Genomic DNA, 121896 nt, shown 5'->3' on the forward strand with positions numbered 1-121896 from the left:
ACCCATCAACTTAAAATGGAACTTTGTATCATTCACTAATATTGTTAATATACTGTACAGCAAAAGTAATCTGAGCTCCATAAACTGGTCTTCCCTGGCTGTCCGACCCTGCTGGGACACCTGTCACCATCTGATCCTGTTAAGACATGGTGAGCATAGTGTTGTGTACTCACCATGAAAGTGAAGCCTGTAGAGCTGTTTAATACTGTGTTTGTCTGAAAAGTAGGGAATTAGCTGGGGAAACTGACATATCAATAACGTTACATTGCTATACTGACTAATAAAAACACATTGCACTGAAAAAAAGTCAATATTGTTCTTCAATAGTTTGGCTGCAATTTCAACATTTGATTCAGGTCTAGTGACTGACTCCAAAATAATAGCTAGCGTTAGCCAACTTTTGTCCAGCTCTCTAACAGTACATCAACTGGTGAAAGCTAGCCAAGTTAATTTACTTCTGTTGAAACGGGATTAAACAAAGGCTACAAAACATTTCCATACATACAACAGCTGTTAGATAGTAATTATAGCTAGAGGCTAGAGCTGAACTGGCTATGGTAAGTTAGCTACTAGCTAGCAAATGTATTCACCTCAGTAAAATGTGTATTGATTGGGTCTCCAATCTCCAGAGGGAGCCTCTAACCCGGTATGAATAGCAATGGTGAGATGATAACATGTACACTGCTCATTTCCATCCATATCTTTTCCTATTAGTTATGTGACATTTACCTGACTTTTCAAATCTCGGCACTCTGCATGTCTTTGTGCTGTTTTCATTTGACTGCCTCCTCGTTTGCTCTAATATCCCTATGGAACCGGATCGCTGCGTAGAAAAAAACCTGTATTCTCACATTCGTTGCTTGAGTTTGATACATGCACTGAGACATCCCCTGAGAGGTTACAGGATAAACCTTTTGCCATTTTGCATCTACGCACGCTTCTACTTGTCATCTTATAGGAAATCACCTTTTTGCTGAGAATTCTAGACTGGGAACACAGAGATTCTCAGACCTATTCATGAGTGGATTTGCTTCAGCGATGGAGGTCTCTTTTATTCAAAGTTCATATTGAGATGGTTGAGAAAGAAGTGTTGCTCTATTAAAGTTCAAATCAACACCTCATAGAGGTTGGCTGTATTGAACAGTAGCAAGAGAAAGAAATGTCTTAAACGGTAAAAGCCCACTGGGAACACACTGGTTGAATCAACATTGTTTCCACGTCATTTAAATGAAATTACATTGAACCAACATGGAATAGACATTGAATTGACATATGTGCACAATCGGGAGGTCATTAGATTATTGAGGAAGGTGGAATGGGGGGGAAAGATGCATGCATCAATCAGGGAAGTAAGAGTCCTTAGGCCCCTAAGCCAGAGGAGCCTGGAGTGAAATGGCATATCGTGTTGTGGGTGATTAACTGTTGCAAATGTGTCACATCGCCTCTGAGCAGTGGGAAAAATGGGACGTAGTCACACTTGGTTTCTTATGTTTGATATTGTTCCAATTATTTAATTTCAGCCATTACAATGAGCTCGTCCTTCTATAATGTAGCTCCTCCCAACAGCCTCATCTGACTCTGATGACAGGCTAATCCTCTCTGTCACACTGCCAGAGTCACTGCAGCCCCAGGGACCAGGAGCAGGAAAAGGAGAAGAAAGCAAGCTCTCTTATATGACTCAGAAATGATGTCTAATATAATGCACATTTCCCTCTCCTAAATGTTTGTTTGTTTGTACTTGTGTAGCAAGAGGTACATGGGGACATACTAGTGATGGCTAGTTGAGCAGAGAAGTGGGCAGTTGAGGAGGGGCCCGGGTGTGATAAAGGCTTCCCATGTCCACAGGCGAAAGGGGAGAGTGTTGCATTATAATAATCCCACGAAGGCATGCATCTGCTAGGATACAAATGACAAAAGAGGAGCCTACTGCTTGAAGGGTGTGTGTGGGGAGGGTAGGAAGGGGGGTACAAATATGTTTTTGTGGCGTCAAGTTCTTTGGGAAAGTACTGAAACTCTATGATGTCAATCATTTTAGAGTGAGGGATGTGTGTGTGTGTGTGTGAGAGAGTGAGAGAGAGTGATCAGCAGGGATTAAGAGAGAAAAGATAGGAAATGGACATGCGTACACAAAAACAGGCGCCGTAACAGAACCTTTAGAACACCTAGCTCTTTCAGAAAAGAACTGTGAGTCACAAGGCTGAGAAAGTCTTCAACGTGTCTGAAAGCACAGCAAGACTGAAATGAATCTACCTTCAAGCTTCCAGCCTAATAACATGAATGGACTGGATTCAAAAAAATATATACTATTGATAACTCCTCGTGAGAGGTTGCGTTCAGAAAGATATCAACTGACTATGACCCCACCAGTGGCGGCCATTGCCGTTTATGATGAGGGAGGACAATTTATTTTTTAATGAGCATGGCCTTATTTCTATTACATCATGTTGGATGACTGTCATTCATATTCCATTCACCAAGTTCATCGATAGGTTTAGGCCACTACATGATACTCAAATATTCCTTATATCCATCATGAGTTTGCTACAACCTAGCCTTTAAATGAAAGTTTACAACGTAGTTGCACACAGGTCGAGAGAAAATGTTGAGATGACAGACAGTGACACATGGACAAACAGTGACACATATAATAGCGTCTTGCAAACTCTTGCCTGCATCTACCTTATCTAGGGTTTAACCATTAGTCCAACAGTTGCAAACGATTTTTTCTACTGGACAAATTCTGGTATTTTTATTACTGTTTCTTTTGCTTCCATTTAAGAAATGTTTTTCAACAGAATCGGCAGAATGAATACACCCCTGGTCACGCACAAATACAATTCACTTTCATAGCAGCCATGTTGTGTTCCTTCTCCTCTATGCATTCTCCTCCTCTCATCTTTTCCCTTCATTTGTGGACTTCAATGAACAACACATCAGCTGTATGTGACCAGGCGAAAAAACCTTTCCAAGCCAAACCATGTGATAACTGCTACACACAGCCTACATTGTTGTCCCCATATTAGCTAAAGTAACATCCTAGTCAACATAGCAAATAGAACTAATGTGTTAGAAAACCCGCTACAATCATGCAGTAACGTTACAGCGTATAGTCAGTAATCAGTTACATTCGGCGGGCCCCAGTGGCAATAAATGAATAAAACCAAAAGCTTACCTTGACTTGGGAGAGTTCCAGTGTTGTGTTGGATAGTCATAGCCAGCTAGCTACCATAGCATCGCTCTGTTTGAGCCGGGTGTTTGAGTAACTAAACTAGCCAGCTGCATTTGCTAGCTAAGTAAGTGAAACTGAACGTTTTTAAAAAATGACTCTGTCTTGGTTCTCCTTCATTTTTGAAGAAATGTATTTGTTGAAAACTGTTCAACTATTGTCTTTCTCGCTCTTTGAGTCAACTACTCACCACATTTTATGCACTGCAGTGCTAGCTAGCTGTAGCTTATGCTTTCAGTACTAGATTCATTCAACGATTCTTTGATTGGTGGACAACATGTCAGTTCATGCTGCAAGAGCTCTGATAGGTTGGAGGACGTCCTCCAGAAGTTGTTCCTAATTACTGTGTAAGTCTATCGAAGGGAGTGAGAACCATAGCCTAGGTTTTCTATTGATGTGAATGTACCAAGAGGAGGACAAAAGCTAGCTGTCCTCAGGCTACACCAGGGTGATACCCTACAGAGTGCTGTTGAGGCTACTGTAGACCTTCACTGCAAAACAGTGTGTTTTAATCAATTATTTGGTGACGTGAATATATTTATTATAGTTTTAATTAAAAGGGATAACTTTTGTAATGTTTCACTATTTTTCATTTTTATGAAATTCAATGAGGAGGATGGTCCTCCCCTTCCTCCTCTGAGGAGCCTCCACTGGACCCCACAGACCTTAAATTTCCCTTGACTGAAGAGAATGTGAAGGTGCTTCTTGTTCTTCGCAGTTGTAATGCCGCTCTCTTTTATTTCTGGAATTACCACAGGGAGTTCTATACAAGCAATCTACAATCCAATTTCCCATGAATCAAAAATACCTTGGATGTTACAGTGACATGGTAGTTGGGTCATTCCACGAATAGAGTGCCTTTTATGTCTCTCAGACATTATGTGTGTTGATAAAACACTCAATTTAACAATTGGATCACATACATCTACACTCTAACAAAATAATTCCATTAGGGTCGTTGTCACGTCCTGACCATAGTAAGTTATTCTTTTCTATGGTAGAGTAGGTCAGTGCGTGTTTGTCCGTTTTTGTATTTCTATGTTTAGTTTCTAGTTTTGTATTTCTAGGCTGGTTTTTGTTTGGCATGACCTCCAATTAGAGGCAGCCGGTTGTCGTTGTCTCTAATTGGAGGCCATATTTAAGTTGATGTTTGTCCCACTTGTGTTTTGTGGGTGATTATATTTTGTGAGTGTGTTTGTTCCTCCTCCTCCTGTTCCTCCTGTTTGTTGTTTTGTCTTTCAGTTTATTTTGGTATTGCATTAAGTTTCACAATCTAATAAATATGTGGAACGAAACAGATGCTGCATTTTGGTCCGATCATTTAAACAGCTGCGACAGTCGTTCCATGTCATTTCAGTAAGCCATGACACCCACCACCTTAGGTTGTTCTGAAATCGTTTCTGTAGTTAAAAACAGATACGATTTAGCATTCTTGTTACATTATTTTGTTGAAATATTATTTGATCCCTGAGATATTAAGCTAATTGATTGCACCCAAATTGGCCATTTTAATTTATTGGATTCATATGATATTCAATAAATATAGTAGTTTCATAACTGTCCTGATCAGGTCAGGTTACAGGAGACCACAATCCTACAGGGTATCTCTCAACCCCCAACAGAGGAGGAGAGATCTAGGGGTATGAGGATGTGGGGGTTTTATGACCCCTCACGCCCATGATAAATCTTAGGACACAGAGAAATTCCTTTGTCCTCACTATGGAGAACTGGCCTCAGAACATTAAACATGCAATAAAGGGACTTTGGTGGTCATGACGAGAGATGGAATATGAAAATGTATGTTATTTTTGTTTTATTATTAAAGGTTAACAGATGACGTTATTATGAAAACATTGTACCTTTAAGAGTTTTCCATGTATATGTCTGATGTTTATACATTGTACGTTGTGTGGGAAATATCCAAATCAAAGAGAATGTTTTGGTAAGGATGAAATGTGAAGTTAGTGTCTAAAATTGGATTTGAGTAAAATCTAGGCCTTGCTCTTAACTTGGTACGCCCAGAGTTACGCCCACTTCTGACCCGAGGGTACAGTGGGGCAAAAAAGTATTTAGTCAGCCACCAATTGTGCAAGTTCTCCCACTTAAAAAGATGAGAGGCCTGTAATTTTCATCATAGGTACACGTCAACTATGACAGACAAAATGAGAGAAAAAAAATCCAGAAAATCACATTGTAGGATTTTTTATGAATTTATTTGCAAATTATGGTGGAAAATAAGTATTGTTTATTCAAATCAAATCAAATCAATTGTATTTATATAGCCCTTATTACATCAGCTGATATCTCAAAGTGCTCTACAGAAACCCAGCCTAAAACCCCAAACAGCAAGCAATGCAGGTGTAGAAGCACGGTGGCTAGGAAAAACTCCCTAGAAAGGCCAAAACCTAGGAAGAAACCTAGAGAGGAACCAGGCTATGAGGGGTGGCCAGTCCTCTTCTGGCTGTGCCGGATGGAGATTATAACAGCACATGGCCAAGATGTTCAAATGTTCCTAAATGACCAGCATGGTCAAATAATAATAATCATAGTAGTTGTCGAGGGTGCAACAAGTCAGTAACACAAGAGTAAGTGTCAGTTGGCTTTTTCATAGCCGATCTTTGAGAGTATCTCTACCGCTCCTGCTGTCTCTAGAGAGTTGAAAACAGCATTCCTTTTCTTCATTTTCTAATAAGTAGTAAGATGTAAATATTGTGCTTTTTATTGTTCCTGGGGGATGTTGCCATAGTGATAACCAAAAGATACCTGTGTTTCCCGGAGGCTCTTCCTGGAAGCTGTTGCCATAGTGATAACCAAAAGATACCCGCGTTTTGCATGTTTTTTTACTCCTGTTCAGAGAAATTAGTTATAGAAGTTAGGTTTAAGTTCCATCCTACATCGTGATATTACCAGGTTCTAGTTTTTGAAAAACCCAATTCTAACATTTAATCCTATCCAATTGCCAAAATCCGATCAGATAACTTTGAAAAACTGGGCCATGGTGTGGAAACCAGAGATTACTATTCAGGAACACCTTTCTGCTTCACTTGCCGCCCTCTAAACATGCATCAATAATGAACCATTTTTCTTGTCTTTCACCATCACATAAAGATGGAAACATACAGTATAAACGTAACACTTTTCTCACACAGTCTTTGCCAAATGAATCAATTTTCTCCCGTGAGGAAAAAAAGTTAACTAAACAGACTGAATATGCAGTAAACCAAACTCACAGTCCTTCTGTCTCTCATTCAATCTCTCCCTCACATATACAACATTTCACATAGACATAGATAGTCGTACAGAGACATGCACTTGTACACAAGGACGCATGCACGCACATGCTTGCACACACACACACAATCATGGCAGGCCCGAGATAAGGTTTACCAAGATGAAGAGTTAATTGCTGACTGTTTTAAAATGCACTATAAACTTCAAGGTTTTCATTTAATTCAGTTGTGCGCTCTGAACGCTCAGAGCGCACTCTGAGCTCTGGCACTCCAGAAGTTACAAGCTATGTTAGCTTTATCCCCAGTTACATAATGTGTTTTCACTTATTGCATCTGCATGCTTGTTACGTTCTCCCTGGTGCACTCGTCCTTTTGTGACGTGAGATGGCTGCTTGTTCCAAATAGAATAGACCAAATCAGAATGTTTGTAAGCCGTTCTGGTAGTTTCGGTTGTCCATTCATGGAGGAAAGGCTAGATAAAAAGCTACGTTGCCTTGGTTGCAGCTGCCCTATATGCTAGCCAGAGCCGTGTATTGTATTTGTATGTATTTTTTTCTAAATACATAGCCAGCCAGCTAGCTCTAACTGCAATGTTGGATAGATAGCTAATCGGTTCCATTTATGGAAATAACATTTATCTAACGGTATTTTAATTTTAACTTCACTCACCGACATTGCACGACATGCATGTTTGCAAAAACAGTAGCTAACTAATATTAGCTAGCTCATCAGTTGCCCCCAACTACCTAGCTAGTTAGCTGAGTTCCAGTTACTGTCTTGTCATTTTTCAACTATCTTGTTTGAACACCAAATGACCACAAGCTGCCTTGCCAGTGGGTGTGGTAGCAAGTTAGCGATCCCTGCCTTGCCATTGCATTGGCTAACTTGCCAACATGCGTGGATGAATGCAGATGTCAGTCATGTAACGCTAGCAAGCAAAGACAACCCTCATTTTCAATTAATAAGATGGTTGGGTAGCTACATCAGCACATAAATATTTAATTACCCAATGCCGATGATTGTTCCATAGCCTGCCATACGCTGAGCTGGGGCTAAGAGGTTATCAAAAAGTGTACTAGCTAGCTAGGTACTTGTCTGGCATAAGCCTAGCCTACATGTCAACCACAGGAGGTCGGTGGCACCTTAATTGGGGAGGACGGGCTCATAATAATGGCTGGAGCAGTATCAGTGTGTTTGATGCCATTCCATTTGGTCCTTTCCAGTCATTATTATGAGCCTTCCTCCCCTTAGCAGCCTCCACTGATGTCAACCTGTAATCATTTTAATATGAAAGTTGTTTTCCTCTGCTAGCCATCTAGTTACCAGGTTTGGACAAGTTGCCTGCTTACTAGTAGCTAATGTTACACACAGAAAACAACATCTGAGACAATAATACAAGAAACAACACTTCTGTAGCTTGTCAACTATGTGTCTGTCTATCCCTGTTCTCTCCTCTCTGTACAGGCCATACAAACGCTTCACACCGCGTGGCCGCTGCCACTCTAACCTGGTGGTCCCAGCGCGCACGACCCACGTGGAGTTCCAGGTCTCCGGCAGCCTCTGGAACTGCCGGTCTGCAGCCAACAAGGCTGAGTTCATCTCAGCCTATGCTACCCTCCAGTCCCTAGACTTCCTGGCGCTGACGGAAACATGGATTACCACAGATAACACTGCTACTCCTACTGCTCTCTCTTTGTCTGCCCACGTGTTCTCGCATACCCCTAGAGCATCGAGCCAGCGGGGTGGTGGCACTGGAATCCTCATCTCTCCCAAGTGGACATTCTCTCTTTCTCCCCTGACCCATCTGTCTATCTCCTCATTTGAATTCCATGCTGTCACAGTTACCAGCCCTTTCAAGCTTAACATCCTTATCATTTATCGCCCTCCAGGTTCCCTTGGAGAGTTCATCAATGAGCTTGATGCCTTGATAAGTTCCTTTCCTGAGGATGGCTCACCTCTCACAGTTCTGGGTGACTTTAACCTCCCCACGTCTACCTTTGACTCATTCCTCTCTGCCTCCTTCTTTCCACTCCTCTCCTCTTTTGACCTCACCCTCTCACCTTCCCCCCCTACTCACAAGGCAGGCAATACGCTTGACCTCATCTTTACTAGATGCTGTTCTTCCACTAATCTCATTGCAACTCCCCTCCAAATCTCCGACCACTACCTTGTATCCTTTTCCCTCTTGCTCTCATCCAACACTTCTCACTCTGCCCCTACTCGGATGGTATTGCGCCGTCCCAACCTTCGCTCTCTCTCTCCCGCTACTCTCTCCTCTTCCATCCTATCATCTCTTCCCTCTGCTCAAACCTTCTCCAACCTATCTCCTGATTCTGCCTCCTCAACCCTCCTCTCCTCCCTTTCTGCATCCTTTGATTTTCTCTGTCCCCTATCCTCCAGGCCGGCTCGGTCCTCCCCTCCTGCTCCGTGGCTCGACGACTCACTACGAGCTCACAGAACAAGGCTCCGGGCAGCCGAGCGGAAATGGAGGAAAACTCGCCTCCCTGCGGACCTGGCATCCTTTCACTCACTCCTCTCTACATTCTCCTCTTCTGTCTCTGCTGCTAAAGCCACTTTCTACCACTCTAAATTCCAAGCATCTGCCTCTAACCCTAGGAAGCTCTTTGCTACCTTCTCCTCCCTCCTGAATCCTCCTCCCCCTCCCCCCCCCCTCCTCCCTCTCTGCGGATGACTTCGTCAACCATTTTGAAAAGAAGGTTGACGATATCCGATCCTCGTTTGCTAAGTCAAACGACACCGCTGGTCCTGCTCACACTGCCCTACCCTGTGCTTTGACCTCTTTCTCCACTCTCTCTCCAGATGAAATCTCGCGTCTTGTGACGGCCGGCCGGCCGCCCAACAACCTGCCCACTTGACCCTATCCCCTCCTCTCTTCTCCAGACCATTTCCGGAGACCTTCTCCCCTTCCTCACCTCGCTCATCAACTCATCCTTGACCGCTGGCTACGTCCCTTCCGTCTTCAAGAGAGCGAGAGTTGCACCCCTTCTGAAAAAACCTCTACTCGATCCCTCCGATGTCAACAACTACAGACCAGTATCCCTTCTTTCTTTTCTCTCCAACACTCTTGAACGTGCCGTCCTTGGCCAGCTCTCCTGCTATCTCTCTCAGAATGACCTTCTTGATCCTAATCAGTCAGGTTTCAAGACTGGGCATTCAACTGAGACTGCTCTTCTCTGTGTCACGGAGGCTCTCCGCACTGCTAAAGCTAACTCTCTCTCCTCTGCTCTCATCCTTCTAGACCTATCTGCTGCCTTTGATACTGTGAACCATCAGATCCTCCTCTCCACCCTCTCCGAGTTGGGCATCTCCGGCGCGGCCCACGCTTGGATTGCGTCCTACCTGACAGGTCGCTCCTACCAGGTGGCGTGGCGAGAATCTGTCTCCGCACCATGCGCTCTCACCACTGGTGTCCCCCAGGGCTCTGTTCTAGGCCCTCTCCTATTCTCACCATACACCAAGTCACTTGGCTCTGTCATATCCTCACATGGTCTCTCCTATCATTGCTATGCAGACGACACACAATTAATCTTCTCCTTTCCCCCTTCTGATAACCAGGCGGCGAATCGCATCTCTGCATGTCTGTCAGACATATCAGTGTGGATGACGGATCACCAGCTCAAGCTGAACCTCGGCAAGACGGAGCTGCTCTTCCTCCCGGGGAAGGACTGCCCGTTCCATGATCTCGCCATCACGGTTGACAACTCCCTTGTGTCCTCCTCCCAGAGTGCTAAGAACCTTGGCGTGATCCTGGACAACACCCTGTCGTTCTCCACTAACATCAAGGCGGTGACCCGATCCTGTAGGTTCATGCTCTACAACATTCGCAGAGTACGACCCTGCCTCACACAGGAAGCGGCGCAGGTCCTAATCCAGGCACTTGTCATCTCCCGTCTGGATTACTGCAACTCGCTGTTGGCTGGGCTCCCTGCCTGTGCCATTAAACCCCTACAACTCATCCAGAACGCCGCAGCCCGTCTGGTGTTCAACCTTCCCAAGTTCTCTCACGTCACCCCGCTCCTCCGCTCTCTCCACTGGCTTCCAGTTGAAGCTCGCATCCGCTACAAGACCATGGTGATTGCCTACGGAGCTGTGAAGGGAACGGCACCTCCATACCTTCAGGCTCTGATCAGGCCCTACACCCAAACAAGGGCACTGCGTTCATCCACCACTGGCCTGCTGGCCCCCCTACCTCTGAGGAAGCACAGTTCCCGCTCAGCCCAGTCAAAACTGTTCGCTGCTCTGGCACCCCAATGGTGGAACAAGCTCCCTCACGACGCCAGGACAGCGGAGTCAATCACCACCTTCCGGAGACACCTGAAACCCCACCTCTTTAAGGAATACCTAGGATAGGATAAAGTAATCCTTCTAACCCCCCCCCCCCCCCTTAAAAGATTTAGATGCACTATTGTAAAGTGGTTGTTCCACTGGATATCATAAGGTGAATGCACCATTTTGTAAGTCGCTCTGGATAAGAGCGTCTGCTAAATGACTTAAATGTAATGTAATGTAAATATCTGTATATTTTATTTATTTTATTTCACCTTTATTTAACCAGGTAGGCCAGTTGAGAACAAGTTCTCATTTATAACTGTGACCTGGCCAAGATAAAGCAAAGCAGTGTGACAAAAACAACAACACAGAGTTACACATAAACAAAGGTACAGTCAATAACACAATAGAAAAGAAACATTTTCAAATCTATGTAGTGTGTGCAAATGTAGGGAGGTAAGGCAATAAATAGGCCATAGAGGCAAAATAATTCAAATTTAGCATTAATACTGGAGTGATAGATGTGCAGATGATGATGTGCAATTAGAGATACTGGGGTGCAAAAGAGCAAGATGGTAAGTAATAACAGTATGGGGATGAGGTAGTTCTGTGTGCTATTTACAGATTGGCTGTGTACAGGTACAGTGATGAGTAAGCTGCTCTGACAGCTGGTGCTTAAAGTTAGAGAGGGAGATAAAACTCCAGCTTCAGAGCTTTTTGCAGTTCGTTCCAGTCATTGGCAGCAGAGAACTGGAACGAAAGGCAGCCAAAGGAAGTGTTGGCTTTGCGGATGACCAGTCCAATATACCTGCTGGAGCGAGTGCTATGGGTGGGTGTTGCTATGGTGACCAGTGAGCTGAGATAAGGCGGGGCTTTACCTAGCAAAGACTTATAGATGACCTAGAGCCAGTGGGTTTGGCGATGGATATGTGGTGAGGGCCAGCCAACGACAGCATACAGGTCGCAGTGGTGGTTAGCATATGGGGCTTTGGTGACAAAACGGATGGCACTGTGATAGACTACATCCAGTTTTCTGAGTAGAGTGTTAGAGGCTATTTTGTAAATGACATCGCCGAAGTCGAGGATCGGTAGGATAGTCAGTTTTACGAGGGTATGTTTGGCATCATGAGTGAAGGAGTGTTGTTGTGAAATAGGAAGCTGATTCTAGATTTAATTTTGGATTGGAGATGCTGTCACGGCTGTTAGAAGGAGCGTTTTCCAAGATGCAGCGTTTTCGTAGTTCCACATCTTTATTTCAATCGTCAAACTGAATGCAGTACATAAATTACTTGAAACACCAAAACAACAAACCGTGACGCAGGAGGAACAAACACACTCACAAAATATAATCACCCACAAAAACAGGTGGGACAAACATCAACTTAAATAGGACCTCCAATTAGAGACAACGACAACCGGCTGCCTCTAATTGGAGGTCATGCCAACCAAAAACCAACATAGAAATCCAAAACTAGAAACTGAACATAGAAATCGAAAAACAGACACACCCCCTGTCACGGCCTGACCTACTCTACCATAGAAAATAACAACTTACTATGGTCAGGACGTGACAGATGCTTAATGTGAGTCTGGAAGGAGAGTTTACAGTCTAACCAGACACTTAGGTATTTGTAGTTGTCCACATATTCTAGGTCAGAACCGTCCAGAGTAGTGATGCTAGTCGGGCGGGAGGGTGCGGGCAGCAATTGGTTGAAGAGCATGCACTTAGTTTTACTAGCATTTAAAAGCAGTTGGAGGCCACGGAAGGAGTGTTGTATGGCGTTGAAGCTCGTTTGGAGGTTTGTTAGCATAGTGTCCAAAGAAGGGCCAGATGTATACAGAATGGCGTCGTCTGCGTAGAGGTGGATCAGAGAATCACCAGCAGCAAGAGTGACATCATTGATATATACAGAGAAAAGAGTCGGCCCGAGAATTGAACCCTGTGGCACCCCCATAGAGACTGCCAGAGGTCCGGACAACAGGCCCTCCGTTGCTGCAGGGGGTGCTGAGATGTTGGTCGGGGTAGGGGTAGTCAGGTGGAAAGCATGGCCAGCCGCAGAGAAATGCTTATTGAAGTTATCGATTATCATAGATTTATCGGTGGTGACAGTGTTTACTATCCTCAGTGCAATGGGCAGCTGGGAGGAGGTGCTCTTATTCTCCATGGACTTTACAGTGTCCCAAAACATTTTGGAATTAGTGCTACAGGAAGCAAATTTCTGTTCAGGTCAGTCAAGTCTGGGGCGAACCAACGTCTATATCTGTTCTTAGTTCTACATTTTTTTAATGGGGCATGCTTATTTAAGATAGAGAGGAATGCACTTTTGAAGAGCAACCAGCCATCCTGACAGGATGAGGTCAATATCCTTCCAGGATACCCGGGCCTGGTCGATTAGAAGGGCCTGCTCACTGAAGTGTTATTGGGAGCGTTTAACAGTGGCTGCCTAACTGTAATCGTTACACTATCCTCATTCTCACTCTCCTCTCCTCCTCCCTCCCACTCTCAAAACATGTTTAATGTCATGTCAAAATGTAGATTTTGCCTATATAGACATACCCAAAAGTAATTATTTATTTTGAGAGGGCCATAAACAATACCTATTAACGCTTGAACAGCCAGAAAGATTACAAAATTGCTGAGATGTAGTCATGTTTGAGGACACAAGCTCAAGTACACAGTAACAATATGACAAAATACAGTGAGGGAAAAAAGTATTTGATCCCCTGCTGATTTTGTACGTTTGCCCACTGACAAAGAAATTATCAGTCTATAATTTTAATGGTAGGTTTATTTTAACAGTGAGAGACAGAATAACAACAACAAAAATCAAATAAAACGCATGTCAAAAATGTTATAAATTGATTTAGAGGGAGTATATGTGACAGCATCCTGTTACCATCCTTGAGATGTTTCTACAACTTGATTGGAGTCCACCTGTGGTAAATTCAATTGATTGGATATTATTTGGAAAGGCACACATCTGTTTATATAAGGTCCCACAGTTGTTAGTGCATGTCAGAGCAAAAACCAAGCCATGAGGTCGAAGAAATTGTCCGTAGAACTCCGAGACAGGATTGTGTCGAGGCACAGATCTGGGGAAGGGTACCAACATTTTTTATGGTAGAATGGCCAGAGATAAGCCACTTCTCAGCAAAAGGCACATGACAGCTCGCTTGGAGTTTGCCAAAAGGTACCTAAAAACTCTCAGACCATGAGAAACAAGATTCTCTATTCTGATGAAACCAAGACTGAACTCTTTGGCCTGAATGCAAAGCGTCTGGAGGAAACCTGGCACCATCCCTATGGTGAAGCATGGTGGTGGCAGCATCATGCTCTGGGGATGTTTTTCAGCAGCAGGAACTGGGAGACTAGTCAGGATCGAGGCAGAGATGAACGGAGCAAAGTACAGAGAGATCCTTGATGAAAACCTGCTCCAGAGCGCTCAGAACTTTAACTCTACCTACATGTACATATTGCCTCAATTACCTCGACTAACCGGTGCCACGGTACCCCCTGTATATAGCTTCGCTATTGTTATTTTACTGCTGCTCATTTAATTATTTGTAACTTTAAAAAAAAAAAAAAAATTATCTATTTTTTACTTAACACTTATTTTACTTAAAACTGACAAAATGTGCTTTTCTTTCAAATACAAGGACATTTCTAAGTGACCACAAACTTTTGAACTGTGGTGAATTTGGAAAGCTGACACAGCTTGAGAGGATCTGCAGAGAAGAATGGGAGAAACTCCCCAAATACAGGTGTGCCAAGCTTTTAGCGTCAAACCCAAGAAGAACTCGATGCTGTAATCGCTGCCAAAGGTGCGTCAACAAAGTACTGAGTAAAGGGTCAGAATACTTACGTAAATGTAATATTTCATTTTTTTTATTTTATAAATTAGCAAAAATGTCTAAAACCTGTTTTTGCTTTGTCATTATGGGGTATTGTGTGTAGATTGAGGGGATTTATTTTTAAATCCATTTTAGAATAAGGCTGTAAACTAACAAAATGTGGAAAAAGTCAAGGGGTCTGAATACTTTCCAAATGCACTGTATATCTATTGGCTGTTGGTTATGTTTAAATAACTCTTGTGGTAAACATGGCAAACACACTCAGACATTCAATAGATGAAATCCAAGACCCCTGAATCCACCATGGACCACTGATTCTGTCCTTACATGAGGAGACTTCGACCTCCACAAAATCTCCCCCCTTTATCCTCAAATCACTGGCTTGTGCATACACTGGCTGTGCATGATATGGCATAACAAGGGAATAACTGGGTTAAATCTAATGGTATGAACAATACCCAATGACAGAAATAAATTGTCTGGTATTTTACTCTTTGGTTATCAGTCATTGACCTTCATTGGAAATCTTAATATTAGATTTTGAGTACTAGGCTATATCACAATAAATTGGAATGTAGGAAGTAAGAATTTTATGCATCTATCAAGGCACAAGGTGAGACCCAAATGCAGACACAGGAGGCAGATGGTTGGAGTCTTCCAATGTTTATTAATCCAAAGGGGTAGGCAAGAGAATGGTCGTGAACAGGCAAAAGGTCAAAACCAGATCAGAGTCCAGGAGGTACAGAGTGGCAGACAGGCTCGTGGTCAAGGCAGGCAGAATGGTCAGGCAGGCGACTCCAAAGTCCAGAAACGGGTAAGGGTCAAAACCAGGAGGACTATAAAAAGGAGAATGCAAAAAGCAGGAGAACGGGAAAAACGGTGGTTGACTTGGAAACATACAAGACGAACTGGCACAGAGAGACAGGAAACACAGGGATAAATACACTGGCACAGAGAGACAGGAAACACAGGGATAAATACACTGGGGAAAATAAGCTACACCTGGAGGGGGTGGAGACAATCACAAGGACAGGTGAAACAGATCAGGGTATAACAGCATCATTTTATTTTTAACTGAGGGTTGTCAAACATTTTCTTTTTCTTTGGGGAGGGTTATGTGTTTTTTATTTTTATTGGAAACGGGAGAGGGTAGTGTGTTTTTTTCCCCCTGGTTTACATTCGTTCTTTTGCAGGTTTTACTATATAATTTCTTCCATCCGAGCCAAATTTACTCATCCCCCTATATCAAGGTGTTTTGGTACTTCTCTTATGCACTACGCTTTTCTGTGTGCTAACTTTTACTATACAACAGGTCTCTATCCCCCATTCACAGTGACAATAGTGGTAGGTAGATCGTTCGTCCAGCTCTGCAATTGGCTAACTAGCAATCCAACCTGGTCTCAGAGCATTTCCTATTATTCTGTACGTAATCCAAATCACTCCATTTAGTATGATATGTTACATTTAGTATTGTATGTATTAATTTGTGGATGTCCAAAACCCATTTCGTATGATACTGTATATTACGAATTACAATTTGTATTATATGTTACGAATTTGCAAAATGTACAATATGTTACAAATTTACAAAATGTATATGTTCCGAATTCTTGCTAGGTGGCTAGTGTCAGAACAGAAATTACAAGACTACGTTATAATACTGTTGTTGCATAAAATGGTTGTTTTATGCAACAGAATCATTTTTTTTTAGAACACTCTCATCTGTGTGTGTGGACTGAAAGTGGACCTCTGGGAGATTTAACACTGACAGTGAATTTACGATGGATTGGTGATAATACAACATTCAATTCCATGATTAGTGTCTGTGTGCCTGTCTGCTGGTAACAGGAAGAACCAATCTCCAGTTTATTTAAAGAAAGGATTTAGTATTCTAGGTTGCATTAGTATTTATGTACAAGCAAGCAGCAAATGAACTAGAGACAGATATTTGGCGCCATTTAAATCTTGAAGTCTGTTGCATGAGAGCAAAATGTGCCTTTGTATAAATTCTTTCATCTGTGATTTGTCATGAATATCCAGGATGGATTTTGCTATAAAATGCTGTGGCTTAGTCCTGCTGGTTGGGCTCTCAACGAATCACCTACGGGGGGCTCGTTGACAAGCTCCATCATTACTGCAGTAATTAAATAATAAAGTTTACTTGTTTTGAAGAAATGTAAAAGTCTCTCCTTTTGATTACAATAATTCCACGACACTAGGTGGCTAATGTTTGCTAGCTGGCTAATGTTAGCTAGCCTAGGGGTTAGGGTTAGGGGTTAAGGTTAGGGCAAAGGTTGGCTAAAAGGGTTAGGGTTAGCTAAAAGGGTTAAGGTTAGGGTTAGGGGAAGTGTTATCTAACATGCTAAGGAGTTGCAAAGTAGCTCAAATTTATTAAGTAGTTGAAAAGTTGCTAAAATGCTAAAGTTATACGTGAAGAGGGCACGACAAAATCTTTTCCCCATCAGGAGACTGAAAAGATTTGGCATGTGGCCCCAGATCCTCAAAAGGTTCTACAGCTGCACCATTGAGAGCATCCTGACCGGTTGCATCACCACCTGGTATGGCAACTACTCGGCATCTGACCGTAAGGCCCTACAGAGGGTAGTGCGAACGGCCAAGTACATCACTGGGGCCAAGCTTCCTGCCATTCCGGACCTATATAATTGACGGTGTCAGAGGAAAGCCCATAAAATTGTCAGAGACTCCAGTCACCCAGCTTCTACCCCCAAGCCATTAGACTGCTGAACAATTCATAAAAATTGCAACCGGACAAAAAAATCCCCCCCCCCCCCCCCCCCCCTTGTACACTGCTGCTACTCACTGTTTGTTTGTTACCTATGCATAGTCACTTCACCCCCACCTACATGTACAGATAACCTCAACTAGCCTGTACCCCTGCACACTGACTTGGTACCGGTGCCACCTGTATATATCCTTGTTATTGTTATCCTTATTGTGTTAGTTTTTATTATTACTTTTTATTTTAGTCTACTTGGTAAATATTTTCTTCTTCTTGAACTGCACTGTTGGTTAAGGGCTTGTAAGTAAGCATTTCACGGTAAAGTCTACACTTGTATTCGGCGCATGTGATTTGATATGATACTAATTTCCGTGTCCCAGACTTACATTTATTATGTTATGTCTAGTCTATGGGAACAGGCTGAGCAATCATCACCCATAAAAACATTCAAAGCTGCATAAAATGTTTTATATGAATCTACAAGAACAAATAGGAATAGCTGATAGGCAGCGGAGAGGCCAAGTGCATCACTGCATATGAAAGAACAGTGAAGACATGTTTTATTTTTACCTTTATTTTACTAGACTAGTCAGTTAAGAACAAATTCATATTTACAATGACAGCCTACCCCGACCAAACCCGGACGACGCTGGGCCAATTGTGCACCGCCCTATGGGACTCCCAATCACGGCTTGTTGTGATACAGCCTGGAATCGAACCAGGGTCTGTGCCTTAGACCGCTACGCCACTCGGGAGCCCCACAGCTAAAAAATCTTGTTTAGGGACAATACAATTATCCTACCTAGACTAGCCCACAACACCACAATGCAATGAATAATTGCATTAGAGTACAACATCCTAGCCTATTCTAGACTGCATTGAAAATGACATTTGAATAACGGCGCAAAAGCCCTGTGATTTGAATGTTTCAATTGATTTGGATCAGTTATGGGCCTACAGTTTATAAGGTCTTGAAAGGCACAGTAGCATGCCAGTATGGCTGTATTTTTACTTCTGATACTGAATGCACTGTCTGTTGAAGATCATTCTCCCAAGTCATCCTATAATAATGTGGCCACATATTCTCCAGGCAGGCCCAGTTATTCAGGAAAGTTTACTACAAGCTCTGCCTCCTCTCCAATCCGAGCAGCTATTCCTTCAATATAGCCTAAATATGTATAATTTACCTTTTTAAATGTATTACCTGTTATATGTGGCATACACAACCAGTCACAATGATTTAATCTGATTAGGCTACTTCAAAAATCTCCTGTAGGCATGCACATGTTCATCCAAAATATTATTCCAGCGTCCTCACATTAACTAAAGTAAAGTAGCCTACATGTCTGATAAAAAATGTCACCACATCATGGGAAAGCATGCAGTTTATTAGGCTACAGATGAAATAAGTTATGATCAACTTCACAGGGAGGTGAAATTGCGCAGTGATGAGGTCGATGCTCCTTTCAACAAATATCTATTGTGTTATTCTGGTCACATGATGATCGATGCTTGGTTGCCCTTTGACAAATAAAAATAACCTCACTCTTTTTTCCATAATAATCTCATCATGTAGTAGGCCATACCTGCACTGTATCTGCAAGCTGTTAGTTAGATGGCACGTGCCAATACCAGAGTGGGCACATTCGCTATACCTACGTCAACATTTTTGTGACAAAACCATTAGTATGCCTGGAGTTGAAAATGTGATTTAATTCTAATTTAATTTTAAAACTTTGATTTTTTATTCAGTACATTTAACCTCAATAGGTATTTTTTTGTGCGCTACGTATTTACGCACAGACTTTTATCTGAAACAAGTCAATTTGATGGAAACACAGCTCTGATGGGAAAATGCTCCACGGTTTCCCTTGGCTGGTAATTGCCGGCATTTGGCCGATATTTTTTTTTTAAACCGATTAAATCAAATTGTAGCAGGCCAAATTGTCCAGGAGAGGCTGTCTATAACAGCCTACACCACGGATTTGTGCTTCAGCATCATTCTCTCATGCCTTGCACACAAATGCGCCTGCTGCGGAGGAGAGCGAGAGCAGTAAAGGAGCCTTGGCCTAGGCCACTGTTTAATGTGAAGATGGGGGCCTTTTTCATTGCAGTAAAACAAATGTTAGAGGAAAAAGAGTATGCCTATAGTGAAAAGCCTACAAGGGGATTTTGATATAAATTGTAATATTGTAGTAGACTAAGATGAGAAGAATGCAGGCTACTGTGCAACTCCCTATTTAAGCAGGATGACATTTTGGAACTAAAATATATTTATAATCATTTGTTTTATCAATATTATTATCATTGTATATCATTGTTATTATTGTAAACCTATTTATTAATCAAAACCAGTTCTTTAAATATGCAAAACTTGTTTTGTTTAATTCTGTTGAGACATTTTCATCAACTAAATTAAATTCAATCTGTCTTTTTAATTGTGTGCTCCGTATTTAGTTTAAGATAGGATATAAGTAGGTCTGTTGTAAAATAAATATCATTAGCCTATTTATGTAATTTGTTGGATATTATAGGCACTTGCCTTTGTTGGTAATTGCTGCAATATAGCCTTTGCACAGGTTTAAACCAGTTCGCAAGTGTTTTGTTTCATTCTGTTGAGCCATTTTCTTTGACCAAATTAAGTTCAAACTGTAATGATGTGTTTGCCAATGGCTTGGCTTACTGTAATGCTGTGTATAAACAATAGCTTGACTTACTCATATTACTCTAACACAATTTTAAAACTGTTGTGAAAGTTTGGTGTGGCTATTATTAAGCTTTAGCTACTGCAAGCCTATGATATGAAGGCAGTGTGCACCGGCACTCCAACAGTTGAACTTGAGATGAGGAAGAATGTTTCAGGCCTACCAGAGTTACTCCTATAATCTAACTATATAATGCTGAACTGATAGATCACATCACACAGATGTATAACAGAACACACACACACACACACACATGCTCAGTTTTTGATAATACAACCCTAAGTAACAGTACAGATGAAAAATGATCAGACATATTGTACATCTTACTGTAGAAATTATTGTTGAAAAAAAGTCTAGGTTGGAACTGTTGTTAAAATACAATAAATAATTGTTATTCTGAACTGGAATAAACTGATTGATCACATCACACAGATGTAGACCAGAAAACACACACACAGTCCTAATGAGAGGTGTGTGACTGGTTGAAGTTTTCAACAAGCAGGTCTATTCTGGGCTCAGTTTGTGAAAGTGCAACTCTGAGGTCATGCTCAGCATTGAGTCTGTTTCTTTACTTGTTTCTTAAGTATGCTTTCGGAAAGTACTCAGACCCCTTGACTTTTTCCACATTTTGTTACGAAACAGACTCATTCTAAAATGAAATGAATAAATACAAATCCTCAGCAATCTACACACAATACCGTCTAGTGACAAATCGGAAAAATATGTTTTTGCTAATTTTATTAAAAATAAAAAACAGAAATACCTTATTTACATAAGTATTCAGACCCTATGAGACTCGAAATTGAGCTCATGTGCATCCTGTTGTCACGTTCTCCAAGATAGCAGGAAAGGGGGAAGTCAGGCGCAGGAGACTGAGGTCCGTTGAACAAACGTTTAATCAAGCCCAGAGCAAATACAGCGACAAGGCAGGGTGCACAGTCAACAAAAAAGGAAGGAGAATATCTCCAAACTCCAAATAGACGGGGCGCAGCCCGGCAACCCTAATGCCTATCCAAATGCGTTGCGTGATACATAAATCCTGCCCACTACAAATAAACGTAACACGAAACAATCCCGCACGAATCCCAAACTAAAACAGACAAACTAAATACCCCCCCACTAATGACAAACAAGGAACAGGTGCAGACTAAAACAGACATAACCAACAGACACTGAAACATGGATCGGTGGCAGCTAGTAGGCCGGCGACGACGACCGCCGAGCGCCGCCTGACCGGGGAGAGGCGGCACCTTCTGTGGACGTTGTGACACCTGTTTCCATTGATCATCCTTCAGATGTTTCTACAACTTGATTGGAGTCTACCTGTGGTAAATTCAATTGATTGGACATGATTTGGAAAGACACACAATTGTCTATATAAGGTCCGACAGTTGACAGTGCATGTCAGCACAAAAACCAAGCCATGAGGTCAAAGGAATTGTCCGTAGAGCTCAGAGACAGGCTTGTGTCGAGGCACAGATCTGGAGAAGGGTACCAAAAGATGTCTGCAGCATTGAAGGTCCCCAAGAACACAATGGCCTCCATCATTCTTAAATGTAAGAAGTTTGGAACCACCAAGACTCTTCCTAGAGCTGGCCGCCCAGCCAAACAGGGGAGAAGGGCCTTGGTCAGGGAGGTAACCAAGAACCTTATGTTAATGTGATATTTTTTATAATTTTATTTTTTTATAATTTAGCAACCTCAACTGGGGTGAAGGCTCACCTTCCAACAGCACTAGCGGTTCTGGGGGGCGGCCAGTGCCCCTGTGACAACAATTTTGGTCCCCCTTGTGGCCCCCCTAAATGTGGAGTATGAAATAATTTTTACATAAAGTTTTGCTATCGTTCTTTTTTTACATCCGTTATTAGACACTGGCAATGCGGAACATGGTCTTTTGCCTGCTAATGCCTTCAATGCAGTGAAGAAAACGATATGACAACAATAACGTCTAATGTAACTGGCCCCTCTAACAGTACAACTGGCCCCAGCTTGGCCCCCCCAGTTGAAATGGTCTAGAACCGCCACTGTCCAACAGGACAACGACCCTAAGCACACAGCCAAGACAACACAGGAGTGCCTTTGGGACAAGTCTCTGAATGTCCTGGAGTGGCCCAGCCAGAACCCGGACTTGAACCCAATGTGACATCTTTGGAGATACCTGAAAATTGCTGTGCAGCAACACTCCCCATCCAACCTGACAGAGCTTGAGAGGATTTGCAGAGAAGAATGGGAGAAATTCACAGGTGTGGCAAGCTTGTAGCGTAGTACTCAATAATACTCGAGGCTGTAATCACTGCCCTAGCTGCTTCAACATAGTACTGAGTAAAGGGTCTGAATACTTATGTAAATGTGATATTTCAGTTTTTATTTTTATAAATTAGCAACAAATTCTGAACCTGTTTTTGCTTTGTCATTATTGGTTATTGTGTGTAGATTGATGGGAAAAAGACAATTTAATCCATTTTAGAAAAAGGCTGTAATCCTATTTCATTTGTTAGTTTTGAGAGACTCCTTAATAAGCAATTCCCTGCACAAAACACATTTCTGGCGCTCCTCGTTATTTCTCAAAGTGTGTATTAATCCACGACAGAGAAACTAATCTCTATATTTGAGTTTCATGACAATTGAGCTCAGTTAGAACTTGTTGCTAGTTTGAGTCCATTCGATGACAGCGGTGAGTGATGACGAATGGGAATGACAAACCAGTGGCTGACAGCGCATAATCTGTTGATGAACAACAGCTCTGCAGCGTGTGGGTCTCGGAGTGATCTTAAAGAAAATTGTCGGGAATAGATCCGATAAACCGTGAATCACACGGGCATTTTCCACCCACTCGCGCAGATGCCAAATTGAGCAGAGTCACCGAACAACCATTAACAGATCCGCCCGACCCATACTTTAAGAAAGGCTGATATAGGCTACTGCACATTACGCACCACACAAAAAAAAAACATAACAGCCCATAGATGTAGCTATGTTAAATAAAAAAAAACGTGACCTCCGAAAGCGAGATGGAGATCTGTACATTAGAAGTGCATTCAGCCCTTATATTACGGTAGCATATGCTGCAGAAAAAGTAGGGACAACAATGGAAATAACTTCCCGATTTTATTGTGCAATCCCGGTCACTTTTACAATTATTTGTGTATATAAACTCAGCAAAAAGTCCCTTTTTCAGGACCCTGTCTTTCAAAGATAATTCGTAAAAATCCAAATAACTTCACAGATCTTCATTGTAAAGGGTGTAAACACTGTTTCCCATGCTTGTTCAATGAACCATAAACAATTAATGAACACGCACCTGTGGAACGGTCATTAAGACAATAACAGCTTACAGATGGTCGGCAATTAAGGTCACAGTTCTGAAAACTTAGGATACTAAAGAGGCCTTTCTACTGACTCTGAAAAACATCAAAAGAAAGATGCCCAGGGTCCCTGATCATCTGCATGAATATGCCTTAGGCATGCTGCAAGGAGGCATGAGGACTGCAGATGTGGCCAGGACAATACATTGCGATGTCCGTACTGTGAGACGCCTAAGACAGCGAGACAGGGAGACAGGATGGACAGCTGATCGTCCTCGCAGTGGCAGACCATGTGTAACAACACCTGCACAGGATTGGTACATCCTAACATCACACCTGCGGGACAGGTACAGGATGGCAACAACAACTGCCCGAGTTACACCAGGAACGCACAATCCCTCCATCAGTGCTCAGACTGTCCACAATAGGCTGAGAGAGGCTGGACTGAGGGCTTGTTGGCCTGTTGTAAGGCAGGTCCTCACCAGACATAACCGGCAACAATGTCGCCTATGGGCACAAACCCACCGTTGCTGAACCAGACAGGACTGGCAAAAAGTGCTCTTCACTGACGAGTCGCGGTTTTGTGTCACCATGGGTGATGGTCGGATTTGCGTTTATCGTCGAAGGAATGAGTGTTACAACGAGGTCTGTACTCTGGAGCGGGATCGATTTGGAGGTGAAGGGTCCGTCATGGTCTGGGGCGATGTGTCACAGCATCATTGGACTGAGCTTGTTGTCATTGCAGGCAATCTCAACGCTGTGTGTTACAGGGAAGACATCCTCCTCCCTCATGTGGTACCCTTCCTGCAGGCTCACCCTGACATGACCCTCCAGCATGACAATGCCACCAGCCATACTGCTCGTTCTGTGTGTGATTTCCTGCAAGACAGGAATGTCAGTGTTCTGCCATGGCCAGCGAAGAGCCCGGAACTCAATGCCATTGAGCACGTCTGGGACCTGTTGGATCGGAGGGTGAGGGCTAGGGCCATTCCCCCCAGAAATGTCCAGGAACGTGCAGGTGCCTTGGTGGAAGAGTGGGGAAACATCTCACAGCAAGAACTGGCAAATCTGGTGCAGTGCACGAGGAGGAAATGCACTGCAGTACTTAATGCAGCTGGTGGCCACACCAGATACTGACTGTTACTTTAGATTTTTACAGATGTTTAATTGTTGTATTACTCTTTGTTGACTCTCATTCGGGGGTTTTAATGATGAAAAGCAGCTCTGTTGTTTAAAAAGGCTTTGTCTGGCGTTATTATCAAATGCCATTGTTTTACACACTTTGTTCAGAGACACATTATTCAATTTCTGTTAGTCACGTCTGTGGAACTTGTTCAGTTTATGTCTCAGTTGTTGAGTTTGCTGAAAATAAAGGCAGTTGACAGTGTTAGGACGTTTCTTTTTTTGCTGAATTTATATGTATTTTTTTTACCGACAAATACTGCCCCCCCAACCGCTAGTGCCGTCTGGAGGTACAGTACAGTGGATGCCAACTAATTATAGTGACGGATGGAGACTGCTGGAGATGTAACTCCTCGAGAAATACTGTACATTTGAGCCTTCCATCATCAGGAAAATTGCCCTGATTTCTCAAAAGAGCTTTCGCACGTTTAACTGGTTTAGAGCAGCTTCAGTAATCCAACTGCAGCGCAGAAGATCTTCCCTCCTAGCCACACTAGACAGGTCATCGCGCACAATGTTTGGGAGCGAAGTTATTCAAGCAATAAATCCTGCGAATTTAGCTAGCACTGAAAAAAATACAGAAGAATATATATTTGCGGTTGGTACTTACAAACTCCTTGCTTTTGCCATCGGAACAATCGGAGTCTTCGGATTTTGCAACAATATTATTGTCATCGTGCTGTACTACAGATTCAAGAGACTCCGGACGCCCACAAATTTGTTAATAGTAAACATTAGTATAAGTGACGTGTTGGTGTCTGTCATTGGAATTAACTTTACGTTTGTTTCGTGCATCAAAGGCGGATGGGTCTGGAACTCGGCAACATGCATTTGGGACGGATTCAGCAACAGTTTATTTGGTTAGTAGTACTTCAGTCCTTTCTGGGTGTCGCGCCGAGAGTCACACATATTAAAGGCGCAATCTGAAGTTCAAACAATAACAAAGCTGATTATATATTCTACAAGAATCAATGAGTAGCCTATATATAATTTAAATAAATGGATGTAGAAATCGCATATTATCCCTTTAAGAGTTAATTCAAAATATGTTTTTATATATTTGAAGTAATCCAAGTAATGTTTAGTGGCATCTTTCATGTTTTTATGTGTTAAAAATACTCAGATAAAGAAGTTTAGTATTTTGGGCTATTGCATTTTCATAAGCGATCCAATAAAAGTCTATTGCAGGGGACAATTCCCATCCATCTTATTCTAAGGGAGAATTGTTTAGCCCACTTTCTCCCTATTGATTCATGAAACCAGTCTTTATGTCATAGTTGTGGATGTTTATGCATGCCATTGCCACTATGCAGATCACTATGTGGATGAAAACTTGAAGCTGGTTAGTGCCACCTTCTTGCTCTCTCTTGCTCTCTCTTGCTCTCTCTCTCTCTCTCTCTCGCTCTCTCGCTCTCTCTTACCCTCATCTCTCTCTCAGGCACATGTAACCTACTGTTGGCAAACCACAAGGTTGACCTACTGCATTTATTATATGGGTGACTTTTCTCGTCTTTCCAATATATTCATATATTGTAAACTTCTTACATATAAAACATCATGATATTTCTGAACTCCAAAAACGAATGGTTAATTCTTGATGGATGGATGGGTGTTACTGTAGTACATGTGGATAAAACAACATGGTAATTTCACTTTGGTGCCCCAATTGCACCTCACTATGCACCTCACTAAGGCGAGGGACCTTGATAAGACAGTGCTGTCTGCTTGTCTACCCCCCTGGACTTTCTCGCCCCACTTCACCAGCTCCCTCAGATGACCACTCAAGCCATGAACTTTCTAATGACTGTCCATCTCATGATGTTGTGATGTTGTTTTTTCCAGCCTGGTCTCATAGACTAGAGGTAACATAGCAAATGCAAATCCAGGATACACAAATTATACTGAACAAAAATATAAACGCAACATGTAAAGTGTTGGTCCCATGTTTCATGAGCTGAAATAAAAGATCCCAGAAATGTTCCATACGCAAAAAGCTTATTTCTCTAAAATGTTGTGCACAAATTTGTTTACATCCCTGTCAGTGAGCATTTCTCATTTTCCAAGATAATCCATCCACTTGACAGGTGTGGCTTATCAAGGAGCTGATTAAACAGCATGATCAATACACAGGTGCACCTTGTGCTGAGGATAATAAAAGGCCACTCTAAAATGTGCAGTTTTGTCACACAACACCAGTAGTGACCCGTAATTCTGTTTTGAGCCCCAAATATTTAGCTAAACATTTTTTGTTGTTGCATGTTTTGCATGTTATTTTGAAATTAATACGTGTCACATATCACTTTGCAACCAATGTAAAAAAAAAAATATAATCTTCTCTAGTTGCCCCGTGATTGGCTCAGTGTTCTGTCACTCATGGAAACACTACGTCAACCCAAAATGTATGGGTAGAGCTCGGAAATTAAAATCCCTTGGGTGCTGCCATAGAGTAACATTACAAGTGCCCATCCAAGAAGGCTCAAGGTCATTGGTTACTGATACAATTACGTCAAATCACGTTATATCTACCGTAGCTTTGATTGGACTGATCATGACAACATCATACATTTAAGATCTTGGCTAGCAAGCTAGCAGTCATCGTCATGAATCAAGTTGACAATCTACTGGCAAATCTTTTCAATCCTTGTCATATGAAGAGAGATTCTGAAGAGAAATTATTGATAAAATGTATCGGTGCTCATCGGGCATTGGACAAAAACGTTACACAACAAGTTAGAAATCCCAAATTCAACAATGGAAGGAATCACTGGCAAACTGCAAGCCTTGCAAAGCAATCACTAGCCTGCTATTCAGTGGAGTGGGTGTGTGGTCCAAGTCTGGGTTTAAGGGTCTCTTTTCCAAGCTTAAAGGATAAACATTCAACAACATGGGTACTGGCCATGCTGTCAATCCAGCATGACTTCTGCCGCGTTCAAAACCACTGGAAACTCGGATCGGGAAAATCTCAAACTTTAGCAGTGGTGTAATGTACGTAAGTAAAAATACTTGATCGTACTACTTACAGTGGGGGAAAAAAGTATTTGATCCCCTGCTGATTTTGTACATTTGCCCACTGATAAAGAAAGGATCAGTCTATCATTTTAATGGTAGGTTTATTTGAACAGTTAGAGACAGAATAACAACAAAAATATCCAGAAAAACGCATGTCAAAAATGTTATAAATTGATTTGCATTTTAATGAGGGAAATAAGTATTTGACCCCCTCTCAATCATACTTAAGTAGTTTTTTTTCCCACCTGGGTTTGTGGGTGATTATTTCTGAGTTAGTGTATGTTTCTACTCTGCGTCACGGTTTGTTGTTTTTGTTCATTCAGTTTATTGTGTATGTATTGTAAAGTTTCACAGTGAAAATAAAATGTGGAACGACACACACACTGCACTTTGGTCCGCTCCTTCCTACGACAGCGGTGAAAGAATCTCCCACCACAAAAGGACCAAGCAGCATGCCCAGGAGGAGCAGGGATCCTGGGCCCGGGAGAGGAAAGAATGGAGGACGTCCTGGACCTGGGAGAAGGTAATGGCAGGGGACAAGACCCTGCCATGGAATTAGGTGGAGACAGCGAAGGAGGAATGGCAACGTTACGAGGAACTAGCACGGCAACGACGGAAGCACGAGACACCCCCCAAAAAGGTTTTTAGGGGGGCACACGGGGAGATTGGCAGAGTCAGGGTGGAGACCTGAGCCAACTCCCTGTGCTTACCCTGGGGAGCGAGTGAAGAAGCAAGCACCGTGTTATGCGGTGATGCGCACTGCGTCACCAGTGCGCATTCACAGCCCAGTACGATCTGTGCCTGCGCCCCGCATTTGTCGAGCTAGGTTGAGCATCCAACCAGGACGGGTTGTGCCAGCTCTATGCTCGAGACCTCCAGTACGCCACCACGGCCCAGTATATCCTGTGCCTGCCCCACGTACCCGGCCTCCAGTGAGTCTATCCAGCCTGGGATGCCCTGTTCCTGCTCCCCGCACTCGCCCTGAGGTGCGTGTTACCAGTCTGGCGCCACCTGTGCCAGCCCCACGCATCAGTCGTCCAGTGTGCCTGCCCAGTCCGGGGTGTCCTGTTCCTGCTCCCCGCACTCGCCCTGAGGTGCGTGTTACCAGTCTGGCGCCACCTGTGCCATCCCCACGCATCAGGCCTCCAGTGCGCATTCCCAGTCCAGAGCTTCTGGCGACAGTTCCCAGTCCAGAGCTTCCGGCGACAGTTTCCAGTCCGGAACCTCCTGAGACGGCCCGCAGCCCGGAACCTCCTGAGACGGTCCGCAGCCCGGAACCTCCTGAGACGGCCCGCAGCCCGGAACCTCCTGAGACGGCCCGCAGCCCGGAATCTCCTGAGACGGCCCGGAACCTCCTGCGGTGGCCCGCAGCCCAGAACCTCCGGCGATGATCTACGGTCCGATTCCTCCGACGACGACCCACGGTCCGCTGGCACAAAAGCAGAGGGATCAGCGGGCGGAGCGGGGCTTACACCCCGAACCGGAGCCGCCTCCTCTGTTGGAGGATCCGCGGGATGAGAAGGTTCTGCCTACTGCACCAGAGCCGCCATAGACATTTGTCACCCTCCGTAACCCTCCCTTTTTTTGGGTTCTTTTGTTGTTTTGGTGCGTTCGGAGTCCGCACCTTGGGGGGGGGGGGGGGGGGGGGGGGTACTGTCACGTCCTGACCTTAGAAAGCTGTTTTTTCTATGGTAGAGTAGGTCAGGGCGTGACAGGTTTTTTTTCTAGTTTAGTTTTTCTATGTTGTCAGGTTCTAGTTTTGTATTTCTATGTTGGGTTTGTTTGGGATGATCTTCAATTAGAGGCAGCTGGTCCTCGTTGTCTCTAATTGGAGATCATACTTAAGTAGGGTTTTTTTTCCACCTGGGTTTGTGGGAGATTATTTATGAGTTAGTGTATGTTTCTTCTCTGCGTCACGGTTTGTTGTTTTTGTTCGTTCAGTTTATTGTGCATGTATTGCAAAGTTTCACAGTGAAAATAAAATGTGGAACGACACACACACTGCACTTTGGTCCGCTCCTTCCTACGACAGCCATGACAGCCTCTTTCTGGAGCTCTGACCTAAAGATCACTGACGTCATTATTCGACTTTGTTTTTTTCTGAGTTCCCAGTTGTCTTGAAAGCACCATAAATCCAGAAAATGCCAGACTTTGATGACAAAGGTTAATGACAAAATTTTCCCACAAGGACCGCCGGGCCACCTTCATGTTCAAGTAAGCACAGCACAACAAGGTGAGTCCAAAAATGTCTTGTATGCTGCTGCATACATATAAATGTCTTACATATAAATGTATTAGATGTAATATGCCAGGGATCTATGTACACTGTAGCTAAGATAGTAATACTAAGTGTATGTTGTGTAGTAAGCTGTTAGTAGCCCATGTGCCTCACCCTAATAATTTGGTCCTTTTCCCCCTCATAATTTAGCCTACTGTTCTGACTTGTTGGTGCCTATAGCCTGTTTTAGAGAAATGTAATCATTGAATATCGTAAGAGCTTTCATTGTCTGCTTATATGACCCCTTTATTTATGTTACGGTTCTGACTTGGTGTACAGGGAGAATACTGCAAGAATGGCCCATATTCTGAATTCTGTCGCTGTACATTTCAAAAGTGCTGAACAAATAGTTAGATTGACTATGTCCGTCCTACCTCGCTCATTAATGTCTTAATCAAAATTACGGATTGCCTCTTATCCTCTTGATGTCCCCATATGCCATAGTTTGTACATATAAATAAAATCAAATAAAATGCTATCGATCACATACACGTGTTTAACAGATGTTATTGCAGGTGTTATTGCAGGTGTAGCGAACTGCGTGCTTATCAATTGTCAGTAGAAAACCACGTTTGTTTAAGCAAGTCAGCCATATCAGCTTTGTTTTTTTAAACGGCAGTAAATGAGGCTGAAGGAACTGTTTCACTGCCAGACAAGGCTCCCCAGATAGCCAGGTGTAGCAGTGGTAAGGATTCACCCCCATGGTGCTGAAAAGAAAGCTCTAACAGTTTGTGGGCACCCTTATAGTGCAATTAATGTATTGTTTAGTGTCGTGTTGTGTAGTGGCTTTGCTGGCATAGCCACTACACAACACAACACTAAACTCCCCACATTGCTTGGGGGATTTTGCCCCACCTAGATTTACATGTTAAAATCACCAATGCACAACACAATGCCACAGATGTCTCAAGTTTTGAGGGAGCGTGCAGTTGGCATGCTGACTGCAGGAATGTCCACCAGAGCTGTTGCCAAATAATTGAATGTTAATTTCTCCATCATAACCCCCCTCCAATGTTGTTTTAGAGAATTTGACAGTACATCCAACCAGCCTCAACTGCAGGCCACCCAACAGCTGATGAAACTGAAGAGTATTTCTGTCTGTAATAAAGCCCTTTTGTGGGGAAAAACTCATTATGATTGACTGGGCCTGGCTCTACAGTGGCTGGGGGTGCAGACATGGGTGTGCCTGGGAGGGCATAGGCCCACCCACTTGGGGGATGGATCCACCCATGGCCAGTGGGGAAATCCAAAGATTAGGGCCTAATGAATTTATTTCAAATGACTGATTTCCTTATATGAACTGTAACTCAGTGAAATTGTTAAATGTCCACCAGAGATGTTGACAGATAATTGAATGCTCATTTCTCTACCACAAGCCGTCATTTTAGAGAATTTGGCAGTATGTCCAACTGGCCTCAAAACCACAGACCACGTGTATGGCGTAGTGCGGGCGAGCGGTTTGCTGATGTCAACGTTGTAAACATGGTGGCGGTGGGGTTATGGTATTGGCAGGCATAAGCTACGGACAACGAACACAATTGCATTTTATTGATGGCAATTTGAATGCACAGAGATACCGTGACGAGATCTTGAGGCCCAATGTGAGGCCCATATTTTTAAGGTACAGTATCTGTGACCAACAGATGAATATCTGTATTCCCAGTCATGTGAAATCCATAGATTAGGGCCTAATGAATTTATTTCAATTGACTGATTTCCTCATATGAACTGTAACTCAGTAAAGTCTTTGAAATTGTTGTTGCGTTTATATTTTTTGTCCGGTATAGTGTGATATATTACGTTTTGTACAGTTACATAAGACTTAAGGCCAAAACAAACGTAGGGTGGTTGGCCCGGGTGGATGGGTAAGCGTATAACGCAAAATTCTAGCAACCCAAAGGTTGCGTGTTCGAATCTCATCATGGACAACTTTAGTATATTAGCAACTTTGCAACTACTTACTACATTTTAGCTACTTTGCAACTACTTAGCATGTTAGCTAACCTTAACCCTAACCCCTAGCCTAGCTAACATTAGCCAGCTACCTAACATTAGTTTTAGCCACCTAGCTAACGTTAGCAACAATAAATTGGATTTTGTAACCTATCATGCGTTTTTCAAGTTCGTAACATATTGTGATTTTGCAAATTCGTAACATATTGTACGAATTGCAATTCATAACATATCATGTGAAATGGATGATGGACATCCACAAATTAATACATATCATACGAAACGTAACATATCGTACTAAATTGAGTGTCCCGGATTTACATACATAATAATACAACATTCTCTGAGACCAGGTTGTTTTTTCTATATTGCTTGAATTTTTTGTTGCTTTAAAGCGCTTTGAGATGTTTCATGTAATGAATAGCGCTATACTAGTTGAATCAATGAATATTATTATTATTGTTACAATGATCCAAATTTGCTTTTGAACAGATCATTAAAAAGTGAAGGATTTTAAAGTGCACAAGAATAGCCAAAACAGCCCAAAATGTCATTCAACACCAGTGTGCCCTACAGAAGAACAGCCTGCACCAATGCAGAGACACTGAAAAAGATGCTGGTTAATATAACAATTAATTATAATTAGCCTACAGGCACTCTAAATCCCCTCAGAAAAATAGTTGAATGGTAGAGATTATTGATACCATATTAATTTACTACAGCATGTGAAACCACTCACACATTATTTAACTCTAAATTTAGATGACTATCTAAGGACATCCTGCACCTGTTACACCTATTGCACTCATGCAGCGTGGTCCTGTCAGTTTGACCTGTACTGACATGTTATGTATTAGTTGTGTTATAGTGTCCAGTAACACTGTGCTCAAACAGCTCCCTCTATAAATGCAACACAACTGTGCTGCAACACTTGTTGATTGGGCCAAATGTCTGGCAAAAGTAATTGCTGTACAATGGAGAAACTGAATGTAATTAAAGGGGATTTACACAAGAAAAATAAGGTTTTCCTTTTTTTCTTCCAGACCTTGTGGATGGTCTTCTGATGAGATTTAAGCATTGACTGTCACGCCCCGACCTTAGAGAGCCTTTTTTATTCTCTATTTTGTTAGGTCAGGGTGTGACTTGGGTGGGCATATCTATGTTTCTATTTCTTTGTTGGCCTAGTATGGTTCCCAATCAGAGGCAGCTGTTTATCGTTGTCTCTGATTGGGGATCATACTTAGGCAGCTCTTTTTCCCACCTGTGATTGTGGGATCTTGTTTTTGTATAGCTGCTGTGAAGCCTGCAGAACGTTACGTTCTGTTTTTGTATTTTGTTGTTTTGTTGGTGTTCATCTAATAAAAGAAAGATGTACGCTTACCACGCTGCACCTTGGTCTCATTCCAACAACGGGTTGTGCTGGCACGAAGCCTCCAGTGATGATCCATGGCACGAAGCTTACAGTGATGATCCATGGCACGAAGCCTCCAGTGATGATCCATGGCCCGAAGCCTCCAGTGATGATCCATGGCCCGGAGCCTGCAGTGACGATCCATGGCACAGAGTCTACAGCAACGGTCTGCAGTCCAGAGCTTCCAGCGACGGTCTGCAGTCCAGAGCCTCCAGCGACAGTGTGCAGTTCAGAGCCTCCAGCGGGGGTTCCCAGTCCAGAGCCTCCGGCGACGATCCACGGTCCGGTTCCACGGAAGTGGGGGGAGCCTCAAGCGGAGCGGGGTCTGCGTCCTGCACCGGAGCCTCCACCGAGAGGAGATGCCCACCCGGACCCTCCCCTATAGGTTCAGGTTTGCGGCCGGAGTCCGCACCTTTGGGGGAGGGTACTGTCACGCCCTGACCTTAGAGAGCCTTTTTTATTCTCTATTTTGTTAGGTCAGGGTGTGACTTGGGTGGGCATATCTATCTTTCTATTTCTTTGTTGGCCTAGTATGGTTCCCAATCAGAGGCAGCTGTTTATCATTGTCTCTGATTGGGGATCATACTTAGGCAGCCCTTTTTCCCACCTGTGATTGTGGGATCTTGTTTTTGTATAGCTGCTGTGAAGCCTGTAGAACGTTACGTTCGGTTTTTGTGTTTTGTTGGTGTTCATCTAATAAAAGAAAGATGTACGCTTACCACGCTGCACCTTGGTCTCATTCCAACAACGGGCGTAACATTGACATGGACTCAGGCCATCCATTTGCGTTGTTTCTCTATGAATAATTGTAATATTAAGAGTAGAACACAGAATAAAAAAATCCTAAAACAGGACAAATAAAACAGAATTCAGGAAAAGACCAAATATAATTTTACAGGGCCCCCTTAGAGTTGTTTATTAACCATTAGCCAGGTATATTGACAGAAAACACATCTCTTGTACACAAAGGACCTGGGGAGGTGTTTCGGGGTGGAGAAGGAGAGAAGAATGTACCTATTTTAATGGCTATCAAAAAAAATGTAGCTTGTGACAAGTTACATTTTCTATGCTAAAAAAGGTTGGAGACCCCTGAAATAGGATATTTATGATATTGAATATACAGTATATTGAGAAAATATTTGATTGAGGACTGAGTAATAACTGTAATAAAATCATCATCAGGTGGGTGCTTACATTGGTCCTATTTCACACATGTACACGTGTGTATTATAATCATGTGAATTGGAAATTTGTTTTTTGCATATCCAAATCTCCCTGAGACACCCTCTGAGGTTTCACTGTGACCCTGGAGCAATTAATGTTAAGTGTCATGCTCAAGGGCACATCGGCAGATTTTTAGCCGGCTTTTAGCCGACCTTTCGGTTACTGGCCCAATGCTCTTAACTGTTAAGCTACCTGCCGCCCCCCAAGATAAGGTATACTTTATTAGTCCAGACAGAAATGTATCTTCTTCTTTTACCCAACCCCTCCGATACACACACATACACATACACACAAACACACAATCGGTTAGAGAGGCTAGAGCAGTGGGCAGCCGCAGTGCAGCGCCCAATGAGCAGTTTAGGGGGTTAAGTTCAGATATTGATGCCAGCAACCCTCCCTGTTCCCGGCTCACTCCCGCCAGATTTATTTTCTCTGTCGGCACTGGGATTCAAACAGGAAACATTCCGGTTGCTGGCCCGCTTCTCTAACCTCGGGGCTACCGTGTAGAGGATAACAGTGTAATAATCAATAGACAGTAATAATCAGGGCCTACCTATATATATTTCATAACCCAGATTTGTTAGTCATTACTCAGCATCACCACCCATCTCCCTCCTTTCCAGGCATCGTGTCCATCATGAGTCTCTCTGCCTTGGCCTATGAGCGCTACATCCGGGTGGTCCATGCTAAGGTGGTGGACTTCCCCTGGGCCTGGAGGTGCATCATTTACATCTGGCTCTACTCCCTGGTCTGGACAGGGGCTCCTCTCCTGGGGTGGAACCGCTACACTCTGGAGATCCACCAGTTAGGCTGCTCTCTGGACTGGACTTCCAAGGACCCTAACGATTCCTCCTTCGTTCTCTTCTTTCTCCTGGCCTGCTTCTTCGTACCAGTGGGCATTATGATCTACTGCTACGGGAACATTCTTTACACAGTGCAAATGGTAAGAACAAGGACAAGACAGTCTTGCTGTCTCTTCCTCCCATTTTCTTCTGTTGCTTCATGTTTATATCAGTGTGGTGACCCTTCGCTAAGCCCGCCCCCCTTGGTTACTGTTGCAACCTAGGACAACATTTTCCCGGGAAGCTTAATTCTCCATTCATCCACTGGCAAAATCCCCTCACAATGATCTTACATTTACATTTTAGTCATTTAGCAGACGCTCTTATCCAGAGCTACTTACAGTAGTGAATGCATAGATTTCATTTCATGCATTTTTTTTTTTTGTACTGGCCCCCCGTGGGAATCGAACCCACAACCCTGGCGTTGCACACACCATGCTGGCGTTGCAAACACCATGCTCTACCAACTGAGCCACACTGTGTTTCTAATACACAATTAAATTAAACACCAACACAAACTACCCATTGCTAATCAGGAAACTTTTGGGTATGATGTGGTGGACTGTCATTGTAGCATAATAGCTGAATATACAAAACAGATGACCTGGGACATGGACTTATCTCAGCAGCGGACCACTTTCGAGGGCTGAAAACATCTGTCAAACTTAGATTTTGGAATGTAATATCTCTTCAACATATTGCACTGATGAACTAAAACAGTCAAATAAACTCTGTAAACATTCACAATAATGTAATTTTGTCACTTGTAGTATGGCTATAGCGTATACAGATGTAGGATCTTAATTTGAGCCAATTTGCTACAGCAGAAAAATCATCCTGCAGCTGCAGGAAATGTGAATTATTATGTGGATTAAATGTAATAAAGAATTTTGATAGGGGTTGATACGTTTTTCATTAGGAAAAATCAAGTCTGACATTTTAAAGTGGAAATTACAAACTTTAAAAGCCTTTTTAAACCTTGAATACACTACAAGTTTGCTTTTCCTGCTGTGCAACAAATTAAAATCTTACATCTGTAGCATATGACATGTGTTGGCATGTATAAGAGCAATTTAGGGCTGGATTCAATCCATAGCAATGAAGATCCGCGATATAGCGTGACTTAAATGTAAAGGCAATGTTCCCGTGATCGCGGAACCCGCATTCTCGGTAAACACTGCATATGTCGGCTCAATCGGAAATTACCTTTACATATCAAACGCGCTACAACGCTGATCCTTCAGCGCTACGAATTGAATCGAGATCTTAATGTTAAAGTATTACCATGGTGTCTTTTCTTTTTGAGAAATTGAACAAATCAACAGATACATCTACATAATTCATTTAAAGGTCTAATGCAGACATTTTTATCTCAATATGAAATCATTTCTGAGTAACAGTTAACGTAAGTACCTTATTGTGATTGTTTTAAATTAAAATTGTAAAAAAAAATGAAATAATAATTGTCACCAGGCAGGCCAAAACTCCACCCCACCAAAACAGGCAGAACTTTCAGACTCTCATTTTCAAACAACAATTACACTAAAAGGGTATTATCATTATTTTCACAATTTCACAGTATTATTCCAACCTCATAGTGTATAAATATATAAAACACAGGGAAATCACATTTTTGTCTGCACTGGGCCTTTAAATAAAAGGCATAAATCAAAGGTAGGCTAGTACTTACATTCATCAAGGACACAAGACAAACAAAGCGACCTCGACCAAACAGCGGCAAAATGAGGTAGTAGCCTACAAATGAAATTCTAGTGCATGTGCTTGGGGGTGGCTCCGCTGCGCTGACAGGTATATCAGTAAACCCACTATCTCATGCAAACGGATACATAGACTACATAGGGATGTCATGGGACAATGTCATTGTGTCCTCTGTGGCCTCATCTTTTTAAGCATAAGAAAGATGGAGACTTTTATCTTCTCTCCTACATTAACAACCACGGGATCAAGCATATCATCTTTCATTAAAGATCCTCTCTTTATCTTCTGTAAAGGTCCGAAAGAAATTAGCTGACATTCACATGCAGAGACAATCTTATTTTTTTGTGGGGAGTGCATAATGTCAGTACAAGTGATATATAACCCAAACCCTCAATTCCTCAGGGCATGGACACTACAAGGTGTTGAATGTTCCACAGTGATGCTGGCCCATGTTGACACCAGTGCTTCCCACAGTTGTGTGAAATTGTCTGGATGTCCTTTGGGTGGTGGACCATTCTTGATACACACGGGAAACTGTTGAGTGTGGAAAAACCCAGCAGCATTACAGTTCTTGACACAAACCCGTGTGTGAGGCACCTACTACCATACCCCGTTCAAAGGCAATTAAATATTTTGTCTTGCCTATTCACCCTCTGAGTGGCACACATACACAATCCATGTCTCAATTGTCTCAAGGCTTAAAAATCGTTCTTTAACCTGTCTCCTCCCCTTCATCTACACTGACTGAAGTGGATTTAACAAGTGACATCAATAAGGGATCATACAGTAGCTTTCACCTGGTCAGTCTATGTCATGGAAAGAGCAGGTGTTCTTAATGGTTTTGTATATTCAGTGTATAACTGGAATGTTTTTTGTTGTTTTTTACATATTCTAATTAGAGCATTTTAGTGAGTGATGAGATTCTTTCCTATTGTCATTCCCAACAGCTCCGCTCCATCCAGGACCTTCAGACAGTGCAGATTATTAAGATCCTGCGCTACGAGAAGAAGGTGGCCGTCATGTTCCTCTTGATGATCTCCTGTTTCCTGGTGTGCTGGACGCCCTACGCCGTGGTGTCCATGATGGAAGCCTTTGGCAGGAAGAGCATGGTCACCCCTGCCATCGCCATCATCCCCTCCTTCTTCGCCAAGTCCAGCACGGCCTATAACCCGCTCATCTACATCTTCATGAGCAGAAAGGTGATGGGACCTCTGACCTGACACACTTATGCTGATAGCAGAAAGGCTTTGAAGCAAGGCCTTTTCCAAATTTAAAGGGAAACACACTTCAAAATCAAGGTTTATCTGATGTTTTCAGACCTCAATGTAGCATAATAGCTGAATATACAAAACAGATGACATGGACTTATCTCAGCAAAATACCACTTTTGAGGGCTAAAAACATCTGACATCTGGCTCCAGCAGTACAGTAATATCTAACAATTCACAACAATACACACAGATCTAAAAGTAAAATAATGTAATTAAGAAATATATAAATATTAGGACGAGCAATGTCAGAGTCTGGAGTATAACTATATATACAGTACCAGTGAAAAGTTTGAACACACCTACTCATTTGTAGTTTTTTCTACATTGTAGAGTAATAGTGAATACATCAACTATGAAATAACACATATGGAGTCATATAGTAACCAAAAAAGTGATAAACAAATCAATAATAAATATTTTATATTTGAGATTCTTCAAAGTAGCCACCCTTTGCCTTGATGACAGCTTCGCACACTCTTGGCATTCTCTCAACCAGCTTCATGAGGTATTCACCTGGAATGCATTTCAATTAACAGGTGTGCCTTGTTAAAAGTTAATTTGTGGAATTTCTTTCCTTCTTAATATGTTTGAGCCAATCAGTTGTGTTGTGGCAAAGTAGGGGTGGTATACAGAAAATAGCCCTATTTGATAAAAGATCATACAGCACGACAGGATGCTCTCAATGGTTCATCTGTAAAAGTTTGTGATCTTGTAGGATCTTAATTTGAGCCAGTTTGCTACAGCAGGAAAATAATCCTGCAGCAACAGGAAATTCATGGTAAACGCTGCATATGTCGTCTCAATCTGAAACTGTCAATCGCCCTACAACGCATTGAATGAATTGACTCGAGCCCTTAATGTTAAAGTATTACCATGGTGTCTTTTATTTTTGGAAAAGTGAACAAATACTTCCATTTGAGTAACACCACTCTTCCCTCTCTCTTTTTTCTCCTCCTCCTGTTCCTCTGGCAGTTCCGGCGCTGCTTGCTGCAGCTGTTGTGCTCCCGGCTTTCATGGATTCAGCACAGCATCAAGGACCGCCCCCTGGCCCGGAGCATCGAGCGGCCCATCCGCCCAATCTTCATGGCCCACCGAGGGGATGGGGAACGACCAAAGAAGAGGGTGACCTTCAGCTCCTCCTCCATCATCTTCATCATCGCCAACAACGACATGCACCACCAGGACACCACGTCCAAGAGCGGCCGTATGTTGTCAGAGGTCATCCAGGTGCGGCCGTTGTGACAGAGCATTATGGGTACTGCAGTACATCATGCTACACCCAGGTCACCATGGGAACTGACTAATCACCTCCATCTAACGCCTGTTCCTCTGTATACCTCAGGACTTCCTCTCATGATACAGTAAACCCGGAGGTGTTTCCTCTCAAAAGCCAAAACACCTTTCTGACCCAAGACTACTGGAAGTGTTTAATGTCCTGTTCTCAGACTGTCTCGCCATGAATGCCGGGGAACGCTTTTTCTACCATCAGTTGTGGTAAACAAATGATGTAGCTGTGAATTTGTGACGTATTTCTCTTAACTTGTACCCTGTTATTTTCAACAGCACCTATGTAATCGTGTCAGCCAGTTGAGTTGAGTGTTTTTGAACAGGACCTCCTGTGTGATGCCGGAGGTTAGCAGTGTTAATGGATCAGTGATTGGCTGAGGAAGTGATGTTGATAATTATTATTTCCCTGGTTGGCAGCACAATAGGGCTGAGTGACTGATGGGGAAAGACTTACAATATTGCAGCAGCACATTCTGCACAACACTCTCTCCGCCTTTGTCACATCCAGATACAATAAAGAGATCATATTTTAAGAAAGCCATGGATGAGATGTATTTATTTTTATTTTTTTTAAATCTTCCTAATTTAATTGTCACCACACTAGCTAGCGTGATAAGTACAATCACTGTGAAAGGACATTTTGTGGAATTATTCACGTAGAATAATATGTAATTAAAGAGGGAAGAGATTGTGGTCAAGATCAGACTGGTCCCACAGGCTGCAGTGATAAGAAACTCCAGCAGCTCCAGGTTGCAGACGGAGCTCCTTTCACAAGCCTCCTGAGTCGTCCCCTATGAGTAGAGTTGATGGGGAGATTACCTTATTCAGCTCTATATAGGCACCATGTCATCATATACAGTGAGGGGAAAAAAGTATTTGATCCCCTGCTGATTTTGTACGTTTGCCCACTGACAAAGAAATGATCAGTCTATAATTTTAATGGTAGGTTTGTTTGAACAGTGAGAGACAGAATAACAACAACAAAAATCCAGAAAAACTCATGTCAAAAATGTTATAAATTGATTTGCATTTTAATGAGGGAAATAAGTATTTGACCCCCTCTCAATCAGAAAGATTTCTGGCCCCCAGGTGTCTTTTATACAGGTAGCGAGCTGAGATTAGGAGCACACTCTTAAAGGGAGTGCTCCTAATCTCAGTTTGTTACCTGTATAAAAGACACCTGTCCACAGAAGCAATCAATCAATCAGATTTCAAACTCTCCACCATGGTCAAGACGAAAGAGCTCTCCGAGGATGTCAGGGACAAGATTGTAGACCTACACAAGGCTGGAATGGGCTACAAGACCATCGCCAAGCAGCTTGGTGAGAAGGTGACAACAGTTGGTGCGATTATTCGCAAATGGAAGAAACACAAAAGAACTGTCAATCTCCCTCGGCCTGGGGCTCCATGCAAGATCTCACCTCGTGGAGTTGCAATGATCATGAGAACGGTTAGGAATCAGCCCAGAACTACACGGGAGGATCTTGTCAATGATCTCAAGGCAGCTGGGACCATAGTCACCAAGAAAACAATTGGTAACACACTACGCCGTGAAGGACTGAAATCCTGCAGCGCCCGCAAGGTCCCCCTGCTCAAGAAAGCACTTATACATGCCCGTCTGAAGTTTGCCAATGAAAATCTGAATGATTCAGAGGACAACTGGGTAAAGTGTTGTGGTCAGATGAGACCAAATTGGAGCTCTTCGGCATCAACTCAACTCGCCGTGTTTGGAGGAGGAGGAGGAGGAATGCTGCCTATGACCCCAAGAACACCATCCCCACCGTCAAACATGGAGGTGGAAACATTATGCTTTCGGGGTGTTTTTCTGTCTAAGGGGACAGGACACCGCATCAAAGGGACGATGGACGGGGCCATGTACCGTCAAATCTTGGGTGAGAACCTCCTTCCCTCAACCAGGGCATTGAAAATGGGTCGTGGATGGGTATTCCAGCATGACAATGACCCAAAACACACGGCCAAGGCAACAAAAGAGTGGCTCAAGAAGAAGCACATTAAGGTCCTGGAGTGGCCTAGCCAGTCTCCAGACCTCAATCCCATAGATAATCTGTGGAGGGAGCTGAAGGTTCGAGTTGCCAAACGTCAGCCTCGAAACCTTAATGACTTGGAGAAGATCTGCAAAGAGGAGTGGGACAAAATCCCTCCTGAGATGTGTGCAAACCTGGTGGTCAACTACAAGAAACATCTGACCTCTGTGATTGCCAACAAGGGTTTTGCCACCAAGTACTAAGTCATGTTTTGCAGAGGGGTCAAATACTTATTTCCCTCATTACAATGCAAATCATTTTATAACATTTTTGACATGCGTTTTTCTGGATTTTTTTGTTGTTATTCTGTCTCTCACTGTTCAAATAAACCTACTATTAAAATTATAGACTGATCATTTCTTTGTCAGTGGGCAAATGTACAAAATCAGCAGGGGATCAAATACTTTTTTCCCCTCACTGTATGTACATCTGTGGTGACCTGAGACTGTCGTAAGAACAAGCCAATCATCAGCCTAGCTAGTGGCGACCACTTTGAGTTTGACAGAGTTTGGTTTTTCCCACAGAAAACGTTTTTCATAAAAATGTGTGTGCCTTAGATGTTTGTCCTTTTTCACTCAAAACATGTTATGCTGTGTGAAGGACTCCTTGATTAAGAAGTGAGCAAGTGTGAAAAAGCTCAAATTCATTCATTAATCAAACAGGTTTTGCAAGCCATAACTCCGCCACAAGCAACTGCAAATTCATTAATTCAACAACACCCACATCAAGGCAAATTGTATTAACGTTTAATGATAAATAATTATTTTTCAACACAGGTCATGCAGCTATGACTGCTACAGTTGTATTGTTGAGCAGTAACATTGTGATCATGGCACAGCATTAAGACCATAGTAACTTATTTTTGCTCATATCCTTGCAGGTGCAACCTCAATCAAAAAACAAAATACTGTGGTTTTAACTTACTGGCCTTGAAGAATTAACAGCCCATTATGCTTAGGGTTATGTATAAAAATGCCCAGTTCCCCATTATTTTGGTTACCATGGCTAGAAGAAGAGATCTCATTAACCTTGAAAGAGGGGTATCAAAGTAGCATAGGGGGTTTAAAGTGTGTGTGTGTGTGTGTGTGTGTGTGTGTGTGTGTGTGTGTGTGTGTGTGTGTGTGTGTGTGTGTGTGTGTGTGTGTGTGTTTGTGTCTTAGTCACCAGATCTCAACCCAATTGAACAATTGATTCTGGGAGACAATGTTTTTTCACCACCATCAACAAAACACAAAATTATGCCATTTCTTGTCGAAAAATGGTGTCGCATCCCTCCAATAGTGTTCCAGACACGTGTAGATTATGCCAAGGCATATGGAAGCTGTTCTGGCGGCTCGCGGTGGCCTAACTCCCTGTTAAAACATTATGTTGGTGTTTCCTTTATTTTACCAGTTACCTGTACATTAACACAAAATGTGCCCCACAGGCCTTCAATTACAGTCAATAAAATGTTTATTAAGAACATTATGAAACAATTACATTGCTAATTGGGTCACAGAACACTGTATTTTTCCATCTGTTTTGAGGTCAGTTGGGTTTTAGCTCTGTTGTTTGTAGCTCAGTTTTCACCCCTCTATCTGGGACAAAGTGGTATTAGCCCACAAAACCTCAGAAACGACTCTTGAGGGCCTGCAGCCTGGTCCACAGCTGCTCGATGGAGATGTTTGGCATGTTAGGGGGGTATCTGACTAGAAGGTAGGAGCCCCCCACGACAGATGCTGCCACACATAACAGGCCTTGGTTGATCACCTGAGGGGAACAAAATAATTCCGTTTCTTAAAAATTGGAAATCGAATGATCCTCCATCGTTAAGACTATTTAAATATTGAAAATGTGGGCTACAGAAAAATAAAATAGCATCATTTGAGTTTTAAAAGCACTAGAAATGAGCACAAGGTGAAAGGAAATGAAAAGTGAAAAGAAATGTTATGAGAATAAAACAAGAAATGTGTTGAAGTAACAACAAAAAAATCTGATGACTGAAACTTAAGTCTCAGATCGCTTGTCTATAGCCAAGTTAACCTCCCCTTTCATGTAAGAAAGTAATAATGACAATCACGCTTTTTTGGAAAGAGGATAATTTTGTACATATATTAAACTGCGAGATTGACCAATTCCAGTCCCCTTGAGTACAGTCGTGGCCAAAAGTTTTGAGAATGTGGAAATTAATATTTGTGTCAAAGTTTGCTGCTTCAGTGTCTTTAGATATTTTTGTCAGATGTTATTATGGAATACTGAAGAATAATTACAAGCATTTCATAAGTGTCAAAGGCTTTTATTGACAATTACATGAAGTTGATGCAAAGAGTCCATCTTTGCAGTGTTGACCCTTCTTTTTCAAGACCTCTGCAATCCGCACTAGCATGCTGTCAATTAACTTCTGGGCCATATCCTGACTGATAGCAGCCCATTCTTGCATAATTAATGCTTGGAGTTTGTCAGAATTTGTGGGTTTTTGTTTGTCCACCCGCCTCTTGAGGATTGACCACAAGACCACAAGGATTAAGGTCTGGGGAGTTTCCTGGCCATGGACCCAAAATATCGATGTTTTGTTCCCCGAGCCACTTAGTTATCACTTTTGCCTTATGGCAAGGTGCTCCGTCATGCTGGAAAAGGCATTGTTCGTCACCAAACTGTTCCTGGATGGTTGGGAGAAGGATCCTTCACCTCACTGTGCGTGGAGATGCACTCACACCTGCCTGCTGCGATTCCTCAGCAAGCTCTGTACTGGTGGTGCCCCGATCCTGCAGCTGAATCAACTTTAGGAGACGGTCCTGGCGCTTGCTGTACTTTCTTGGGTGCCCTGAAGCCTTCTTCACAACAAGCCTTCCGCTCTCCTTGAAGTTCTTGATGATCCGATAAATGGTTGATTTAGGTGCAATCTTACTGGCAGCAATATCCTTGCCTGTGAAGCCCTTTTTGTGCAAAGCAATGATGACAGCACATGTTTCCTTGCAGGTAGCCATTGTTGACTGAGGAAGAACAATGATTCCAAGCACCACCCTCCTTTTGAAGCTTCCAGTCTGTTATTCGAACTCAATCAGCATGACAGAGTGATCTCCAGCCTTGTCCTCGTCAACACTCACACCTGTGTTAACCTCTTACATCTAGACGTTCCGCTAGCGGAACACCTGCTCCAATATCCAATGATAGGCGTGGCGCGAATTACAAAAAAAAATACAAAAACTTCAATTTTTCAAACATATGACTATTTCACAGCATTTTAAAGACAAGACTCTCCTTTATCTAACCACACTGTCCGATTTCAAAAAGGCTTTACAGCGAAAGCAAAACATTAGATTATGTCAGCAGAGTACCCAGCCAGAAATAATCAGACACCCATTTTTCAAGCTAGCATATAATGTCACAAAAACCCAGAAGACAGCTAAATGCAGCACTAACCTTTGATGGTCTTCATCAGATGACACACCTAGGACATTATGTTATACAATACATGCATGTTTTGTTCAATCAAGTTCATATTTATATCAAAAAACAGCTTTTTACATTAGCATGTGATGTTCAGAACTAGCATACCCCCCGCAAACTTCCGGGGAATTTACTAACAATTTACTAAATTACTCACGATAAACGTTCACAAAAAGCATAACAATTATTTTAAGAATTCTAGATACAGAACTCCTCTATGCACTCGATATGTCCGATTTTAAAATAGCTTTTTGGTGAAAGCACATTTTGCAATATTCTAAGTACATAGCCCAGCCATCACGGGCTAGCTATTTAGACACCCGGCAAGTTTAGCCTTCACCAAAATCAGATTTACTATAACAAAAATGTTATTACCTTTGTTGTCTTCGTCAGAATGCACTCCCAGGACTGCTACTTCAATAACAAATGTTGGTTTGGTCCAAAATAATCCATCGTTATATCCGAATAGCGGCGTTTTGTTCGTGCGTTCCAGAAACTATCCGAAATGGTAAATCAGGGTCGTGCGCATGGCGCAATTCGTGACCAAAAAATTCTAAATATTCCATTACCGTACTTCGAAGCATGTCAACCGCTGTTTAAAATCAATTTTTATGCAATTTATCTCGTAAAAAAGCGATAATATTCCGACCTGGAATCTCCTTTTCGGCAAACAGAGGAAAAATCACAAAGACGGGGGCGGCCAGGGCACGCGCCTAAGCCCACAGTCCCTTGATCGGCCACTTGAGAAAGGCGATAATGTGTTTCAGCCTGGGGCTGGGATGACGACATTCAGGTTTTTCCCGGGCTATGAGCGCCCATGGAAGACGTAGGAAGTGTCACGTTAGAGCAGAGATCCTTTGTAAAAGATAGAGATGGCAAAGAAGTTCAAGAAATGGTCAGACAGGTCACTTCCTGTAAAGGAATCTCTCAGGTTTTGACCTGCCATTTGAGTTCTGTTATACTCACAGACACCATTCAAACAGTTTTAGAAACTTTGGAGTGTTTTCTATCCAAAGCCAATAATTATATGCATATTCTAGTTACTGGGCAGGAGTAGTAACCAGATTAAATTGGGTACGTTTTTTATCCAGCCGTGAAAATACTGCCCCCTAGCCATAACAGGTTAACGAGAGAATCACTGACATGATGTCAGCTGGTCCTTTTGTAGCATGGCTAAAATGCAGTGGAAATGTTTTTTTGGGATTCAGTTCATTTGCATGGCAAAGAGGGACTTTGCAATTAATTGCAATTCATCTGATCACTCTTCATAACATTCTGGAGTATATGCAAATTTCCATCATACAAACTGAGGCAGCAGACTTTGTGAAAATGTATATTTGTGTCATTCTCGAAACATTTGGCCACGACTGTAGAAGGACTGAGAAACTCAGTTTCGGTGACTTCCGAAGAGCACATTCTATTCCAAAATGTATGAAAATGTAATTATGCTGACACCATCTAAAATAAAATGTCCACCTCCAGAAATGGCCCAAATAACATATTGGACCATGTACAGTTGAAGTCAGAAGTTTACATACACGTTAGCCAAATACATTTAAACTCAGTTTTTCACAATTCCTGACATTTAATCCTAGTAAAAATACCCTGTCTTAGGTCAGTTAGGATCACCACTTTATTTTAAGAATGTGAAATGTCAGAATAATTGTAGAGAGAATGATTAATTTCAGCTTTTATTTCTTTCATCACATTCCCAGTGGGTCAGAAGTTTACATACACTCAATTAGTATTTGGTAGCATTACCTTTAAATTGTTTAACTTGGGACAAATGTTTCGGGTAGCCTTCCACAAGATTCCCACAATAAGTTGGGTGAATTTTGGCCCATTCCTCCTGACAGAGCAGGTGTAACTGAGTCAGGTTTGTAGGCCTCCTTGCTCGCAGACACTTTTTCAGTTCTGCCCACAAATTTTCTATAGGATTGAGGTCAGGGCTCTGTGATGGCCACTCCAATACCTTGACTTTGTTGTGTTTAAGCCATTTTGCCACAACTTTGGAAGCATGCTTGGGGTCATTGTCCATTTGGAAGACACATTTGCGACCAAGCTTTTACTTCCTGACTGGTGTCTTGACATGTTGCTTCAATATATCCACATGGTTTTGCTCCCTCATGATACCATCTATTTTATGAAGTGCACCAGCCCCTACTGCAGCAAAGCACCCCACAACATGATGCTGCCACCCCCGTGCTTCATGGTTGGGATGGTGTTCTTCGGCTTGCAAGCTTCCCCCTTTTTCCTCCAAACATAACGATGGTCATTATGGCCAAACAGTTCTATTTTTGTTTCATCAAACCAGAGGACATTTCTCCAAAAAGTATGATCTTTCTCCCCATGTGCAGTTGCAAACCGTAGTCTGACTTTTTTTTATGGCGGTTTTGGACCAGTGGCTTCTTCCTTGCTGAGCAGCCTTTCAGGTTATGTGAATATAGGACTCGTTTAACTGTGGATATAGATCCTTTTGTACCCGTTTTCTCCAGCATCTTCACAAGGTCCTTTGCTGTTGTTCTGGGATTGATTTGCACTTTTCACACCAAAGTACATTCATCTCTAGGAGACAGAACGTGTCTCCTTCCTGAGTGGTATGATGGTGGCGTGGTCCCATGGTGTTATTACTTGCGTATTATTGTTTGTACAGATAAACGTGGTACCTTCAGGCATTTGGAAATTGCTCCCAAGGATGAACCAGACTTGTGGAGGTCTACAATTTTTTTCTGATGTCTTGGCTGACTTCTTTTGATTTTCCCATGATGTCAAGCAAAGAGGCACTGAGTTTGAAGGTAGGCCTTGAAATACATCCACAGGTACACCTCAAATTGACTCAAATGATGTCAATTCGCCTATCAGAAGCTTCTAAAGCCATGACATCATTTTCTGGAATTTTTCCAAGCTGTTTAAAGGCACAGTCAACTTAGTGTATGTAAACTTCTGACCCACTGGAATTGTGATACAGTGAATTATAAGTGACAATCTGTCTGTAAACAATTGTTGGAAAAATGACTTGTGTCATGCACAAAGTAGATGTCCTAACCGACTTGCCAAAACAATAGTTTGTTAACAAGAAATTTGTGGAGTGGTTAAAAAAACTAGTTTTAATGACTCCAACCTAAGTGTATGTAAACTTCCGACTTCAACTGTATATAGCCTATGCATGGCCTATATTATCAGATGTGCTATTAGCAATAAGCATTATCACCTGTAGCCCAACTGAGGCAGCATAGTGGCTATAAAATGTACAGGCTGAATCATGGGGTTTGTTTATCTGCATTTACCCTATTGGACACAACATCCTGATTGTTATTATTAATCATTATTATTTTAAATGTGAATATATAAATTATTATGAATTACTATTTACTGGTCTATTACAAAGTAGGCTGTCATTGCCCTTTTAAGAGCTCTGCTGCACAGCTGCAGGTAAATCATGTTTGAAACTGGTTGTAAAACTGCAGTTGAAAAACAATGCCAGGCACGCAATTAAAAGGAGCAGAGAAATAAATGTGGTAGCAATGGAAAACTGGGATCCCACTCTCTTTTTAACTAAGGTCAAAACTGCTTTCAAAATAAATTTGCCAAAACTGCTTTTGCATTAAGAGTGTTTTCCTGCTATTGCATTAAGAATTGTTGTGCATTGACTGCTTGTCAGAATCAATGATTTATATAAACACTAGATGACTAGTAAGGGGCGCTGTGTTGAAGCAACCTTGCCTCCATCTTGGCACTCCCCCACCATTGTAAAATATATTTTGGAAGCTACAGAAATGCATTTAATAATGTCTACATTCGTTTTTACAACACGTATTATATTAGACACACCTTAATGCATATGTTTCAATTATATTATGTGAGCTAAACATAAAAAATTTAAAAATGTAAAATATAAAAAACATTTTCCTTAAAGTATAATGAGATTACTAATGTTACTGTTCCCACTACAAAATAAATATAATACTTAAACATGTAATTTTGTCCTTTTAATTGAAATACTGTAGAAAGTCTCTCAATGGCCAATACATAGCATCAACAATCCATGGTTTATAGACATTGAGTAAACCAAACATTAGGAACAACTTCCTAATATTGAGTTGCACCCCTGCTCTTTTTCCCTCAGAACAGCCTCAATTAGTCGGGGTATGGACTCTAAATGTGTCAAAAGTGTTCCACAGGGATGCTGGCCCATGTTGAGTCCAATGCTTCTCACGGTTGTGTCAAGTTGGCTGGATGTCCTTTGTATGGTGGACCATTCTTGATACACACAGGAAACTGTTGAGCGTGAAAAACCCAGCAACGTTGCAGTTCTTGACACAACCCGGTGCGATGTTCAAAGGCACTTAAATCTTTTGTCTTGTCTATTCACCCTCTGAGTGGCACAAATACACAATCCATGTCTCAATTGCTCAATTGACTCGAGGCTTAAAAATGATTCTTTAACCTGTCTCCTCAGCTTTATCTACACTGATTTGACGTGGATTTAACAAGTGACATCAATAAAGGATCACAGCTTTCACCTGGATTCACTTGGACAGTCTATGTCATGGAAAGAGAAGGTGTTCTTAATGTTTTGTATGCTCAGTGTACGTCATTGGTCAGAAAACATGCTTCCCTCAAATGGCCCTCCCAACTTCCTTGAGAGGACAATTACTCTCGCACAGAACTCACAACAACAAGCCATCTAGGTAAATAGGTCAACTATTCTATTATGGGGTTGTATGATTTAGTTATAATAATAACATTACATGGCAAAAAAAGTAGCACTGGAAAGTTACATCCTGAGTGATAAAGTATAGGCTTTAAATTACTTTGCCAGCAGCTACAGTAGGCTACACAACGCTGTTTGAGTTGAGCACTGTGGTGGCGCACATTATAGACTACTTAATTCCCTTCATCTGAACATTGGAGTGTCAGCAATAAATGAAATAAAATCAAACAAAAAATCAAATTTCGATTTTCAAATAGATTTCACTATTCATTGAAAAATCCCTCCATCCTTTTCCAAGATACATTTCTGTGCTGTGCATGATATTCTCAAAGACTGTTGGCTATAGTCACAATTTTCTCTTTATTTGCCTCTCTCCCCTTCACTGACACATGCCTTTCAGTCTGTACTTGAGTAATGTTTTGACGAAACCTTGACCCCCCCCCCCCCCACTTGTTAATTCTCTTTATTAAAGAAATGACACGTCATCAAAGACGCCAGGTCAGACAATTTGAGGCAGTGCCAGGGCCAACACGCTCGACGAGTAACCTCAACCCCTACAAATCATCACGGCCACCCACCATATCAACATCTCTTTGTCAGATAGGGAACTACATCTTCTGTTTGGTTGCAACAAGAAAAGCACTATGTCACTCTGGTTAGAATCAATTTCCCTTTTCTGACCTGCTTTTGAAAAGATTTCTGCAAAAGCAGTAGTACGCAGTAGTACTAAAGGTTATTGAATTGCAGTTTCAAAATGTCAGAAAGGGCACACAAAGACATCTGTATGAAAGAAAATTCTAAATGCATGCACTCAAATACCCTTATACAATGAAGAATGTACAATGTCATTTCTTACTTTGTCTTGCCAGTGCCAGCGTTTTACTGCCTCGTGGTACCTTGTCCTAGTAAATGTAACCTGGGAACAGGGAATGGTGAAACACCGAGACATTAATAGAAACAAATACAGAAGTACACAGCAATAGACTTTTAGAATCCTTCACAGTAATGCAAACTTAAAATCGTTATAAATGTACTATCAATTGGAGTGAAATGTATTACGAAAAAAACTTGCCATGGTATATAAGGGGATTATTGTCCTTGGCATAATAATGTGGAGGAAATTGTCTATGTATTTTCGGAACAGGAACCATTTGGAATTGACATGTGACCGCATCTAAAAAGATACAAAATACATCTGTCAGCAAATCGAACCATCTGTGCTCTGGATGAATCCGATTCATTACATGTACTCATTAGACTGAAAAACACATTATTTCTCCTGTAATACATGTCATTTTCAAAATGACCATATACCCACCACTTTGACATGCATTACCTGCCCTTTTAACACTTCACCTCCACAAACGCAATGAACAAACAAGCTCATTAAAAGGGAATTGGGCGCCAATTTTCTCAAGTATATCTATAGAGCGAAGGCTAAATTTAGCTCTGTAATCAGGTGTTCTTATGATTCTAATGGAGTCTTGCCAAGGTGCTGCGGCTGTGTGTGTCACGTGTGATCTCGGGGAAGAATGGCTACATGGCAGTATACAAGGGGAGGGTAACACTTAAGACCAATTACCGTCTTTGTGCACAGAGGGATGAATTAAAGGAAGGACATTTAGTGAGAGCCTGCTTCCTGTCAGCATGTGATGTTGCATTGGCAGCTTGCCTGCTGTCAATTACTCCGGACTCAATCAACCCAATCTCCCCAACCTCTGCCCAAGCAGAGGGAAATGTTTGTACACCCCTCTGCTGTGCCTGTGGATAGTCTCTCTGAGCATCTTGGAAGACAGGAGCTACGAAAAATGAAATGACGGTAATCCTTGATGCTAATTAGACGGCGATAATTGGCATCAATTGAGGCTGCAAAACATGGGATTCATTCAGTGTGGCATCACTAAACGTTGTATGATTATACAGATGAATCCATCTACTAAATCACACACGGTAAAAGCCATCATTGAGAAGTGATGTTGAATCGATGAGAATGGCCGTTAAGCTACTGACTGATGCAGACAGAGGCCAAGCTAAGTGGATAACCTATTACGTTACACAGATATGATGTTCAGCTCACGTTTGCTCTTTCGTTGATTAAAATGGTTGACACCATGGCTACGTTATCTAAATGGAGCTTTTTCATCATATAGTCCTCCAGATCCAGTGTCGCTGAAATCAGGCATGCGTGGTCAGGGGTGCGTGCTCAGTCCCCTCCTGTACTCCCTGTTCACCCACGACTGCGTGGCCAAGCACGACTCCAACACCATCTTTAAGTTTGCTGACAACACAACGGTGGTAGGCCTGATCACCGACAACGATGAGACAGCCTATAGGGAGGAAGTCAGAGAACTGGCAGTGTGGTGCCAGGAAAACAACCTCTCCCTCAACGTGAGCAAGACAAAGGAGATGATCGTGGACTACGGGAAAAGGAGGGCCGAACACACCCCCATTCACATTGACGGGGCTGTAGTGGTGCGGGTTGAGAGTTTTGGTGTCCACATCACCAACAAACTATCATGGTCCAAACACACCAAGAAAGTCGTGAACAGGTCACGACAACGCCTTTTCCCCCTCAGGAGACTGAAAATATTTGACATGGGTCCACAGATCCTCAATAAGTTCTACAACTGCACCATCGAGAGCATCCTGACAGGTTGCATCACCACCTTGTATGCTACAGAGGGTAGTGCGTACGGTCCAGTACATCACAGGGGCCAAGTTTCCTGCCATCCAGGACTAATATACTAGGCGGTGTCATAGGAAGACCCCAAAAAATGGTCAAAGACTCCAGTCACCCAAGTCATAGACTGTTATCTCCGCTACCGCACGGCAAGCGGTACCGGAGCACCAAGTCTAGGTCCAAAAGGCTCCTTAACAGCTTCTACCCCAAGCCATAAGACTGCTGAACAATTAATCAAATGGCCACCCGGACTATTTGCATTGACAACCCCCCTTTGTTTATACACTAATGCTACTCGCTGTTTATTATCTATGCATAGTCACTTTACCCCCACCTACATGTACAAATTACCTCGACTAACCTGCACCCCAACACATTGGCTCAGTACTGGTACCCCCTGTATATAGCCTCATTAAAACAACATTGTTGGTTAAGGGCTTGTAAGTAAGCATTTCACGGTAAGGTCTACTACACCTGTTGTTTTCGGCGCATGTGGCAAATAACATTTGATTTGTATAGTTTGATCACTGTAGTTGTACTGTGCATGGCAAAACTGGGTTGTATTCATTAAGCACCAAACCGTAGAAAACATACTGAAACAGGGAGTAACTACTTGGACTTGTCCAATAAGAAATGGTAATTTCCGTTTCTGTTGCAAAATGTTTGAAAATGTTTTCCATTGCATGGCCTGATGAATAAGACCCTGGTAATGGATATTGTACTAAGCTAAATGGGTACTCAATTACTTCGACGTAGTTGTACATGGCCAGGTCTGCGATGGCATGGTCGTCTGGGACTCGGACTCTAGTGTACTCAGGCAGAACAGCACCTGAAAGAACCAGAATGAATAGAATAGAATATATAAAGTAGATGATATCTTTTCCCAACATACACAGACACACACAGGTACATGAAATGAAACATGTATATTCAGCTCCACCAACAAAACAAACTCATTTAGCTGGTTGCTGTAGAAGTACTTTGACGTCAGGGGGAAATGGATTTGAATGCTTTGGTCCTCTGGCTGTCAAAGTACATTTGCTGTGCAGTCTGTAATGTGCAGTGTGTTCACTCACTGAAGTCTTCGTTGAGCTGGTCCATGATTTCATTGAAAACAAGGCAGTCTTCAAAGCCCTGGAAATAAGCTTAGTTAACTATTTGTTTCAAATGATATTGAATCAACAATATTTTGGAAATGAAATTAAATCAAAGTGTCCTATTTTATAATAAGAATAATAATGTGTCCTGTCCAGGGGGTGTACTCGCTACAGAAACAGGCACCCCTGCTCCTATCAGCCCTTCCGGATCGCACAAGCCAAGGCTCGAGCAAGGCTACTTACTTATACCACTTAGCAGAGACTTTTATCCGGAAGAACTTACAGTACAGTTTCCACATTTCCTTCTGTTACAGCCTGAATTCAAAATCAATTATTTTTCTCACCCATCTACACACAATCCCCCATTATAACAAATAGAAAACGTGTTTTTAGAAATTTTTGCAAAAGTATTGAAAATGAAATACAAACATATCTCCTTTACATATATATCCCTGAGTGGTTTCCTTCGTCTCCGGCAACCGAGTTAGGAAGGACGCCTGTATCTTTGTAGTGACTGGGTGTGTTGATACACCATCCAAAGTGTCATTAATAACTTCACCATGCCCAAAGGGATATTCAATGTCTGCTTTTTTACCTATCTACCAATAGGTTCCCTTCTTTGCAATTTATTGGAAAACCTCCCTGGTCTTTGTGGTTGAATATTGGTTTGAAATTCACTGCTCAGCTGAGGAACCTTACAGATAATTGCATGTGTGGGGTACAGAGATGAGGTAGTCATTAAAAAATCATATTAAACAATATATTGCACACAGAGTGCAACTTACTATGTGACTTGTTAAGCAGATTTTTACTCCTGAAATTATTTAGGGTTGCCATAACAAAGGAGTTGAATACTTATTGACTCAAGACATTTCAGCTTTTCATTTTTAATAAATAAATAAAAAAATACTCCCACTCCTTTGACATTATGGGGTATTGTGTGTAAGCCAGTGACAAAAAAGCAAGAATTGAATTAATTTAAAATTTAGGCTGTAACACAAACATTTTGGAAAAAGCAAAGGGGGTGTGAATACTTTCTGTTTTTACTTTGTGAAGGTACTGTATGTGCTAAGAGACACAGTGAAACTATGACCTTGGCCCTATGACCTTGCTAGCGCCATGCTCGTAACTGAGCCACACAGGACCGCACAGGGCTCATATCTTCCATCCTCCTCCCCCTCTTGCTGTTCCCCTCTGTATATACTACATATACTTCTACTTACTGCGTTCATCCCCTGACCATAGAATGGCACCACAGCGTGAGCTGCATCCCCCATAAGGACACACTTATCACTAAGGTGATATGGAGAGCACTTCACGGACACCATGGCCTGGGCTGGTAGACGGAAATAATCCCTCTTAAGAGCATCCCTGTGAAAGAGGGTAGCAGAGAGACACACAATGACTGCTATGACATTGATATGCATAGTGTATGGTACATGCTGATTTCTTATGCAGCTACACTGAAGGACCTTATCCATGCGCGCTTTTTCAACCATTTTATCTAATGAGAGAAGAATATGGTCATTCTCTCCGGCATTGCATTGGCAGAGGAGGGCGGCTAGAATGAAAAAACAAACACATCAGCTAGTTGTGTTATATTGTAGGTGTTACATTCTTTATTTCAAAAGAAATGACATCATTTAACTGTGGATTTAGACAGTGGGTGGGGGGGGGGGTCTAAAAGAAAACAGCAATTAAGCCGTTTCTCCTGCTGCCTTTCAAGTCAAGTCAACCCTGAAAAGACCTATACGAGTTACACACCTCAGCTGCAACATGCTGTTCAGCTCAAATAAAAAAACTCAGCTCTCCAGGCTATGTAATGGTGGGTCAGTAACTTCACCCTCGAGATGATGGATGTGGTTTGACCTGCCCTGATGCAATAAAAAATGTAAGTGGGCCGGAGGGATAAAAGGAAGGATAGATGGAGGGATACGGGGAGGGGAGGGGAGGGAAAGTCACTTACGCTCCTATTAGTGGGATGGCGTCGGGAAAGTATTTCTGGAAGAACTCAATGACCTGGTCGCCCGTGGTGACATTTTCAAACTCGTCAAAAGGCATGAAGAGTGTGCAGGTGAAAGTCTTGTCCTGAGAACAAACAGTATGGAAGATTAACACAGTAAGCCTAACAAATGGATGCTTCACATGAACTGATGGATGTGGCGCAGCGAGATGGTGATGGTGGGTGTGTTAGCAGGCCAGTCTATCCTAGGAGTCCTAGGAGTGTCGCTACCTTGGCGGCAATGCAGTGCATTTTTCACCATCCTCCCAATGCACCCTTGAGCTGTACTGAGTGACAGTGCTAATGTACCCTTGAATGAGGTGCATTAACCTGGCCACACTCAAACAGAACAGCTGTTCCTCTTTTGCTGAATAGGCCATAACTTTCATAATGGTATTAATAGTAGCAGTGGTGGAGGCTGAGAGGTGGGATTACTGCCTATCTGCTATAAATGCTTTGCTGACATTTTGTGGGAGCGTTCGCCTCTGTTGAAAAGTAGGGCTCGACCTGTGGGACCCAGGGTATTTGAGAAGTGAAGATGTTGGTGAAAAAGTTTGGTGGCTAAAAAGTTTATTTTAGATAAAGTGAGTGTCTAGATCTGGACCAGAACTATGTTCTGAGGTCAAGGGTCAAATATCCCTGTTTACACTGTGACCTCCTGCAGGTGATTAGCCAGTTTTGCAATGTGACATATAAATATGTAATTAAAGTGACATACTGAATAACGAATATGGCAGCTCAGGTGACATTTAACTGCAATGTTTAAATTACACTATGTTGACATTTTCGAATGAGTCCATATTGTCCTATACATTAGATCTACATTATCCCTTTCGTACTAAGGCATTTTCCATTCAACTGTACCATACCGCTAACTTTTTCGTCCTTTTCCTTATATCTGAAAGGTATTGCCGGTATTAAAGCCGTATCTCCGCCTAATGACCTTGTAATAATTTTGGTCAATGGAGCCACGATGCTGAGGCGTCATTGGCACCACTACACTCTTAAACTCTTGATGGTTGCTAGGCAGCGCCAGTTAACCATCCTCCTCCTCCACTTCTCCCATCTCTTTGCATAGCCCACCACTAAGTATGCGCTGTTTTCTTAACCACAACTAGAAGGATCCATAAAGAATTACTGTGGGAATAAATATCACTGAATGATTAAAATATTGGAACAGAGTAGGCTAATGCAATTGAAGGCACAAATCAAATTGTAGCTTACTGAAACTCCCAAAGTCATCCAATTATTGGAATAAATTTGAAGCAATAGACTACCCGTATGTGGTCAACATAGATGAACATTTCAGCACCGTTTTGATTGGGACAGTGCCATCATGCTGCTTGTCTTAATAAATCAATGAATGTCAGATTTCACTGAATCCCCATTTGGACATTGGTTAGGCTATGCTGGTTTGATTTGAATTAGGCTGTGGAAATGTTAAGTTTGAGGCGAGTGCTGCTCATGATCATCTTGTCAAGTTTTGCTCTTCACAACGCCTACTCCTGACCACAAAAACAAAAGCCTGTGACTTCACTGACTTGTCTCAATCAATGTGATTTTGATTCACTGAATCTCCATCTGTATATTTGGTTAATTCTCTGGCTGGGCAAATACGTGGAGGTGGTATAGCTCATCTATTTGTTTGTTCATCTATCACTGATCAGAAACATGAAAAATGAACACAAGACTCACATGCTTTTGAAAATAGGATTGCTATTATTTTCCTTTGGAATCATGATGAAGACACTCTCAATGTAAGACCCTACGCCTGCTCCCTAACAAAGCGGAGTGGGTTAGAAAGAGATCAGACTTGGACTCTGTTTAAAAATGTCACTTTTTTTTGGCAGCGGTTCCACACATTTCCATGACACAAGTTGTGTGGGGAAAAATATTATTTGTATTTTATTCTGTTATACAAAATATATGTGTGTTGACTATGATCGGGTAGGTGTGTCTTGTCTGTTTAATGAACAAAATAGTGTTACCTCCATTCATTTGGAAGTAACATAATTAAACTAACTATATACAATTCTATTGTTTTGAAAATAAATGTTATTAATCTTATAATGTTTATTAGGACCTGCCAAAAGCCGGGTGTAGGTGTGATTTTGGCCCCGATTTTGCTGTCCCAGACAAGTTTTTGAGATCATAGAAAAAATCCCCACGTCGTTGCCTACTCGGGGTACCCGGCCGTCACCATTTAATGTGAGCGGGTCAGAGATGCAATCTGAGGGCTAGCGAGCTCATCTTTGAGCAGTCGCAGACGTCCCGATATTTTCAAACATGTTTGATTTCATCGGCACAAAATCTGCAATGCTCTTGTAGTGTGAGATGTGCAACAACAAGTTTTGAGAATGGTTATCAGCAATAGCCAATGAGAGCTTGCCAGGAAGAAGCCAGTGAGATGATGTTGTTTCACATCACCCAGAATGTGTAGAATCTCGAGCAGGAGCCATAGTTGCCTTTAACCAAAGCCAAAGACAAAGTGTTAAATCATTACAGCTCTGAAGTTCACAAGCAATGTTCTTCAATTCAAAATGTTGTCTATATTTTAACTCTTGTATGGCAAGCGTGAATGTCTGACTGAAAATGTTTAAGAGGCTGCTTTGAGCCACAGCTCATTGTAGCTACGTTGAATCTAATCACATCATCACATCATTGTTTTCTCGAGACAGCGTGGTATCGAGAATCCTCATGACCAAGTGAAGAATCTTGTAGTGTGACGCCCCGTTTGTGCCACATTGTTAAGTGCGCGCACCACTACGACGGCAAGTAAAACATTTTTTTTTTTAAATACAGGAAAGACCGTTGTTTAATGTGAGAGGCTCAGTGATGTTAGGACTTTGAAAGTCGTGTAACATACACCCGGCTTAAATGAAATAATGGATTGATATTCAATGGTTTTTATTAAAATATACGCCCACCCACATCTGCACACCAGTATTACCACTCATCCCCGGCACGGTATAAAAGGCACATGCAGGCAAGAATGTTGTTAAAATGGGCCTGTTTGTAAGGGGGTTAAATAAAAAGCAGTATGAGGCCTCCCGAGTGGCGCATCGGTCTAAGGCACTGCATCGCAGTGCTTGAGGCGTCACTACAGATCTGGGTTCGATCCCGGGCTGTGTCGCAGCCGCCTGCGACCGGGAGACCCATGAGGCGACGCACAATTATCCCAGCGTCGTCCGGGTTAGGGGACAGTTTGGCTGGGGTGTCCTTGTCCCATCGCGCTCTAGCAACTTCTGTGCAGGCCGGGTGCATGCACGCTGACAGTCGCCAGTTGTACAGTGTTTCCTCCGACACATTGGTGCGGCTGGATTCCGGGTTAAGCGAGCAGTGTGTCAAGAAGCAGTGTGGCTTGGCAGGGTCATGTTTCAGAAGACGCATTGCTCTCTACCTTCGCCTCTCCCGAGTTGGTACGGGAGTTGCAGCGATGGGACAAGACTAATAAAAAGCACTATATCTCTTTAGAGCCATTTTCTCATACTGTATTCACTTCACAAAATAACCTTTCCAACGTGTTTAAACTCACCTACCTTCTATTATCAAGTTTAGCGCATGATAATGAAGCTGAGAGGATAGATAGAGTAGGTAGACGAGGGTCAACAAAACACAGTGTTCTATTTATACTCACCAAGTTTGGCAGAGCAATCATCATGAATGTGTTGCGTGGCCATATGTGCAGATAATTAGGCTTCATGGCAAACTGGGAGCAAAGTAAAAGAAATGACAGCATTATAACAGTATAAAGAAGGTAAACACATTATATACAACAGACACAGTAGCTTTGCATTAACCAAAGGTTGATCAACAAACGAGATGACACCTGATACCCTATGAAATACTATGCGGATACAATGAACATTCTCTGATGAAGGTTGACTGACAGGAAGCTAAGTTATTAAAATAAATGTGCATCTGACTGGTAGTGTGCAGAGACTTTTTCCTGTTGATACAATGAACTATAAAACATATCAGTTCAGATTTAGGTTCAAATAGTATTTTATTTCAAATACTTTTAGTGTTTGACTGAGCCTGACTGGTGTGGCGGATGGGTGGGGTATACACTTTTGGGGACTATAGCATTGGTTCTATTGCACCAGGAAAGCTCATTGAAGCGTAGCTTAAGAATTTGATAGAACATTTAAAACTATTGGGTTGTATTCAAAAAATGTCTTAGAGTAGAAGTGCTGATCTAGGATCAGGTCCCCTCTGTCCATATAATTGTATTCATTATTATCTAAAAGGCAAAACTGATCCTAGCACTGCTACTCCGAGATTGTTTTTGAATATGGCCCCTGATCTGATCCTGTGCCATGTTCTGAGCATCAGAGGACCAACCTCTCCATTGATGGGGGGCATGGTGAGCTCCAGGTACCCATGGGGGATGTAGGTCTGACTGAAGTTGAAACGGCTCTGACGGAGGAACTGTTTCCGGATGGCAGAGAACGCTCCATCACACCCCACAATCAAGTCTGCCTGGATCTCCTCCTTTGCACCATCAGCCCTAAGACACACCATACAGTACCACCAACATCATTCCACAAATAGATGCTATTACATTTGTAATGAATGAAATGTGATAATTCAACAACTTCAATGTCAATAAAGTTGTCAGTTTATAATTAATTTTAAATAGGTAGAATGTTAGTGAATAAGCCCTGAATTAATATTTCACTGTGTGACAGTGCTAATTCTCACAGCGTTTTACTGCTAATTTGGTTGTAAATTGTATGACACAATTGCCTCAAGGCCACCCAATTACAGACCAATAAGAAAGTAATGCATAGAGGCTTAAAAGCAACACGTATATTATAACCCTATGACACATATGGTGTTGGACACACACACTAGGCCACATGCAATTAAATGTAGGAACAGAGTCCAACCAAAAACAATAAAACAAGAACAACGCAACTTTAGAGAGCACTTTAGAAAGAGAGAGAGATATAGAGAGTGAGAATGTGTGCGTGTGTGTGATTAACTATTTACCTGAGAAAGGTCATCGCCCCTGTTTCAGTGCTCCAGTTGAGTAGTTTGTAGGCGAAGTTCAGCTTTGTGTTTGAATACGTCTCTGCCGCTGCAGTTACAGAACAAAGCATTACAAAAATACACTTACATGACACAGCAAACATTGGGCAAAACCTTACAAAAAAAGGGGGGGGGGGGGGGCAAGGATCGACTACATTTAAGCAATAAGGCACGAGGGGATGTGGTATATGGCCAATATACTATGGCTAAGGGCTGTTCTTAGGGAGGTTTTTTGCTAATTCCATGCAATTCTACACATTTTGCAATGAGACAGAGAGAAGATTTCGCAATTTTATTACAGATTTCATGCAATTCTACACATTTTGCAATAGTGTGGAGAGAAATGTTTGCAGTTTTTTATATATTTGAGTGAGACTGACCAAAAATATCTACTGGGGCCGCCATCGACTACGATAACAAGTTTAGATTGCTAAATTAGTTTAGCGTCCAGCTATCTAAAAAATGAAAGCCGACATGGGCTGATTGACTGACTATCAGTGACTGACATACCAAGAGAAAAACTGCTGATTCACAACCAAATTTCTAAATTGCACCTTGTGCATTCTACTATTCTAACTGGCAACAGTAAGTTCAGACCCCAACTGATCAGAGGGCCTTCAAAAGGAGGGACGCTGCCAGTTGCCCAACCCTGATATGGACTATCAGAAAACCCATAAGAGAAACCCCTATGTGTCTCATTAGTCAGACAAATCATGCTCTCACTAACCTATTATCTCTACCCCAAGGCTGTGGAGCTTCATTTAACATATTTTTAGGCCCCAAAAAATACCTTACATTTCAAGTTTTATTAGTTGTATGTACAGGATACACGTGGTATACACCGTCCAACTAAATTCTTACTTGCATGTTCGTTCTCGACAATGCAACAACAACAAGAAATATTACATTATAAGAATACAAACAAAGTAAACTGCTCAGTAGAATAGAATAAACGTTTTAGCATAAGTATAACACAGGAAGGCACAATTTATAGTCCAATATTTACACGTTTTTTGGGGGAAAGGAGGGATTGGGGGAAAGTATTTAAATTGTACAGTATTTAACGTCTAAGTCTTCATGCACTTTAATGAGAACCATGAAAAAAATTTAACCCAGGGGAAATCTATATATTACAGATTGTATTAAAATGATGTCAGTGGCTGTGGAAAGAAAGCGACACGTCTCTATTTAACCTTAAACTTTACAGATGGTTTTAAGACAGTACTTTTAAAAAGCACATCAAATCAAACTTTATTTGCCACATGCGCCAAATACAAGTGTAGACTTTACCGTGAAATGCTTACTTACTTAACCAACAGTGCAGTTCAAGAAGAAGAAAATATTTACCAAGTAGGCTACAATAAAAAAAGTAATAATAAAAAGTAACACAATAAGAATAACAATAACGAGGCTATATACAGGTGGCACCGGTACCGAGTCAGTGTGCAGGAGTACAGGCTAGTTGAGGTAATCTGTACATGTAGGTGGGGGCGAAGTGACTATGCATAGGTAACAAACAAACAGCGAGTAACAGCAGTGTACAAGAGGGGGCTATTTTTATGAATTGTTCAGCAGTCTAATGGCTTGGGGGTAGAAGCTGTTGAGGAGCCTTTTGATCCTAGACTTGGCGCTCCGGTTACCGTGTGGTAGCAGAGAAAACAGTGTAAAAATTGGGTGACTGGAGTCTCTGACAATTTGATGGGCTTTCCTCTGACACCGCCTATTATATAGGTCCTGGATGGCAGGAAGCTTGGTCCCAGTGATGTACTGGGCCGTTCGCACTACCCTCTGTAGTGCTTTACGTTCAGATGCCATTCCAGGCGGTGTTGCAACCGGTCAGGATGCTCTCGATGGTGCAGCTGTAGAACCTTTTGAGGATCTGGGGCCTCAAGCCAAATCTTTTCAGTCTCCTGAGGGGGAAAAGGTTTTGTCATGCCCTCTTCACGACTTTCTTGGCATGTTTGGACCATGATAGTTCGTTGGTGATGTGGACACCAAGGAACTTGAAACTCTCGACCCGCTCCACTACAGCTCCCTTCCTGTTTCATTACATTGGTGTCAGAAGTGGGATCGGACCTTGCATCCACGACAATGCATGTGCTTGGCTGGTGAGCGAGTTCCTGTAAGACGTAGAGTCGCAAGCTAGCGCGAGGGTGCGCAATTTGAAAGGAGGGAGTAGTGTAACGACCCTGGGTTTATAAGCGCGGATGTCGACTCTGCCGCACGGCTATTGCGGCACAGTCGATAGCGCGCCGGACCTCGGGCGAGAAGGTCGAGGGTTCGAAGCCTGCTCCCTGCCTGTTTCATTACAATATCATTATTTTATCGATAGGAGTGGGAAAAAATGTGCTTATGCATTCATAAGCACACCAAAGATGGCGTTAACAATAAGTAATACAATAAAGACGCACTTCAACAAGCCCATTTAACACTATAGCCTGCTGAATTTGCAAACTAACTTTTCTTTCATTTTGATTTCGGCACAAATAAAAAATGTGGCACTGACTCGCCCATAGATAGATGTTTCAGCATTGCCTCAATGAAGAGTCTGGCATCCGACTAGGTATGTGCGACATCCACGCGCAGTTCCAAGCCTGCTAGAGTTAGCAACAGGCGGACAAGCAATAGCCACTGTTGTAGTATGGATGAAGCCTAAACTGGAATGTGAATCTAACTGAATCTGGCTAGCTTTAGAAAACCCAGAGTAGATCTTTCTTCAATAGAAGTATACCCCTCAGGCGTTATGGGAATAAGGATTTTCATTCTCCTACCTGACAACAGTTCTTTGTTGAGGTTGGCTCTGTCGACAGACAGGATGTACTGAAAAGAGAACAGGCTGTTACAGTACCACTCAACTACACAGAATAATGTGACCCTGTAACACTGACACTATCACTTTTTTTATACAAAAACATACTTATGAAAATGTCAACAATGAATACATTTCAAATACATTTAGAAGCAATGCTCGGAAGTCTTAAAACATTCAGTGACTGAAATGTGAGTGGGATCGGGGAGTTTGTCTATTGTCTAGTAAGAGTTACTGAGTTGATAGCATGAGTAAGCTTTGGTTCAAATCATCTTTTGAAGTGTTGATTGGATGGGATAATTGATTTAGTGGAACATCCATCGGAAGTGCCCTTTTTTTATCTTGTCCTTTTTACTTGAACAATTGGGTAGAATAAAATCCCTCTCTTCCCCACGGAAGAAATAAATACTTCTCGAATTAGCTACCATGTCTTCTACCTCCACCCCTTCATCCATCACCACTCTCTGCCTAGCCGACCTCCCCTAATTATTTTCCATAACCTTTTTATATGTCTGATCGTGTCTCCTCTTTTGTTATTCAGTTTTTCCTCATCTACATTTTTTCCTGACATCCTGTCTTCCCACTTCTCTTAATGACAGAGGGATTACTGAGTTTAGTGGGCTACTATGAAGATATTTGCCTAAATATAGTTCCTCTTTAAAGACAGAATAGAACAGAGGTTAACCCCTTTCAAAAACACGACTCCCAACAGCTCTGTGTAGACAATAGGGCTCCCCTCCATCATCAAATTGCAGGGTACCTGTCCTGAGCTGATTTGTCACCTTTAATATGGGGTGGAATTACAGCTCATGTCATCTATCATAGGTACAGAACCAAACAGAAACATGTGACAATGTTGGGAAGTTTACACCACACTGGACAAGACAGGTGTTCGAATATTATCATTTCAAAAACTTTAGCTGTGCTTGATTGAGCTTGCTTGTTGAAATACTATTTGAAATAATGTCTGCAATGGTCACGGTGGGCTGGTGTACATTTTACAGTGTTGTCTGAAGTCATAAACTTTGTAACAGATGAAAAAGCTCCCTCTCAAGCGAAAATAAATAACACTTACCTGGGGGGTGACAGGTACATTGGGCTTTGTTTCAGGTCTGTATTATGACCCTCCTTGACCTCGGCAGCCACTGTGACCAGCGCAGACATGAGTTCAAATACTAGTTGTACTCTTTCAAATACTTTAAGCATTTGCTTTAGTCTGCATGGAGTGCCAAGTAGGCAGGGTTTGCACTTTGGCGATTTTTCTATTGGTTCCATTTCACAAAGCAAGCTCAATAAAGCACAGCTAAAGTATTTGAAATGATAGTATTTTACCACAGGTCTGGTTACATCTCAAATGAACACCTATTCACAAAATGAACAATGATTGGTTTAAAGATATCATCCGCAGTAAGGGAAAAAGCGCCACTGCTGCCCCATGGCCGTTGTTATATTTTGATGAAGCAGAGCTGGGGAGCATCCCGCATTGTTGTAAAAAAGTGCACTTCATATGCTGCTGTTCTATCACACGTGCAATGATGAAAGAGCGAGAAAAAAAACTATGTTATTGTAATATCGCAAACGGACGTGGCAGTTTCACCATTAAAGATTCCAGCTTTAACTGACTATTCACACTGTGAGAACCTACAGTACCAGTCAAAGGTTTGGACACACCTACTCATTCAAGGGTTTTTCTTTATTTTTTTCCTACATTGTAGAATAATAGTGAAGACATCAAAACTATGAAATAACATATGGAATCATGTAGTAACCAAAACAGTGTTAAACAAATCAAAAAGTATTTTAGATTCTTCAAAGTAGCCACCTTTTGCCTTGATGACAGCTTTGCAAACTCTTAACCAGCTTCACCTGGAATGCTATTCCAACAGTCTTGAAGGAGCTCTCACATATACTGAGCACTTGCTGGCTGCTTTTCCTTCACTCTTCGGTCCAACTCAGCCCAATCCACAATCAATTGGGTGATTGTGGAGGCCAGGTCATCTGATGCAGCACTCCATCACTCTCCTTCTTGGTCAAATAGCCCTTACACAGCCTGGAGGTGTGTTGGGTCATTGTCCTGTTGAAAAACAAATGATTGTCCCACTAAGCGAAAACCAGATGGGATGGTGTATTGCTGCAGAATGCTGTGGTAGCCATGCTGGTTAAGTGTGCCTTGAATTCTAAATAAATCTCTCTGACAGTTTCAACAGCAAAACACCCCCACACTTCCTCCTCCATGCTTCACAGTGGGAACCACACATACTCTGCATCTCACAAAGACACGGAGGTTGCAACCAAAAATCTCAAATTTGGACTCATCAGACCAAAGGACAGATTCCCACCAGTCTAATGTCCATTGCTCGTGTTTCTTGGCCCAAGCAAGTCTCTTCTTATTGGTGTCCTTAAGTAGTGGTTTCTTTGCAGCAATTTGACCAGGCAGTCTCCTCTGAACAGCTGATGTTTTGATGCGTCTGTTACTTGAACTCTGTGAAGCATTTATTTGGGCTGCAATTTCTGAGGCTTGTAAATAATGAACTTATCCTTCCTTTCCTGTGGCGGCCCTCGTGAGAGCCAGTTTCATCATAGCGCTTGATGGTTTTTGCGACTTAAATTAAATTAAATCAAGTATTCTGGGATTTAAATAAAGGCCTGCTTTGTTTAGGGGACTTTTGAGATGATGAATCACACAAACCTCATTCCCTTTGATCCTTGTTGAATAGAAGTGTAATGATTAACAGAGTCCCTTTGGGATGGAAGAGGTCCTGTTGATTCAGTAAATCTGAGGCCATTGACCATTGTTTGTGTCTCAATGCACTTTCTATGATGAAAGAATGCCAAAGTGGTGAAGTGACATTTGCATCTCTTGCCTTTGCAACCATGTTTTTTGCGGTTGCAAAGGCAAGGGACGCAAATGCCACTCCAATTCAAGAATGACCCATATTATAACAGCACTCAGCACAGATTCCACCACTTTGGCACTCTTTAACTGTTTATGTATTGAACTGTTTATCAATGATAAAACATAATGCAAGTCCTTTATACTGCACCTTTTTTATGCATTGCTTGTAGTACTTAGGGCAAGAAAATTGGTTTGTCCCAGTAGTGATGCGTGGTTTTAAAGTGACATATTTTGGAGATTTAGAGATATCGATCTATTATTTTCAATGTTAGAAAGTAAACAAAAAGTATTTAATATGTTGTATCGAAAGAAAAGACATCTAGAGAAAGTGCCATGCCCAAATTAATTACAATTCAAGAACGACCATTATGCTACAGATGTCTAAGAGAGCTGTGATCTGCACATGTGTTAGCACTAGAAGCGCAAGCTTCCTTCTTTTGCGCGAGTAAAGTGAGTTCGGAAAACTGAAAGTATGCATCTTGGAAATAGTTTTCACATACAAACTTTATATGTCCGAACTCAGAATCAAATAGTTTTCACAAAAATAACATGGTCGCTGTGTTAGAACGTGTGTTTTGATTGCTGACTTTCTACATTTATCAAAGTCCCATCAGGTAGTCTGATTTCAGATGTGTCCATGTAAACAGGATTATTGGGGAAATCGTTCTTCTCGCAAAGCATGTAAACATTTACATCAAACTATTATATTAATCTGACTATTCATAATAATCGTATCATTTTGTGCATGTAACCGTACTTGATGATGTATTTAAGAAACTGTAATTATACAAAAATAATACAAATGGCTGACAGACTACTGTGCTACAAGATAATGGTCATACTTGCGTGTAGAATGAATTCTTAATCTATCGAATGGGAGTTACAGTGTGGTGTGTGTAGGCGTTGCAGCAGCAGAGTTACCTGGCCTTTCTTGCCATAAGGAATGGGGGACTGTGTCCCATTCAAAGAGTGGATCATTCTGGAATGCATGGGGATTCCTTTGGAGACAATCTAGAGAAGAAATCAAACTGGTCAGATTTGCTCATGGAATTACATTGTTAGTGTATCGACAATAACATGAAGACAAACATATTGAAAAAGGAATCCAGCACTAAATCACATCAAACTTTGTCACATGCGCCAAAATGCTTACTTACAAGCCCTTAACCAACAATGCAGTTCAAGAAAGAGTTAAGAAAATATTTACCAAATAAACTAAAGTAAAAAATCATAAAAAGAAACAATAAAATAACAATAACGAGGCTATATACACAGGGGGTAGCGGTACCGAGTCAATGTGCAGGGATACAGGTTAGTTGAGGTAATTTGTAGGTAGGGGTAAAGTGACGGCATACTGTAGATAATAAACAGCGAGTGTGTGTGTGGGGGGGGGGGTCAATGTAAATAGTCCAGGTGGCCATTTGATTAATTGTTCAGCAGTCTTATGGCTTGGGGGTAGAAGCTGTTAAGGAGCCTTTTGGTCCTAAACTTGGCGCTCGGTACCGCTTGCCGTACGGTAGCAGAGAGAACAGTCTATGGATGACTGGAGTCTATGACAATTTTGGGGGGCTTTCCATTGACATAACCTAGTATTCAGGTCCTGGATGGCAGGAAGCTTGGCCCCAGTGTGGAGTGCGATTGAGACTGCGGATTTGTTGGGGCGAATTGGAGTGGGTCTAGGATAACCGGGATGATGGTGTTGATGTGAGCCATGACCAGCCTTTCAAAGAACTTCATGGCTACAGACGTGAGTGCTACAGGGAGGTGATCATTTAGGCAGGTTACCTTTCGCTTCCTTGGGCACAGGGACTATGGTGGTCTGCTTGAAACATGTAGGTGTTACAGACTCAGTCAGGGAGAGGTTAAATAGGTCAGTGAAGACACTTGCCAGTTGGTCCGCACATGCTTTGAGTACACGCCCTGGTAATCCGTCTGGCCCCGCGGCTTTGTGAATGTCTGTGTTAGCAAAACAGTCCTGTAGCGTAGCATCCGCGTCATCTGACCACTTCCGTATTGAGCGAGTCACTGCTCCTTCCTGCTTTTGTTTTTTCTTGTAAGCAGAAATCAGGAGGATAGAATTGTGTTCAGATTTGCCAAATGGAGGGCGAGGGAGAGCTTTGTATGCATCTCTGTGTGTGGAGTAAAGGTGGTCTACAGTTGTTTTCCTCTGGTTGCACATGTGACATGCTGGTAGAAATGAAATAAAATGGATTCCCCGGCCACTAGGAGCGCCACTTCTGGATGAGCATTTTCTTGTTTGTTTATTGTCTTATACAGCTCGTTGAGTGCGGTCTTAGTGCCAGCATCAGTTTGTGATGATAAATAGACGGCTACAAATAATATAGATGAGAACTCTCTTGGTAGATAGTGTGGTCTACAGCTTATCAAAAGGTACTCTACCTTGAGACTTCTTTAATATTAGACATTGCACACCAGCTGTTATTGACAAATAGACACACATCCCCTCCCCTCGTCTTACCAGACGTAGCTTCTCTGTCCTGACGATGCATTGAAAATCCCGCCAGGTCTATATTATCCGTGTTGTCGTTCAGCCACGACTCAGTGAAACATAAGATATTACAGTTTTTAATGTCCCGTTGGTAGGATGGTCTTGATCGTATATCATCCATTTTGTTTTCCAATGATTGCACGTTGGCCAATAGAACAGATGGTAGTGGAGGTTCATTCACGCCTACAAATTCTCAGAAGGCAGCCCAACCTCCGCCCCCTTTTTCTCCGTCTTTTCTTCATGCAAATGACGGGGATTTGGGCCCGTTCCCAATAAAGCAGGATATCCTTTACATCGGACTCATTAAAGAAAAAAATCTTTGTCCAGTTCGTGGTGAGTAAATGCTGTTTTGATGTCCAGAAGTTATTTTTGGTCATAAGAGACGGTAGCAGCAACATTTTGTACAAAATAAGTTACAAACAACGCGAAAAAACAAACAAAATAGCACAGTTGGTTAGGAGCCCGTCAAACATCAGCCATCTCGTCCGGCGCCATTATAGTTCTCTAGCAACAACAATTGGCAAAACATTTAAAACACATCTATCCGTTCGGCAATAGTTCAGGAAAGTGGATATTCTTGGCTCTAAATATGGGCTACCTAAGTTCATTCTGTCCCTCATCATGACTGCCCTTGAAGGTTTACTTGAAAAGCTGGTGAAGCAAACCAGACCCTGTCATGCAGAAAAGCCATGGAAGTGTAAAACAATCTTCTGACGCTGTGCCTACCACGGCATACATAACACGCTTACGTGCTGTTGAGACTAGGAATTCAATTTCCCACAGTGGTAGCCAAGAAGAACAAAACAGGACAACATACCGTGTCTTCCATTCCCACTTGTTTCAATGCCTGGCGACCCCTGTGAGATAGAGCTAGATTGATGCTTCTTCCCTTGACTATTTTGGCTTGGCGGATATCTGGTCAGGATCAGAGATGGAGAGATCAAACATTCAGGTATGACGATACTCAAGTCTAACATACACAAGCTACTTGTCAATCCAAATGTAATTTCACTGCATCTGATGAATGCTTGTGAAACCAGTGTCATATGCCAATCATAACTTATATTGAAATACATGCTTAGATTGCTGTTTGATTGCTACCAGGACAGAAGCCATCCCAGCTAGCACAGTGGATCTGGGCCGATTCTGGCTGAGCGTTGGGGCACTCGGCTGAGAGTCAGACTCGGCTGACGTCATGTGGCCCGAGTCTAGGCAGCCTTCAGCAGTATTACTTATGGCTAGGATGTGGGGATTGAGTTCGGGCCGATTCCGGTGTGAGTTATCTGGCCCAAATGTATTACTTGGGACTCAGGCCGATTGGGGCTACTCTCTACACAGATGATTACACTGGCTGCTTTATGTAATTAACATTTCATTATTTATTTTTCCTTATTTCTCATTGTTTCTGTGATCAAAAAATAAAATGATCATTTCAATGAAATTCTTTAAGAGTCCTGTGTAGTCTTTTAGTATTTTGATACTTTGTGCAAGGCAATTGATAAGCATAAAAAACTTTGCGGATGGAGCTTCCTGAGTGGCGCAGCAGTCTAAGACGCAGCATCGCAGTGCAAAGTGCATTGCTACAGATGCTGGTTCGAGACCCGTGCCGGCCGCGACAGGGAGACCCATGAGGGGATGCACAATTGGCCCAGCATGGTCCGAGTTAGGGGAGGGTTTGGCCGGCCGGGATTTCCTTGTCCCATCGTGCTGTTGCGACTCCTGTGGCGGGCCAGGCGCATGCACGCTGACACGGTCACCAGGTGTATGGTGTTTCCTCCGACACAAAATGTTTTTTTTTTGTATGTATAATAGTAATATTTAAAATGACTAAAATCGGCTAATTTTGCATACATTTATTCAAATTTGCATCGGGCCACTTCTGGGGGGATTCTGGTAAGATTCCGGCAAATTGATTCATTTTGATTCCGAGCCGAGTCCGATACCCGATTCCGGGCCGATTCAATCAGTTCCGGCCCACCGGAAGAGGGATGCTTCTGGGCCAATTCCTCATTGCTAGCTGGGATTGTGCTTTGTTGTTAGGAATATTGTAAAGACTAATGACTGCATGCAGTGCATACTTCCAAAAATAGATGCAGACTACTTTGTAGCTGTTCAAAATAAGAGGAAGCATTTTATATGTTGTGTAATCAAGTGTTTACCTTCTCGAGATTCAAAGACCTCTACTTGAAAACCTCTTTTTGCAAAGTAGCAGGCATTCAAGGCGCCAACCTGAAAGAGGGTTGATTGAGTCTGTTAAAGGCTTGCATGTTTTTGCATTAGTTTATGATGCAGGCAGCATCTATTTTCATTTTTAGCACTTGTGATAAAAATGGAAATGGATTTTTAAAAATGTACATGGTTGCGGCACAGCAATATCAAAGGAAGAGATTAAAACAGTCATATTGACCTTAGGGCACTTTGCTTTGTCAATGGTAGGCTACAACAGGGACCAAGTTAGTTTTTAAGTGTCAATTACTGTTAGGCTTTACTCTTCCTTACATGATGTTGCTTTAAGAGGCCTACAAGGAAAAGTTTAACAAATGATACTGTTTGTTTACAACCAAAATACTGTTAGCTCAGACCTGCCTTTTTCACAATCAACCCTATTGAGTCAATGCCATCTGCAGTTTAGCAAATTGGCAAAGCCCAAAATTGTCCTATAACCTCAAGAAAATAAGGCTCCGATTACACTTACGTAGATTACATTTATATTTTATTAATAGATTACACATAGATTAGATAAATTGTTAATGTTGTGACAAGGTTTTCATAACAGCAAATATCAGCAGCCTGTTTACATTATTCACACTTCCATTTTGACTTCTTACCAAACCACCTCCCACCACAGCCACCACTTTTTTTTTGCTGGTTGATTTGCTGAAATTGGTTGAATAATCCATTGTAGTTTATGTCGTTATACTGGAGTCTCGCAGGGTCCGTTTTGCCTTTCAGTGATCTTGGACACTGAAATCAATTCCTGCCTGAGCCGACGAAATTAAAACGTTTTTACTGTGACACTCAGGGTTTTGAGGGAGGCGCGACCCGGATCTCATAAATGTCATCCTCGCAGTGGTTGGTTCGCTTTTCCTCACAATGCAAACAAAACAGAGAGACAGTTCAGAGTTGAGGAATTTCCCCATGAGCAGCTGAAGCGCACAGAGAAACAGAAAGATTACAAGAGCCGCTGGATTTACACACCTTTTACTAGGAACTGCTGTGTGAATGATCTGATAGGTGATTATGTTGTAGTAAAAAAAAAAATCATCACTTCAATGAAAATAATGTCTGTGGTCCAGAGTTAGTATAGTTTTCCGCTAATCAATCTTGTGAAACAAAAGAGCATAGATCCCTAATGATGCCTATACTGACATTAGAAGTTACACATTTACTCTGAAATTCAACCATTGGATGCTGGTTTAATTTAAATTGCTCATGCTGTATGGTGATGAACTTTTCAGAGACAAAAGATCCACAGACTAGGCCTACGTTCAACTGCTCCGCATTCGCCCATCGCTGGGATCGATAAATATGAGTCTGTTGTTCCCTCTACTGGTCATGTAAGCATAAAGCACCCACACACATTTCAGGGATAGGAACAATTATTTTTCGATTCGTATGGGTTAAAACATTTCTCAAACTATTTGACTTGAGAATTTAAAAAGGATACTGTTGCAATAGGCCAGTGATTATGAAACCTCTCCTCGTGGAACCACAGAGGTTTCACAATTTTGTTGTAGCCTTTCATTAGCTCACCTGAATTTTTTTTTTTTAAATGTTGCGAATGCACACAAAAATTCCCCAAACCATGCGTGCGCCAGTTCCTGCAAAAGTTGGCATTTATAAAAACTGAAATTGACGTGAGAATGTGCTTATCCTCCTGCAAACTTCAGACCATGCACATGCAGTTTCTAGTGGTTTAAGTATTGCGTTGCAAGAAGGGAAAAGTGGCCTAGTAGTAACCTTGTGCAAATGAGGAATGTTCACTGAGTGTACAAAAAACAGACCAGCTATGATCCCTTTGATGTAAAATCCACGCCAATCAGTGTAGATGAAGGGGAGGAGACAGGTTAAAGAAGGATTGTTAAACCTTGATACAATTGCCATTCAGTGGGTGTATGGGCAAGACAAACGATTGAAGCGCTTTTGAACGGGGTACGGTAGTATGTGGTGCCAGGCGCACCGGTTTGAGTGTGTCAATAACTGTAATGCTAATACGTTTTTCACGCTCAACAGTTCTGTGAGTATCAAGAATGGTCCACCACCAAAGGACATCCAGCCAAATTGACACAACTGTGATAAGCATTGGCGTCAACATGGGCCAGCATGTAGAACGATTTCGACACCTTGTAGAGTCCATAAGCCTACGAATTGAAGCTGTTCTGATGGCAAAAAAAGGGGGTGTGTGCAAACAAGATGCAATCATTTGGCGTTAATGAGAAGAACGAAAATCAATTTATTTTCTTTGTATTCTAAAATAATTAAAAATAGGCACCTATTTCCTATTTTATTTCCATGGTCATTGCAGAATAAATTCATCACCTTTTCTGACCGCTGTGAAGCAGGTAAGTACTTCCATGTCACAGATTTTTGGCATTTTTCAGAATAAAAGTTCCGTCCTGTATACTTTGTAAATTAATAATTAGTGCGGAAATGATGGAAAACTTGCACAATTATCGATATATTGTATACTAGTTATAATCCAAAGAGTAATTAAAAGTATTTAAGATATTGTGATTTATTTGTTTATTTTTTCAAGGCTAAATTGGTCAACAATGTTTTTTGTGTGTGTACTGCCTATCATTTATTGCACTGTACACAATTATATGTACGTTGTGTCGCAGCAGTAAAACCGAACGAGGGAAACAGCGCCCCTCTGTCTCAGTATGTGTAGCCCATGTATCTGACGCTGTCTGGACCTAAATATTATAACATGTAGTAGCATTTGATTGATTGATGACAGCAAGCGTTTAGCTTCCCTTGAAAGATAAATAAATAAAACAATTAGCCAATCAGCGTTGAGCTGAGATCAACTGCAGCATAACGCTCCCCAAGGGAGGCCAGTTTGGATTTGGCTTCAGACCAATCAAATCACTTTCTTTGCAAACAGTTATTTTCAGAGTCTATTTCTGGTCTGCTTAAGTTGATGTCCAGCTAGCTTTTAAAAAAAATGTTTTTCCTTTATTTAACTAGGCAAGTCAGTTAAGAACAAATTCTTATTTTCAATGACTGCCTAGGAACAGTGGGTTAACTGCCTTTGTTCAGGTGCAGAATGAGGGATTTGTACCTTGTCAGTTTGGGGATTTGAACTTGCAACCTTTCAGTTACTAGTCCAATGCTCTAACCACTAGGCTATGCTGCCGCCCCAGCAACTTGTTAAATTGGCCCTTTCCTAAGCCATGGATGGAGATGGAGATTTGGACTCGTGGTTTTGATTTAGTTCACTGTACAGGCCAATGATTATGACGTCGATTATGATTTAATCATAGATTAATATGTTGTGCCACTGGCCTGACACTGAAGTTCAATATGTAGCCTAGTAGCGTAGCACCCGTATTATCGGCATATTCAACAGCGTTTAAGAAATATATTACCTTCAACAGTGTTATCTTGTGATCAAGCCATCAATGTTTTGTGATTATTGGTGGTGTAAAAATGTTAGCTAATGGGTTAGCAATTAGCATGTTTGACATTTCAGTGGAAATACTGCTACTATCAGCTTTTTGTTAAGCGGTTAAGAAAAAAAAATACATACAGTATTATCGGCATACAGTCCCCAGTTATTGGCCACCTTACTATTTTGTTCAATTACAAGATATATCCGTTTAATTTTGTTCAAAAAAAGAGACCCCAACCTCATATCCGAAGTGTTTACTGAATAATTGACTAGTTGGCTTGTATTTCGTAAAAAAAAAAAAAAAATGTATTGCCTAAAATCCGTTAGCTATATTTTAGAGGTAAAAAGTTGCATATTAAATTACTTGTGGTCTGTCGGCAGTCGTATTTTACAATATACAGTGTGTCCCACTTTTTTAACTCTTAAAACCTAACTTAACTTACATAAATTGCAATGAAAATTGGTGGTCAGCTAGCTAGAAGGGTGTCTTTAGTCGCAAAACTTAGTTATTTTCCAGTCCACTTAAATATTGAGCTCAAGGTTATTTAATCCTCTAACCACTAGAGAGTGTCCAAAGTTAGGGGGTGTCTGATGTTGGGGGAAAATTAGCTAGGCTCTCGTTAACTGGCGAGCTAACTTAGCTGGTTCATTGTTGCCCATGCAAGGAAGTCATGTTAGCAAGCATTTTAGCTGGGTAGCCTCAACAAAAACTAAAAGTGTACTGTATGACATGAGCCATAGACTGTTTTGCCAACATGAAAGAGAGGAGGGCTTTGGAGTTCAAGTAGTAGGGTGAGTCAACATTTTTTGTTTTACTTGTCCATGCACACACACACACACAGAAATCAGTACCATGGACAGCCACATATTTAGCAACATTGATTGGACAAGATTTTTTGTTGCCATCTTAAAGTTTGTTTTCACTGTATTAAACTAAGCATATTTAGCCTTGTTTATTTGATGATGTTTAAGTTGAAATGGTGCTGGAATAGCAGTGCTCCTGTTGTCTTTGTGCTGACTTGCGGTAAATCTGTAGTTCTAAATCAGTACTTGTTTATTGAAAACATGAACTTGCTTGACCATGCTGCAGGTGATATAACTGTTTGTATGTAATATATGCTTTGTGGACTTCACCGGTTTTCTGATGACACAAACGTATGTGTAGTTGCATTTATTTGACCACTGTGGGACTGTCTTTTTGTTGTCACGGCCTTATTGTATATCACAGTGGGGTATGAACCAATAAGTTATAGAGCAAACAACGCAATTACGACAACATAGTTTGTAATAAGGATTTTTTTACTGGCTTTGCTTGGCTTCCTCTGATTTTTACCCATGCACCGCTACTGCTCAGGAGTAGTTCTAGTTTCCAAATCCAGAGTTTACACCCAGAGGAGAGTCGCTGCACATTTGGCGACCCTTATAGAGTGACTCATCAACTTAAATCCAATAGTTGTTTTCATATTGCATATTGTACCATAGAAAATGATCTGTACGTTGTGTTGCTGTAAAAGGTGGGTATTTTCTACTCCGGAGAACTTCAGCTTTCCAAATCCACAGAGTTTACACCGAGAGGTGCGTCGCTGCTCATCTGTTATTCTTGCTACACTAAATGACCAAACATATGTGGACACCTCCTCGTCGAACATCTCATTCCAAAATCATGGGCATTAATATGAAGTTGGTCCCCCTTTGCTGTAGAACTTTGAGCCATCATGTAACAGTTCAAAATAAATATTTTCATTTGAAGTTTGTTGTTTCTAATTGAGTTTTTTTGCAGGATTATTATTGAAATAAGATCATACTTTTCTGCTACTTGCTGTGGTTCTGAACTGTTATACATTACTAAAAAAGTATGTGCTTGTCGAACATCTCATTTCAAAATCATGGGCATTAATATGGAGCTGGTCCCCCCTTTGCTGCTGTAACTAGATGTTGGTCCATTGCTGCGGGGATTCCATTCAGCCACAAGAGCATTAGTGAGGTCGGGCACTGATGTTGGGCGATTAGGCCTGGCTTGGAGCCGGCGTTCCAATATACCACAAAGGTGTTCGATGGGCTTGAGGTCAGGGCTCTCTGTAGGCCAGTCAAGTTCTTCCACACCGTCATGCTATAACAGAAAAAGGCCTTCCCCAAACTGTTGTCACAAAGTTGGATGCACAGGATCGTCTAGAATGTCATTTTATGCTGTAGCGTTAACATTTTCCTTCACTGGAATTAAGGGACCTAGCCCGAACCATGAAAAACAGCCCCAGACCATTATTCCTCCACCAAACTTTACAGTTGGCACTATGCATTGGGGCAGGTAGCGTTCTCCTGGCATCTGCCAAAACCCGTTGGACTGCCATATGGTGAAGCGTGATATCACTCCAGAGAACGAGTTTCCACTGTTCTAGAGTCCAATGGCAGCAAGCTTTACACCACTCCAGCCGATGCTTGGCATTGCAAATGGTGTTCTTAGGCTTGTGTGTGGCTGTTTGGCCATGGAAACCCATTTCATGAAGATCCTGACAAACAGTTCTTGTGCTGACGTTGCTTCTTGAGGGGGTTTGGAACTCAGTATGGATTGTAGCAACTGAGGACAGACCATTTTTACGCACTTAGGCAATCCCGTTCTGTGAGCATGTGTTTGCTTCACGTCTAAGCCATTGTTGCTCTTAGATGTTTCCACTTCACAATAACAGCATTTTGTTGACCAGGACAGACATTTGACTAACTGACTTGTGGAACGTTGGCATCCTATGACAGTGCCACGTTGAAAGTCACTGAGCTCTTCCTGGCTGTGCGCTTGATTTTATACACCTGTGTGGCTGAATCCATTCATTTGAAGTGGTGTCCACATACTTTTGTATATAGTGTAGGTCTTGTTCTTGCTGGCGGAACGGAGGTGTTTTATACTCGTGAAAAAGTATTTCTCTATAGGTCTAGACATAGTCCCCTTCAACCGGAACATACAGTTGTTAGGGAGCTTGTTCGACAGTGCATGAGCCTGCCGACTGACTGATCTACAAAAACCTTGCATTATAAATTAACTACTCATTATTATTTGTAGATCAGTCAGTCACAATTACCCATGATACATTACGGTTTTGAGCCTCTCGAACATGGCTGGGGGACTCGGCAGTAGCTAGGAAAGGAGTGGCTTGATCCAAACAGGCTGATTAATCGACTTTTTGATCTAAACATATCGCATCAATCAAAACCATACTTGTCCACATGTTGTATATGTTGTTAGTTTAAAATAATAGTATTTTATTTCAGTAAATACCCCTGACATCAAATAAATCATGATCGATTACGTGACTCTCTGGCGTTGATTGCATTTGTCTATTACAACATGGCGCCGTAAAGATCGAAGGTTTCTCTGACTGTTGTCTATCCGAAGTATGCTGCAATGTTTTAGCCGACTGCCACAGTTTAGGAGACACCGTCTGATTGCGGGGAATAGTTTGTACTTTTATCAAAGTGTTAGGTGAGTGTTAAATGTCAGATACTATCCACTTCAAAAACCCGCATGTAATGAACAAATATTTACCAGATAACGGTAGCTGAAACGTTACAGAATGACCCTCGTTAGCTAGCTGAAGGGCTGATTAACTAAGCATCGGCAGAAAAGCATTCACAGCTAGCTACGTATACAAGTAGCATATCAACTTTGATAGCTAGCTAGCTAACCAAGGACACGTATAGTTATGCACTTGATTTGAAACCAGCTAGTCTAGCTAGCTGCCGGATGCACCTGGCACCAACTACACGCTAAATATAGCTAATTTAGCTAGCAAGGACTCAGGGCAGACTAGCCAGCTAACGTTAATGAGGTTAGCCAGCTAATCTATGGCGGTTTCCGGCTATCACAGTGCGGGTAGTTAACTTGCAAATCTTAAACCAGCCTAGTAGAAATACACTGTCATACTGTGAATACATTTGAAAGGGTATATTCTGAGAAAAAAATATCGTTTTGTAGCTAGTTGGAAACATGTAGCTATCAATGCAAAATATCGCCTAGCCCTAGACAGACTAGTATTACTGTTCCAGCTGTAGCCGGCAGCCGATAGTGGGCGCTAGCTCTGCACTGTCTAGGATTGAGTGCCCAGCCCGTAATACACTCGTGTCCTCCGTGGGATATAGCATCCTACATTCGGTACGCCATTAATGTTAGGTAAGGAGGAAAAAGATGCATTTGCAGCCTGAATGGAGGATGCTTTATGTACGAGCTGGTCCACGGCAATAGTGTGCAACAGAACAAGAACCCAATGGTCACTCTGACAGAGCTCTAGAGTTCCTTTGTGGAGATGGGAGAATCTTCCAGAAGGCTGTCATTGTAAATACGAATTTCTTAACTTACTTTCCTAGTTAAATTTAAAAAAAAAAAAAAACATCTCTGCAGCACTCCACCAATCAGGCCTTTATGGTAGAGTGGCTAGACGGAAGCTACTCCTCAGTAAAAGGCACGTGATCACCTGCTTGGAGTTTGTCAAAAGACACCTAAAGACTCTCAGACCATGAGAAACAATATTCTCTGGTCTGGTGAAACCAAGATTGAATTCCTTGGTCTGATTGCCAAGCGTGACATCTGGAGGAAATCTGGCACCATCCCTATGGTGAAGTGTGGTGGCAGCATTATGCTGTGGGGTTTGTTTTTCAGTGGCAGGGACTAGGAGACTAGTCAGGATCGAGGCAAAGATGAACGGAGCAAAACACAGAGATCCTTGATTTAAAACTGCTCAGGATCTCAGACTGGGGCGACGGTTCACCTTCCAATGGGACAACGAGCCTAAGCACACAGCCAAGACAACGTAGGAGTGGCTTCGGGACAAGTCTCTGAATGTCCTTGAGTGGCCCGGCCAGAGCCTGGACTTGAACCGGATCGAACGTCTCAGGAGACACCTGAAAATAGCTGTACCGGCTGTGATTGGGAGTCCCATAGGGCGGCGCACAATTGGCCCAGCTTCGTCCGGGTTTGGCCGGTGTAGGCTGTTATTGTAAATAAGAATTTGTTCTTAACTGACTTTCCTAGTTAAATAAAGGTAAACTAGAAATAAATACACTACCGTTCAAAAGTTTGGTCACTTAAATTCATCCAAAAACAAGATTTCTTTTTCCATTTAAAATAACATCAAATTGATCAGAAATACAGTGTAGACATTGTTAATGTTATAAATGACTATTGTATTTGGAAACGGCTGATTTTTAAATGGAATATCTACATAGGCGTACAGAGGCCCATTATCAGCAACTATCACTCCTGTGTTCCATTGGCACGTTGTTAGCTAATCTATCACTTTAAAAAGCTAATTGATCATTAGAAAACCTTTTTGCAATTATCTTAGCACAGCTGAAAACTGTTGTTCTGATTTTTAAAGAAGCAATAAAACTGGCCTTCTTTAGACTAGTTGAGTATCTGGAGCACCGTCATGTGGGTTCGATTACAGGCTGAAAATGGCCAGAAACAAAGACATTTTTTTTTCTGAAACTGTCTATTCTCTTTCTGAGAAATGAAGGCTATTCCATGTGAGAAATTGCCAAGAAACTGAAGATCTCGTACAATGCTGTGTACTACTCCCTTCACAGAACAGCGCAAACTGGCTCTAACCAGATGCCTCACATGTCCTCAACTGGCAGCTTCATTAAATAGTACCCGCAAAACACCAGTCTCCATGTCAACAGTGAAGAGGCGACTCCGGGATGCTGGCCTTCTAGGCAGGTCCTCTGTCCACTGTCTGTTTTTTTTGCCCATCTTAATATTTTATTTTTATTGGCCAGTCTGAGATCTGGCTTTCTCTTTGCAACTCTGCCTAGTAGGCCAGCATCCCGGAGTCGCCTCTTCACTGTTGACGTTGAGACTTGTGTTTCCAGCTACAATAGTAATTTACAACATTAACAATGTCCACTGTATTTATGATCAATTTGATGTTTAAATGGACAAAAATGTGCCTTTCTTTAAAAAACAAGGACGTTTCTAAGTGACCACAAACTTTTGAATGGTGGTGTATTTGGAAAGCTGACAGAGCTTGAGAGGATCTGCAAAGAAGAATGGGAGAAGCTCCCAAAATACAGGTGTGGCAAGCTTGTAGCATCATACCCAAGAAGACTAAATGCTGCAATCGCTACCAAAGGTGCTTCAACAAAGTACTGCGTAAAGGATCTGAATACTTATGTGAATGTGATATTTCCATTTTTTAAATTTTTTGTTTACATGTATAAATTAGCAACTTTCTACAAACTTGTTTTTCTTTTTCATTATGGAGTATTGTGTGTAGATTGAGGGATTATTTTAGAATACGGCTGTGGAAAAAGTCAAGGCATCTGAATACTTTCCAAAGGCACTGTATGTGCCTGTTGAATGTATTTATTTGCTAAAATCACTTACATATGCTTGTTAGCATAGTATTGGTCCGCTGTTTTGTTGACAATGCTGGAGTCTGCTCGGGGTCTAAATATGGTACTTACGTTTGAGTAGTCTGTGTACCTTGCGTCATTCAAAATTCTCTCCACTACATCTCCCCTACATGTTAAAATCAATCATTGTAATGACCATCAATCTGTAAATTGCTTCTCCAATCAATTGAGAATATAGTGCATAAAATAACAACATTCTTTCCTGTGCTCTACAGGCTTGTGTTGTCTCTGCCCCTCAGAATGACAGACCCGGCTGTGAAGAGGGTGGTCAGTGAGATCGTCCGCTCTCCAGAAGACAAGCGGGTCTACAGGGGCCTGGAGTTTAACAATGGCCTGAAGGCCGTGCTCATCAGTGATCCCACCACTGACAAGTCCTCAGCAGGGCTGGACGTCAACATCGGTAGAGTATTCACCCACTCCGCTTATCTAGGCCCGAGGCAGCCTCCAAGACCCATTCTCAATCCAGAGACCCCCCTGGTCTCCCCCTCGAGTTATTTTTCTACAGGTGTCTCCACCTATCTCCTCATCCTGTAGCATCATTATCTGTATCTTTTATTTCTTTGTTTCAAACCCCCATTCACTTTCTCCACTATTCCTGTAAATTATGCTGCCATTTCTCTTTTTCACTCCCTAGTTTATCTCCCATGGGACTACATTGAAGAGGATCCTTTATCACACTCTTTCTTCTGCTTCTGTTTTTATACCTTATTGTTTCAGGGTTTGAACCACCTCTCCAATGTTATGGCTGGCAGCATCTAAACATAATTTACTTTGTTTTACTTTAAGTGCAGAATTGTGTGAAAGCGAAGCAACGTGTAGATTAACTGTGTTCGACTCTTATGTCTACCAGGTTCTTTGTCAGACCCAGGGAACATATCAGGCATTGCCCACTTCTGCGAACACATGCTGTTCTTGGGCACAGAGAAGTACCCCAAGGAGAATGAGTACAGCCAGTTTCTCAGTGAGCATGCTGGCAGCTCCAATGCTTTCACTAGCGGAGAGCACACCAACTACTACTTTGACGTATCCCACGAACACCTGGAGGGAGCATTGGACAGGTGGGTGAACCAACAGGGTCATGTTCAATAAGGCACATAGTTTAACTTTTTTGCAAAACAAGCGTTTCTTATTGGACAAGTTCAGGTAGCCCCGCCCTGTTTCAGTTTATTTTCTTCCATTTGGTGCTTTTTGAATATGACCCTGGTTATGTCGTGGTAGAAATTCTCACATTTTACTTGACGGCTTTGGGTGTGCTACTGTGATTCGATTAGGCGTGTGAACACCATCTGGACACCAATGCAGGTCAATATTTTAACTATTGATAAGCTTTTCAAACACTCATGAACAAAAAGTAATGTTACACTGGAATCTGTGACCTGGTTTTTGGAAGCCATTTTGAAATCCATATCATCAACCTTCATACAGTTTTGGGACTCCCGAGTGGCGCAGCGGTCTAAGGCAGTGCTAGAGGTGTCACTACAGACACCCTGGTTCGATTCCAGGCTGTATCACAACCGGCCATGATTGGGGGTCCCATAGGGCGGCGCACAATTGGCCCAGCGTCCGGGTTTGGCCGTTATTGTAAATAATAATTTGTTTTTAACTGACTTGTCTAGTTAAATAGTGTTCCAATCGAAGGAGGGTGGTTGATAATGGGTGTATAGGGCTACCTGAATAGTAATTACAGGTGTATAGGCCAGGGCCACTTGAATATAGAGCTTGCTTATGACATCTCAGATTTCTGTATCTTCCAGCTATGTTGACAGTCTGTAGCTGCCTAGCTGCAGAGGGCATTTACTTTCGCCAGTTCACTTAATTGCGGTGGTTTTGTTTTGCATGGCAGTTGCTCGTCCTTAGGGCCATTCAAATAGCTTTGCATACAGATCTGTGAAATGTCACTGCAGTCTATTGAGTCTGCTGACGAACAGCCTACAGTTGAGAAAAGTACACATCTGAATTGAGAACGTGGACTTTTCCACATGTTACTGCAGTTATTAACCACTGGCCTGGAAAAAGAAATGGCACACACCCCTAACCCACCATTTGCTTAATCCTCACTGATGTTCCTGTAGGCCTTCACCAGGACACTCAAGTTAATTTAAAAACCAAAATCATCCAACAGCCCTTTTTTTAAATTTTTTTATCTAGGTAGCCTAATCTGCTGTTTTTGCCTATGTATGTTAACTCGTTAAAGGAATGTCTTGTCCTTTGTGTGTCTAGGTTTGCTCAGTTCTTCTTGTGCCCGTTGTTTGACGAGAGCTGTAAGGACCGTGAGGTGAACGCTGTGGACTCGGAGCACGAGAAGAACCTGATGAATGATGCCTGGAGGCTGTTCCAGCTGGAGAAGGCCACTGGCAACCCCAACCACCCATTCAGCAAATTTGGGACCGGTAAAAACCCCATGTCACCTCGCGTACTATAGACGGATTCAACATAACCCAGCATGTATCCACAGTCATGTTCATTAGGCGCCAAACAGAACAGGGCTCTACAGTGCGACCATTTTACTCGCATATGAGCTTAATATTTTTCTGTGCGACCTGGAATTTTAATTTGGGAGCACCAGTATGCCCAGAAAAATGCATGATTCTAGCTTTATTACCCAAATATTGTTCATTGTGCTCCTAAATTTCTTTGTGTGCGCATACATTTTTTGACTTGTTAAAAAAAAAAGCGTAGTGCCCTGCGGAAGACAATGGACTGAAACAGGAGGAACTACCAGTACTTCAGTTTCCTTTTCTGTTACAAAACATTTTGCTACAGTGTGCCGTTATGAACATGGCGTATAAAACCCCTAAATCCTTCTCAGCCTTTCGTTTTGGAATGTGCTGACTCATTCTCTCCTCCTTAATTGTGTTCTCTTGCGATTGGACTCCCAGCCCAGGAGAGCCAGCTGGTGGCAGCGTTTAGTTATATAAGCTTGATTTTCGTCTAATAATAGAAACAGGATCAGCTCGGCCGGAACACTCATTAATGAACGAGTGTTGGGAGACATCCTCCACAAAAACATAACATTCTTAGAAATGCTTAAAGGGACACTTAACCACACGTTAATATTCAGATGTAGACATTATGGGTCTGGCGATAATTAATAATTAGGTTATAAAGTGTTGAACTTCCCTTTTGAACTATTTACATCTCTCCAGATGTTCTAAATGTGGTGTGTCTCTGGTATTTGTTTTAGTAGAGGGAAATGCCCACCAGCTAGCCTGCCACAGAGAAAGGGCTAGGTTTAGGCTCTGGTTGTGTAGGCTAATTAGCAAAGCGCTAGCCCATAGAGGACAAAAGTGGTCAGTCTGTCACTGGTGGCCTTAATCAGAATTGTAATCGCATCACTGTGGGGATTCATTTTGTTCACACATTGGTTTTCTTGGAACAAGCTTGTTGCCCTTTTTATAAGTGGATGTATTCTCCTTCCCACTGTATACTGTTTCATGAAGTCTTTGATGGTGACTATTTTGGATCTGTGACAGTTGTTTTTCCTCCAACGCATCATATGATCCAGATTTATATTTGTTTGTCCAATAAGGTCAAGCACTCACTGCACTGTATATTACAAACACATTCCTTGCTGATGTGCATTTTGTTGACTAGCTGGTTATGTATTATATCTGGTTGATTTTTCAGGTAACAAGTTAACTCTGGAGACTAGGCCATCCAAGGATGGGATCGACATCCGCCAGGAGCTCCTGAAATTCCACTCCACCTACTACTCCTCCAACCTCATGGGACTGTGTGTGCTGGGGAGAGGTAAGTGAGTGTCGTATGTGCAAACGTCCACATCTGTAAGAGAGCGTTGCTGCTTGGATCAGTGATCTTAGACTGGTTACGGGGCAGATGAAATAACCTGTCAGCTGTACAGATCTAAGATCAAGTAGGAAGTGCTTTTTCTGAACACTCCTCTTCTGTAACAATCTGGAACTGAGCCCACATAACACTCAAGTCAAGTCCTGCAGTCATCTGTTTGCGCAGTCGTCCCCCCCCTCCCATCCCCCGTCTCCTAGACTGGAATAGTCCTTTACAGTTGCAGTTATTTCGTAGGGATGTAACGATTCACGAATACACACTGGTCTGTTGGACCCCAAACCAATCCAAATGTAGCATGCATCGGTCAGTAAATTGATTAAAACGTTAGGAATCGCCAGTTAACTTTATTGTTGCTCAAATTACATTCTTTCTACGTCCTGAAATTACCTTTTTATATTATGTGACAACGGCGTCCTCTCATTCAGTGTCGAACTAAGCATGTAATTATGTTGAAAGTCATAGATCTACAATTTATTTTGTATGCCTAACAACCCCAGGCATGCTGACAAATGAGGGGTAGGCCCATTCTTGATCTGGCACATCTGCATTGTCACCTTCAGGATTCAAATGTTTGTTAATTGGCTTGCGCCATAGCCGCAGGAAGATGTTTAGGGGTGGGGGTGCTGGGAATTCTGGTCTGGGGGGGGATGACATTTCTCCCCGTGCTGCCATTGGCTGTATCAGTCTACTAATACAGGAGTAGTAAAGGCCCAGTGCACTAATTTTGAGATTTATTTTCTTCCCAGAGCTGCTGCAGAAGCCTATTGGTCTGCTAAATCGGGCAATGCCGGCTCGCTCATTAGGCAGTATTAGGCAGCCCCCTATGGTGGCAGATTGAAGAGGGCAGCATTTTTTGAGCTAATCTGACCAATACAGCACCCCCAACAACACATCAAACCTCATATAATTCTGCCCAAAAACAATGACCATTTCTCTCAACCAGTGGCATATGGGCTTTTTAGGTGAGCGCTGATGCCGCCCTGTGATAAGCAGTGCAGGGAAGCAAAATATTTTGCTGGTCCATTTCCAGCGCACCTCCAACGTTCCGTCCCAAAAATGATCTAACATAAATAATGTAGCAGGTATAGTAGGCTATATGGTAGAAAGGGTATGTGACCTTTTCTGTAGCCTACAGGCTGGATATAAAATGTATGACAATGTAATGAGACGGACACTTTTTAGATCATGCACGTTTCTCCAATTAAATAGCCTAACCTAAATGGTGCCCAATCAAATAAAAATTATGCTGACATGTTAATGTTAACAAACCTATCCTAAAAAGTAAAATGGACAATATGGAATGGATAATCAGGCTACTCACTACTGCTGTCCAGGAGTTTCACCCCATGGGCTAAATTGTCATGATGAGTAGTTTCAAGTTTGTATCCATCAGTTGTTGATGAGCTGATCATAGCAAAAAAGAAAAAAACGTATGCATTTCCTGCTGTTTAAACATATTGCAAATAGGCTCAGGATAACTCCTGATAAAGTTTTGTAGCTGATATTGAGCTTAAATGGCCAAATTGATTAGTCACAGGAATCCGGACTAATCAAGTCAATGCCTGTTTTATAAATGATGGATGGGCCTAACACATGGATAAATTTGGTCTGGCCCAGCCTTGATTTCTATGTTCTCGGACATACAGTACCAGTCAAAAGTTTGCACAAACCTACTCATTCAAGGGTTTTTCTTTATTTTTACTGTTTTCTACATTGTAGAATAATAGTGAAGACATCACAACTGAAGTAACACATAGGGAATCATGTAGTAACCAAAAGAAGTGTTAAACAAATCAAAATGTATTTTATTTTCTTCAAAGTAGCCACCCTTTGCCTTGACAGCTTTGCACACTCTTGGAATTCTCTCAACCAGCTTTAACTGGAATGCTTTTCCAACAGTCTTGAAGGAGTTCTCACATATGCTGAGCACTTGTTGGCTGCTTTTCCTTCACTCTGCGTCCAACTTATCCCAAACCATCTCAATTGGTTTGAGGTTGGGTGATTGTGGATGCCAGGTCATCTGAGGCAGCACTCCATCACTCTCCTTCTTGGTCAAATAGGCCTTACTTAGCCTGGAGGTGTGTTGGGTCATTGTCCTGTTGAAAAACAAATGATAGTCCCTCTAAGCGCAAACCAGATGGGATGGCGTGTCGGTGCAGAATGCTGTGGTAGCTAGGGTTGCACATTTTGGGGAATATTCAGAGGTGGAAACTTTCCATGGGAATTAATGGAAATATTTGCAAATTAATATTAATACCATTTAAATGTAGATGTTTTTTGCATTGGATGTATTTACCATATCATATGGAGACAAACTTAAACCTTTTACCTTATCATAAGTAGACATAATTGCAATAGATTAAATACATCCAATAGAAGTAAAAAATTGCTTTAGTTACGACTTGAAATGTATTTAAATTAGTTTACTCTTCACATGGGATGATTTCACTGAACAACAAAAGAAAGGGAATATTGAATGATCCCCAATGATCCATCACATGTCCCTTAAACGTTTTCAACATACATCTGTAAAATGATAGTCTAGAAACTAAAGCTTTGGTTGTCTTCCTCTCAGGCTTCCATGTCTTCTCCCTGGACTTCCTCAATGTCCACCTCTTGCACATCAGACTGAGGCCTCATCTTCACTGTCACTTTCCAACCTTGAGGATGGCTTATTGGCTCAAAAAGCCTAAATTTTGCCTGGATGGCCACCAATTTTTCAACCCTTGTATTGGTCAGCTTGTTGCGTGCTATGGTTTGTGTGTGTTCCCAAACAATGACCAGTTGCGCTTTGAGGTGGCTGATGTTGGTGGGATTTGGGGGATGATGAGCCTCAAATCCAAAAAGTCCCTTCCACCAGGTGGCTGATGAGGTATGTTGGCACGACTGCCATATTGCATCTCCATCCCAGAGCCCTTGCTTGGTAGTGTACTTCGCCAGACTGCCAAGAACCTTGCCCTCATCCAGGCCAAGGTGATGAGACACGGTAGTGATGACACCATAGGCCTTGTTGATCTCTGTACTAGACAGGATGCTCTTGCCATCATACTTGGGGTCCAACATGTGCGATGCGGCGTGTATGGGCTTCAGGCTGAAGTCTTCGCTTTTTGGTGTATTTCAGAACTGCAGTTTCCTCTGCTTGGAGTGACAGTGAAGTGGGCAGGGCAGTACAGATCTCTTATCTTACATCTGCAAGCAGAGTCTGAACATCAGACAGGATGGCATTGTCTCCCTCAATCTGTGCAATGGCTACTGCTATAGGTTTCAGGCTGCTTACCACTCTCTCCCAAAATACATCATCCAGGAGGATCCTCTTGATGGCGCTGTCCATATCGGCAGACTGTGATATGGCCATTTCTTGGAGAGACTCCTACCCTCCAGGAGACTGTCAAACATGATGACCACACTACCCCAACGGGTGTTGCTGGGCAGCTTCAATGTGGTGCTCTTATTCTTCTCACTGCTTGGTGAGGTAGATTGCTGCTATAACTTGATGACCCTTCACATACCTAACCATTTCATTGGCTCTCTTGTAGAGTATGCATTGTTTTCAGTGCCATGACGTCCTTGAGGAGCAGATTCGATGCATGAGCAGCACAGCCAATGGGTAGGACTCCTCCACTTTAGACCAAGCAGCCTTCATGTTTGCAGCAATGTCTGTCACCAGTGCAAATACCTTCTGTGGTCCAAGGTCATTGACTGCCTTCAGCTCATCTGCAATGTAGACTGGTGTGTCTGTTGTCCTTTGTGTCCGTGCTCTTGTAGAATACTGGTTTGAGGGGTGGCAATGATGTAGTTAATTATTCCTTGTCCACAAACATTTGACCACCCATCAGAGATGATTGCAATACAGTCTGCTTTCTCTATGATTTGCTTAACCTTCACTTGAACTCTGCATCCAGCCAATGAGTAGATAAAGCATGTCTGGTTGGAGGGGTGTATGCTGGGCAAAGAACATTCAGAAATATCTTCCAATACACATTGCCTGGGAGCATCAGAGGTGAACCAGTTGCATACACAGCTCCAGCAAGATGTTCATCAGCATTTCTCTGACTACTTTCCTCCATTGAGTAAAAAAATAATAATCTGATTCCAGGAGGACCATGAGCTGTTGCTATCGATAAGGTGTCTGATTCATAATTTAATTGAATAGAAGTAGAGGAACTTTGGTCAGAAGTTGCTTGTTGTGAGCGCTGAGAGAACTTTATGCACTTGGCCAGATGTTTCTGGGTCTTCACATATGATTTGGCACAGTATTTGCAAATGTACACAACTTTTCTTTCTACATTAGCTGCAGTGAAATATCTCCACACATCAGATAGTGCCCGTGGCATTTTCCTGTAAAGATTAGGAAAAAATTAGTAAGAAAAACAACATACAATTCCATGTACAGATAAATAGTTAAGCAGTTAGATTAAACAACTCCTTTGTAAGATAAATGTTTTAAAATGTATGGAAACAGGTGAATTAACACTCCTCAGTTAGCAGGCTCAAGCAAGCGAAAACTCACATGGTAGCAAAAACTATCAGAAATTGTTAACAAGTTAGAAATGATTTAAACACACTTTGCTGTAGGCTACAATTTACTAGTTAACAAAACACCATGTATGTCATACAAAATATATTCACCCAGTATTGTAATCAAAACTTACCAGAAAGCATGTAGTCCTTGGCTCAGACAGTGTAGTAGTGTGGGCTCAATAGCATCTCATTAGTGTGTAAGATCTTGAGAATCAGCTGTACATGTGATGGAAGAGTGCATTGCACGTGATGGAATAATGCGCTGTGCATGCAGAGGGTTGAAATTCCGGGTAAATTTCCCGGAAGGTTTCCAGCCTTCTGCAACCTGAGTGGTAGCCATGCTGGTTAAGTGTGCCTTGAATACTAAATAAATCACCGACAGTGTCACCAGCAAAACACCATCACACCTCCTCCATGCTTCACTGTGGGAACCACACATGCGGAGATCATCCGTTCACCTACTCTGCGTCTCACAGACATGGTGGTTGGAACAAAAAATAAAAATGTTGGCCTCATCAGACCAAAGGACAGATTTCCACCAGTCTAATGTTCATTGCTCGTGTTTCTTGGCCCAAGCAAGTCTTCTTATTGGTGTCCTTTAGTAGTGGGTTCTTTGCAGCATTTGACCATGAAGGCCTGGTTCACGTAGTCTCCTCTGAACAGTTGATGTTGAGATGTGTCTGTTACTTGAACTCTGAAGCATTTATTTGGGCTGCAATTTCTGAGGCTGGTAACTCTAATGAACTTATCCTCTGCAGTAAAGGTTACTCTGGGTCTTCCTTTCCTGTGGCGGTGCCCATGAGCCGTTTCATCATAGCGCTTGATAGTTTTTGCGACTGCACTTAAATACATTTTCTGGATTGACTGACCTTTTTATGACTTAAAGTGATGATGGACTGTCGTTTTCTTTATGCTTATTTAAGCTGTTCTGGACTTGGTCTTTTACCAAATAGGGCTATCTTCTGTATACCATCCCTACCCTGTCACAACACAACTGATTGGCTCAAACGCATTAAGAAGGGGAAATAATTCCACAAATGAACTTTTAACAAGGCACACCTGGCAATTGAAATGCATTCCAGTGACTACCTCATGAAGCTGGTTGAATGCCAAGAGTGTGCAAAGCTATCAATGCAAAGGGTGGCTACTTTGAAGAATCTCAAATATAAAATATATTTTGATTTGTTTAACACATTTTTTGGTTAATACATGATTCCATATATGTTTTATAGTTTTGATGTCTATTCTACAATGTAGAAAATTGTAAAAAGGAAAGAAGAACCCTGGAATGAGTCGGTGTGTCCAAACTTTTGACTGGTACTGTATAATTTGTGGTCCCGACCAAATCTGAACCAATCATCAACATATTTGTTCTGGTCAGGACCGTTCTTTATTTGATTCAATCAGTCCATGAATTGTCTTTTCACCTTTAATTCAGAACCTAACTTCAGCCTTTGGAAAATGTGTATTTTAGACTTCTGTGTGATTTTGCTTACTGAGACTTTTCTAGTTTAGCACAATATTAAGCTTTATTAGCTGAGTTACAACCATGTAGTTTGCTAGTTTATTTTGATCAAATGTGCTGTTGAAAATGGTGTTTTACTGGAATATAAGTAGCCTTGGCTACCTCAGGAGACACAACCCTCATCTGGCTATAGGTAAGCTATATGCTGATCAGGGCTTACATTAGATTTTATTTGGATTGTTCAGGTTAACCATCAGCAGTAGTTTTGCTGGTAGTTATGCATTCGGAAAGTATTCAGACCCCTTTCAGAACAGTTTGCGCTGTTCTGTGAAGGGAGAAGTACACTGCGTTGTATGAGATCTTTAGTTTCTTGGCAATTTCTCACATGGAATAGCCTTCATCAAATGAAGATGCTCAACTAGTCTGAAGAAGGCTAGTTTTATTGCTTCTTTAATTAGAACAGTTAGCTAACACAACATGCAATTGGAACACGAGTGATGGTTGCTGATAATGGGCCTCTGTACTCCTATGTAGATATTCCATAACAAATCTGCTGTTTCCAGCTACAAAAAGTAATTTACAACATTAACAATGTCTACATTATTTCTGATCAATTTGATGTTATTTCTTTCAAAAACAAGGACATTTCTAAGTGACCCCAAACTTTTGAACGGTAGTGTATATATTTTAGGATAAAAAAAAACGGAATAGAACTAAGCACAGGCAAAGTCCTAGAGGAAAGCCTGGTTGTCTGCTTTCTAACACACTGGGAGAGGAATTCACCTTTCAGCAGGACAATAACCTAAAACACGAGGCCGAATATACGCTGGAGTTGCTTGCCAAGACGACACGAATGTTCTTGAGGTGCCTAGTTACAGTTTTGACACAAATCGGCTTGAAAATCTATGGCAAGATATGGAAATGGCTATCTAGCTATCGACCACCAACTAGACAGAGCTTGAATAATGTGCAAATATTGTGCCATCCAGGTGTGCAAAGTATTGACTCGGGTGTGAGTTCTTATGTAAATGATTATTTTCAATAAATTGGGAAAATGTCAACACGTTTTCACTTCGTCATTATAGGGTATTGTGTGTAGATGAGTGAGAAGAAAAAAGTGAATCAAACTATTTTCCAGGCTGTAACACAACAAAATGTGGACAAAGTAAAGGGTAATGAATACTTTCTGAAGAAACTGTACACCATATACATCAATTATACACGCGTGTGTCCTCTCGGACAGATCCAGCTCCGAGAGGCCCAGCTCATGAGCTCCATCAGCAGCAGATTTGAATTTAGAATGGAAAATGAATGTGTTTATGCAACATGTTTTAGTGCATCTAATCGTATTGATTCGATCTTTTAATCAAACAGAATCTCCCCAAATCGTTTCAAACTTATCGTTCCTTGAATTGTATCGGAGCCCATGTATCCAAACTCAGCAAAAAAAGAAACATCCTCTCACTGTCAACTGTGTTTATTTTCAGAAAACTTAACATCTGTGAATAGTTGTATGAACATAAGATTCAACAACTGAGACATAAACTGAACAAGTTCAACAGAAATGGAATATGTCCCTGAACAAAGGGGGGTCAAAAGTAACAGTCAGTATCTGGTGTGGCCACCAGCTGCATTAAGTACTGCAGTGCATCTCCTCCTCATGGACTATACTAGATTTGCCAGTTCTTGCTGTGAGATGTTACCCCATTCTTCCACCAAGGCACCTGCAAGTTCCTGGACATTTCTGGGGGGAATGGCCCTAGCCCTCACCCTCCGATCCAACAGGTCCCAGACGTGCTCAATGGGATTGAGATCCGTGCTCTTCGCTGGCCATGGCAGAACACTGACATTCCTGTCTTGCAGGAAATCACGCACTGAACGAGCAGTATGGCTGGTGGCATTGTCATTCTGGAGGATCATGTCAGGACGAGCCTGCAGGAAGGGTACCACATGAGGGAGGAGGATGTCTTCCCTGTAACGTACAGTGTTGAGATTGCCTGCAATGACAACAACCTCAGTCCGATGATACTGTGACACACCGCCCCAGACCATGACGGACCCTCCACCTCCAAATCGATCCCGCTCCAGAGTACAGGCCTCCGTGTAACGCTCATTCCTTTGACGATATACGTGAATCCGACCATCACCCCTGGTGAGACGCAACCGCGACTCATCAGTGAAGAGCACTTTTTGCCAGTCATGTCTGGTCCAGCAACAGTGGGTTTGTGCCCATAGGCGACGTTGTTGCCGGTGATGTCTGGTGAGGACCTGCCTTATAACAGGCCTACAAGCCCTCAGTCCAGCCTCTCTCAGCCTATTGCGGACAGTCTAAGCACTGATGGAAGGATTGTGCGTTCCTGGTGTAACTCGGGCAGTTGTTGTTGCCATCCTGTACCTGTCCCGCAGGTGTGATGTTCGGATGTACCGATCCTGTGCAGGTGTTACACATGGTCTGCCACTGCGAGGACGATGAGCTGTCCATCCTGTCTCCCTGTAGCGCTGTCTTAGGCGTCTCACAGTACGGACATTGCAATTTATTGCCCTGGCCACATCTGCAGTCCTCATGCCTCCTTGCAGCATGCCTAAGGCACGTTCACGCAGATGAGCAGGGACCCTGGGTTTCTTTCTTTTGGTGTTTTTCAGAGTCAGTAGAAAGGCCTCTTTAGTGTCCTAAGTTTTCATAACTGTGACCTTAATTGCTTACCGTCTGTAAGCTGTTAGTGTCTTAACGACTATTCCACAAGTGCGTGTTCATTAATTGTTTATGGTTCATTGAACAAGCATGGGAAACAGTTTAAACCCTTTACAATGAAGATCTGTGAAGTTATTTGGATTTTTTTCGAATTCTTTGAAAAACAGGGTCCTGATAAAGGGACATTTCTTTTTTTGCTGAGTTTAGTACGTGTTGAATCATCTTGAAAGAGAAATATGCACATTTTCTATTATTTCCCCTTAAATACTCCCCACCAGCCCCAGTAAATGATTCCTCAATAACCCTGGTGCTCAACTTTCCACTTCTGTCCACAGATGAGCCATGTTCCAATGAGCCAGTGGGGATCCAGTAGACTGTGTCACTGCTGTATTCATTACCAGTTTACATTTAGCATCTTCTGACACCATGTTCTCTATAGCGAAATGAAATGGGCTGCACTTGGCAGCCTGGTTTATGATGGTATGACCTCATAATTAATGGCTTTCACAGCTACACAGTTCAGTGTCTGGTTTGCAGCACATTTTGCTAAGCAATATTGACCTCCCCTGTTGCTGTACATTATTCAGAACGAACTTACAGGATGATAACAGTCCATCCTCATCTACATGTAATTACATGCTGAATTACAACTACAGTAAAGGAAGTGTATCAAGAATGTTAGAGCGAACACGTGTGCTTTTAAGTATTTTGTATTTTGAATGGTTTGAGTTTGAACCCAGGAAGATTGTGTATTTTAACAAATTAAACTAATCTGTCCCCTTTTTCTCGTTTATAGAGTCATTGGATGAGCTCACCACCATGGTGGTCAAGCTGTTTGGAGAGGTGGAGAACAAGAATGTACCTATCCCAGAGTTCCCTGAGCACCCCTTCCAGGAGGAGCACCTCAGGGTGAGCTCCTTAGTTTGCGCACACACACCACAGTTTCCGTTAGCCGACTTTTGGCCAAAGAATACATCAAATGTAAAGCCGATTAAAACTGTTGCTGTCCAAAATGATCTGGACAGCAACATTTCCATTACAGAATGTTTTTAATTAATTGATGGAAAGAAATACCAATCGTTTGACCGTCATGCTTATCGGGCTATAGGTTCATTTGTATAATTTTGTGGAATTAAATTGGCCTGTGTATTTTTGTTAGTCATCATGTATCTTCATCAACAGCTGTCACGTGCGCAGCGACGATTTTGAGCGGGATTTCTCAAATTCCTCAGTTGGTTGCTGCTGCAGTAAAACATGCTTTGATAAGCCCATTCATTGCGCAACAATCCTTAATGCAGTCACGTGTTAACAGTTTTGGTGCATGATTAAAAAGAGCTGCTATTTCTATTTCTCAGCTGGTAAAATTGAAGCGCGTCACCACCACTTTAGGAGCTTTTGATTAGAAACATTCGAAAAAAATTGGGGGGGAAGGAGCTAATGATCATTGATTCCTCTGGCTAATTTGGCTTTCTGGTGAAGTATTTTGAATGATTTTATTTATTTCTGTATAGACTGGAGTAATTATATAATAGACCAACCGTTATGGTTTTCATAACTTTCTTTCGTTGTCCAGAAGGCAAAGGCACAATCCTAGTCATATTAGCAACCAATCCAGTTTTTTGGATCTTTAGATTTCCCCTCTTTCGAACAGAGATTTTCATCTGTCATATATGGAACCACTATCAGGTCCGCTGTTGAGAATGGTGTGTTCCAGCAAATTGCATTTTGGCAAATGTTAGAATATTTGGCTTTGTTGCCTGCTTCATTACATGAGTGGCATGTGCTGTTATGCAGCATTACCATAATCTAAATATGATTTCTGTCATTCTGAGCACGGTGGGTGGACACCCCAAATGCATATGAGTCTGGTAAATTTCTTAAATGGCCTGTAAATCTATTCAGACCCCTTGACCTTTTCCACGTTTTGTTACGCTACAGCCTTATTATTCTAAAATGGATTAAATAGTTTTTTTCCCCTCATCAATCTACACACAATACCCCATAATGATGAAGCGAAAACAGGTTTGTAGAAATATTTGCAAATGTATTACAAATAAAAGTCATATCTTATTTACGTAAGTATTCAGACTCTTTGCAATGAGACTCGAAATTGAGCTCAGGTGCATCCTGTTTACATTGATCATCCTTGAGATGTTTCTACAACTTGATTTAAAAAAATATATAATACAAAAAATTGCAATCATTTCTGAACTTTTTTTGCTTTGTCATTATGGGTTATTGTGTGCAGGTTAATGAGGGGGGAAAACAATCCATTTTGAGAATAAGACTAATGTAAGAAAGTGGAAAAATTCAGAGGCTCTGAATACGCTCTGAATGCACTGTATGGTAGAATGTAGTACATACTACCATCGAATAGTTGTGCCACTGAGATCCTTTTAATAGCCTCAATTAAAATATCTACTTCCTAAATCCCCCCCCCCCCCCCCCCCCCACACACACAGCAATTCTACAAAGTGGTGCCTATCAAGGACATTAGGAACTTGTATGTGACGTTCCCCATCCCAGACCTGCAGAAGTACTACAAGTCCAACCCAGGCCACTACCTGGGCCACCTGATAGGCCACGAGGGCCCAGGGAGCCTGCTGTCCGAGCTCAAATCCAAAGGTAGGCCAGAGGGCTGGGATTGAATCTTAGTTAAGATTTAGGGCTTGATGGAATGGTAGAAATATTTGGGACTGTAATAAATTAAGAGTTTATACTGACAATACATTCTGTATATGTGTAGAATTGTTTATATTTGAATTGACAGCGGTGGCTATGCCCTTTATTCTTGTGCAGGCTGGGTGAACACACTGGTCGGCGGCCAGAAAGAGGGAGCGAAAGGCTTCATGTTTTTCATCATCAATGTGGACCTGACAGAGGAGGGACTCCGTAAGCATTTGGATCTCAGGGATTGTTTAGTTTTGTGTATTTTGTTCGTGGGTGTATGTGCCCACACCTTCAAGTCAGACAGGTGTTTGTCTGCGTGTGGTGGTTTCTGTTTCAACCCTGTAAGCTGAAGTGTCATTTGTTTCTGTAGTGCACGTGGATGACATCATCTTCCACATGTTCCAGTACATCCAGAAGCTGCGCACTGAGGGGCCTCAGGAGTGGGTCTTCCAGGAGTGCAAGGTGAATACTGCGCTGTAGTACCACTCACTTCTAATCTGTCTGAGCTCAGTCAACTCACTATACAGTGCATTCAGAAAGTTTTCAGATCCCTTTACTTTTTCCACATTTGGTATGTTACAGCCTTATTCTAAAATGTATATATTTTTTTATTCCCTTATCAATCTACACACACTACCGCATAATGACAAAGCAAAAACAGCTCTGGCTGGGCCACTCAAGGACATTCAGAGACCGAAGCCACTTCTGCGTTGTCTTGGCTGTGTGCTTAGGGTTGTTGTCCTGTTGGAAGGTGAACCTTTGCCCCGGTCTGAGGTCCTGAGCGTTCTGGAGCAGGTTTTCATCAAGGATCTCTTTGTACTTTGCTCCATTCATCTTTCTCTCGATCCTGACTAGTCTCCCAGTCCCTGCCGCTGAAAAACATACCCACAGCATGATGCTGCCACCACCATGCTTCACTGTAGGGATGGTGACAGGTTTTCTCCAGATGTGACGCTTGGCTTTATGGCCAAAGAGTTCAATATAGGTTTTATCAGACTATAGAATCTTGTTTCTCATGGTCTGAGAGTCCTTTAGGTACCTTTTGGCAAACTCCAAGCAGGCTGTCATGTGCCTTTTACTGAGGAGTGGCTTCTGTCTGGCCACTCTACCATAAAGGCCTGATTTACGGAGTGCTGCCGAGATGGTTGTCCTTCTGCAAGTTTCTCTCATCTCCACAGAGAAACTCTGGAAGTGAACATTGGTTTCTTGTTCACCTCCCTAAGGCCCTTCTCCCCCGATTGCTCAGTTTGGCCGGGCAACCAGCTTTTGGTCGTTCCAAACATGTTCTTGGGGACGTTCAATGCTGCAGAAATGTTTTGGTACCCTTCCCCAGATCTGTGCCTCGACACAATCCTGTCTCTGAGCTCTAAAGACAATTCATTTGACCTCATGGCTTGGTTTTTGCTCTGACATGCACTATCAACTGTGGGACCTTATATAGACAGGTGTGTGCCTTTCCAAATCATGTCCAATCAATTGAATTTACGAAAAGGTGGACTCCAATGAAGTTGTAGAAACATCTCAAGGATGTTCAATGGAAACAGGATGCATCTGAGCTCAATTTAGAGTATCATAGAAAAGGGTCTGTATACTTATGTAAATAAGTTATTTAGGTTTTTATTTTAATACATTTGCAAACATTTCTAAAAAAAAAAATGTTGCTTTGTCATTATGGGGTTTTGTGTGTAGATTGAGGAAATAAGTTAAGTTAATTTGATCAATTTTACAATAAGGCTGTAATGTAAAACAAAATGTGGGGGAAAAAATCAAGCGGTCTGAATACTTTCCAAATGCACTGAAGCTGTCTTAGAAGCCAGTGTATGTGTTGTCAGAAAACAATCCATCATTAACATTTTATGTATAGCCCTTTTTACTAACAAAATAAAATCAGAACCAAGACTGAGAAACTTACTCAAATAGGCCTTTTGCTATCCTCTTAGTTAAACTTCTGGTGTTTGTAACAGTACACGTGGATGAATTGTCTTGTGTCGCTCAATTCTCCATTGTATGTAATAGTACTCTATTTTCATGCGATTGACATGTGACTCGTCTCTCTTCTCCTCCACAGGACTTAAACACAGTGGCCTTCAGGTTCAAGGACAAGGAGCGGCCCCGTGGCTACACCTCCAAAGTGGCTGGATTACTTCACGTAGGTGGCGCTCTCCATTTCTTAAGGTCGTCTCCACAATGATGCATTGCACTTCCGTGGCTCCGTTTGATGACTATGTTGTCATCAGAGTGCCTTGTCTGCCAGTCTCTTATTTTGTGTATAAAGATTTATCGATTCAGCCCCAATCTAAATTAAACTGACATTCCTGCTAGTGTCAAAATATTATGGTATTAAGGTAGTCTGTCCAGTGTATTTTTTTTTTGTCTTTTGGGATTCATTCTTGTGTGCATCTTTTTTTTTGTGTGAAAATAAGCAGAGCACCAGTTCTGTATTCCTGTGCTCCAGTAAAGTGTTCCCCTGCATGTGTTAGTCAAAGGCCTCCCATTGTTAGCACCTAGACCAGTTTTTTTTTTTAATGGTCCTCTGTTTTGCAGTACTACCCTCTGGAGGAGATCCTAGCAGCAGAGTACCTGCTGGAAGACTTCAGGCCAGACCTGATAGAGATGGTCCTGGACAAGCTCAGGCCAGAATACGTCAGGTCAGTTGCAGCTCTTCACTGGGTCACTAACCCTGTTTGCTCTGCTCTCCTATACCATTTTCACGCTATTATGCCCATCCGGATGAACCATACTGCTGGCTTGGATAATTGAAAAAAAAAAAAATGTTTACATTCTTCATTCTAGCATTGTTTCAGCAACTGTGTTGGATGCAAAATCAGACCCGCGCAGTAAAGATTGTCTCAGCTAGGTCGGTTTTGCTCAGTAGTGTGACATGGGTACCTGATAATACACACTTACGACGCCTCTGTTTTGAAGAGCCTTTTGATAAACATGTTTGTAACTTCCTTGAAAAAGAGTACATTCATCAACTATCTACCCAGACACATTACTGATCTCAATGAAAGGCACAGAGGAATACTTTTTTATTTGATTCATTCTCCTTTCCTATGTTTCCCATCTTCTGGGGACTCTTTCTCCTTTTGTGTTAAGGATACACTTTTTTTTTGGGGGGGGGGGGCCTAGCTTTGAAATGTCCAGTATCTTGCTGCGATGCTTGCGATAAGTATATGGGTGTTTGAGCAGATGTTGCAGTCCATGGTTACAAAAATTCAGATAAATTGACACTGTTTTTAAAACATTTATTTAACCTTTATTTAACTAGGCAAGTCAGTTAGGAACAAATTGTTATTTACAATGACGGCCTACCAAAAGGCCTCCTGCGGGGAGGAGGGACTGGGATTATAAATAAATACAATCACAACAAGCGAGACAACATTACATAAAGAGAGACGACAACAGAGCAAGGCAGCAACACATGACAACACAGCGTGGTGACAACACCACATGGTAGCAGCACAAAACATGGCGCAAACATTATTGGGCACAGACAACAGCACAAAGGGCAAGAAGGTAGAGACGACAATACATCACGCAAAGCAGACACTGTCAGTAAGAGTGTCCAGTCTTTGAATGAAGAGATTGAGATAAAACTGGTCAGTTTTGTCGAGTGTTTGTTGCAGCTCGTTCCAGTCGCTAGCTGCAGCGAACTGAAAAGAGGAGCGACCCAGGGATGTGTGTGTTTTGGGGACCTTTTAACAGAATGTGACTGGCAGAACGGGGTGTTGTATGTGGAGGATGAGGGCTGCAGTAGATATCTCGGGGGGGGGGGGGGGGGTGAGGCCTAAGAGGGTTTTTATAAATAAGCATCAACAAGTGTGTCTTGCTGACGCTGAACATCAACTGAGAAGACTTGAATAACAACCAAACAAGGTCATACATGTTGTTATACAATCATTAGGCTTGTAGTGGAGCCATTCAGTCATGTCGTTAACCAGACAATCATGTAGGGTTAATCTAAATGTGATCTTACATTTCCCATTACACACTCCGTTTACAGTCATTTTCATGGCAGATTTACCTAAACTTTCCACTGTTGAATTAACTGCCAGAAAACTTACAGGAAGTGTTCTAACTAAAACACTGGGGGAGTTCAATAACACATTCTGCAGTATTACTACCACTACAATCGCTGCTTCTCCGCTTCAGTCACGACTAATACTACAGTCCCTACTTCTACTACTGATACTACTAGAATCAATGCTACCGTTGCTACAGTCACCACCACTACTGCTACTGCAGTACAAAACTACTACAACTTCTTCCACTACCATTTCAAATGCTTTTTAGACAGTTGAAGCAAGCACACATTTTCTTTGGGAAATGTAACTTTTCTAGTTATCACATTGGCTGGCTATCTGCACCACTTATCTGTTTTAATCACGTTGACCCTACACATTGTAATTGACTGGAGCCTCCCGAACATCCTATCCCCAGTGTTTTATTATACAGTCGAGTCGTAATGGCAGCTAAAAATCTAACGCCAGCTGCTCAGGGAAAATGGAGTGTGTATATAACTCCTAACCGGTCTGACGTGGGTTTATAAATGCTGATCATAATGAAGCCCGTCTGTGTTTGTCCTCCCGTCTGCAGAGTCGCAGTCGTCTCAAAGTCGTTCGAAGGGCAGACGGACAAGACGGAGGAATGGTACGGGACTCACTACAAACAGGAGCCCATATCTGAAGAGATCCTCAAGGTGAGACTGACACGCATTCAAACTCGACAGTTTTTCCATATATTCATCACCCTGTGGCCTTTCCTTGATTTCACACGTCCTCTCCTCATACTCAATATGCGTTGTAGGAGATCAGATGTTCCTCCTCCTCCTTCGGTGCAGGAAAGGAAATGGGGACACAATGAAATAGGCCAGATCTAAGATTTACCCTGACTGGGCATCTTTGTAAATCGTCCACTGGCAATGCTTGAAGGAATCTTCAATCCATCCACTTGCTGTCACACATTCCAACATAATCTAAGGTTTATCATGCCATGAGTAAGAAAACAAATGGCTTACGGGTAAGGTGCTGTTGAGCCACAGTCAACACCCCAGTGGTGAGTGATGTTTAAAGCTGCAGATGTTTGCTCAAGAGTTTGCTGACTTTTTTTCCCTACTCAGTGTAAAAGCAGGGTTAGGATGGAAATGTAAGAAGTTTTGGACAAGTCCATTTGCAGGCAGACTGACACTAGCACTGTGAATGTTGTCCAATTCACCTTTCTGAAACAATGCCCAGGGCCACAAACTCCCCTGAGCTTATGAGGTTCCAAAAGCAGAAAAAGCTTTTGTGGAAGGCTTTAATACTCCCAAAGCCAACGCTGTACATTTCATGACCTTTTAGTGGTGTCTTGCTCCTAAAGGTTTTCATACAACTATCTAACCACAGTCTATGGATGTTTTTTTTAAGGAATCTGCCTGGTGTTTTTTAGGAATGAGCAGCATCCAGATTTTCACACCTTTTTATACTGTCCTTATGCCATACCAGGGTATACGGTGTTAACGGCGTAGGTCACAAGGTGGCGCTTTTTGTTTTCAAACTAAAAAAATGTTTTAAAAATAATGTCTATTACCAGAATGCTAACAAAGTACTAGAGAATTCCCATAGCGGATGCTAGCTAAATGCTAATGACCTCAAGCGAACAAACTATACTGAACAAAAATATAAGCGCAACAAGTAAAGTGTTGGTCCCATGTATCATGAGCTGAAATAAAAGGTCCCCGAAATGTTCCATAAGCACAAAAAGCTAATTTCTCTCAATTTTGTGCACATATTTGTTTACATCCCTATTAGTGAGCATTTTTCCTTTGCCAAGAAAATCCATCCACCTGACAAGTGTGGCATATCATAGAGCTGATTGAACAGCATGATCATTACACAGGTGCACCTTGTGCTGGGAACAATAAAAGGCCCCTCTAAAATGTGCAGTTTTGCCACACAATGCCACAGATGTCTCAAGTTTTGAGGGAGCGTGTAATTGGCATGCTGACTGCAGGAATGTCCACCAGAGCTGTTGCCAGAGAATTCGATGTTAATTTCTCTACCATAAGCCATCTCCAACATCATTTTGGAGAATTTGGCAGTACTTCTACCGCAGACCACATTTAACCATGGAAGCCCAGGACCTCCACATCTGGCTTTTTCACCGGTGGGATCATCTGAGACCAGCCACCCAGACAGCTGATGAAACGGAGGAGTATTACTGTCTGTGGGGAAAAACAAATTCTGATTGACTGGGCCTGGCTCTACAGTGGCTGGGGGTGCAGCCATGGAGGGCAGAGGCCCACTCACTTGGGAGCTAGACCCACCCATGGCTGCGCCCCTGCCCAGTGGTGAAATTCATAGATTAGGGCCTAATTTATTTCAGTTGACTGATATCTATCTATAGTTAGTAAAATTGTTGCATTTATATTTTTGTTCAGTATATTTACAAAGACAGACAATCCAGCTCAAGTTATACAAGTACAGTGCTATCGGAAAGTATTCAGACCCCTTGACTTTTTCCACGTTTTGTTAGGTTACAGCCTTATTCTAAAATGGATAAGACATTTTTTTTAAGTCCTCATCAATCTACACACAATACCCCATAATGACAAAGCGAAAACATGTTTTTATACATTGCGAATGTGTGTATATATATATATATAACAGAAATACATTATTTACATAAGCCTGGAGAGGCCTGAAAATAGCTGTGCAGAGACGCTCCCTATCCACTGACAGAGCTTGAGTGGATCTGCATAGAAGAATGGGATAAACTCCCCAAATACAGGTGTGCCAAGCTTGTAGCATCATACCCAAGAAGACTCGAGGCTGTAAACTTTCCGAATGCACTGTATTTCAGAAGTCTACTCCGTTTGCTACACGCACAAAACAAATATTAGACAGCGGGGATATTGATCCTGGACGGAGAGTTGTTTCTGCTGTTGAGAACCTGTCAACTTGTGCTGACTCATGAAGCTTAGCTCTCTTTGTAAACCAAACGTGACTGGCTCAGCTGTTCTGGTGAACTACGGTAAGCTTCATAATGAAAAATGTGACTGTTGTAATTAAGAACGCGATCTGTTATCTCGTAACCTATAGATATTTCCTTAAGAAGCTTGACGGTATTGAAAATGATACCATGTGTGCGGTAAAAGTTCAATTTAATAGCTCGAGCATTCATTTGCTTAAGTCACTGAAAACAACAGGCGCTTATTAGAGACCGAATTATATTTGAGTCAGGGATCTATTTCCTTAATGCCCACAGCTTTTGCTCATTTGCATAGTTAATTGTTTAATTCCATCATTCACTTCCAGCATTTTAATACATGTCATTTACACATTAGCTAGGTTTCCATCCAACAGATTTTCATGCAAATATTCAAAAATCTGCATAAACCACATTTTCCACACCAAAGATGGTTCCATCAAACTCACTTATTGCAGATAAAAGGCTGTGTGATGACGTAGTGCACATAAAAATACCTTTTGTGGTTAAATTCCCATGTACCGAAATGGAAATATTGAAATGGATTTCAATCGCATTTTCAACTCTGCTGATGGTTTTGTCACGAACTGTTGCGTTATAGAAAATGTGCCTACTCTGGTCTTGGGACTTGCGCCTGGTGCTAGGCTACCTATATTATAAAATTAATATAATTTGTTTGTCAAACGGGAGCCAAGCATCGATCATCATGCCACAATAATAAGACCCTTGATTTTTATTGGAAAAGAACATTGAGCTCATTACCCTGTGAAGTTAGTTTATTTATTTAATCTGTAGCCATTTCTCGCATAATTATTTTACCGACACACAATGATCACATCGTCGAACGAGCATTGTCTGTTGGTTATTATGCATTTCCTGTTTCCATCAGCCCAGTAGTGACTTTTCATGCGTCAGATAATTCAGCCGCATGAAATGGTTGGTGGGAAACATGGTTACTGTCATGTTTCTTTTGTCTAAGTATGTCTCTATTTCGGGGTAGTAAAAAAAAAACTTCCTTGACAGAATAATTATTTTTCTCATTTACTGCAGTGCTTTATTTTGCAGTTCTTTATTTTGCCGCTAGAGGGCAATCGGCCAATTTTCTGTGGGTCTGTACTACAGAAGTTTACTGTTTTTTGTTGTTGTGCTCGTTAGTTAGCAGTTCACAGCTGCTAGCAGTTTTCTTATTGACGCTAAACAGATTGCAATATGAGTCATCACTGAATTATTTAATGTAACAAATCAAACATTTAACCTTTGTAAACAATTCATTTAGACCTGGCGTTTATTTGCTGAAATGTGTACTGTTGCCTGACTATTTAAAAGGCACAGGTGACTATTTGAGACAGCGTTTTAATATACATTTTTTTTGTATTTCAAAATACCTGCGTATTTAATTTATTTGATTTTACCAGGCAAGTCAGTTAAGAACAAATTCTTTTTTTCAATGACGGCCTTGTTCAGGGGCAGAACGACAGATTTGTACCTTGTCAGCTCGGGGATTCGAACTTGCAACCTTTCGGTTACTAGCCCAACGCTCTAACCACTAGGCTACCCTACACGGTATACTGTCGAAGCCTCGTGTGTAATCCCTTTGGTCGTCACTGGACATACTTGGTCATGTAGAATCTGCCATGGACAGTTGGTCTGGAGAAAAACTACCCATTGCATCATCTATAGTTCATTGGCTATAGTTGGATAGGTGTGTAGAAGCCTTTAGTCACCTATCAATAAATTCCATACCTAACCCTTGACTGAGCAAGGAGGACTCGCTAACTCGTCTGTGTGTTTCAGAAATGGGGAAACGCCGACTTCAATGGCAAGTTCAAGCTACCCATGAAGAACGAGTTCATTCCTACCAACTTTGATATCTACCCTCTGGAGAAAGACTCACCCTCCGCCCCAACTCTAATCAAGGTAAGCCTCGCTCTGGATAAGAGCATCTGCTAAATTACTCAAATGTAAAATGGCGGGATGTTGCATTATCATTCGCCAAGAAGCTGACAGACCTGAACGGCGTAGCTGCATGTTTCAAGTGTCTGAATCTGTTCATAAGCTTTCGTATGGTAATGAGGAAATGGTGACTGAATTGAGCTGTTCAGTATTTCGTAGGCCAGCTGTCGTTGTTAAGGTGTTCAGATCAGAGGACGTGCGTGGTGGTAACTACTGCTGATCGATTTGGAGTCTCTTGTGGAACAACTCTTTTGAGCTAAGCTTCGGTATTTCATTTTGGGCTGCTGTTCACCCCCAATAAAGTACAAAGGCAGTAGTAGAGGTTTGATCGATCTCTTTTCAAAGCAAGTATATGATGATATCAGACTGCCCAACTTTTCGCAAGCCCCTTATCAATGGCACCTGCTGCTAATGCTCATCTTACCATGTTATTTTTTTCTAGGACACTGCTATGAGCAAGGTGTGGTTCAAGCAGGATGACAAGTTTTTCCTACCAAAGGCATGCCTGAACTTTGAGTTCTTCAGGTTGGTAGACAAACCACAGCCGTTGAAGTGTATGAGATGATGATGTGATATGTAATGTGATTTAAACTTTTGTCTTGTTTTCCTCATACAACCTGTTGTAGTTATAGTACTCAAATACTGCAGTTTGAAATCATATTACAAAGAACCCCATGGAACCCCACTTGTCCTGGTGATCCTTAATTTTGAATGAAGGCAACACTAACTGTTTTTCAAGGAGAGCAAATTGGAGGGAGAGTTCTAACTGTGGCGTTGTAGCTACTGTGTCATTTACCACTGCCATTTTCTCTACAGCCCGTTTGCGTATGTGGACCCCATACATTGTAACATGGCCTATTTGTACCTGGAGCTCCTCAAAGACTCCCTCAACGAGTATGCATATGCAGCCGAGCTAGCAGGCTTGAACTATGACCTCCAAAATACCATCTATGGGATGTATGTAAGTATCCTAATTTCCCATCGCCCTCACGTCGCCGCGACCCCAAACCCACCCGTTCCTCCCTCAACCTGGGCCTTCGTGTCAGCCTCATCCTCTTCATCTTTTCTTTCCCCCTCCCTCTCAAATCACCTCGTCGGAAACGCTAGAGATGTCGGTTTCCCGTTCGTGCTGGCACTGTTTTGGATTTGAATGTAAATTGTAATCTGGTAAAGTAGTTCCCTGTCAGAAAGAGGAACAGTATTTTTCTATCAAAACTCTTGGGAAATGGACACCTCAAGATGCGTCCACACTATAAGTAGTGGCCTTAGCGACAAAGTACTCCGTCCCTCCTTGGTGGACAGAAAGGCCGGTCGCGAGGCTGCATATACATACTCTTCTTTATCAGTTTCCTCACCCTGCTCTCTGTCCTTTTTTGACAACCTCATCCCACCTCCCCCACCCAACACTCATGTCTTCTTTTTGTTTGTCTTTTTTGTTTTGTTTTGTTAGTCGCTACCTATACTCAGACCCCCTGCACTGCAACATGACCTACCTGTTTCTCAGGTTATTGAAGGATGATTTAAAAGAGTATACATATGCAGCCCGCCTTGCCGGGCTGGTCTATGGCATAGCCTCAGGGATGAATGCCATCCTCGTAAGTACAGCGTCCGTCTGTCTGCCCCCCTAATGGCTAGGGGGACGAGGGAGGGCACCAGCTTGAAGCTTTGAGTGTGCAGGACTGGCTTTATCGTTCCCCTCTATCTACGTCCTCTTTCTGTGTGTGTTTGTGTGTTAGTCTGTCTGTAGGAAGATGGGAAGGTACTAGAGCCTCCCTCCCCTTCCTATTAGTGGTGGGAAGTTCAACTCTTTTTACTGACTCTGGTCTTTTCAACTCATTCAGTGTAAAGAACAAATCTTTATAATGTTATTCATTTGATTCAGTAATGCCCAGAGCATGCAGTTCCCCCTACTGTTGAAAGATGAAGTAAAGATTCATGATTCTACAAGCCACTTGTTCACCATAGGGGGCTTCTTGGAGCCTTCATTGGTGACTGAGACTTTTATACAAGTGTACTTATAAAAATGTACATTTTGTTGATTGCTAGGCATACAAATACAGTTACTTCTTACCTTTTTTTTGAAAAGGTCTAGTTGTGACCGCAACCGGACTAGATTGTCAACAACTCTTGGCGGAATGCAATTGCTTGACTACCGCGAGAGAGCAGCACAATATCGTTCACGAACTGCAGCAGCCCTCCGAAGGAGTTTGTTGAGCAGAGGCAGGCTGTGTATGTTTTGGTTCTACAAAGCTGTGTCCATCGATTAAAATTCTATAATCAATTCATTTGCATTCATTCTTGCCCCATGCGATCAATTATCAGTTCTAAACATGACATTTCCTTCTATGTTGCCTGCAGCATGACCTATTTTCCTGCGCGTATGTATAATAGACAGTTGGTGGTGGTTGGAGCATGTCTCCGGAGCAGCCAGCAGGTCAAACTAACAACTAAAATGAACGAGTCTTGAGTCAGTAAAAAGTTGTTAAAAAATAAATCATATTTTGTCCACGGCACATCACTACTTCTGATGTCCTGTCTATGTGCCCACTTGTGGTTTCACTGCAAGGATAGCCAAATCTAGTCCTCAAGGCATGCCGTTTAACTGATATGAAGTTAATATTCAACTTTCCATTCATCAAATACTTCTCTGGTAATATGGACTAAATTCTACTGATGGTGTATATTTGAATCCAGACCTTATCAGCACACTGCCTGTCTTGAAAGACACACGTTTGGCTTTGTTGATTTCACTGAATCACTCCCAAAACACACCACAACTAATACACCCAGATAGAACTTCATACATTCTGTCACATTTCGTTTAGTTTATTTTAATGCATCGTTAGCAGCCAGTTTGAAACTCCATTTGCTGTCAATATCAGCCAGGTAGTAGAACAATGTCTCCTTCACAAGTCATAAAGGAATAAAGCCAAACATTGCTTATCCTCTGACAAATGTATAGGTACTGTGAAATTCTGCTGACTCGTGATTCCAAAAGCAAGTTACAGACTGGAGCTGGCACTGTACGCATAGCTAATAGCGTTTGCAAGCTTTTCTTTTTAAACATTTGCCCTCTAAAAACTATTTTCAGAGGTTAGTATGGAAGTGAGGTGTTGGTATGTGTCTGTAAAATTGCGAATCAAGATTCCCAATGTGCTTGTCTTTCACTGCTCATCTGTATCTTTTGGTTTGTGGTGCTTTGGTTTCACTCTTTAACTTAAGCAACTAACTAATTGCACGACTGACGTTTGCCTAACATCCAAACTTAGGCCCACATCTGTGAAATAATAGCTTGTGTGCAGAATAAAGCGGTCTTAGTTACGAGAATATTTTTTTGCTTGCTTATTAGAAACGTATTCACTGCTGTTATGCGATGTCAAGGTCATAAATAAGACTACTTAAGAATAGGATTATACATTTTACATAGGCTAATCACTCATGGGTTGATGCTACATACGTAGGAAATTATTACTTTAATTCTACATTCCGGCCAATCACACATGCCTTGCTAACTGTGTGGATGGAGTGTTTTTTTCCTCCTATATTAGCTCTTCCAAGCTTCAGGGGTAATAGAGTTGAGTCAGCACAAACTGGCTGTGGGCTCATCAAGGGTAATGATGTTGGAAGAGATTAGAGTTAACTGGTGTCAGTTAGTGTGTGTGTGTGTGTCGGGGAGGGAGAAGGTGATTTGCGAGAGCACAACGCTGTAGCCCGAGGGTATTGCGGGTTCATGAAGGGGCCAGAAGGTTTGGAGGATGCAAAGCGGGGTTTCATGTGACCTTGACCGGGCTCCGATCACGTACAGTTTGACACACTACAGTCCACATGCATACACACAACCACTCACTTGCATCACTTATTGGTAGCCTGTCACTGAGCTAGATGAATAAGGGGAAATGCATTTGCAGTAGATTGTAATGCACAACGCATGCTGTGTAGACCTTGAGGGAAGAGTTGAGTAGTTAACTACAGCCCCATAAGGATGTGGCGGTCATTACATTTTGTCAGCCGGTGATTGCCATGCAAATATCTGACGGACTTGCGGTAATTGACTGTTAATTAACATAAGCATGTTTAGCATCTCCGGCTTCCACACACAACCTACAAGCCACTGATGTGGACCTTTTTTTGTTTTTGTTGAGCATTTTACATTGTAAAGTCTAATAAATCTATTTCATGTAGCCTACACGTCACAATATAACCATTATTTATTTCAGGCAGGTCTAAAGAAACACGATATGAAGAAAATGTAGCCTATTTCAGAAGAACAGAATAGATAGAATATTCTGAGTCGTCCTTAATGCAGGCCCTGATCTGGCTATGGCCGTGGGCTACACTAGTTCCTTTAGCAGCCCGAAATCTGCTTATAATTCCCGTGGGATGATTTTATAGCAAGGACAATACAATTGAACATAGTTGAATAAAATATAAAGGATATTTTTCCCCTGAACGATGCGGCTGTTCCGTGTTGAGCGACTAACCAAGAGAACAGGTCCTCCTCATATGCTCCATTTTAGTTATTTAAGCAACTTTAGTTCTGATACAAACGTTAGGCCATACGTTTTGCTTTCTAATACATTCTAAGGCCATAGCCGTGGGAAGATGTTTGGGGGTGCTGCCCGCGCTGCAGACGTCTATATCGGTCCGCTAATACAGGACTAGTAAAGGCCCAGTGCACTTCTTTTGAGAGATTATTTTATTATGATTTGTTTGGGGGGTTGCTTCATCACCCGTACTTCCCGCGCTATGTCTAAGGCTGCATGATGCGACTCTAATGATGATTGTGGAAAAAAGTTGCATGAAAGGCATGCCCGCTGCTGTTTCTTGCGCAGCCTGCGCACACTTCATAACTCTCGTTCACAAATTTGCCAAGCACTTGATAATATTCTCACCCATCAGACTATTCTCAATTGAATCTGGTCTTTACATATAGCCTACTAATATACAGTGCATTCTGCAAAGTATTCATACTTTTTCCACATTTTGTTACGTTACAGCCTTTTTCTGAAATGGATGAAATAATTTTTTCCCCTCATCAATTTACACACAATAGCCCATAATGAAAAAGGAGAAATGTTGTTGTTGCTAATTTATTAAATATGAAATATCTGAAATACCTTATTTACATAAGTATTCAGACCTGTTGCTATGAGACTTGAAATTGAGCTAGACAAGCAGGTGAGGGTAGTTCCTTACTAATTAGTGACCTTGATGAATCAAGTACAAGGGAGGAGTGAAAACTGGCAGACACTCTGCCCTCTGTGGAATGAAGTTGACATGTGTCTTAGACAGAGGATGGGCCAGGGCAGGACTGGAGGGTGGTCTGAAACATTGCTGTCTTTTAGTTTCACTTTAGCTTACTCATCCACACACACACACACACACACACATTTCACTGTTTCCTACAGGTGCTTTGGCCACTCACATTATGCCCACCTTTTCACTCTCGCCCTTTTCCTTTCGTCTCCTTCCCACAGCTCTCAGTGAAGGGCTACAATGACAAGCAGCACATCCTGCTGAAGAAGATCATTGAGAAGATGGCCAACTTTGAGATTGACGAGAAACGCTTTGACATCATCAAGGAAGCGGTAAGCTGAGCGTGCCCCCCTCTCCACACACACAGTTTAGAACTGTACTCGGGCTGTGATATTACCCATTATATCAGATCAATGTTGCCTTCATATGGGCGGCAGTTAGCCTAGCAGTCTCAGGGAGAGTGGGATATGCAAAAAACAATTCACACATGCCTAATAATACAGACTAGTGTGTGAAATGGGACAAATATAAGCACTCACCAAATTATAATAATATTGTGTTTGACTCTTCATATGACTGAACTTTGACCCCCTGATTGCCCTTGACCCTTCCTCCCAGTATATGAGGTCACTGAACAACTTTCGGGCAGAGCAACCCCATCAGCATGCCATGTACTACCTGCGTCTGCTGATGACAGAGGTGGCCTGGACCAAAGACGAGCTCAAGGAGGCTCTGGACGGTGAGCCATTCTCTCACACCAACGCACACAAGCGTGCACACACACACACACTCCCTTCCTATCTCTCTGCCCCTCATTTGAATGCTGAGCCAGTTTTTGAGCTCCTCCCTGAGCTGCAGTCATTTCTCCGCAGTGAAAGTCTCACCGGAGGAAGGGGAGCAGATGTACTGTCTGTAGGTTCAGTATATTATGTTTTCTCGATGGCGCCTCGACAGATGTCCTGTGTATCACTTGAGGCTCAGTTCACTTTCTGTCTGGGTACAGTGCAATGCAACCTGTTCTCATTATTACCTCAAATACACTTGTCCCTATTTCACCTACCCTAGTGCCTATGTGTTGATTTGGTGCCCCTGTTCCCCTTCTCTGGGTCTCCATCCTCAGTACCCTGTGCCTGGTTTTTAGACAGGCTACTGCTGTGTCGTCGTCCCCCCCCCCCCCCCTCCCTACTGTCCTCCCTTCCTTTCCCAGTTACCCTGGCTGCTCATCCATCACCTCTCATCACTAACTGAATGAATCTGGGTCAGACGATGTGTGAATTCAGATGGACCAACCTACGCAGAGAGGAAGTGTTTCCTGCAGGTCTCCAAGCTCGTGTGAATGTTTCTAGGTGTGTGTGTGTGTGTGTGTGTGTGTGTGTGCATTTCTGCCCTATGCGGTGGCAGGCAGAGTCCACATGACTGCAATGCTTTTGATTCTGTTCTAGCCTGATTATGATGGCTCTGTGATTGATTGCTTCCATCTGCATGTGTCTTCCAGATGTCACTCTCCCCCGCCTCAAGGCCTTTATACCTCAACTATTGTCACGGTTACACATCGAGACCCTTCTCCATGGCAACATCACCAAGGAGGTTTGTTTAATGTTGCTACCTTCGTGTGGACAGACTGTTGTACATTACTTTGTTCGTTACAGGCAGTCGGACAAAGAGACGCGCACGCGCGTGGATATGTTCTATAACTGCTTATAAAGTCCGCCTCGCCACTCCGTATAGGTTTTAAGTGGAATCCTTATCTGTCACAGAACCGTCGCACACCGTCAAACCCTGATAAGATCCTCAGATCAAATCACAGACTTTATATAAGATCCCAGCTGTCCATGAACAGTCTCCCTTATCTCTGGTAATGATGCCCAGTGGAGAGGCGTCACAGTCTAGTGGAGAGGGAATTGGATGCACCGGCGGGGGCAATGGTCCACTTCATCACTATAAAGACTCACCGTCCTCTGCAGGCCTCCTGTTACCTTAGATGGAGCTTGCACTGCGTGGACAGAATACTGTAGCAGTGTTGTTTACGATTCAGTGGTAGGCCCTATAGATGGGCATCTGCTATTTAGCCTAGAAGATGTGGGGAACGAGCGATGCGGATGATAAGAGGAATCTTAACACATTTTAAAGGTGGATTAATACACTGATTTATATCATTTGCACCCCTCTCACGTTTATTCGTTCTCTCTCTTTCTCCAGTCTGCTCTAGGCATGATGCAGATGGTCGAGGACACGCTTATGAATCAAGCCCACACCAAGCCCCTCTTACCAAGCCAGTTGATTCGCTACAGGGAGGTGCAGGTGCCAGATGGTAGGTCAAGTGCTCCTGTCCATCACTCCCTTCACCCTCCTGTACCTGCCAGTCGTGCCCGTCCCCATGGTGACCCTGCTGAAGGTTTCTTACCCAACAGTCTGGCCTACATCAGGACCTGTGCTTGTGTAACACCTTGGTGTCAATGACCCACCAATGTCCTAGGGGGAAAGGCTCACTTAACAAGGGGAAATGGACATCACTGGGAAATACAATACACACTTTTTTTTTCTCCCCCTTACCCTTTTACACACCCCACACAAGACACCGCACAACAACACACCTGTGCCACACTTTTCCTGATGACATTAGGTAACTTGAGCATGGGGAAGAAAAAAGCAGGGTTGTCTGGGCCACCTGGAAACATCCTGTGTCCTGCTGAGGGATTTTTTTTCCGGGCCTGGATCCATCCGGACGCCAGTCGGGGACAGAATCACAATTTATAGCTTCCCAACAGAAATGTTTAGAACTTTCAGACACATACTTCTACTGCTTGCTTCCACTCATCTTTTGGGATTTTGAGTGCCAGTGAAAAGCTTTTACTCAGCAAAAGAGTGTGATTTTGGCTCAGCCTCTCCTGTCCGGAGACTGGTGTGTCATCACTGTCCTCTAGTTGAACTCTATATATATTTATAACTTTCCTGTACGATGCCTTTTAAATCTCTCTGTCCAAACATGTTCTATAGTAATTGCATATTTACAGTTAAGCTGGTGATTCATCAACCGGCTAGGTCGTTCATAGGTCGTTGCTTATTCCTAAATGCATTTTTTTTTTTAAGCCTCAATGGTTGCCAAGTCATGCATGCAGCGTTTTACACTTTGCATTAGGGTTAGCTGTTTGAGGCCCATGACTTCTGTATTGCATGTTTGGTGAATGTGTTTTTTTGAAATTTGTGACGCTGCATCTATATTGCGTGTAAGCCCTGGGTCATATATTTATTAAGCACCAAAGGGACTGAAACTGGGAGCGAGTACCTGGACAACTTGTCCAATGACAAACACTTGTTTTTCTTTTCCGTTGCAAAACATTTTCCATTGTGCCTTAATGACTAAGATGCTGTCTGTGCCTTCCAGGTGGCTGGTATGTGTACCAGCAGAGGAACGAGGTGCACAACAACTGTGGCATAGAGATCTACTACCAGACAGACATGCAGACAACCCACGACAACATGCTGCTGGAGCTCTTCTGCCAGATCATCTCTGAGCCCTGCTTCAACACACTGCGCACCAAAGAACAGTTGGGTACGACCACGCATGCGTTCGCTCTCTCTCTCACACCAGTGGAGACCGGTCCAGGAAGGCAGGGGGGAATGGACCTCCCTTGGAAATGTCCATCGTAAAGTACTTAAACACACTCAAACTCAAAACCCTGCTGTGAAAAAGGAACGGTATACAGTGCATTCGGAAAGTATTCAGACGCCTTGACTTTTTCCACATTTTATGTTACAGCCTTATTAAAAGCATACCTTATTTACATAAGTATTCAAACCCTTTGCTATGAGACTCAAAATTGAGCTCAGGTGCATCTTGTTTCCATTACTCATCCTTTGTTTCTACAACTTGATTGGAGTCCACCTGGGGTAAATTAAATTGATGGGACATGATTTGGAAATGCAAACGCCTGTCTATACAAGGTCCCACAGTTGACAGTGCATGTCAGAGCAAAAACCAAGCCATGAGGTTGAAGGAATTGTCTATAGAGCTCCGAGACAGGATTGTGTCGAGGCACAGATCTGGCGAAGGGTACCAAAAAATGGCTGCCGCATTGAAGGTCCCCAAGAACACAGTGGCCTCCATCATTCTTAAATGGGAAGAAGTTTGGAGCCACCAAGACTCTTCAGAGAGCTGGCCGGCCTAAATAAACTGAGCAATCAGGGGAGAAGGTTCTTGGTCAGGGAGGTGACCAAGAACCCTTTGGTCACTTTGACAGAGCTCTAGAGTTCCTTTGTGGAGATGGGAGAACCTTCCAGGACAACTGTCTCTTCAGCACTCCACCAATCAGGCCTTTATGGTAGTGGCCAGAAGGAAGCCACTCCTCAGTAAAAGGCACATGACAGCCCGCTTGAAGTTTGTTAAAAGGCACCTAAAGGACTCTCCGATGATGAGGAACAAGATTCTCTTGTCTGATGAAACCAAGATTGAACTCTTTGGCCTGAAAGCCAAGCGTCGAGCTCATCACCTGGCCAATACCGTCCCTACGGTGAAGTATGGTGGTGGTGGCAGCATCATTCTGTGGGAATGTTTTTCAGTGGCAGGGACTCTGAGACTATTCAGGATTGAGGGAAAGATGAACAGAGCAAAGTACAGAGAGATCCTTGATGAAAACCTTCACCAGAGCGTTCAGGACCTCAGACTGGGCCGAAGGTTCACCTTCCAACAGGACAACGACCCTAAGCACACAGCCAAGACAACGCAGAAGTGGCTTCGGGACAAGTCTGAGTGGCCCAGCCAGAGCCAAGACTTGAACCAGATCGAGACCTGAAAAATAGCTGTGCAGCGACGCTCCCCATCCAACCTGACAGAGCTTGAGAAGATCTGCAGAGAAGAATGGGAGAAACTCTCCAAATACAGTTGTGCCAAGCTTGTAGCATCATAGCCAAGAAGACTCTAAACTGGAAACCAAAGGTTCGTCAACAAAGTACTGAGTGAAGGGTCTGAATACTTATGTAAATGTGATATTTCAGTTTTGTATTTATACATTTGCTAAAATTTCAAAAAACATGTTTTTGCTTTGTCATTATGCTGTATTCTGTGTAGATTGATGAGGGGAAAATCGATTTAATCCGTTTTCGAATAATGCTGTAATGTAACAAAATGTCAAAGGGTCTGAATACTTTCTGAATGCACTGTACATATAGGTAACTGCCAAAATAAAGGAATCGCCAAGACGCAACAAAGTGTCTAAATAGGGTGTTGGGCCACCACGAGCCGCCAGAACATATTCAATGCGCCCTGGCATAGATTCTACACGTTTCTGGAACTCTATTGGAGGGATGCGACACCATTCTTCCACGAGAAATGGTGTTAATGGTGGTGGAAAATGCTCTCTTAATACGCTGCTCCAGAATAGTGTTCAATTGGATTGAGAACTGGTGTCTCTCTCTCTCTCTCTCTCACACACACACCCTTTAAACCCCTTTTGCTCGTTTGAGACCCCTCTTTCAAAGTCACTGAGATCTCTTCTAGCCATGGAAGCCAAAATAATGGGCAACTTGGCATTTTATACTTGATGGGATGTTAATTTAGCAATTCTCAGGAACCACACCTGTGTGGAAGCACCTGCTTTCAATATACTTTGTATCCCTCATATACTCAAGTGTTTCCTTTACCTGTACATGCAGTTAAACACCTATAAAGACATGTTCCAGAATTTACAGTGCATTTTTCCTGACTTTTTTTTACTGTGCTCTCTTCTCAGGGTATATAGTGTTTAGCGGTCCGCGGCGCGCTAACGGGGTCCAGGGCCTGCGCTTCATCATCCAGTCGGAGAAGGCCCCCCACTACCTGGAGAGCCGGGTAGAGGCTTTCCTAAAAGCCACAGAGAAGTCTGTGGAGGAAATGAACGACGAGGCCTTCCAGAAACACATCCAGGCCCTGGCCATCCGCCGCCTGGACAAGCCCAAGAAGCTGGCTGCCGAGTGCGCCAAGTACTGGGGGGAGATCATCTCCCAGCAGTACAACTTCGACAGAGGTGAGCATGCGTAGACACAATGAGCAACACGCACACCTTTACCTGAGCTGGAGGCCTAAGAGTTTTTTTCCAAGTGAAAGCTGTGGGGAGTTTGAGTTACTGTCAACTAAATGGATATTCCTCCTGACCCTCCTTGTATTATAACTGCTAGGAGGCCTTGTTATATGAAAAGGTGTTTCGAGTGAGATTAAGTTATCAGAATATTGACATTCTGGAGGATCTTTGAAGTCAAGGTTGTTGCTGCCTCAGAGCTACCTGCTGCACCAATTAGCATTGATTAGACCCCAGAATAATCAGCACCCCGGGCACACCTGAATGCTGTTATGGGCTGATTTGCTGGAAATTTGCCGTAAACCCCTGTGCGTTCCAAGTAGAGGGTGACGATAACCATGTTTTCATTGTTGGAGGGATAGGAGACTGAGCCGCAACAGTCTGCACACCAAGGTAATGATAGGAAGTGGAACATTGTACATCAAGTTCAGTGTGGCTGGTGACGCTGTAGAGCCGTTGTGTTGCTCCGTATGGAAGCTTTTTATATAGATGTAAGAGGAATTCTTATTTAATAGTTCAACTATTTATTTCACGGTGTCCTTCTGGTGATGAGTATGCAGGAGCTTTGCGTCTAGTTCTGTTCTACGTTCATGCATACAGTCCCCCCCCCCCTGTTTAGGTCTAAGCTGTAGTGATATCTCAAATCATCCACTGTTAGTCCTAAGTGTTTTCTGTTGTTTTTCTAGACAACATTGAGGTGGCCTATCTGAAGACGTTGACTAAAGAAAACATCATGCAGTTCTACCTGGTGCGTAGCGCTCTCTCCCTTTGCATTGCATACCGCTTACATTTCAGGTAAAGTCATACTTTCTCACACAAGCAGTTGCCATGGAGACGCACACGAGACGCCTGCGGTTTCCTTACTCTTTACCATAGGACTCCATTGGTGTATGTGTGCCCATGTGCGTGCAACTGAAAGATGGCACCCTGTTTATTTATTCCCCTCCACCACTCTTCAATCAATCACATTTATTTATAAAGCCCTTCTTACATCAGCTGATGTCAAAGTGCTGTACAGAAACCCAGCCTAAAACCCCAAACAGCAAGCAATGCAGGTGTAGAAGCACGGTGGCTAGGAAAAACTCCCTAGAAAGGCCAGAACCTAGGAAGAAACCTACAGAGGAACCAGGCTGAGAGGGGTGGCCAGTCCTCTTCTGGCTGTGCCAGGTAGAGATTATAACGGAACATGGCCAAGATGTTCAAATGTTCATAGATGACCAGCAGGGTCAAATAATAACAATCACAGTGGTGGTAGAGGGTGCAACAGGTCAGCAGAGGTGAGTGCCAACCAAACAAACTTGCAGGATATAACCCCACCCACTTTGCCAAAGCACAGCCCCCACACCACTAGAGGGATATCTTCAGGCAGAGTATAGCCCGCAAAGATCTCCGCCACAGCACAACCCAAGGGGTGGGGGGCGCCAATCCGGACAGGAAGATCCCTCCTAGGGACGGCATGGACGAGTGCCAGTGACTCAGACCCTGTAATGGGGTTAGAGGCAGAGAATCCCAGTGGAGAGCGGGGAACCGGCCAGGCAGAGACAGCAAGGGCGGTTCGTTGCTCCAGTGCCTTTCTGTTCACCTTCACACTCCTGGGCCAGACTACACTCAATCATAGGACCTACTGAAGAGATGAGTCTTCAATAAAGACTTAAAGGTCGAGATCGAGTCTGCGTCTGTCACATGGGTAGGCAGACCATTCCATAAAAATGTAGCTCTACAGGAGAAAGCCCTGCCTCCAGCTGTTTGCTTAGAAATTCTAGGGACAGTAAGAGGCCTGTGTTTTGTGACCGTAGCGTACGTGTAGATATGTACGGCAGGACCAAATCGGAAAGATGGGTAGGAGCAAGCCCATGTAATGCTTTGTAGGTTAGCAGTAAAACCTTGAAATCAGCCCCCGCCTTAACAGGAAGCTAGTGTAGAGAGGCTAGCACTGGAGTAATATGATCAAATATTTTGGTTCTAGTCAAGATTCTAGCAGCCGTGTTTAGCACTAACTGAAGTTTATTTAGTGCTTTAGCCGGGAAAGTAGAGCATTGCAGTAATCTAACCTAGATGTGACAAAAGCATGGATACATTTTTCTGCATCATTTTTGGACAAAGTTTCTGATTTTTGCAATGTTACGTAGATGGAAAAAAGCTGTCCTTGAAACAGTCTTGATATGTTCGTCTAAAGAGAGATCAGGGTCCAGAGTAACGCTGAGGTCCTTCACAGTTTTGTTTGAGACGACTGTACAACCATCAAGATGATTGTCAGTTTCAACAGAAGATCTCTTTGTTTCTTGGGACCTAGAACAAACATCTCTGTTTTGTCTGAGTTAAAAAGTAGAACATTTGCAGCCATCCACTTCCTTATGTCTGAAACACAGGCTTCCAGGGAGGGCAATTTTGGGGCTTCATCATGTTTCATCGAAATGTACAGCTGTGTGTCACCCGCATAGCAGTGAAAGTTAACATTGTTTCCAAATGACATCACCAAGGGGTAAAATATATAGTGAAAACAATAGTGGTCCTAAAACGGAGCCTTGAGGAACACCGAAATTTACAGTTGATTTGTCAGAGGACAAACCATCCACAGAGACAAACTGATATCTTTCCGACAGATGAGATCTAAACCAGGCCAGAACTTGTCTGTGTAGACCAATTTGGGTTTCCAATCTCTCCAAAAGAATGTGGTGATCGACGGTTTCAAAAGCGACACTAAGGTCTAAGAGCACGAGGTCAGATGCTGAGCCTCGGTCTGATGCCATTAAAAGGTCATTTACCACCTTCACAAGTGCAGTCTCAGTGCTATGATGGGGTCTAAAACCAGACTGAAGCGTTTCGTATACATTGTTTGGCTTCAGGAAGGCAGTGAGTTGCTGCCAACAGGTTTTATTTTTTTCTTCTTTTTATTTTTTTTAAAGGAATGGGAGATTCGATATAGGCCGATTTTAGTTTTTTATATTTTCTGGGTCAATGTTTGGCTTTTTCAAGAGAGGTTTTATTACTGCCAATTTTAGTCCGTTTGGTACACATCCGGTGGATAGAGAGCCGTTTATTATGTTCAACATAGGAGGGCCAAGCACAGGAAGCAGCTCTTTCAGTCGTTTAGTTGGAATAGGGTCCAGTATGCAGCTTGAGGGTTTAGAGGCCATGATTATTTTCATCAATGTGTCAAGAGATATAGTAGTGAAAAACTTGATTGTCTCCCTTGATCCTACGTCCTGGTTCTATTCATAGCTGTGGCGGTGACACTGACACGGTGCGCTGTGTTCGCGGAATAATAACAGCCATAATGAGGGGTTGCGTCACTGCCAGGGTGGTGTGTGTTTCAAGAGGATAAGGGGGCAAAGGATACAGAGGCAATGAAAGACTTCCCATATTTCTACGTCAGCAGAAGCAGCACAGGCCCCATGCAGAATATTTTCATTGTGTAATACATTTCTAATCGGGGGTTCTGAGTGTGTAACTGAAAAATAGAACTGATGCACTGTAGGGAGATGAGTCACAATCGCTCATGGCTCTCATTCATGCCACTGCTCACTCTGTTTGCTTACAAATTCTGATCTTAAAGGGATATTGTGAGATTTGGGGAATTAACCTTTTTCTACTTTTTTCTCATAGATACCATTTTTATGTCTGCGTGCAGTTTGAAGGAAGCTATCACAATGAGCATGACTTCGTCATGACGCTAACGCTAGTTAGCAACTTCAAACTGCACGCAGCTATAACATTGGTATTCATGACTTCATCTGACTCTGGGTATGAAAAGTGCTTACTTGCCAAAATCTCACACTATCCCTTTAAAAGCGCATCTCGGCACAGATATTTGTTAAAAATAACCATTTAGATGTTATTTTAAAAAATATATATTTTTGGGAGTGGCAGCAACTATTTAGCAGCAGTGGGGTGCCGCTGCTGAATTAATATAGGGGAAACACTGTAATTAATTTTTCTGGGACAGTGAACTAAATAAAGGCTTCTATTAAAATGGTCTGTCTCTTCTCTCTGTGTCTATCAAAATCCTGTCCTTTGTAGGATCTGTTGGCGGTGGACGCACCCAAGAGGCACAAGGTGTCTGTGCACGTCCTGTCTAGGGAGATGGACTCCTGTGAGTATTGTACTAGCGATGGAGAGTTTTTGGGTTGGAGGATATACATTTAAATTGGTTTGTTAGTGTGAATATGTTTATTTTACTGTTTTTTAATAGTTGTGTTGAAATGTCTGTCTTTTTGTTTAGGCCCCGTGGTGGGAGAGTTCCCTGCCCAGAATGACGTCAACCTGGCCCCTGCCCCATCCCTGCCACAGGTAATGTGTGTTCACCTTTCTCTGTGTTCCATTAGCACAGCAGTGTTGGTGTGTAACATACTGACCTGTCCATCTCTCTCTGCAGCCTACGTTGGTGCAGGACATGACTGAGTTCAAGAGGAGCCTGCCCCTCTTTCCCCTGGCCAAGCCATTCACTCACATCAACTTCATGGCTGCCAAACTGTGAGGACCAAGCAGCATGGGAGCCCTGTGGGAGGTTGCTGGGGGGACCCTGCTCTGTCTCTCCCCGTGGCAACTGGAGTCTGGAACCACACTTATCTGACGTGTGTGTAAACTTTAGAGGCCACTAGAGGTGCTTGGAAATGCGTGTGATTCCTACAACTTAGCTGTGGTTCTCATCATAGCTCAGTGTGATAGTAGAGATCACACAAAAACTCGTTTTTGTTTTAGTCTCATCGAAAACCCCACCAACACACATTCCCGACATTGTATAGACTGTTTGTAGAGGAATAGTACTGACTTAAAGAACCTCAAGGCCAGAACCCTGTAAACCAGTACAAGTACCCCTTGATACTTCATGATGAAGTGTTTTTATTCAGCTTAGCCACAAGGACATGCTGCTGTGGTGAGAATAAACCGTTAGTTAATGATTATGGTGTTGTGAAGCTGTTGAAGTAGGTGGTTAGCTCTGCAAGGGTGCACATTTCATTTCAAACACGCTGGACACATACATTTCTCTTATGTACTTGTGCGACGCGTCGGCACTGTGACAACTGGCCGAATTGTTATCGCGAAGACACTTTGTGTTTAAATAATGACTGTGCAACACATGATTTTAGACCATTTCTGTTTTATTACAAAAACAATCAGCCTTATGGAAATGTTTCTGTTTTAATCCATAATGTACACGTTTTGAGATCGGACTTTTTTTTAACTAGTAAAATGTCGGGGCCCTTTGAGGAGTTGTTTTAAAACTGCTTATTTGGTGGTGTTCAGGAAGCTTTTCTTTTTAACTAAGTGCTTTCTGCAGGGTTGTATTATCTGAGCATCATCTCAGGGTACCTCAATCTTTTGCTTTTTGCTTTTATTTGACATTGAAGAAAAATAAACGTATTTTAAATGTCTATTTAATTGTCTGGGGTCATAAATTAGTTTTATAGCTCATGTTGTTATTTTCATCAAGTGTTTGATTTCTTGCATAGCCCCCCCCCCCCCCTACATTTTTCACCATTTTGAGACTTAGCTTGTGCCTTTGAAAGGGGGGGTGGCGATTGGTCATTCTCTGGCAGTGAAGATGGTCTCTTACAGAGCTGGAGCAATAGAGATTTAACTCTATAACTGGTGCAGTCAGCTGGATACACAGCAGTGTGTGTGTGGTTTGACAGTCAGCCAACTGCACTTTGTCTCTGTGGGTCAGACCTGGAACAGGATTGCGGCGGCACACTTAAAGACCCACTGGGCACACACTGGTTGGATCATCTTTGTTTCCATGTCATTTCAATGAAAA

The 121896-nt window shown here is 42.3% G+C and overlaps 3 protein-coding genes across 4 annotated transcripts; 2 read left to right on the forward strand and 1 right to left on the reverse strand.

The window, feature by feature from the left end:
- Nucleotides 1-24860: 24860 nt before the first annotated feature.
- LOC106605317 (opsin-3) lies at nt 24861-40039 on the forward strand. The gene is made up of 4 exons (XM_045719481.2): nt 24861-25390; nt 35029-35348; nt 37914-38165; nt 39210-40039. The coding sequence occupies exons 1-4, from the start codon at nt 25045-25047 to the stop codon at nt 39477-39479; spliced, it is 1188 nt and encodes a 395-aa protein (XP_045575437.1). The 5' UTR covers nt 24861-25044; the 3' UTR covers nt 39480-40039.
- Nucleotides 40040-43003: 2964 nt separating this feature from the next.
- LOC106604861 (kynurenine 3-monooxygenase) lies at nt 43004-71791 on the reverse strand. Its single transcript, XM_014199937.3, has 15 exons — nt 71568-71791; nt 70899-70968; nt 69557-69654; nt 67152-67241; nt 63297-63345; nt 60487-60574; nt 59836-60001; nt 59129-59200; nt 55456-55577; nt 54713-54860; nt 53469-53526; nt 53139-53221; nt 50785-50886; nt 50569-50628; nt 43004-43318 (listed from the first exon to the last, which is right to left on the reverse strand). The coding sequence occupies exons 1-15, from the start codon at nt 71637-71639 to the stop codon at nt 43178-43180; spliced, it is 1419 nt and encodes a 472-aa protein (XP_014055412.1). The 5' UTR covers nt 71640-71791; the 3' UTR covers nt 43004-43177.
- Nucleotides 71792-77523: 5732 nt separating this feature from the next.
- On the forward strand, nt 77524-121513 carry LOC106604847 (insulin-degrading enzyme). 2 transcript variants are annotated; one of them, XM_014199905.3, is made up of 25 exons: nt 77524-77825; nt 80968-81152; nt 81603-81810; nt 82973-83142; nt 84380-84502; nt 94034-94146; nt 95700-95862; nt 96037-96129; nt 96278-96369; nt 97976-98056; nt 98452-98555; nt 100507-100609; nt 104671-104793; nt 105272-105354; nt 105646-105790; nt 110307-110417; nt 110704-110824; nt 111581-111672; nt 112285-112396; nt 113471-113638; nt 115815-116087; nt 116825-116886; nt 120159-120231; nt 120361-120428; nt 120514-121513. In XM_014199905.3, exons 1-25 carry the CDS (start codon nt 77740-77742, stop codon nt 120613-120615), a joined length of 3054 nt encoding a protein of 1017 aa, XP_014055380.2. In that variant the 5' UTR covers nt 77524-77739; the 3' UTR covers nt 120616-121513. The 2 variants fall into 2 exon arrangements, with proteins under 2 accessions (XP_014055380.2, XP_014055389.2); XM_014199914.3 differs by lacking the exon at nt 105646-105790 and adding an exon at nt 106280-106424.
- Nucleotides 121514-121896: the final 383 nt, after the last annotated feature.

The sequence above is a fragment of the Salmo salar genome, chromosome 01, assembly GCF_965601325.2.
Source record: "Salmo salar chromosome 01, fSalSal1, whole genome shotgun sequence".
In the NCBI taxonomy this organism is placed as follows: domain Eukaryota; kingdom Metazoa; phylum Chordata; class Actinopteri; order Salmoniformes; family Salmonidae; genus Salmo; species Salmo salar.

Coding starts and splice junctions, on each gene's coding strand:
- LOC106605317 (XM_045719481.2), top strand. CDS start 25,045: ATGTTTGGGAGCGAAGTTATTCAAGCAATAAATCCTGCGAATTTAGCT. Junction 25,391..35,028: donor ATTCAGCAACAGTTTATTTG/GTTAGTAGTACT, acceptor CCTCCTTTCCAG/GCATCGTGTCCATCATGAGT. Junction 35,349..37,913: donor TTCTTTACACAGTGCAAATG/GTAAGAACAAGG, acceptor CATTCCCAACAG/CTCCGCTCCATCCAGGACCT.
- LOC106604861 (XM_014199937.3), bottom strand. CDS start 71,639: ATGGATTATTCAACCAATTTCAGCAAATCAACCAGCAAAAAAAAAGTG. Junction 60,575..63,296: donor CAACAAAGAACTGTTGTCAG/GTAGGAGAATGA, acceptor CTGTAACTGCAG/CGGCAGAGACGTATTCAAAC. Junction 54,861..55,455: donor GCCATCCCACTAATAGGAGC/GTAAGTGACTTT, acceptor CCTCTTTCACAG/GGATGCTCTTAAGAGGGATT.
- LOC106604847 (XM_014199905.3), top strand. CDS start 77,740: ATGCTGCAATGTTTTAGCCGACTGCCACAGTTTAGGAGACACCGTCTG. Junction 112,397..113,470: donor GGAGGTGCAGGTGCCAGATG/GTAGGTCAAGTG, acceptor TGTGCCTTCCAG/GTGGCTGGTATGTGTACCAG. Junction 120,429..120,513: donor CTGCCCCATCCCTGCCACAG/GTAATGTGTGTT, acceptor CTCTCTCTGCAG/CCTACGTTGGTGCAGGACAT.